The sequence below is a fragment of the Rhinichthys klamathensis genome, unplaced genomic scaffold (assembly GCF_029890125.1).
Source record: "Rhinichthys klamathensis goyatoka isolate OS25496 unplaced genomic scaffold, OSU_Roscu_1.1 h1tg000186l_1, whole genome shotgun sequence".
NCBI lineage: Eukaryota > Metazoa > Chordata > Actinopteri > Cypriniformes > Leuciscidae > Rhinichthys > Rhinichthys klamathensis.
The window spans coordinates 1639315-1745956 of NW_026606714.1; the positions used below are offsets into that span (position 1 = coordinate 1639315).

The window sequence follows — 106642 nt, forward strand, 5'->3', positions numbered from 1 at the left end:
AAATTGATGTAGAAAAAAACTGTGTTTGTTTATAAAGTAAGAAAGAAAACATAAACATAATGATTTGTGGAAATCAAAAACAAAGATATTTAATGAATACCTGGAATAACAAATGATAAAATACATATATTTTAAAGATTCAGCAAAGAAACACTCAGCCATGATTGAAATAACATAGGAAATGAATACGGGTCATTTTAGACCCGTGTATGTAAAATTGATGTAGAAATACAAAAACTGTGTTTGTTTATAAAGTAAGAAAGGAAACATAAACATAATGATTTGTGGAAATCAAAAACAAGATATTTAATCAATACCTGGAATAACAAATGATAAAATACATATATTTTAAAGATTCAGCAAAGAAACATTCAGCCATGACTGAAATAACATAAGAAAATGAATACGGGTCTTTTTAGACCCATGTTGCGCATTAGAAGGGGTATCCATAGCTTGCGCATCAAAGGGTTAAGTTAATTTGTGCATATATTTCCATTGTACACTATAGGCTGTTATTTATTTCCATTTCGGAGCCCTCAGTTATGCTTCAGTAACACAGTCCTGATAGTGCGTTAAAGGTGGACTCAATTCCTCTCATTAGAAACGCTATTAAATTTTTTAAAACAAAAAACAGTTCTTCTGAGAAATAGTTTTAAATGAGCACCCTATAAGTTTTGAGATCGCATGACAATTTACTAGAGATGGGACGTTTAGTTTGCAGTGACAAATTTGGAACGAAAACACAACCTTATAGGTCTACTGTTGCTATTGGGTATAGGCTAATGTTGCTCATTAATTACCTCAAATGTCCCTTGTGAATATTTAATTTATATTGATTGCATTTTATGTTGCAACAGAAGAGAGTAAAGGTGCTGGCACATTTGCGAAATTTCAGTGAAATTACATGGGCAAAAAGGTCAATTCTAATACGTAACGACGTAATGTATGAAGCACAGCTCACACAGAAGTCACTTTCTGTTGGTCAATACTTTGTTTCAACATAAAATGCAATCAATATAAATTAAATATTCACAAAGGACATTTGAGGTAGTAAAAAGTTCCAACAGCTTCGTTGGTCCATGCAGGCACTTAAATGATTTTCAGGTCTAGAAGAGGTTTTTATTCCTGTTCAAACTTGTATTTCAGCATACTATGCGAAGATCCCTGCAAAGTACACATTTTACTATTAGTAATGTTATTAAAGTGATAAAGGATGCGCAAAAACATTCATGAATCCATTCTTATGTAGCCTATCGTCTCATTCACATATTATGTTGTTGAGCTCCAAAAACGTCTAAGAAAAGATCCAACGTAGCATTTAAACCACAACTCATGTGTTGTTTAGGCTATAGGCCTACTAAGTCTTATTCAAGTTATGTTACCTTAAATGTGTAATGTAATGGATTGTGTTAGGCTACTAACTGCAATTTTCATCATGTAATTTGAAAGCTGTAATGGATTACAATTTGTAAGTAATCTACCCAGCACTGCTGATAAACATCCTCGTCGATAGAATTGAGCCTTCAGCACATGTGGCTGTGCCCAAATTCATGCATTATCCCTTGTGCTAAATCTACTCAAAGCCTAGCAAAGCAGCACAGCTCTGGGCAGGTCACAGGCCACAAGGGCTCTGCGCTGACCTGGAGGATCAACAACAAAGCCTTTGAGTGGGCATCTAATGCCTTATTTAGTCTCCTCATCTGTGCACCTTTTGCACAGACCAACTGCTTCCTGTCTGATGGGAGGGGAAAGGATGGGGGAAAAGAATGCTGTAAGCAAGACACTGATCCATTTTCACAGGCCAGCCGCAAACACCTTTGTTCAAACACTTTTCCTCTCTCTCTCTCTCTCTCGTCGTCTTTCTCTTTCACTCTGAGCTAGATTAACTCTCTCATCCTTTGATCCAACCATTTTAATTCCCTACAGCTGAGAGAGGGAGTGTGGCCAGATTGTTTCAGATCTTGATTCACATTTTGTCAGTTGGAAAAAGTGGGAAAACTTGGCTCGTTCCAGGGAGTACTGAAATTGTTAGGAAGGAAAATAAAATAAACAAATGCATTCCTGTGATATCAGTTATTCTATAATATAGGGTACATTTAATTTCCATTGATGATAATTATATTCTAAATTCTATATATTTTATCCATTAAGGGAAAGCATACAATCCCAGACAAAGATTTGTACTATAATTAAGTTTGCTTAACGATTATTTATTTATTTATTTTTGTAGTGTCTGTTTTTGAAATGGTGAGTGGTTCTTCAGTTCAAAATAATGGAAAAAATAAATCAACTTTATATAAAATTTATTTCTAAAAATGTAAATACTTAATTGAGTTTAAATTCAATTTTCTTTAATTTTAGGGAAAAAAACCTGCAACTAAAAATGGTTTATCACAACAGCATGTGACCAGCATAATAGCTCTACTTTGGCTCCACTTTAGTGTTATACAATGAAACTATGATTATTCACTTAACACATTGACACAAATATGACCCCAAAATGGTCGTTGGTGGTTTGAGACCATTGAAAATTTTAGATGGTAAAATGCTGAGAGGTTAAAGAAAACAAGTCCACTTATTTTGGAGTCTCTTGGCTTTTTGGAGATGTATTATCAGAGAAATTGATGTAGGTTCAATTTCATCTCTATTACAAGCTCCATTCCCCCCAGTTTGGAGTGCAACAGGGCTCCAGTGTTCATCATATCAGAGAGCAATATATAGATAAGTGGACCCTCTCTGAAAATCAATAGATATGTGGGAAAGTGACAGCAAGAAAAAGAGATTAAAAGAGAGTGTGCTAAGTGTGTGGGTTGTTCTTCCCTCCAAACAAAAGGCTAGCTAACAGATAGATGACCTTAGTCAAGAGGTCAGATGTTGCTCATTTTTCTCCACCTGTACTTCTGCTGCAGAACATTATATGGTAGTGCTACTTCTATTGTGTTCTTCCTGTAATTGATTCTGCCTATTTTCATTTGTATGTGGCATTGGATACAAGTGTCTAAATAAATAAATGGAATTGTACATTTAAAAGATGAGGGAATGCTACACTTTGCATTAAAAAAAATCTAAAAATATACAAGACATTCTTCACTGTGAAGCCCCGTGTGGGTCCCCCCACTCCATCCTCCCTGTCCCTCCTTCCCCTGCCACCACCCCAACTGCTCCACTGGTCATCACGGAGCATGAGGTTTGGAGGCTCCTTAAAGGTCAGAACATCAGGAAAGCGTGTGGACCAGACATGGTGTCACCTGCTTCCCTCAAGCACTGTGCCAGCGAGCTGTCCCCAGTGTTGACAGACATTTTTAATCAATCATTAGAACTATGTCGAGTACCATCATGCTTTAAATCTGCCGTCATCATTCCGGTGCCGAAAAAGCCCAAGATCACCTGCTTGAATGACTACAGACCGGTCGCCTCACCTCTGTAGTCATGAAAACATTTGAACGCTTGGTCCTCTCTTATCTCAAAGCATCTACCGACCACCTCATGGACCCCCTTCAGTTTGCATATAGACCCAACCGCTCAGTTGACGATGCAATCAACATTGCACTTCACTTCATTCTACAACACCTGGACAATCGGAACACCTACGCAAGACTCCTGTTTGTGGATTACAGCTCTGCCTTTAATACCACCATCCCCGTCCTCCTCCACAGCAAACTGACCCAGCTGACCATCCACCCCCTCCTTTGCTCATGGATTACAGACTTCCTCACCAACAGGACTCAGTATGTCAGGCTGGGCCCACATCTTTCACAGCCCCGCACAGTCAACACCGGTGCCCCCCAGGGGTGTGTGCTGTCCCCCTTGCTATTCTCACTGTACACCAATGACTGCACCACTGGAGACCCTTCTGTCAAAACCATCAAATATGCGGACGACACCACCATAATAGGCCTCATCTCCAACAACGACGAGTCAGCCTACCGCAGAGAGGTCAGTCTCCTGGAGTCCTGGTGTGCAGTCAGTAACCTGGAGCTTAACATCAATAAAACAGTGGAGATGATAGTGGACTTCCGCAAAAAGCCCCCGACTCATCCACCTCTGGTCATTAACAACTCATCTGTGACTGTGGTTGAGCACTTTAAGTTCCTGAGCACAACCATCACCAACACACGTAAATGGGACAATAACATTTCCCAACTAGTGTAGAAAGGCCAGCAGCGCCTGTTCTTCCTCCGCCGCCTGAAAGGCTTACTGCTCAGTCCACCCATCATGGTACAGTTCTACAGAGCGGTCATTGAGAGTGTGTTAACATCCTCCATCACGGTCTGGTTTGCCTCTGCGTCAGCCCGTGCAAAGGCCAGGCAACAAAGAGTCGTCCGGGCGGCAGAGCGGATCATCGGCTGCCCCCTGCCAGCCATCATGGACCTGCACAGTTCCAGGTCCATCAACAGAGCTGTAAAGATTGCGGCCGCCCCCTCTCATCCTGCCAATAGTTTGTTTAGTCTTCTCCCCTCTGGAAAGCGGTACAGGGCCATTCTGCCTAAAACATCACGCCACCGACACAGTTTTTTCCCCCAAGCAATAGCCCTCCTAAATGACTCTTAACCTTGAATACATTGCACTCTGTTTTTATTAACACAACACTATTTATACTCTTATTGCAACATGGCATCATGACTTTGCGTAAACATACACGCCACTTTAAAGTCAAGTGGCGTGTTATCTATACGCATTGTGAGCTATCCGCGTGTATGTCCACGCCGAAACGAACCGTCATCTTTTGCGTCTATGTCTACGCTGTTAAATGTCCGAGTGATTCCGCGTGTATGTACACGCCGTTAAATGTCCGAGCGAAACGAAGCAAAATGTAGATCTACATCTGGGGAGCGATATTTTTTTTCCCTAGGATGGTAGGGGAACACTCATAAATGATTATGCGTGTTGATAGCACGCCAAAAATGGAAATACGAATTGGCGTGTCATAGCCTACAAACCCCATTTCATGAGATCAGTCTGCTTATTAACTTATTGCTCATAATGTCTCTGTTTGTCCTTGCACTGTGGTTTTGTCCATATATTATTATTTTTTGGCCTGCATGGAGAAGACCAAATCAAATTCCTAGTATTTTTTATACATGGCGAATAAAGTTGAATTTAATTGAATTGTGAGTTTGTGGTTCCTGAAGTAATAGTCTGTACCAGTGTATTTATAATATACTTTCTATGAAAATAGAACAAGCAAAGAACTTTCAATTAAAATGCTAATGTGTTCAAACTCATCTCATGACCATTTGTTTCCTTCATAGACCTTTACCTGAAAAAAGACATGCACTGATCAATTACACCAATACAGCAGCTACAGCCTTCTGAAGTGAAGCGATGCGTTCGTGTAAGAAAAATATCCATATTTAAAACTTGAAGACTAAAATAACTAGCTTCCGGCAGACGGCCGTACACAAGTCGACCTACGCTAAGAGTAACACTTGATGATGTATGATGTGGGAGTAGCGTACTCTTGCGGTTCAAACAAGCAGGGCAGGGCAACCGCGTCTTTTGGCATAAATCGATGCGTACGGCCGTCTGCTGGAAGCTAGTTATTTTAGTCGATAAAGCTTTAAATATGGATATTTTTCTTACACGAACGCATCGCTTCACTTCAGAGGGCCTTTATTGACCCAAGCACTTTTATCATTGATGGATGCGCTTTGATGGACTTCCACAAAAATATACCCATTGACTCCCATTATAAATCTTGGAAGAACCAGGAATTTTTTTTAATATAACTCCGATTGTATTCGTCTGAAAGATGAATGTCATATACACCTAGGATGGCTTCAGCATGAGTAAATCATGGACTAATTTTCATTTTTGGTCGAACTGAATTTCAATTTCAACTGAATCTTGTGGAGCACACAATAAACAGATCAGATGCAATACCAACAAGTTATCTTAACATATAACATATTTACATATAGAGCTGAGTTTTTTTTAAATGTTCTTGTAGATTTTTTAAATTCAAATGCTTTTACTGTCATTCATTGCCTGCATGTTTCGGAATGTTTTTTCTCTCTTCAAATGCTGTATTTATTTTTTTCTTTTTTTGCAATTTAGTGCAAATGAGGCTAGGCCAGCTTCTCATTCTTTGTTTTATTATGGGATGTTTACATGTCTATATCTTACAGTTTGGTTATAAATATGTATATCCAACATAACATCAATAACAATAAAAAAATGTAGATGATAAAAATGGAGTGAGAACGAAAGGTATTAGGTACTTTCTGTTCTAATTCATTACATTGTCCTTCAATGTATTTGTTTTGACTCAAAACAGCATGTGGGTTAAAACCTTATAATCCCAGCATATACATTGTCTGATAGTTATATGGATATACATATAATTTGCTGACATAATATTGTTTTTATTTTCCCATGACTTGTGAGACTGTGGCGGAAAGGATTCTGTCCTTCTAAACTATCCCGCTCTTACATAATTTATACATGATTTATTCACTTAAATAGCATGTTTTGAAATCTGTTTATATCTTTTTGATACCAAACATTGTCTTATCTGTTTAATAATGTTTTGATACCTGAGATTTTTTATTATTATTGTGGATTCATCGTAGATGTGTTTTATATAGTAATCTCTTTGTGAAACCAATGCTGTAGGGCAGGTCCGGATATGCCACTGAAATATTATTTGATAACACCTGAAGCAAAATAGGCTAAGTACATGTTATTTTCTGCCCACAAAGCAGGATGTGTCTCTTGTTTTCCTCTTCACCAGCTCAAACCAACTGTGCTCCATTATTAAAACAATGAAACAAGATTTCATAACTATAATACAAAGTTCAATATAACATATCATAAAAAAGGCATCTTTCCTATTTAGAGCTAGTATGCAATACAACTTGTCACTTTTTGTGAAAATTAGCATACAGTTTGGATTGGTGGTATGGTTCTGTACTGGGCAAGAACTCCATGCAGCCTAGCATGGATAAGAGCATGAAGTGCAGCGATAACACTCTTAGAGTAAACAGAACATAATCAACATGTATTGCAGATATCATTAATGTTCTTAATGACAATAATTGAATGTGACAACACAATATAACTATCTGATTTGAAGAGGAATATCAGGACTGTGGAGGATGGGGGATGTAGGAATGTAATTACCTCCTGAGCAACAGGATAAAGCTGCTGATAATACTAAATTGACCTTACATGCTGTGATAGGTGTCGCATTCCAATAGGTAGACGTGGATCAGTTGAGAGTCAGCATGACTGGTGTATTTATATCTGACCAGGAGTAACGTTTCACTTATGAAATCTGAAATGTGGAAACTTGTTCAACGACCTCATTTTGAACGCACTCCCACATTTGGCTGTACTGTAACACTGAATGATAGTGACTTTGAACATTGAACATATTGACATTAGCAGTTAATGGGTCAGCCGCCAATGAAGATTTTTTGTGGTGAATCACTGGGGTGAACCCTGAGGGTCTTCTAAGGAGATGAGATAATCGGGGGTTTTCTCTGTATCCAGCCATTTGTGCACATCGCAGGTTACAGAGCAGTGGGCAATATCCAGACCACAGTCGTCCCTCTGTAGCTTCTCACTCTCTTCTGAAGCAAAACTGTCTCCTAGTTTTAAAAAAAAACAACATATAAGAACTCAGAGAAAGCAGGTGGGTCAATGACATGAAAACTTTTTTTATCTGAATCTATTAATTTATTCAAAATTACATTCAAAATGCAATTGTCCCTTTCAAAAAAAAAAAAAAAAAAAAAATCATACATAGGCCTACAATGACTTAAAGCTGCAGTCCGTAGCTTTTTTTGGGTTAAAAATGATCCAAAATACATATTTGAGAAAATACATAACCAGCCAGTGTTCAAAACTATCTGCTTGCCTTAGCTCGATTCAAAGCGGTATGCTTGTAAAAATGTTTTTAATTCCAGTGGTACTGGTGGATTTCCGTGGGAGATTCGAGCTTGTCTTTGCGTCATTACGTCACATCTGTACACATAAAGAAGGAGTCTCGGCTAGTAGGCTATATTGCGTGTGAGGATGTTGGAGGTGGAGATTTATAGCCTTTTCTCACAGCACTTGATATAATTAAACTTATCAATTTGATGGCGGATCCAGAAATGTTCAAACGACAATCACCAGTGACAACTGGAGACTCACCCGCTGTAAAATGCAAAAGACTTCGTTTGGACTTCGGAGTGGCTACAGAAGAAGAGACTGCAACCGCCCATGCGAAAACAAGGATACATATCAAAAGGACATTACATGTAGTCACGCAATGCTGACGTTGTTAACATTAACAATTTGAGAACAAAGTATAATTTGCACGGTTTTGCGTGATATGATAACTTATAATGTCTGCAATGTCAGAACCAGAACAAAAGTGGATGTTTCTTACTAGCTCAGATGACATTTTCCGGTGAAAATTATTATTTTGGTCATTCTTCAAAAAAGAATAATCTGTGATTCTGAATGCCATTATCCACACGGGCGCGGTGACTGACAGCTGCACTCTCTCCTCAAACATTGTGTTCATCCGCGCTGTGCCATGTCGAGGGTGTTGAAGTACAACACACAAAGTTGATAATTCCGCGAATGACTGCAATTGCAGATTTCGAACAGAGATGGCGACAAAGAGGGAAAATGCCGGACTGCAGCTTTAGGCTACGTTTACACATAGCCGGGTATTTAGAGAAACGAATATTTCCCCCCTCTCCGTTTTCAAAAATAACATCGTGCACACACCCGCATAAATACGCCGTCGAGCGCCATCATAATTATGCCAAACCTATGGGCGGCAGTGTAGGGAGAAGGATAAAGCCATGCAAGCCAATCAAAATCCTCAGAATCGACAAGAGAGAACCTAAAACCCCGTTTCTCCCAGTTTACACGACAACACATAACTACTCGGTTACTATCGTAACCTCAGTTCCCTGAGAGAGGGAACGAGTATTGCGTAGCTATACGCAGTGGGGAAACTCCTTTTCCTCGATTTACTGAAGCCTATATGTAAAACGCATTTGCAGCTGCACAGCTAGCACACTGAGCGTCTGACACGCTCATAGGCTGTGCTGCAGCAACTGCACATCCAATGGCGCGGGCGAATCTGACGCACGACCAATGAGCTAGCCCAACGTCAGAGCCCGTCGAGGGGGCGTGGCCCAGCCTATATAGACCCCCGAATTCGCCATTATAGCAGGTTTATACGACTGAAGCGACCACTTCACCAGTTACCATAGTGCGGCCGGCTACGCAATACTCGTTCCCTCTCTCAGGGAACTGAGGTTACGATAGTAACCGAGTAGTTCCCTTTCGAACGGTCACTTCGTATTGCGTAGCTATACGCAGAGGGGACGCCATGCAAAACGCCGCACCCTGAGTAACTGGTTGCACTGCAACTCAGGACCCCTGAGCTAACAGAACAAGCCAGAACCCAATAACATATGCATATACATGTATATATAACAGACCAGACACAGTCGGGTCTGAATAATATATATATAAAGTCAGTAACAACTAACAGAATATACTAACCAAACCAGACACCGTCGGGATTATTAGTATAACTTTATTACCGGCCGAAGCGGGTTTATATAAATATGTATGTGATTATGCACAGTAATTTTTGTAGACAAGACCAGCCACTGACAGGTCTCAATCATACCGAAAGCACCTTCGCCTGCAGGGAAGGTACCTCCATATTATAGAACTTCATAAATGTGGAAGGCGAGGACCAGCCGGCCGCATCACAAATATCTTGAATGGGAAAACCAGATGACCAACCCCACGACGAGGCCATACCTCTGGTTGAATGGGCCTTGACACCTATGGGGCAAACCTGACCCATTGCAGTGTAGGCCAAAGTGATGGCATCCACTATCCATCTAGACAGTCTTTGCTTAGTGACTGGATCACCCTTAGATCGGCCCCCAAAGCAGACAAACAGCTGTTCTGATTGTCTAAAATACGCAGAACGCTCCAGATAGATTCTCAACGCCCTGACAGGGCAGAGAAGATTAACCTCCCCATCCTCGGCAGAAGGGGGAAGGGCTAATAGCGTAATAACTTGTGCTCTAAACGGCGTTGAGAGCACCTTGGGTACAAAACCATGCCTGGGTTTGAGAATGACTCTGGAGTCATCCGATCCAAACTCCAAACATGCAGGACTCACAGAGAGGGCCTGCAGGTCTCCCACTCGCTTGATAGATGCCAATGCCAACAGGAGAGCAGTCTTTAGCGAAAGTGGTTTTAGATCAACCGACTGGAGCGGCTCAAAAGGTGGTCCCCTCAGGGCCCTAAGGACCGTGGAGAGGTCCCAAGGCGGCACCGAAGGGGGCCTGGAGGGGTTAATCTTCCTAGCACCCTTCAGAAACTTTACCACCAGGTCATTCCTTCCTAGTGATTGGCCAGCCACCAGAGCATGATGCGCTGCGATGGCTGCCACATACACTTTGAGCGTGGACGGGGTGCGGCCCGCGTCCAGTAGCTCCTGCAGGAAGGAGAGCACCACCGAAACCTCACATGACTCTGGGTCAATACGATTTCTCGAGCACCAGCTGGAAAAACCCGACCACTTTAAAGCATAAAGGCGCCGAGTAGACGGGGCCCTTGCTTCAGAGATAGTGCTTAAGACCCTGTCAGGAAGGTCCCCGGATACCCGTTTAGGGGCCACACATGGAGGGCCCATAAATCGGGTCGGGGATGCCACATCGTTCCGTTGGCCTGTGTGAGGAGATCCTTCCTCAACGGAACAGGCCAGGGGGTCGTGTCTGACAACTGAACCAGTTCCGGAAACCAAGGTCTGGATTTCCAGAGAGGAGCCACCAGAAGGACTGGGCATCCGCTCTCCCTGACCCGCTCGATAACCTGTGGGATCATCGAGACGGGGGGAAACGCGTAAAGGGGGCGGCTGGTCCAGAGATGAGCCAGCGCATCCCTGTTTTTCGAGAAAAACACCCTGCAGTGGGTGTTGGCTCTCGAGGCGAAAAGGTCGACTTCGGCCTCGCCGAACCTCTCCCATATTAGTCTGACCGTCTGAGGGTTCAGGGACCACTCGCCTAGGGGAGTGTTGCCCCTTGAGAGCATATCCGCGCCCACATTCTGGACGCCCGGGACATGTGCTGCTCTCAGAGAGCTCAGATTGGCTTGTGCCCACATGAGGAGGTCCCTCGCCATAGCGTACAGGTTGCCTGACCTGATGCCACCCTGGCGATTTATGTAGGCCACCACAGACACGTTGTCTGTACGGACCAAGACGTGGTGACCCCTGAGGTTTGACAGAAAAGCTTTCAGGGCCAAACCAACTGCTTTCATTTCCAGACAGTTGATATGTAAGCTCTGCTCCGTGCTCGACCAGAGGCCGGAGGCAGGCTTGCCCTCGTGCAGCGCTCCCCAACCCATGTTGGATGCATCTGTAAAAACCACTTTCCTCCTGGAAACTATCCCCATGGTCACCCCCTTGCGGTACCAGTCCTGAGCCCGCCAGGGAATCAGTGTTCTCAAACACCCCTGATTCACCATAATGCGCAGGCTGCCTGACTGCCATGCATGGGTTGGCACACGGCGTTTCAGCCAGTGCTGCAGCGGGCGCATGTGCAGTAATCCCATGTGGAGTACTGATGATGCAGCTGCCATTAGACCAAGCAGTCTCTGAAACCTCTTCAGAGGCGCGCGCTCGCGCGCCCTGAATGCGGCTACCAGTGTCTGCACAGAGAGCGCGCGCTCTTGAGTGAGCCGCGCTTTCATTGTCACCGAGTCTAAAACCGTGCCCAGAAAGACCACAGTCTGGCTGGGGTTCAGTTCGCTTTTGGCAACATTGATTGTGAGACCCAGGCACTTTAAATGGCTGAGAATCAAATCCTTGTGAACTATTAGTTCGTCTCTCGACTGCGCTAGCACCAGCCAGTCGTCGAGATAATTCAGCACACGCACTCCCTGGCTTTTCAGCGGGGAGAGCGCTGCATCCATACATTTCGTGAATGTACGGGGTGCCAGAGCCAGACCGAACGGCAGAACGGTGTATTGATATGCCCTCCCCTCGAAGGCGAATCTCAAAAATGGCCTGTGACGAGGGTCGATCTGAATATGAAAGTATGCATCTTTCAGATCCATTGAAACAAACCAGTCCCCCGGGCGAACCTGCGCGAGAATTTGTTTGAGTGTTAACATTTTGAAAGGCCGTCTCATGAGAGCCCTGTTCAAACGCCTCAGATCTAGTATGGGTCTGAGCCCGCCGTCTTTCTTTGGAATTAGAAAATAGCGGCTGTAAAACCCCGAATACATTAGCGCGGGAGGGACTGACTCTATCGCTCCTTTTGCTAATAATTCCTGAACTTCGGTGCGAAGCACGTGATTCACGCCGCTTCTCACCGATGTCTCGATAACCGCCTGGAATTTCGGGGGTCTGCGAGCGAATTGGAGCGAGTAGCCTCGCTTTATAGTGTTTATGACCCAACTCGACACACCAGGGATGGCTTGCCAGGCCATCACTCGTGTGGCTAGGGCGTGACACACTGAATGGGGGGGACCGCCTAACATAGGGGGACCTGATACCCTTATAATGTGATTTGTGCACATACTGAGTGTTTGACTGACTGTATAGGCTTTTGCCCGGGGGGAAGTCAGTGTTACAACAGGGCGGGGGCCGCCTAGTGAAGGGGGACCGTGAACCCGTGTGTTGTGATTGTGAAACATGCTCTTTTTGTGCTTTTTTTGGGTCGCCGTGAAAACGGCGTTTGTTTGCAGAGACACGCTCACTGCTGCGGGCCTGTTTACAATATAAAATCCCCAGCCGCCTGAACTGAACAGGGAGCTGTGGGAAGTTTTGCTGGTTTCTTCGAGGGTGGTCCGGCAAGCGCGAGACACGAGCCCTCTCTCTTTCCCCTCCGTGCTAGGACGACTTCGGAGGCGCCTGGTCGGCCACGGCGCTGGGTCGAGGGCCTTGACGCCTGGGGAGCGGGTAGCGCTTCGCGGGCCTTGACTGGTGTTGGCTATCAGCCGCAGGGCGGGGCTGAGAGGCCTGTTTCGCCGGCTTGGCTGGATGAGGCGAAGGCGGCGGCTTGGGCTTGCTGGACGCGGAGCTCGAACGTTTCGGCAGGAAGTGTCGCATGGCCTGGGACGCTTTCTGTGCCTCTGTGTACCTCTCCGAGAATCCCTTCACCGCCGGGCCGAAGAGACCGGAGCTGGACACCGGGGCGTCGAGAAACCTCGTTTTGTCGGCCTCCTTGATTTCGGTGAGGTTAAGCCACAGATGGCGCTCGAGCACGACCAAACTAGCCATATTTCTGCCGATGGCCTGTGCTGTAGACTTAGTAGCACGCAGCGCTAAGTCCGTAGCACTCCTCAGGCCCCGAAAGGTCTCCGGGTCCGGGCCAGCCTCGTCCATGGACCGGAGGAGTTTGGCCTGGTAGACCTGCAACACGGCCATCGTGTGCAGGGCCGATGCAGCCTGACCGGAGGCGGCGTACGCGCGTCCAGCGAGGGCTGAAGTGTTACGGCAGGGTTTGTTGGGATGAGCGGCTCTAGCTCGCCAGCTAGCTGCAGTGTTCGGGCAAAGATGAGCTGCCACGGCCTCTTCGAGGGGCGGCAAAGACTCATAACCCTTTTCCGCTGCGCCATCCACGGAGGAGAGCGTCGCGGAAACTGCGGATCCCACACGTGCTGAGTATGGAGCGCGCCAGGCCTTGGTTAGCTCCTCGTGGACCTCGGGGAAAAATGGCGCCGGTTTGTGACGCGGGGCCTGCTGGCGCCCCTCCAGAAACCATCCATCCAGCCGACTAGGCGGCTCCTCGGGCGAGGCCCACTCGAGCTCGAGGTCCGCGACGGCCTTCGTCAGGATCCGAAGCATTTCGGCGTCGGAGTTCGTCCTGGTCGCTAATCCACTGGCCACCGATTGAGAAGCGGTGACGGGGTCGAGAGAGCCCGGCCACTCGTCCTCAGAAGCGGCGATGGAAAGGCTGTCGTCGCGCTCGAGAGATCCGCCGAAGGAGACGAGGCCCGCCACGTGTGGGGGGGGGGGGGGGGGGGGGGGTGCTGGTCTCCTGCGAACAGGACCGGTGATGGCGTTTGAGTCGGAGAAAGTGAAGCACGCGGGGACGCGGCCGGCGTGCGTTCACAAATCTCCATACCCTCCGGTTGCCGTTGGCTGCGACGCTTCTTCTTCCTCGGAATGGAAAGCGTGGTTGAAGCGGCCTCGCCGTCCCGGGAGAGAGCTAGCCGATTGCGCAGCACGGAGATAGGCATGCAGTCGCAGGCCTCACATCCGCCGGCAGAGAGAGCATTCTCTGCGTGGTCGACACCCAGGCAGGAAATGCAGCTCGTGTGCTGGTCTGCCTCGTGCAGACGGCCTCCGCACGTGGCGCAGGATGAACGAGGCATACTGAAAAGAATACAAAATAATAATACAAAGGATATAGGATGTCGCCGGATAGCCACAGGTGAGACGGCGTCAGGAGACAATCGACGTGCAGGCGAAGTCTGCTGAAGAGAAGCTCGCTCAGGCTGAAAGGCTTGTTCGACGGCGAATACACAGTAAAAAGCTCAGGGACATGTGTACTGTCGCTGAAGGAGTAAAATCTGCTATAATGGCGAATTCGGGGGTCTATATAGGCTGGGCCACGCCCCCTCGACGGGCTCTGACGTTGGGCTAGCTCATTGGTCGTGCGTCAGATTCGCCCGCGCCATTGGATGTGCAGTAAAAAAGTGCAAATGCGTTTTACATATAGGCTTCAGTAAATCGAGGAAAAGGAGTTTCCCCACTGCGTATAGCTACGCAATACGAAGTGACCATTCGAAAGGGAACCGGCGTTTTCAGAAATCTCCACTTTGCCCGGAGTTTTTAGAAATAATCGTTTTCTGTGATAAAAACGGCGTTTTCGTGTAAATGAGAGGGCAAAACGCAGAGAAATATCTGCGTTTTCCCATCGTGTAAACGGGGCCTTAAATAGACCTCTATAATTTCTGAATTAAAACAACATTTTTGTTTGATCATTTTGGGGGCATAAAGTAAATGATGATATCAGGACATTTTTTTCACACTAAATTAGTCATGTGTATATATATATATACACTCACCGGCCACTTTATTAGGTACCCCATGCTAGTAACGGGTTGGACCCCCTTTTGCCTTCAGAACTGCCTCAATTCTTCGTGGCATAGATTCAACAAGGTGCTGGAAGCATTCCTCAGGGAGTTTGGTCCATATTGACATGATGGCATCACACAGTTGCCGCAGATTTGTCGGCTGCACATCCATGATGCGAATCTCCCGTTCCACCACATCCCAAAGATGCTCTATTGGGTTGAGATCTGGTGACTGTGGAGGCCATTTTAGTACAGTGAACTCATTGTCATGTTCAAGAAACCAATTTGAAATGATTAGAGCTTTGTGACATGGTGGAAGTAGCCATCAGAGGATGGGTACATGGTGGCCATAAAGGGATGGACATGGTCAGAAACAATGCTCAGGTAGGCCGTGGCATTTAAACGATGCCCAATTGGCACTAAGGGGCCTAAAGTGTGCCAGGAAAACATCCCCCACACCATTACACCACCACCACCAGCCTGCACAGTGGTAACAAGGCATGATGGTTCCATGTTCTCATTCTGTTTACGCCAAATTCTGACTCTAACATCTGAATGTCTCAACAGAAATCGAGACTCATCAGACCAGGCAACATTTTTCCAGTCTTCAACTGTTCAATTTTGGTGAGCTCTTGCAAATTGTAGCCTCTTTTTCCTATTTGTAGTGGAGATGAGTGGTACCCGGTGGAGTCTTCTGCTGTTGTAGCCCATCCGCCTCAAGGTTGTGCGTGTTGTGGCTTCACAAATGCTTTGCTGCATACCTCGGTTGTAACGAGTGGTTATTTCAGTCACTGTTGCCCTTCTATCAGCTCGAACCAGTCTGGCCATTCTCCTCTGACCTCTGGCATCAACAAGGCATTTCCGCCCACAGAACTGCCGCTCACTGGATGTTTTTTCTTTTTCGGACCATTCTCTGTAAACCCTAGAGATGGTTGTGCGTGAAAATCCCAGTAGATTAGCAGTTTCTGAAATACTCAGAACAGCCCCTCTGGCACCAACAATCATGCCACGTTCAAAGTCACTCAAATCAACTTTCTTCCCCATACTGATGCTCGGTTTGAACTGCAGGAGATTGTCTTGACCATGTCTACATGCCTAAATGCACTGAGTTGCCGCCATGTGATTGGCTGCTTAGAAATTAAGTGTTAACGAGCAGTTGGACAGGTGTACCTAATAAAGTGGCCGGTGAGTGTATATATATATATATATATATATATATATAATTTTTTTACTTGGCTGTAAGAAGATAGGAAAGGGGATTATTCTTACCGGCATCTGAAGAGCAAGCGGGGCATATTGTTGTTCTGGAACACCCTACAACATGAAGTGCCTTTTCATCACCGCAGGTAGAGGTGCCCAAAACCACATAGACCTACATACACACAATGTGTAAATCTACAATACTGTCCAATACAAGCAAAGTGGCTCACTGAAAAATCAAAAACTGACATTAGGTACAAGCATCTTACCTGTGGAGTGGCTGTTGTCGTCTCAGTGAAACTGTCCTCACTTATGCTTATGTCACCCACATCATCCTCTGAGGGACATGTTCCAAAATGTCTTTTAGACCTGATAAGCAGCAAAACATTGACATTGTCTGCTTTAGTTATGAAGTCTGTAGATTCAATTACCTCTGAATACATTTCTTTTGTTTGCTTGTTTTTGAAAGGCTAAATGTCAAATTCATTGAACTGGCTCCAATGAAATGTATTATAGCAACATATCCCTCATATCTATGTAAATAGTAATCTGAGGTGTTTTGATTTTTTCCGTTCATGGATTGGCACCCTGCTATCTGACACCGAGGGCAAAACCAATCTCTGGATTCTGTTGAGTGAGAATGAAATATGGAGACCTGCAGTGAGACGTGAAGGTATAATAAGTAGCATTATTACAAGCATGTGTATTTGATATGTGTGTCTCACCCCTGCACCTGGGGCAATAATGGACTTTGGGATAAACCAAACCAGTGTCGTGTTTGTGTGTATGTGTGTGAGAGAGTAAAAGTGTGTGCAAAGTTGATATAGATAGAAAAATGGAAGAAAAATAAAATGGAAACACGAGTAACCAAGTGAAAAACGCAATTTTAGACAGAAAAATTGCCACCCATGTAGCTTTTAAATAAGGTTATAGATCACTGGGTCCATTTTGGGGCATAGGAATGACCTATTTTGATGTGTAATTGCTGTAGTACAAGCTAAACCAAGCATGTAATTGAAAGCGTGCAACTGCTCCATTGAAGTGCAGGGGCCAGAGGAACCCGACATAAGTATGCTGCTTTAGAAAACACCACACCATGGCTCAATGTCACTAAACCCCCTAAACACAGGCATTGAGAATTAGATACTTAGCCAGGGCGAGGAAAATATCATCCAGCTGTTTTGATGTGCGTGTGTGTGTGTTTTAAGTCTTCCGACACATGCTCAAGGAGATGAAAACATCTTTAAATGTTTCATTGGCTTTAGCTCCAGCCTCCTCTCCTAATAAACAATTTAATGCCACGTTTACACGCTGTTCACCCGATAAAGCAGGGAAATGAACCCAGACCAGCAGCAATCGAACCATTAAAAGGTTTTTGATGAAATGGAAAAAGGCTGTTTTCAAGCCATTTTTATCACAGTCTCTATTTTCAAAAAAAATATATGATCAATAAGTTATGACAACATATGTGAGTACATGGCAATATTCAACTTTATGTTATACAAGATTGAACTAATTTTTAAAGTCAGTTTAATGTAATTTAAGTTTAAATTACTAACATCCAAGTTGATTGCACTTAAAAATTTAAGGTAGCAACCTTAAATCCGACAATGATATTATTTCTTGAGTCTTGACCAACTTTGTTTTTCTAGTAAAAAAAATAATTCTACTTCAAAAGTTGTATTAATTACATTAATTTATTATAATTAAATGTTATTATTATAATGCAATTCTGTAACCTTTAATCAAGTTCCATTGAAATTCAGGAATTGAGCTGGAAAGTTGGAATTTAAAAGTTGGTGTCCACATACCTGTGTTGTGGTCATGTAGTGAAGATATTATTAGATATTAAGATAGTATATAAGATATTATTATTTCCCCAAAAAATATTAATAATTTAGATTATTTATTCTTTGAAAATCCATTGCCTCCATTACTTAAGAATAAGAGAAATGAATAAGTGTGTTATTAACGTGCATCTCTGACCCCCTGCTAGCCTTGCCTCTCACCCGTAGCAGTAAGAGATGCAGGCAGTGATGGACAGAAGGGTGATGAAGAGCACAATACACATTGCTATAGTCATATTCCTCCTCTTCTCTTCTTCAGCCTGCTGCAACTCCCACCATTCAAGATCACTGAACTGACAGCGCTCCCCCATGTAACCTAACACACAGCTGCAGCACACACATGCATACAGATCATCATTAAATGCAATATTCATTATTTCAGTCAGTGGACATACAGAACAGAACATAGGAATAAAATGGTCTATGGGATATGCTTAACATGTGTCCTTTTTGTCAAGGGCAAATGTTCAATAAAAAGCCAAATTATTTGTAGTACAAGACTGCCATCTACTGCTTGTTAACCACACTTTAAAAATCAGCTTAGATTTTAATCTTAAAACGGATAATGAGAATATAAAAAAAATCTGGTTAAAGTTTCTGTATGACAAAAGCTACAGTATATAAGCAAACACTTGCTTGCAGGCATAAGACTCCATCTCAGGGAAATAGAAGCACACTCCGTCATACAGACAGTACGAGTCGTGAGTGGAGGGACAGCTCTGCACAACATTATTGTGTTGCCATGGCGATGTGACATCAAGTGGACTGCCCGTACTCGGCCAAGAGGAGGCGCCCTTAAACTCCTCTGCAACGAAACAGAGCATGAAAATGAGGTCACTATTATGTTGCATCATACATTTCTACTAAATGTCAGTACATTACTCTTTTGCACAAACTCAGCTTAGCAGGTCCTATCAAATAACTGCTCATGGTATCAAGCCATAATGGCACATAATACATTAAGCTGAGAAGGTACTGTTTCAGTTTAAACATTCAGAAGATGAATCTTACCCTGACAGCTGAATCCAGTGCCTGTGAACCCAGATCGGCATCTACACTGATATTTTCCTACTGCATTCAAGCACTCTGCGTTTACATCGCAGTCGTGCATATCTAATCTGCACTCATCTATATCTGTAAAATACACATAAAGATCTGTATTTAGGAAAAATAATATGTAATGTATTTGTATGTATGTATGTATGTATGTATGTATGTATGTATATATATATATATATATATATATATACACACACACACACACACACTACTGTTCAAAAGTTTCAGGTCAGTACGTATTTTTTAAAAAGTCTCTTATGCTCACCAAAGCTGCATTTATTTAATTAAAAATACAGTAAAATATTATTACAGTTTAAAAAACATTTTTCTATTTTAATAATTGCTAAATTATTTTAATAATTTAATAATATTGCTAATATGAATTTTCAGCATCATTACTCCAGTCATCAGTGTCACATGATCCTTCAGAAATCATTCTAATATGCTGATTTGGTGCTAAAGAAACATTTCGTATTATTATTAATTTTTCATGATTCTTTGATGAAAAAAAAAAAAATGAAAAAAAAACATTTATTTGAAATAGAAATCTTTGACTCTAAACTTTTGAACGGTAGTATCACAAAAATGTATAGTCATATAACTGATACTCAGACCAATGCGAATGTTGCCTTTATACAGCAGTTCAGTAAACAAGTTGAAATTGAATAACTTACATTTTAGTCACAATATTGCCACTACTTTGCTTTGCATGCAGTTTATCACCATCAATGAATATCGTTGCAAACAAATCCAATGCTGAATTAACTATTAGAATAGAACTATTTCAAGCAACTCAGAATGAGTCTTCGACTCTCCGTAGTGATGTTACTGTATGAATCAATGTTTCTGAAATTAATCAGTTGAGTGAATGATTCAAAAGACAGTAACAAGCCACAAATACACAAAACTGACAGCCTGTTTGGAATGTGCCAACACAGACAAGCGAAGTGATAAAAATAGTAAAAAGTCCCAGTGCTGTTAGACTGTTATATCAGTACATTTGGAACGCTGCAAGACCAATTTGAAGACCGAAACTAACTGTAATTGGTTAGTTCAAATACACATAAATATATTCATATATATGTGTGTGTGTGTTGTCGTACCCATACAGTGCTGACCATCTCCACTGAATCCAGTCTTGCATTGGCAGAAATATCCACCTGCTGTGTTCATACACTCAGCCTCAGAAATACTACAATCTCCCAGGCCTGCTTTGCATTCATCAATGTCTATACAAACACACACAAACACATATTGTCAATACTGTATGTGCTCATCTAAACAAACCTATATTTACATAAAGACTGATCAATACATCCAATAACAGGTGCATACGGCACCCACATAAACATCAATATCCCTACACTCAAATTCAGTTTCACACATACATCACAAACCTGCTGCTTCAGTCTATACGAAATCAAAATCATCTGACATGTAGTGCAAACACACACAGACTTACACACACTTACCCACACACAGTTCCCCATCTCCGGTGAAACCTCTCACACACTGACACACGGCTCGGCCCTCCTGCAGCACACACTGAGCGTTCACATCACATCTGAGAGAGTAGCAGTCATCCTGGTCTAAATGAAATGAACACCATTCTCAAGTTCATTTATTAGAAATGAGTCAATCACAGTATTCAGCAACCACAAAAATGTGAATAATGAAAATGAGTAATAAATATCTCGTCTATGATGAATGAAATTGTTTTGAATATTGTTCTACCCAAAATCATCTTCTCTGTGTAAAGCATGGCCAGTGGTGTGCTCTCATCATTCAGTGTTTTATTTCTCAGACGATCTCTTGATTCACCATCATCTGAATCTATGTGGAAAAATACAGCTCTTTTTTATTCAAACAGTTACTTTTCAAATTGCTTTGATGGTTTAATGTGTTTTTTTAGGAATCTATTTTTTTATTTGTATTTTAACTCAATTCTCATCACACTGACCAGGGAATGATGTATTAATCGCCAGACAGTCTTTTCCATCAGCTGAGAGAACGTGATTTGAGTGACATGAGCAATGAGCCAATCCCAGTCTGCTCTCACACACTTGGGCACATCCTCCGTTTTCATGAAGACAAACATCTGCTCCTAGGAGAAAGAAACATGCAGTGCACAATATGTTGAGTCAAAGATGGAAGTAAAGATGTATAAGATGGAAATTATAGTAGTTCACTTCATCACAATTATATTTGATATATTATAGTTTATCACAAATATTCACAAAAATAAGTGTAAATTCAGTGGAATTTTAAATAATATCACTACATTGGTTTGAGCGGATGTTGCCATTTTTGTCTGTCAAACTGTCAATTTATCATGTTAAGAGAAATATTTTATTAATGTGTAAATAATCACGTTATTATTAATGAAGTTTACGTGCCTGAGCTTAACCAGAGCAAATTTCATATTTTCACATATTTGGTGTGTACCCTTTTCCAAAAACACACTACCGTTCAAAAGTTTGGGGTCAGTAATAAGAAATGAAATACAGCAAAGATGCATTAAAGGGATACTCCACCGTTTTTTCATATTAAACTATGTTATTCTCTTATCTAAGACGAGTTGATACATACCTCTCTCGTCTCAGTGCGTGCACTGAATCGCTCTGTCGGGCGGAGAACTTTGAGAGCAGTTAGCTTAGCCCCATTCATTGTATATGGGCCAAACAGAGATGAAGTTAGAAGGGACCAAACCCATCCACGTTTTCTCTATTTAAATATAGTTACACGAGTAGTTACACGACCAAGTATGGTGACACTAAATAAAATGTGGCGCTTTTTATAAGCGGGTAAAATGGATAACTATAATGTATGGCGGAATAGCACTTATTGGGAGCACTTCGACTCGGCGCTGTAATATCTTCACTCGTGAAAAGTCCTTCCCTCTCCCTCTCCCTGATACTTCGTCAACTCTGCACAAAAAACTACTACTACTGCAGGCGTGCAGGTCACGTTGGTTCTATTGACGGAAATGACAGGGAGAGGGAGAGGGAGAGGACTTTTCACGAGTGAAGATATTACAGCGCCGAGTCGAAGTGCTCCCAATAAGTGCTATTCCGCCATACATTATAGTTATCCATTTTACCCGCTTATAAAAAGCGCCACATTTTATTTAGTGTCACCATACTTGGTCGTGTAACTACTCGTGTAACTATATTTAAATAGAGAAAACGTGGACGTGTTTGGTCGCTTCTAACTTCATCTCTGTTTGGCCCATATACAATGAATGGGGCTAAGCTAACTGCTCTCAAAGTTCTCCGCCCGACAGAGCGATTCAGTGCACGCACTGAGACGAGAGAGGTATGTATCAACTCGTCTTAGATAAGAGAATAACATAGTTTAATATGAAAAAACGGTGGAGTATCCCTTTAAATTGATCAAAAGTGACAGTAAAAACATTTACATTTGTATTTCAAAGAAATGCTTTCTATTCATGCTGAAAACCACAGGAATAAGTTATTTTTTTAAATATTTCAAACCAATAATATTTCACAATATTACGGTTTTACTGTATCAAATAAGTGCAGTCTTGGTGAGTACAAGAGACTTCTTTCAAAAACTTTTTAACATCTTAATGATCCCAATTTTTTGAAAGAGTGTGTACTTTCATTGACTAAAACAAAGGCATATTTATTTTTTTAACATTATGGAGTTAATGTATAAAAGGAATGATCCAGTCCAATCTGTTTCCCTCTTTAGTTACACACTAAAGAGTAACAACCTCCATTTCCTTATGCACGTTATTAAAAACAATGGTTCAAAATATGCTAATAATAGGACACAGCATCTGTACCCGGTTTGGCAAGAGGGTGGACAATAACCAGAGAAGCTGGTTGGATAGAGTCATCATGGACATGTTCAAGGTTTCGTCCAGTTCTTCTCATGTCCAGCCGGTAAAGTAGGTGACCCTCCCAGTCACTGACCCAGAGCACATTCTCAAATACTGCAACGTCAAATGGGCGACCTGAGCCAAAGCAAAAATGATCAACAGAAAACAGAAAAAAAAGGGTTTTTTTTGTCACAAACCAGCATAAAATCAGATTTGCAACATAAGTTTGTGCTCACTTCCATCATGTTTACATTCAGTATTTGCTTGTATATTGAAAGTGTGTGCATGCTTTTGGCAGAGAAGCCTCACCTACTTGGTTTTCACTTAGTATATGGCGATTAGACCCGTCCAGCTTGGCCGACTCAATCACACCTCTGCTCAGGTCACACCAGTACAGACGCTGGGAGCCGTGATCCACAGCTAGTCCACTAGGAGACACCAGACCGGTGTTGACCACAACTTCACGCATGTCTCTGTTCAAACCTGACCGCTCCACTGCAGGACGACTACCCATGTCTGTCCAATATACCTTCCTCCAGACACAAAGACAAGAAGTTCATGTATGATTACGAGTCAAGATCCATTTTAATGTTTAAGAAAAGTGCTGCTTGGAATAACATGAGGGTGATTAAATAAGGTTTTTTTTTTGCTGAACTCTTCCAAGAAAAAAGATAATCAGAATAAAATGACGGTGGCCACTGTACAATTTTAAGTTTATATGATTTAGGCAAATCGCATTGAAGAAACATGCGGGTTCAAAAGTCTTACTGCGCCTGAGGATGTAGGACAATGCCTCTGGGTTTTTGGATGTCTTTCTCTATAAAAATCTCCCTGTCAAGGCCATTTAAACTGCTGCGGGAAATAGAGGATAATCTGAAATGCAGAATGTTAAAGTCAGTTGAGCAAATAAGTAAGTTGTTAAGGAAGTGTGTCTGTATTCATCTGTAGCCCACCCTCTATCAGTCCAGTATAGCTTGCGATGGACCCAGTCCACAGCCAGACCCTCGGGTGAGTCGAGTCCAGTGGAGAAAAGCATCTCTCTGAAGCCTCCATCCAGTGAAGCCCTCTCAATACGCTTCAGGCCTTTATCTGCAAAATACACCTAAACAAACAAACAAACCCAAATGACTACTTCCATATGAGACATTATCATTATTTGGTTACAATTTCAAGGACATTGTCACGATTGGGTCTCGTCTTGGTCACATTTCATGTCATTGTCATGTTTCTGTGTCTAGTCATGTGATTCTGTTTGTCATGTGATCCTGCCATGTGTCTTGTCATTGGTTAATCGTCTGTTCATTGTTCACAGGTGTCCCTTGTCTTGTCATTAGTCTGTGTATTTAAGCCCTCATGTTTGCCATGTGTCTTTGTCAAGTTTTATTTCACTGTAACCTCTGTTGTGTAAGTTCATGGTTTCATTTTGAGTTTTTCATGCCACACCATGTTTTTGTTTCATGTTTAATCTGGTTTGTAATAAACTGCACTTGGGATCCACTGGAGGCAAGTGTAGATGAAAACTCATTACAGAAAACTTGACCTACAATGAACCCAGCGGTTGCCCTCCTAAATTTACGCCAGGAGAATTGTCCTCTGGAAAAATATGTGAAGGAATTTTGTGGGCTGTGCTGCCAGTTGGATTTTAATGACGTTGCTTTGAAATACATTTTTTGGGTGAGTTGAATGAGCCCATTCACTCCCAGCTTCATGGAAAAATCCACTGGTCCCTGGCCCAATACATTGACTACGCCTTGTTGTTAAGTGGCTCATCGTTCATGGTGGGTTTTGCAGATGAGGAAACCCACAACCCCACAGTACCGTCTAAGCCTGAATCTCTTCACATCATGCCTGCCAAGCCAGAGACTGTTCACGCCATGTCTGCGGTGCCTGTGTCTTCGGTCGATTAGCCGTTGCCACGCCGTCTGAGCCCTCAGCAGAAATGGCCGCCGCTATGCCTGAGCCCTCAGTGACTCCAACGCCATGTGGTGTGTGTGGGCGGCGCACACATTTGAGCCGGTGTCTGTTCCTGAGCCGTATGTTCATGTCTTCATTTTGAGTTTTTCATGCCATGTTTAATCTTGTTTGTAATAAACTGCACTTGGGTTCCCATCTACACTTGTCTCCAGTGGATCCCATTACAGACATATTGAAAGACAAATTATCGTAAATAAGTTCTGATTTAGTTGAAAATAAGATTAATCCCAATAACTTTATTCTATTGACAACCACTATTTTCAACAGTACATTTAGCACACAAAGTAAAAAAAGTTTGTTTTTTGTTTTTCAGGATTCTCTCTCCATTGAATATGTGGGTTTTTTTTGTTGTTGTTGTTTTATTTAATTATTTGTGGATTCGTTTTTTATTTATTTATTAAAAATTGACATTTTGAATGGGCCAGAAGAAGGCCCTGAATCTATGTACTGTGTAAAATGTGTACATGAATGAAAAGAAAAAAAGTGTATCCTCTTGCACTTATACTCTGTGGCCACTAGATGACAGTAAAATACAGTATCAACAGGAGCCCCTGAACTTTATTCCTGTTTCCTTACATCTTATGTCCACTAGAAGGCAGTTGTAAACACAATCACTGCAGTGGCCATCGATAAACTGTCACAGCACACTTTCTTCAGCCATGTGTTTGTGTGATATTTTATTTTACCCTTTTCTGCACTGGATCATAATCCAGAGCAATGATAGACCCTCTTGGTTCCTCCAGTAGTTTTCTGCTCCTTTTGCCATTTGTGGTAATCTTTCTTATATCTACTACATTGGCAAACAACAGGTACGTTGGAGGTCCTGCTAAAAAAAAAAAAAAAAGGAAATAGATTCCAGAAGATCTAGGTCACTGGAAGCAAATGCACTTAAATACTGATTAACTACATGCTTAACCCAATAATTCTAGGAAACAAAATGTGGGAGACAGACAGGCACCCTGGCAGAATGTAGAATATAAAAGCTTGTTGGACTTGCCTGTGGCAGCACAGTGTTTACCATCAGACTGTAGCTGATATCCAGGCTGGCACTCACACACCAACCTGCCTGGAAATAAAGTCACACACAACTGACTGCAGCCCCCCCGATCTGCAGACAAACAGCCTGAAACACACAGACAATGGTGAAGAAAACAGTCATATTTGCATTCATTAAATAAGGCTTTTAACATACTTTGACACACACACCTGTGCATGAATGGCCATCAGAATTTAGCACAGATCCATCTGGACACACACACACATCTCCTTCTGCTGTGTGTACACATGCATGATCACAAGCTGTAACATTCTCCACACATGGTTTAGTCTCTGTAGATGCACAGGGAGAAAGGTAAGCAGGCCATCTTTTCTGTATTTACAACAATATATATACAAAAATGACCAAATTAACCAAATCTGTATGTGTGTATTTTTTCCCACATATATTTTAGGCCATTTTACATATGTTATAAATACAATCATATTTCATAAATATATATTTTAAAATACAAAAAAATACATATTTTAAAACCGGTGATGTATTTTCTTGCCCCTTAAAGTACATTTTGTAATAATTTGGAATTTGAAGGTTTAATATCATATTATATTTTACATTTGAATAAAATACAGTGAAATTGCAAACAAACAAAAACAATATTACTTGAAATGATATTGTTTATCTTTCAACTTGGTTTTGATTAGTTAAGATCAATTTAATAACATAGATTTAAGAAAATAAAAAGTTAATTTCAAAATAACAAAATTACAAACATAACAATAAGGTCAATATCAACTGTTATAACCCTGCCATTTCAATTTAATTGTCACTTCACATATTCTTGTGCAGCCAAGCAGTAATAGGATGGCATGGTCATTTCAGGAAATGGAATGACCTGTTGGATGACAAGATAATGCAAATGGCCTCAATCTTTCATTTCAAAAATCCCTGTCCTCAGATGATCAATTCTCACCTCAATGTTTCCATGAACACCTCTCTGAACCAACAGACCTTGTGGCACTGTGCCTATCAGGCAGTCCTTATTCTGACACCTAATAATCCCAAATCCAATCATCCTATATTTACAAAACACCGGTCCTGATATCAATTAAGAGTGTCTAGAACATTTTGTTTTATTCAGGTTAACAATGGATACATATAAAAACTGTGCCTCCTGTTCAGTTACATTACGTAATGACAGCAGTTCAAACAGACATAAATACAGATTTAACTCCAGAGAGCTACAGAATAAGGAGCTATTTTTATCTGGAATGGTACTGTCACCAGTGCTGATGATAGACTCTGAAGAAGCCATATGGTAGGAAACAAGCTTCTTATCTGGACACTCTCCAATCCTGTTATAATGTCAGGACCATAATCCCACCCACAAAGGTCATAGTGCGAAAGGGGTCCATTGCTCAGAGTGAGTGAAAGCATTTGATGCTCTGAGACAGTTAACAAGAAGATTATGTGACAATTTCACTCTTAAACTAAGCTTAAAATCATTCAATCAAAACTGATTTTTTAAATTAAAATTATTTTAATATTGCATCTATGCACATAAATTCATGTGCCCTCATAATCTTTCATCAAAATAACTCCCCCTGCCTCCTGCAACGACATCTCATCTCTTCTCTGATGATGTGTTTACTTGCGAGAGGGCGGGACATCCTGTCACTCACATGACATCACAGCAATAGCAAACCACAACCATTCAATGAACCAATAAATTCCTGATTGGACAAAATCATGTCCCAACCTACATTTTTTTTCTTGTTCAAGCAGCTGTTTCACTCGATATGTGTCAAAATAGGGAAGAAAAGACTATCGCAAGTTTCATGCCGACTTTAAAATAATCTCCTTTTTTGTATAAATTTACATCTGCATTCAAAACTTAAATGTATTTATAATCCTAAAATAATTATTCACAAAAAGTACAAATCTATTCCATTATTTATTTTATAATTCTATAACATCTATATTCATTTATTGTCATTTCCTCATCACTAATCATTCTGAATATTCTGACAGCCAGAACACATTACAACAAACTTGATTGCATGTGTGTATGAGTGTCCGCAGGTGCGAGAACTGTATGGAGCGTTAATCTCGCTGTTGCTTTGCTCCTGACCTGCTTAGCCAGGCAAAGCTGCTGACTAAATATGTTCCTTATTACTGATGTCACCTCATTATCTTATGGCACTGCGCTGTCCTGCTCTGCTTCAATGCACAATTAGAGTGCTCTTTTTAGCACTTTTCCTTTTATAAATCTCTCTCTCCCTGACCCACAACTTCTAGCTAGGGTTGTGAAGATCAAGAGAGGAACAGGCCTGATTTTATGTGATGGTTTCTGTTTTGTGTGGCCAGCAGTCGTCCGCGAGGGGCTGCTGGCTTATACTTTCATTTTTGTATTTGTTTTATTTTGTTATTAAAATTGTGAAATGTTAGCCGGTTCCCACCTCCTTCTTCCCATAACAACGAACTGCATTACAATGTTGGTTTTCCTATTTTGTAAGTGACCGAGCATTAGTCAAAGTAATGTCCCTATTTTAAAAACAAAGCCTTATAAAGGTAACAAATTATAAAATTAAAAAGAATGGCAGACATTTAGGCCAAAGTGGCGAAGATAAAAATCTTTTTCATTATTTTCTTTGTTATAAAAAGATAAGAACAAAGAAATACATTACATGTACACAACATATAATATAAAGTTAAATAAACAGTGCTTTATTTTTTAGTTACAGTAGGTGTATTTAAAGGGGTCATATAATGGTACATGCACTTTTACAAGTTGATTGTACTGAAATGTGTGTTGGCAGTGCCTGTACACAACCATCATATAATGATAAAAATCCATCCAGTGTTTTTGTTTTAATCTCCTTATATGTTTTCCCCTGCCTCAAATTGAGCCGTTCGATTTTGTAACGTCACACGCTCGGACGCCCCTCCCACAATTATTGATTGACAGCATCGTTTCAACACAGACCCGCCCTCGCTCGTGAGCGAGCTGTCAATCATAGTCTGCGCGGACCGGCGCAGTCATGGTTGATATGCTGGAGCACTGTCTATGAGCAGAATGGCGTCTAAAGCCTGGCTCACACTACAGGAGTTTTAGGCCGATTTATGCCCGATTTTCCCCTCCCGAGAATCGGAGAAAAAATCTTGTCGAGGACCTCGATCGGTTCCGATGTTCGGCACAGATTATCTGGTAATGTGAGGCATTCACAGATCGAATCTTGCACCTCCCGATCTGCTCTTACACAAATCGGGCTCGCCCCGATCATATCAAACATGTTTGATATTTATCGGGATGAGCAAGATTGTGATTACGTCAGTACTGTCACAATAGCCAATAAGTAGGGCTGTCATGGTGAAGGAATTTCCATTGAGGTAATTTTGAGTGACTCAACAGCGCGATGCGCGCATTATCTCCATTTATATTTATTGCTAAATAAATAAGCACAATACAGTATAATAAATAATAATAAAATACTAAATGCATAATAAAGGCATCTGAAATAATAAACTAAGTAGCCTACAATCTAGTGTTGTCAAAAATATAGATTTTTCGATATCGATCCTGAACCATCTGCAACTCTTCCGTCTTCCGCAGGATGCACGCGATCTTCAGTAGTGAACGCGCCAGAGAGAAATGCACATTTCATATAGATTACATAAGCAGAGAGCAGTCTGTTGTCTGTTTTCTTTCGTTTTGAATTGTTCTGTTTAAAAGTAGACATGTCTGTGAGGCAAGTAGGCTATCTTATACGCTGAGTTTCGGTTCATTTATGAAGTATCGCCGACGCCTCCGTTTCGTGATTATCTATCGTCTGCTATATTTACTTCTTATTTATAAAAATCCAGGCAATTGGTTGATGAAACATTGTTTAAAATTAAGATACAATTAATACAAAACGAAATTCGATTTAAAGAAAGGTTTTGTGCTTTCTGTTTGATGTCTTTGTGAAAGATTTAAAGCATATTTTAAAGTCGCTTAGAGCGGTCATGTCCGTAACATTGTTTTTTCCTCAAATGCCAACACGAAAAATAAAATAATATGAATATTTTATGTTCTGTGGAGACTGAGAGCCCTTTCTTCATCCGGTGGGTAGTAGCTACTGTAGGCTATTACTTTGGTTTGCACAGTGTAATTCACAGAATTAGGCCTAGGCCTACACAAAAATATTTTCATTATAAAATATTTATATTCATTATAAAGTTATATTCATTCAAAGATAGGTTAAATGAAACAAGCTGTTAATTATTTTAATTTTAACTTTGAGCTCCACTTTACAATGCTCAGCTGAGCAGCAATGGGCATTGAGCAACGCTGCTGATGCTTTACCTTATAGAGATCTATGGCATTGATTCATTGTATTGAACAGAGCTGACGCCATTCATTAGAAATATCCTTATTAAAAGGATGATTTTTTTTTAAAAGATTTCGCTTTCCTTGGTCACACGGCAACCTTTTCACGAATATGACTTGATATGAAGGACAGATATTTTGTTTACATCCACCTTTCCGCTTCCGATCTGTTGCGTGAGATCACGTGAGGCGCTTTCTCTGGCACGAATCTTAATAACATTGTGTAGTGTGTGATGCGCCACGATTTTCAAATCTTGTAGTGTGAGCATGTTTAAGATTTGAGGTAAGAAAATCTGCAAAGATTCTCCTTAAGTGTGAGCTGCAACCAGATTTCAAAATCGGTTAGGATTTTAAAACTCCTGTAGTGTGAGCGAGGCTTAAGCGATTGTGGTGTTCTGTTCTTGGGTGTAATAACGAACACAGCAGTCATTTTAATGTTCCTAAATCCGAACCGCTGAAGACGCAGTGGCTGAGTTTGTTTTCGAAGGGAATATTCCCCACGAGCAACGTCAATGCGTTCATGTTTGCGCGAATCATTTCTCAGCAGACTGCTTTATAAACAAGGGTCAGTATAAAGCTGGTTTTGCTAAGAAGCTGCTCATGAAAAATGGATCGGTACCAGCTATTCGTGTTCCTGCTGAACCTCCAGAAAACTGAAGTGAGTGTAACGTTTTATTAAACTTTATATTAATATTTATATTAATCTTTGCAAATCGCTAGCTGCACGCTTCACAATGAATGCGTCTAAGGTTTACACTCAGGGTAAGTTACTTTACGGCATGTTTTCTATCTATGATGTTCTCAATATAATTCATAATCCCACGTTTATACTGAACAACGCGTTATGGTTATTGTGTTACAAACGGTGTACACACAGAACAGAGAGGCGGGGTGAGCAAAGCTCATTATCATTTAAAGTCATATGCACTGAAACGGCGTGCTGAAAACAGAGCTGTTTTTGACCAAGTAAAATAAGTGTTTTCTTACAATACTAATGAGAATTTTTAATTGAAGTATATTACAAACTTTTAATTTAGACCCTAAAGAATCATACTAGCTTGTACAAAAATGGCATTATATGACCCCTTTAACAGAAGCATTCAAGAATTCACCAACACGGACACTCCGGCACGGACACTCCGGCACGGACACTACCGCACGGGCACAGGCACCGGCACCGACACTCACTCCGGCACCAACACAATGTCACAAGAAACGTGAATTTGACTTGGTTATATCAGACTTACCAACAGCGGTTACACAAACAAAACTAGACAAGATGCACGGACACTCCGGCACGGACACGAAAACTACGGCACGGACACTACGGCACGGACACTACGTGGTTCACAGGTTTGCAACAATATTAGAGTGAGTAAATAAGGACAGAATTTTCATTTTTGGGTGAACATATTTTAAGAACAAGTGGCAGCATGTTTACTATTAGGCTACTGTCACTTTAAAACCGTATACACGCATATGACACGCACCCGATTTTCTCTCAAGTGTTTGCTTTCACTTTAGACATAACCAACTGTGTTTATGTAAACCTTGTGTGTAATTGCCAGTATTAACGAAAGATAACTTAGTCCAGTATCCAGGCACTGCTTGACAGACTTTTAGTGCCTGTAAACTTCGAGTGTATGCGCTCATAAAAGCACAGGTTAGAACAGCGCATCAGCACGCAAATGAAATGTTTAACCGGAAAGGCTATAAAGTATATCCAAATAATGAACTTTTATCCCGTAAGTGTAACTCGACCTCTGCGTTAACATGTGATTTGAATATACATTGCATTGTACAGTATGTTGGGACAGAGGTGATAGAATACACTATAGCACGATACTACGATATTTCTTCAAAAGCAGATCGTGGAGACATTTTAATCATCCACGATCAAAAATCGTGATATTGTACACCTCTACTTCCAGCTCATTGATATGTATGCTACTAGTGCTAGTGTTTCATAATCCATCCCCCATTCTCCAGTCCTACCTTGGCAGGTCTTCAAATCGGGCAGTAACAGGTAACCCTTAGGGCAGGTGCAGAAGTAAGAACCCGGAACGTTCTCACATCCCAGTGAGCAGCCGTGATTCCACAGGGCGCATTCATTGATATCTAAACGAGAAGGAGAGATTTTTTTCAGACGGATACATTTTGAACAAAAGAATAAGAAAGCTGTGAATTTCTACACTAATGCTATCATGTCTCTTAGATGTTACTGTGTTTCACAAAGGAAACAGAGGCTGTACCTTCACAGTAGTTGCCTTGTTTACTGAGGGAAAAACCATCCCTGCAGCGGCACAGACCAGTGTCACTGTGACTGGAACACACTTTCACACACTCTCCTGTGTGTCGATTGCAGCCTGCACAAGAACAAACAGCATATCCTTCCATACACAGACCACCAATATGTTATAAAGTTGCTCTTCTTTATGTGATGTTTAAGATAATTATAAGACATTTTAACTCTTTCCCCGCCAGCGTTTAAAAAAATTGGAATAATAAAATAATTGTTACAAATAATTACAATAATTCTTCCAATGTGTTTTGTTTAGCTATTTTGAATGCACATACTCCAGCATACTTTATTATCAGATTTTATTAAAGCAATTAATCATTTCATCTTTTCATTACCAACCTGGAGTGAATGGAGGTGGAATTTCCACCACCGGCTGATTGATGGGATGTACCACTTTGAGATCAGCAAGGGGGTGCGGCATCCTTTTGGAATTGACATTCTCCCCTCGGCCCCCTGTGTACTTGTTTACTCGTGTTATTCTTTTTGACTTAAAGTCTATTAGGTACACATAATCCAGGAAAATCGTCATCCTCAGAGCCTGTGGTCTAGCGGTAGAACAGGGAGGACATTTATACTATTATACTATATCTTTACTATAATAGAGTAATGTGTGAACATTTTTAGTTTTTATTTTCTTTTACATAAAGGATTGATCTCAATTTTACCTGAAGGGCTGATTAAATACGTTGATAATGTTGCCATCATAGTTGCAGGAGCCCATTGCAGTGTACCCTTCTTGACCTTGCTGAACCCAGAACAGTCTCCTGTCCCGGTGGTCTATAGCCAGAACCTTCAGTGACATTCTGTCTGCAACTTTCAGCACTGTCGCCTTCTTCCCACCTGTCATGTCTGAACGCTGGATACTCGGAGGCACCCCATCTGACAACCAGAAAATATATCTGGAAAAAAAGTTGTACATATAAGTGTAGCACCGTTAAACATCATTCGCATAGATCATCTCACATCTCTGTAACCTTCAACTTATTCAGCAAAATTGTAAATGATACATTTAGATTAATTCAGATTATATGTCATTATGAAAAAATGGCATCAAAATAAATGTAAAGTGAAAAATTTCATTTCAGTTTTTAATATACAAGTATAAAGTAGGAAGGCACAATATAATGCTATGCTACCATATCACTTATCGGCTGAATACATGTTTTATATTGTATCAGTGGATATTATTATTACACTTCTATTCACACCTCTATTATTACACTTAGATTTAGATTGTCGTCGCACTCACATAAAGTTAATCTTTAAGAAAACAAATTACTTAATACTATTAAATATAATCTTTAACAAATATCAAAATTAATATCCTTTTTCATACTGTACATTATAATGTTGCGATGCACACTTAAAATCACTGAAAAGGTATTTTGGTTTTTAGTGTTTTATGTATTTAGCCAAAACAGTATAGAATTGAATACAAGCCATTTTCAGTTACTGGCCATGACATGAAAATAATTATCGGCATATCAACCAGACATTTATATCGGTGCATCCTCAATATAAATATTACATATTATATATCAAATAAATATTAGTCAAACAGTGTTTTTAAGTTAAAATATATAAATTAAATGACCCAATCTCCATCAATACAAATACTGAATTGCGACTGGAAAAAAAAACCTTTCCAGTTTCCAAAATGAATATGTAATAGTGTTGATTTATTTGTATTGAAAACAAAATGATTGCTTATTTAACACTTGTTTATCTCTTCAGACTGCTCCTTCGACTTAAAAGTGAGGCCAGTGTGCTGTAGAATGCTGTTGGAGAGACCCTGTTAAAACTGCACCTATGTGCCAGTCATGTTCGAAAGAATGTGAACGTCTGAAAGCTCCAGCATTTATAGCAAGGAGGCAAACTAGGATTTGAGCAACACAGTCCTGAGAAGAGCTATGTCTCAATATGCTAACAACTTTATTGCCATTGAAGTTTATGCTCTTTTATGTAGTTTTTTTTTAATACAACATAAAATATTTTTAATATTTGTTTAAAAATAAAAAATGCATTTAATACTTATATCACTATAATTGTGCATTTCAATTTTCAGGAGAGATCAACCTAAAATGAGTACATTATTCCAATTCTTGCACTTTTCCTTTCCATGAACGACAGTATACACTCACCTAAAGGATTATTAGGAACACCATACTAATACTGTGTTTGACCCCCTTTCGCCTTCAGAACTGCCTTAATTCTATGTGGCATTGATTCAACAAGGTGCTGAAAGCATTCTTTAGAAATGTTGGCCCATATTGATAGGATAGCATCTTGCAGTTGATGGAGATTTGTGGGATGCACATCCAGGGCACGAAGCTCCCGTTCCACCACATCCCAAAGATGCACTATTGGGTTGAGATCTGGTGACTGTGGGGGCCATTTTAGTACAGTGAACTCATTGTCATGTTCAAAAAACCAATTTGAAATGATTCGAGCTTTGTGACATGGTGCATTATCCTGCTGGAAGTAGCCATCAGAGGATGGGTACATGGTGGCCATAAAGGGATGGACATAGTCAGAAACAATGCTCAGGTAGGCCGTGGCATTTAAACGATGCCCAATTGGCACTAAGGGGCCTAAAGTGTGCCAAGAAAACATCCCCCACACCATTACACCACCACCACCACCCTGCACAGTGGTAACAAGGCATGATGGATCCATGTTCTCATTCTGTTTACGCCAAATTCTGACTCTACCATCTGAATGTCTCAACAGAAATCGAGACTCATCAGACCAGGCAACATTTTTCCAGTCTTCAACTGTCCAATTTTGGTGAGCTCTTGCAAATTGTAGCCTCTTTTTCCTATTTGTAGTGGAGATGAGTGGTACCCGGTGGGGTCTTCTGCTGTTGTAGCCCATCGCCCAGATTGTGAAATACTCAGACCGTCTGGCACCAACAACCATGCCACGCTCAAAATGGCTTAAATCACCTTTCTTTCCCATTCTGACATTCAGTTTGGAGTTCAGGAGATTGTCTTGACCAGGACCACACCCCTAAATGCATTGAAGCAACTGCCATGTGATTGGTTGATTAGATAATTGCATTAATGAGAAATTGAAATGGTGTTCCTAATAATCTTTTAGGTGAGTGTAGTTTTGTATTATAATTATGTTTACCTCTCATTTGGATCAACAACAACACTTTTGGGCTGAGATAGGTCTCTCAAGACAGTGTTTTCATTCCTCCCATCTGTGTCCATTCTGTGTATCGTTCCTTTATCTGCATTGCTCCAGACGACTGAGTTTTCAATCCAGTTCACAGCGAGACCAGTGATTTTTTTCACTGATGAGAGAAGTTTCTGAAAGAATAAACCAAAGGCTTGGAACAGGCTCCAAACAAGCACTGATGACATTAAATATTAAAATACTGTATTTACAATATTTATTCTGTATATGTAAAAAAAAAAATCTAATAAATAAATAAAACTAACATTAATAGGTCTTCAGTAGTACCTGTCTGCCTGTTCCATCCAGTCCTGCCCTGTTTATTTGTCCTGCATGTGTGTCAGCCCAAAACATTGTCCCCTCACTTAAATGGAAGTCCAACAAGATAGACCTTCCCACCCTAGAAACGATCCTGCTCCGGTCCCCACCATCAAGGTTCATCCTCTGGATGCCATTTCCCAGGCCAAGTAACAGATAAGGCTCAGGATCTTTGAAGACACAAATACAAGCTCTGACAAATCTAATCAAAATGATACAAACATCATTTCTATGACATACATAAAACATACATCATTTGATCCTTATTTGAAGTTAACAACCATTTTAACAAGTTTCTGTACACATCTCATTTTCCTGTTCAAATCGAACTGATTTTAAACCCAATCTTAAATTAAACTGCATAGCCACAAATAATATATTTACAATATCAAATAAAACATGGTTTACAAAAGCGGAACATGCTTAGATCTTTGTTTTTCCTGGAACACCCTTTCCATCACCCAGCCAATCACAGCCCTCTGATTTTTGGGGAACATTTATTATTTTAAATCAATGTAAAGAGTTGTGAGAAAATAGGATGTGTCAGGTGAGGTCCACATACTATACATACGAGTTTCCTAGTTAAACCCAGATTCCCGAGAACTTGTCACTAAAGTAGTGCATATTTACATATATGAATATTTTGAAGCGTATTGTATGTATTATACATATTGCAAATAGCCTGTATTTGACCGAAATGCCAGAATCGTCAGCAAGCTGACTATAGATAGCATGGTGAATGTTTATGGTGTCAATGAATTGGACGCTAAATCATTTTGGCTTTAAAAGGATCATTTGTTTTATCAATATTCATCATATGAAGCGAGCGAGTCTCTTCAAAAAATTTGGACTAAACAACTCAATTCATATGGATTAGTTTTAAGATCTCTTTTATGAACATTTTGAATATGGAGGGACAGAAAGCTTAGATTTCATCAAAGAGATCTTGATTTGTGTTGTATAGATGAACAAAAGACTTACAGATTTGGAACGACATGAGGGTGAGTAATTAATGAAATATTTTTTAATTTTTGGATGAACTATACCTTTAATAAGATTTTCCCAATAGGCAAGAATTAACCTGGTCTTCTAATGATGGTTCCTGTTCTTTCAGACAACAATGCACTTGAATGCGACAAGCTCGTTCAGAAGTGGGAAGTAGGACATTTCCAATAACATTTGAAGGCAGCATTGATGATTTCCATTACACGAGAGTAGATGTTAAAACTTCATGCTGATTTGTACTCGGCTTTCGCCAAGATAAGCAAAACTAAGACGAAGCTTTACAGTAAACTATGCTTCTCCATCCATTTACGCTTCTTTCCTTAAGGTGGTGTGACTCCCCTTCTGTCCGGCGTTAACGGCTGCAGTGTACTTGGCACGTCAGCACACGCGACGGCTGCAACTACAGGACAACAGGACCAGACAACCGTCTGGATTGAGCCGAGTATGGGACATCTCTAGGGTCTTCAAGTGGGCACCTTCCGTCCTCAGTGTTTCGTCGACTAGCCCACGACACCTCAAGAGGGCTCGACAGTGACTCTGGCGTCCCAGAGTCACCCCCCCCCCCTCCGTCCCCCACTCAACTCAGCCCAGCTTACTGACCTCTACATCCCTCCTGCTGCTGAGACCTAACCACAATCTCACAATCTCTCCGCAACCCAACCATACGCGCCAACCTGTTTGACTAAGGCTGTCGAGCCCCACTGGTGCGTTAATATGCAGTTTCAGTGGCAACGGTTTCGTATGGCATACCACCTACCGCAAAACACAATATCTGCCCAACCACCCATCATTCACGCAATATCCACAGGAACGTATACAAATAAACCAACAGACTCTTCAAGTTTTCAAGAATTCTACGAAACCGTAGCGTGGCGGCCTGTACCCAGCCAGCCAGAATCTTTCCGTCTCAACCACCGCCAGTTGCTGCTCCTTTCTGCTGCTTCAGATAAGTTTTTTACTGTGCGACGCAACTCTTGGCCGCTGAATCCGACGTCTCTGAGGAACCGGGTTGTAGAGTGTGCCACAAAACCTCGACAACCCACTTCCACTGGATAAACCTGGACTCTCCATCCTCGCTGTTCTGCTTCAGTGGCCAGCTGAGCATACCGCAGTTTTTTCCTCTCATATGCCTCATCTACCGCATCCTCCCATGGCACTGTTAACTCTATCAGTTGAACATTAAAGTCATTAAGAGTAGGCAATTTCTGACAGCCTAGCAATAGCAAGCCAGCTTTGAAAGCATAAGATCCCATCCTCCCTTTAGAGCGTCTCCAAAGCCATGTCTCCTTCAAAACACATGAACGCAAACAGCAGCGCCTGCAAAGCGCCATGAGATAGTAGAGACGGTGTTAAATTACCTCGTCTCAAAGCACATAACTTTACAATAATAATGGACGTAAACAACTTACAGAGCTCTGGATGTACCACATGACTACTGCAGATTAATTTCGGAGTTGATAGTGTTGACATAGAAACGCATAAATCCGACAACTCCAGGTAGAACGTCACGGGTTGCCATCTCGTAATTACGGTTATATATATATATATATATATATATATATAATTGTTTTAAATGTTGCTTACATTTTTGTTTCTCTGCTGTAGTGATATTAGTAATTGTAACAGTCTGTAAGGACTTATATTTTAATGTTAGCCTACAATGTTCTGCAATAAAAAGGTAGAGTCATGAACATAGTTTAATTCTTTAAATAATATAAGCTAGTGTGTCTATGTAATATAGACACATTTCAGCAGAAATTTTATTCTTATCAAAGTACCACTCTGAAGGATTAAATATCTAATACTGTCTCACAAGTTCATAATCTGATTTAAAACTGTGGTCCATAAAAAAAATTATATTAAAAGATATTGAATAAGTAGGTGCAAGATATAAGCTCAGAGTTGTGATGAAGAAGACTATGTCGATTTTATTGTATGTTAGTGGCTGCATTCACTAAATGAAATTAAATAGCTTTAACATGAAACCTCCCTGAAACCTTATGGTGTTGTGACCCTAAAATGAAGCTTGATAAATGAGGCCTGTCGGCTAACAAATACATTATTTCTTGGTCATAAAATTGCTAATTATTTTCTCTTTATTCCCTACCCATATCAGCACCTATAATGTCATTCAGAATGTGAATTATTGTTGCTGTGTGACAGGTCTTTTCATGCTTTAATGGGGAGAGGTTCACACATCTATCTCACAGATGCCTGCAGAAATCAAGCAACTGTATCCTAGCAACACACACCATAGTGGAGGCCTTCGAAGTTGTTTGAGTGGATTACACAAACGCACAGCCATGTTGCTAGGATATGTAGAGACAAATAATAGAAAAAAGTTCAACATGGTTTTGGTTACAGTCAATAGCCACTAATTTACAACAACATTTAGATGAGTATATTAATTAAAGCAATTCAATTCTGATGTTCTAGCTAAGCACATTCAAGAAATAACTTACGATATCAAAACTTTAAAGGGAGTTTCCCTTTCGAGAGGTTCCTCCTATTGCGTAATAGCTTACGCTATGGGAAAACTCCTTTTCTCGAGAAATATTGAAGTCTTTATGTAAAACGCATTGCAGCTGCACAGCATACAGCAATGAGCGAGGCAGCTCAGTCATTGGCTGTGCTGCGGCAACTGCACGAACCTATGACGGGGCGACTCTGAACCCGCTTCCAATGAGCGTGCTTCGCGCCCACGCGCGTCAGAGCCCGCAAAGATGGGCGTGGCCAAGGGCTATATATTGGGCGCCCCGTCGTCTGAGTTCTTCAGATTTAATCTCCTTCAGCAAAGAACCTTCTCTTCGCTGGATCCTCCGGATTTGTTGGAGTCTTTTCGCCGCCGCCGTCGACAAGCCTACAGCAGGACTGCTTCGAGGACGCAGGCGCCTTCAGCTGCCTTCGATCACCTTTTCTGCTAAGCCATCCGGCGCGCATCATCCTATATCCTTTTCAAAGCTATCAGTGTTCGCCCCCGCGACACTTTTTCTAAAAGAGCAAATTATCAAGGCGTTGTTTCAAATGCCTTCCTACGCCTCGTGTCAAGGCCCTCTTCAGGACGGGGATCGTCACATCATTTGTGCCCGCTGCCTGGGACCGGACCACGCAGAGGCTGCCCTTACTCGAGGCGGATGTCCCGAGTGTGACGCCCTGGGCCTCACCGAGCTGCGCGCTCGCTTCGCCGTTTTCACCGCGAAAGAGCCCACCTCTTCCGTGCTGCCATCTCCTCTGGTCGAGCCGCGAAAGAAAAAGCGCCGCTCACAGAGGCCGCCGGAGCACGCGGTTTGCAGTGATGTCACGCCGGGCCAATCCCCGCGTGCTTCACCACCACCCGAAGACTCCCCGCCGCCAGTCCAGTTCACACAGGCGGACCAGCACCCCTCCAGCGGAGCGATGGGGCTCGTCTCGTTTGGCGCGTCAGGGGATGACGATGACAAGGATGACAGTTTTTCCTGTGATGCTGCATCCGACGACTGGCCGGGTTCGTCGTTCGACCCCGCGCCATCGACATTAGCGGGCACGAGCGCGGGCTCCAGCATGGACTCGGAAATCGTCCGCATCCTATCTAAGGCCGTGGAAGACCTCGGGCTCGATTGGTCTTCCCCGGAAGAACCCGCCCGCAGCCGACTGGACGAGTGGTTCCTGCAGGGGCGCCGACAGGCCCCTCGACAAAGACCCTCCCCCTTCTTCCCGGAAGTTCACGACGAACTCACGAAGTCGTGGAAAGCCCCGCACTCCGCTCGCCTGAAGCCTTCTTTTTCTTTGTCGCTCTCCTCTGTGGACGGCGCGAAAGAAAGAGGCTATGAGGGGACTCCGCCCCTCGAGGAGGCTGTGGCCAATCATCTGTGTCCACCCTCCAACGCTGGATGAAAAGCTAAAGCTTCTCATCCCTCGAAGCCTTGCCGGTCTACTTCAGCTCTCGCCGGTCGCGCATACGCCGCCGCCGGCCAAGCTGCATCAGCGCTTCACTCTATGGCTGTCCTCCAGGTGTTTCAAGCTAAACTTCTCCGCAGTATGGACGAGTCTGGACCCGATCCTGAGGCATTTAAGGATCTGCACAGCGCCACTGACATAGCGCTGCGAGCTACAAAAGCCACCGCCCAATCCATCGGCCGTGCTATGGCTAACCTGACTGTCCTTGAGCGCCATCTGTGGCTGACGCTGACAGAGATGAAGGATGCAGATAAGGCGTCATTTCTCGACGCGCCTATCTCCCAAAGCGGCCTGTTTGGACCAGCGGTGAAGGAGTTCGTCGAGCACTTCACCGAAGCCCGTAAGGACTCACAGGCTATGCGTCACTTCCTGCCCAAGCGATCTAGCTCATCGCAGAGCCGCCAACGGCCGCCTCAGCAGCAGCGAGCTAAGACGGCGCCCCCCGTCTCTCAGCCCAGACCTGAAACGGATTTTCGACGCCGCTCGCGCTCTGCCAACAGGAAACAACCGCCCGAGCGACGGGGACCTCGGCCCAAGATTGTGCTGAACCCAGAGCCTCGTAAGTCCTCCTAGCTACAGGGAGAAAAAGGGAGAGCGCGTGTCTCGCAAGAGCCGGACCGTTCTCTCCAAAACGTTTAAAGCATTACCCAGTCCCCTTACAGGCGGCTGGAAATGTCTATACAGCAGCCAATGTGCCAGCCACACAGCTCGCCCACCTGCAAACAAACGCCGTTTTTACGGCGACACACAGAAATCACATAAAGAGCCATTTTCTGCCTGTGTCATTAAAGGGTCACGTGTCCACACCAAAGTGCGCATTCCCACATATCAAAACTGTCAACGCAGTGCCAAATGTTTTCCCAGCTCAAGCTGGACGCCCTATAAATGTAGATTGTGTGCCAACTGTCACGTATGCACCACTACACACAAGCACTGTTCCCACAGTTATAAACACTTCCCCAGTAAAAGCGGGAAGTTGTATAAGAGTAGCGCGTGTGCCCGCTGTTATGCACGCACCCCAACTCACAAACACTGTTTATATGACCAAAAACCTCCCGCCATGAGCGGGAAGTTTTATGAAAGTGGCGCGCGTGCCTGCCACAGTCTATGCACCCCCACCCATAAGCACTGCCCATACAGTGTTAAACATTTCCCCATCTCACTCTGTGAGCATTACGGCGAGCGTGCCTGTAATCTCACACGCACCCCTGCACTCGGCATTCAACAAAGCTGCTCAGCGCCCGCCCGCGCCGCTGAGAGCTGTAAGCTCGGTATTAGCACAGAGCGATTCGCTGGCGGGAGCCATACGTCACTGCGACACGCCCCCAGCCAGCATTCAGCCCATATCTGTGCGAGCGAAAGCTTGGGAAAATATCCCCGACATGCCGAAATGGGTTTTGAACATAATAAAACACGGTTACTCGCTTCAATTCGCTCGCAGACCGCCCCGCTTCACAGCAGTGGTCGAGACGAAAGTGAGAAAAGATGTTTCACATGTTCTACGCACCGAGATGCTCAAACTGTTAAAGAAAGGCGATATAGAGACAGTCCCTCCCTCTATGAGCGAGGCAGGTTTTTACAGCCGCTATTTTCTCGTCCCGAAAAAGGATGACGGTCTCCGCCCCATTCTAGATCTCAGACATCTGAACAAAGCTTTAATGATTCGCTCGTTCAGAATGTTAACAACCAAACATATCCTCGCGCAAGTTCGCCCAGGGGATTGGTTTCTATCAGTGGATCTGAAAGACGCTTACTTTCACATTCCGATAGCGCCTCATCACAGGCCTTTTCTGAGATTCGCTTTCGAGGGACAGTCATACCAGTACACAGTACTACCATTCGGCCTGTCACTGGCACCCCGTACATTTACGAAATGTATGGATGCAGCACTTTCCCCCCTGAGGCAGCGGGGAGTGCGAATACTGAATTATCTCGACGATTGGCTAATCCTAGCACAATCAGAGAGCCAGTTAGTGACACACAGATCTTGGATTATCAGTCATCTAGATTGCCTGGGTCTAAGAATCAATTTTGCAAAGAGCATGCTATCCCCCAGCCAGAATATTTCTTTTCTGGGAATAGTGCTAGACTCAGTGCAGATGACGGCGCGCCTCTCGTCAGAGCGCGCGCTCACTATCCGGCGCCTTGCAACATCGTTCAGAGCGGGTGCGCGCGCCCCCGTCAAGCGATTTCAAAAGATGCTCGGTCTCATGGCCTCAGCATCAGCTGTACTCCAGCTAGGATTGTTGCACATGCGTCCTCTCCAACGCTGGCTCAAAAGCCGTGTCCCCACTCACGCGTGGCGCTCGGGCCACTTTTTAATCAGAGCAAATCACGGCTGCATAAAAGCCCTGACGCCCTGGAAAGCTGTCGACTGGTATCAGTCCGGCGTGAGTTTGGGTGTGAACACAAGGAGAAAAATGATCACGACAGATGCCTCCAAAATAGGCTGGGGGGCCCTTTACGAGGGTAGGCCTGTCTCCGGCTTGTGGTCAAACCCGGAGAAGCGCCTACATATAAACTGTCTGGAATTGAAAGCGGTCGCTTTGGCTCTCAGAGCCCTGCTCCCGTACCTGAAGGACGAGAACGTCCTAGTCCGAACGGACAACATGACGGTAGTTTTGCATATAAATCGTCAGGGTGGACTCAGATCGAGCTCCCTGCACTCGATGGCCAGGGAGCTCCTCCTATGGTCCCAGCGCAACCTGCGCTCGCTGAGAGCAGCGCATGTGCCAGGTGTTCTGAACCAGGGAGCGGACATGCTGGTAGGGAAATACTACCTAGTTGTTCGTTTCCTGAGGGGCGCCAGGAGGATAAATCCCCCACGCCCCCCCTCGGTGCCGATTTGGGACCTGGCCACGATCCTGGACGCACTTAAGCGTGCCCCGTTCGAACCCCTCCGAACTGTGCACCTTAAACAGCTCTCGCTCAAAACTGCTCTCTTGCTGGCTCTCGCCTCGGTCAAGAGAGTGGGCGACCTGCACGCGCTGTCATCAAGCGCTACCTGCCTGGAGTTTGGACCTAACGACAGCAGGGTTGTCCTCAGGCCAAAACAAGGGTATATTCCTAAGGTGCTCTCTACTCCTTTCAGAGCACAGGTGATATCTTTGGCCGCGCTATCGTCTCCAGCAGACGAAAGCGACGCTAATTTACTCTGCCCGGTCAGGGCACTCAGAGTATATTTGGAACGTTCTGCCCTGTTCAGACAGACAGAGCAATTGTTCGTATGCTTTGGCGGCCGCACTAAAGGTCTGGCTGTTTCAAAGCAAAGAATATCGCGCTGGATAGTTGATGCTATAGCGCTGGCTTATGAAGCCAAGGGCCTTCAGTGCCCCTTGGGCATCAGAGCTCACTCTACGAGAGGCATGGCCTCCTCGTGGGCGTGGTCGAGTGGGATACCCATTCAGGATATTTGTGCGGCAGCAGGCTGGGCCTCACCGTCCACATTTATCAGGTTTTATAACCTACAGGTCCCCTCATTGCACTCTAACACAGGGATTCCCAAAGTGTGGTGCGCGCACCCCCAGGGGTACGCGAGCTGTCACCAGGGGGTGTGCGAGAGGAAAAATGCAATGGCGGTCTGTTTTTTTAAATGGGATTTTTTTCCATACAATAAAAAAAAAACATGAACTGTAAACATTTCCTTTGTAATCGCTTATATTTTAAATAAAAAAACTATTATTAATTAGTTTTTAATAGAAACGTATAAGACAGCTGCTGTCTTTTAAACACTGTTCTGCAGACGTTATCAACTTCTAAATTCAAATGTGCTTTCGCGCGTTAGCCAGTGCTGTCATAGCCTATATCACAACTATTGAGTGTTTTCAACCACATAATGTTTATTTTAAGTTTCACACATTTAAATACACATAAGTACTAGCAAAACAATGATTTTGATTTTGCTGATATCTATGGATAAGGCAATAATAATCCTTTTCATTATAAGATGACACGTTTTATTCATTGTGAGAACGTAGCTTCAGATTTTACCCTATTCTTCTCCCAGTTCACCAGCCTCTTACTGTACGTTCATGTTTTTCGTGAGAAGGGAAGAAACTGACGTGTTGTAAATCCAACAGATCCGATTCTTCTCTGAACTGTGGCACAAACTAACATGATGCCGCCCATCGCGCATACAGCTCAACTAACGCAATCGTTATGAAGGCGTTTAAACAACACAACGCGTCCACTTCCACATATTTGACAATCGGAATATCAGTGTTTCATGTATAGCTAATACATTTGTGAATATTTTTGATAAAAAAGGAAAAATGACACAAAAGCAGATCCTCATTCATTCAGCGCTGTGTTGTGTTTGCGCTGTGTCCCGTGACAAGCAATGACGCGTCACCATGGAAACATTAAAGTGACAAATTCTAAATAACGGTCGCATTGGTGTGAAAGGAATAAAAGTGGAAGCTTGTGCGTAGCTTTGTTGCATTATATTGAAACTTTGTTAATGTTGTTATTGTCATGTGTGTTCTGGTTATTTGAGCATGATAAAACATGAGTCTTTATATGGCAATAAAACAAAGCTTTGTTGCGTTTAAAAAAAAAATATATATATTTAAGTGGGGATTGGGGGTGCGCCAACCCGGTTGGGACATAGAAGGGGGTGCGCAAGGAGAAAAGTTTGGGAACCGCTGCTCTAACATACTGTCGGTCTAACTATGCATAGGCTGGGGTGTGTACATGCTGAGCATTGTCTCCTCCCTCATAGAATCCGTCTTTGACTGATGTAGAGGATTTTTCATACATGACAGTATGACAGTACTCTGGACGCCCATCGGGCAGACAGTACTCTGGACGCCCACGTTGTCCTTTTATAAAGCCCGCCTTCGGCTGGCTCGTTGGATAATTACTTTGCTCGAAGACTCAGGCATCTGCCTCCGGCTTAATAGAGCGAAGTCAGCACGCACGGCGTTTTACATGGCGTTCCCATAGCGTAAGCTATTACGCAATAGGAGGAACCTCTCGAAAGGGAACGACTCGGTTAAAACGTAACCTCGGTTCCCTGAGAGGAGGGATCGAGTATTGCGTAATCTGCCGTGCTTGTGCTTGGTCAGTTTGCTTCAGTCGATTGAACCTAAAAGAACTCAGACGACGGGGCGCCCAATATATAGCCTTTGGCCACGCCCATCTAGGCGGGCTCTGACGCGCGAGGGCGCGAAGCACGCTCATTGGAAGCGGGTTCAGAGTCGACCCGTCATAGGTTCGTGCAGTTGCCGCAGCACAGCCAATGACCGAGCTGCCTCGCTCATTGCTGTATGCTGTGCAGCTGCAATGCGTTTTACATAAAGACTTCAATATTTCTCGAGAAAAGGAGTTTTCCCATTGCGTAAGCTATTACGCAATACTCGTTCCCTCCTCTCAGGGAACCGAGGTTACGTTAGTAACCGAGTCGTTATCTTTATATTGAGGATGCACTCTGATTTAATAGATATTTAACAGACTTAGAGTAAACACAGTAAATATTATGATTCATGAAGGGAGGGTAAAGTTATTTTCTCACAGCAGCAAAAATCTGGGCCAAAAGTCCAAAAGCACTCATGATTTAGTGTTTCCTAAAATTATTTGTTTAACAAAAAGTTCTCTCTTTATAGACCATGTAATGGCCACCCTTTTAACTATTAAAGTAATAGTTCAATAGTCATTACTCATTCCTATGCCATTCAATCCTGTACGACTTTCTTTCTTTTGTGGAACAGTCAGTGAGTGTAAATGGAGCTTTTTTTCATACAATGAAAATGGGTGGTGACCACAATTTAAAGTGCCATAAAAAGTCATTAGCTTCAAGTCCAACTAATATAAATAAATATATAATACATTTTAATTTTATGATAAATAACGCGCATTTAAGTGTCTGAAAACATTACATTCAGTTCGCACTGAAGTATATTCCTTTTAAAGTAATTATTTTCATAATACATACTCATTTTAAAAGTATGCAAGTGTCTTTTTAAGAAGGGTCCCTATAATGCACAGTCTGTCATAATACCTTGTATTAAACATCCCACGTTCAAAACTTCAACGAACACATGATGCACTTACCCACACAGCTGAAGTTTCCAGCAGCCCAGGCTCGTCTACCCCAGCATAGTGTTTCCTCAGCAGGGCCTGAAGCTCTGGCAGGGCCCATACTCACCATCCAGAACCACAAGAGAAAGGCGGCCGCTGTCGTCCTCCAGAACATAATCCTATCTGTTTCCACAGGGCTCTCCTCTTAGGTATTTCGATCACTGAGCAACACCATGGAGCCGTAACCCCCACACATCTTACACACACAGCCAACCAGCTTCAACTAAATGACAACTTGGGTGAAACGACTCCAGAAAGTGCATCTATATCCCAGAGGTGTCTTTTTTACACAGAGCTGGTTGAAAGTGAGAGTCCTGTAGGAGGGCCAGGTTTGTGTCAGGCACACACACAGAGCCTCAATCTCTCCAGTCCTCCGGTTCTCTAGCTGTTTTGGAAGCAAAGTATGAAATTCCTGACAGTCGCATGGTGAATTTGACACATGGTGAGACCAGCAAGGGCTCAGAAGAGGGTTTCCCCTGATGTAAGACTCTGGGCCTGAACTCAAGCAACACAAAAACTGCACTTCTACAACTTAAAAGTATAAATAAATATATAATACATTTATATATTATATTATATTATATGAGTTCACCTCCTGGCCTCTCAGTCCAAGCATGTGATTAGAAAGTGGACACACCTTTTATGCTGCTCATGAGTAATGGGATGCTCCCTCACACACACACACACACACACACACACACACACACACAAGCCACTGTGTCGTTGTGTCTGCATAGTCTGTCAGGACCCCAGAGTGAAGAATCATGGGGCGGGGCTTGTAAATGCCGCTACACGCAATCTTATTATACGAATAACTGTCATATTGTCATAGGAATTAGATGCACTGCTCTGGGAAAAATGCGTCAGGTAGGCAGGGACAACAGCTGCTCTGTTGTTCTCCTGAAGCAGGACAGGAAATGCAGCACAATGTCGCTCTGATACACACTCACAGGACGACAAGCCGGGGAGAATTCACGAACTAATTGAACTGACATTTAAACTTGATAGATAGACTAGTACTGAAAAAAGATAATCACTGTTTTCTATTTGAATACATATTAAAATGTAATATATTCCTGTGATGGCAAAGTTGAATTTTCATCATCATTAGTCTTCAGTGTCACATGATTCTTCAGAAATCATTAAAATAATGCTGATTTGCTGCTCAAGGACATCTTATTATCATCATTGTTGAAAACTGCTTAACAGTGATACCTTTTCAGGATTTTTTGATTAATAGAATTTGAAATACCTTTTTTGTAACAATGTAAATGCATTTAATGTCATTTTTGATCAATTTAATGCATCCTTGCCGAAAAAGGAATTATTATTAATATTATTTTTACTGGTATTACATTTCTTTAATGGTAGTGCACATGACAAGTAGCATATAACCTACTAAATTGTGCATATAATCAAGAAATTACAAACAAATGGATAAATAAATTATTTACACAGAAATTCGTCAATATGGGAGTTAGACCTCCAATTCAAAATAAAATCACACATAAAACACTATGAGGGGGCAATGAATAATTGATGTTATACTGTATGTAAACATGCACTAAATGATCTTTGATAATTTTTCTGTTTGCATCATTGTATCGTCTTGCTGGTTTTTCAGCTTCTTGCCTCACAAACTTACAGTATTCAACGTGACCATCTTGAAAACGAAACTCAGCGTCACATTGAAAACAGTTACACTTTCCATATCAGGTCTCAGGACTATGCAGTATTCAGGTCTCATGCTGTGCTGTATGCTTTGTGAATGGCCCCTGACACTAAATTTCATGCTAATGGAACAAAGCGTATATTTTAATGACAAGCATGGCATACAACACACAAAAACATATGCTGTGCACACAAACAGTGCACATAAATATCCTACTAAAAAAGTAAAGATAGAGAGGAAGAAACATAGAAAGAAACAAAAAATTAAGAGGACAGAAACATTAAACGCACCTGTTGCATTTAGAGGAATGCATACTATAGCCTAATCATTTAAACACACACATCGGCTCGACATAATATATGATCCTAGTAACAAAGATACTTGCCATTTTAAATGTAAAACTGACAGAAAGAGAGGCTGGTAACCCTCATTTGTTTCCAGTGAGCAAAAATCAATAACAAAAAAAACATAGGCAGTAAAAATGTTTAATAACATTTATCATGAATCTATTTAACACTATTTCATCATTCGTTGGCATATACAATATACACAACATTTACATGTATGTACACTGCATTTCATAAAAAGAAATACATAATTGTGTGTGATTGGGTGAAGAATATGGCTTTTAAAAATGGGAAATGAGACAGAAAACACAACGTGGAGTCAAAATAACTCTAGTAAGGCATTGAGTTTGACAGCATATCAAGAGCTTATCTTTTAAAACCGATGATCCCACAGCTTGTGTGTGGAAAGGATAACACACAAAGCCGATATGCCATTTATTAGCACAGGTACTCGGATCTAGAGCTGTCACTCTTGTACGTCATCTGAGAGTCAATGCTTGAACGTGAGCACAGGAGCATCCTCTCTGAATCCTGAGTCTGCCTTCGTGCCCACAAATCATTCGCCTGCCCGTTCAGAGTCCTTTGTTTCATGGTGAGCGTCTCGAACTTAACGTACGTCTCTTTTGAAAGGTCTTCATCTGGTCCACTGTTCCTGCTACTGTTTCCTTTACAGTACAGACACAAGATCTTGTAGAGCAACACCAAAATGAGAGGCACCGCAACTGCGCATGCGATCCCGCTGGCGATCATCAGGACTTTGTTCTGCCCATCGTCATCACCGTTATCCAGAGTACTGAAATCCACACATTGCTCTTTCCCAGACACCGAACCCTTAGTAACCAAACACACCGTGTAGAGCAGGTTAGGCATCAGATACTCCAAGAGCAGCTTCCCTTGACCAACTTCCGTATCGACCGACTCCTTATCCTCTTTCGCATCATATGGAAAGTAGACCACTGTTAGGGGCGCATTGCTTGGAAAACCTTCAGCGGTCCATAATAAGACCGCCGTGTCACTTGTCTCCTCCACTACCTCAATGTCTTTGATGTCAGCTTTCTTTTTGAACTTGTCACTCATCATTAAACCTTTGTCGCCTTTGCTTTGCTGGACCATAGCTGGTTTGTCTCCAGCAGGCGGGGACCTCTGAACTCCTTCGCCTGGTCTCAGACTCTTCCTGGTTGGCAGCGGTGGCATTGTGGTCATGGCAGCTCTGGTTGTAAGTGTGGGACTTAAGGAAGTATACAATGGCGTCCTAGTCCCTACAAAATAAGTCACGGGTTGACCATCGGGCAGCTTGGTTATGCTTATCGGTGGGGACTGCGTTGTGGCCTGCATCCCATCCACAGACAGGGTGATGGATGCCTCGGCCTTCCCTGCGACATTCTTGGCCTTGCAGAGGTAATCGCCTGCATCCTTAAACACGATACTGTGCAAACTGAGGATGGACCAATGAACCCCCTCACCTGGAGATTGCTGCACAACTACAAAGACATGAAACGGTGAGTAACAACCTGAACAATAGGTTCATAAGAAAAAGGTGAAAGGATGCTTTATATATTTAGCTATAACTAAGTAGGTTTACATTTGGGATGAACCGATATTAATATTCTGCCTAAGTTATGTCAAATACAGAGATGTAGATCTGAAGAAATACATACTCTACCATTGCGTCGGTAAGCTTTTTTAATGCTTTTGAAAGAAATATCCAATGCTCATCAAGGCTGCATTTATTTGCATTATTAGGGATGAACCGATATTATAATTCTGCCAGAAATAGTTCTTATGTTATGGCCTACAACTGATAAATATTGATACAGAATGAATTCATGTATACAGTGCTGGTCAGAATTATTTGCCCCCTTGGTAAATATGATCCAAGATGGCTGTAAAAAATAAATCTGCATTGATAATCCTTTTATATATAAATAGCAAAAATCTGACCTTTCATTGAAGTAAAAGAATTGAAAGTGGGGGGAAAATCACATTATGAAATAAATATTTTTCTCCAAAACACATTAGGAACAATTATTTGCCCCCTTTTATTAAATACTTTTTGCATCCTCCTTTTTCCAAGATTATGGCCAGCAGCCATATCACCCTGCAGCCCAAGACTGGTTGCCCACTGAAGCTAAGCAGGGTTGAGCCTGGATAGTACCTGGATGGGAGACCTTCTGAGAAAACCAGGTTGCTGCTGGAAGAGGTGTTAGTGAGACCAGCAGGGGGCGCTCACCCTGTGGTCTGTGTGGGTCCTAACGCCCCAGTAGTAATGGGGACACTATACTGTCAAAGAGCACCGTCCTTCGGATGAGACATTAAACCGAGGTCCTGACTCTCTGTGGTCACAAAAAATCCCAGGATGTCTTTCGAAAGAGTAGGGGTGTAACCCCGGCATCCTGGCCCAATTTGCCCACTGGCCTCTGTCCATCATGGCCTCCTAATCATCCCCATATATATATATATACCAATTGGCTTCATCACTCTGTCCCCTCTCCACCAGTAAGCTGGTGTGTGGTGGGCGTTCTGGCGCAATATGGCTGCCGTCGCATCATCCAGGTGGATGCTGCACATTGGTGGTGGTTGAGGAGATTCCCCCTTCCATGTAAAGCGCTTTGAGTGCCGAGAAAAGCGCTATATATATGTAATGAATTATTATTATTATTATTATTATAACAGCTCTGAGTTTTCTCCTATAACACCTGACAAGAGATCAGAGACCATTCCTCCATACAGAATCTCTCCAGATCCTTCAGATTCCCACATCCATGCTGGCGCTTCTTCTCTTCAGTTCAGCAAACTCATTTTCTATAGGGTTCAGGTCAGGGACTGGGATGGCCATTGCAGATGCTTGGACAGATGAAACAAAACAAAAAAGAGCTTTTTGGCAGCAAACACTTCAGATGGGTTTGGTGCACACAGGGATAAAAAAGTACCCCATGTGTAAAATGAAATACTCTGCTGTATCTTTAATGCTGTGGGCCTAATTTTCTGCCAGAGGTCCTGGACATCTTGTTCAGATTCATGGCATCATGGATTCGATCAAATACCAACAGATAAAAAATCACAACCTGACAACCTCTGCTAGAAATCTTATAATGGGCCGTGTTTGGATCTTCCAATATAGGCCGTGAGACAGAGGGTTGATTGGTACCATTTTGAGGGATTAAACCGCATGGTGATTTTTGTGTAGGTATATGACCCTGTATTTGAAAAATGTGTGATAGCATTAGATTCAAGGTAGTTTTTGGTTACAGAGGACGATTTTCAAACATATGTCAAGAAAAAGGATAAATGAATTTATCTTTAAATAAATTTTACATTTTATAAACATTTTATAATTTTTTATAAAATTTTATAATTTTTTATAATAAAAAAATTATAATTTTTTTAAAATAATTTTTTTAAATTATAAAAGGATACATTTTTCTCTCTTGTAGTCACTGAACACCTTACCTTGAGGTAGGATGATATAAGTGTTGATTTCTAATGAAAGCTACCATGGATCGGATGCTATCACACATTTTTCAACACTAGAGATGTGTACCTTCATGAAAATCAAAAAGAATGGTCACAATGGTACCGGTAGCCCACAAAATGGTACCGGTAGCCCAAATTTGGGGTCCCGTCTCATGGCCTAATAGGACAGTGATCCAAAAACAAACATCAAAACAAAAATGGGTCACTGAGCACAAAACCAAGCATCTGCAATGGCCATCCCAGTCCCTGACCTGAACCCAATAGAAAATGAGTTTGCTGAACTGAAGAGAAGAAGCGCCAACATGGATCTGGGAATCTGAAGGATCTGGAGAGATTCTGTATGGAGGAATGGTCTCTGATCTCTTGTCAGGTGTTCTCCAAACTCATCAGGCATTATAGGAGAAAACTCAGAGCTGTTATCTTGGAAAAAAGGAGGTTGCAAAAAGTATTTAATAAAAGGGGGCAAATAATTGTTCCCAATGTGTTTTGGAGAAACACATTTATTTCATAATGTGATTCCCTCCCCCCCCACCCCACCTTCAATTCTTTCACTCCAATAAAAGGTTAGATATTTGCATTTTTTTAATGTTTATATAATTTATATAATATTTATATTATATCCAGTATTTATAATAGGGATGCACCAATATATAAAATTTTGGCCGATATGCCGGTAATTATTTTGATCTTGGCCAGTCATTAAAATTGGCTAATATTAAAATTCTATAATATTTAGTCTAAATCTGTAATAATAATAAAAACACTAATCTCAAATCAATCATTTTAAATGATACTATATAGGCATCACAAAAGTATAATCTACAGTATTAAAACTGTACGTTCGTTTTGAGATTTGCTAAAGATTATATTTAACAGTGTTATTCAATTATTAGGTTTTTTAAAGATAAACTTTAAGTGGGCGTTAGATGACGGCAAAAAATTTATGTAAACACATTAACACACTAGTCCGACTTTGTCCAGCATGTATACAATTGGTCTACAATTGGCACACACACAAAGACAGACGTGAAAGTGTATTTAATAATCCCTCAAATATTTCAGTTACGTTTGATGTCATTTTTACTTGGACAGTGAGACCTCATACCTGTGTTGTTGAATGCAGATCCATCAGCTCTAGTCCAGAGAAGGGTGGGGGTAGGGAAACCATTGGCGTCACACCGCAGAATCACATTGCTGCCTAGTGATGCCGTGATCTTAGTGGCTGAAATCATAACTGATGGCTTGAGGCACTGATCCAGTTCAGCCCGCTGGAACAGGACACCAGCTAAGTTCTCTGGTCCACTGCATGTTAGAAACTGATCCATCAACGCCACAGGTATGCTGCTCATCTTAGACAACTCAATGAGCTTGGAAATTCGACAGTCACAGTACCAGGGATTGTCCTGCAGACCTGCAAATATTGAAATATCTGCTTAGAATATGCAATATGTTAAATACAGGAATGTAAATCTCCTTTCAGTTTAGGGGACAGGAAAAGCAATGTATTAAATATGATCTGTCCGTCCGTCCGTCCATCCATCCAACTATCTATCTATCGTCATGTTTGATTCCCATGTGAATGCATGAGCTGATAAAATGTATACCTTCAATGTAATGTCAGTCACTTTAGATAAAATCATAATGCATAAATGTAAATGCACTTATTGAAGATCTCAACATACTGAAATAAAGACCACAGGTTTACTTATTCAACTACCAAACAAACACAGCAGTTTAATGCCATCAAATAAGAAAGGTGTAAATCTTGCTGTAAATTCTAAAGCCAGGATGTCTTGTCTGGCTCGCACGCATACATCAGGTGTTGGACATTAAAACCACAGTCCACCCATAATTCTGTCTATGGCAGGATGAAGAACAGTTGACTGTAAACAAGGAATTAGACGGTCCACTGATGCAACTCAACAGCTGGATGGTGGCAACTGCTAATATCCTGATGATACAGGGTAATGCCCGGTCACATTATGCATTTGTGCTTATCTCTACACTTGAATGGCACCTGGTGAAAGTAAAGAATATGCAGTTGCAGTTTCACACGAGCAAAAATGCTGTGTATTAAAAAACACAGTCACTCTGATATGCAGACACACTGACATGATTGCGACTATGATTTTGCTTTTAAACAATTCAATAAATAAAAAAAATGATAAGTAACTTCAAATTTAAAACACAATGCTGCCAATTATATCACCAAAGAAAATGATATCTCCAAGCAAAACACTATAACGGCATTCTTGAACAAACAAGTTGATTGGATGATTCAATGACTCACTCATTAATGAGGGATTCTGAATTCGGAACAGCATACTGGCATATTACAGTTTCTATTACAGTTTCAGTCATATAAAGATATTGCAGAAATACTAAGAGTTGTAGGCTATACTGGTGTGCTGTTCCGAATTCACTTGTTTCAATATTGCAAGAATTGATTTATTAACTCACTTATAAGGATAGTCACTCCCTGAATGTTGCAGCGTTTTTGAACGAATTGGTTGAATAAATAATTGATGGCTCGGTTGAATAAACACTCTCTGGTCGTCACATTTTGGCGTAACCTGTTTCCTAATGTAATGTTAAGTATTTTTCTAATTTAATGTAAACTACGGGGGGCTGGGGGGGGGGGGGGGGGGGGGGGGCGGGGTGAACACTGAAATATCCTCTCCTTCAAGATGGCTGAAATTTTTTGATTGATCTGTGTAGATCGGCCAACCTTGATTAGTTTGTTGGAGCCTCAATAGCTAAATGAAAACTTTGAAAAAACTTCCATCATCATATCATATCATCAACAACCAACTACAGCAACTGGTAAAGTATTCTATACTTTAACCAAGTGCCATATAAGAGTACTCTCACTTCTTTTTTTTTATCCAGTAGGTCAAGGACACATGAATCTATCAAATTATTAACTTTCTCTTCGGCAATCTAAATGTCACTAAGCAAACACATGAATCATCCTCTTCTCAGATGAGCTCTTCAAAGAAACTTAAATCGCAGATCCTCAGACGCAGTTGGAAGCGCCATTAAAAGATTAGCTTGTACTTAACTTGGGAGAGCCCAATGAGACAGGCTAGATTTAGATATTTAAAGATCACACTTGGGCTTACAAAGACATGGTAAAGAGAGGGATATTGTTAAATCTTGCTTTCAATCTTATATACTGTATACAGTATCCACCCATATTTTTTGCATTTTAGCATTTTAGGAAGAGCCAACCCTTGTTTTAAAAAGAAAAAAAGAAGTACACATCAGCATACTTTTAAAAATGTAATTATTAAAGAAATAATATACTTAAAAAATATGATTAAAGGTGCTCTAAGCGATGTCACGTTTTTTAGGCTGATTTTTTTTTTGTCACAAACAGCAACGTCTCACTATCCGCTAGATGCCTGTCCCCTGTCCCCTGAACACACTGTAAAAAACGTGGTCTCTGTAGACAGCCTAGGCTCCACAAACAGCAACAAAAAAAACTGGTCCAACCTGGAATACGAAACATAACAAACAGTGTTCCAGCCAATAACCGACAATAAATATTTGGGGTTGGGGGTTAATGCGTGTGCAACGGAAGGGGGGGGGGGGGGGATGAGGAGGAGGGAGGGTCGAGCTAGCCTCCGTTTTGTTTGACAATACTTCGAACATCAACAAGAAGTGACATCACCCAACATCGCTTAGAGCACCTTTAAATGAAAACTTAATTTTCGGACACTTCATTGCATGTATTTTACAATTAAATTCAAATTTATTATTGCCTGATTGTATATTAAATCCAGTTGACTACAGTAAAGTTTAAATGTAGTACATATTTCAAATATATTAACTTAATTATAAATCATACCCCATTTTTAAACATAGAAACAAGAAACATAGTAAAGAAAGTCATGAAAAGTTTACACTTAAGTGGCCTTTTATTTAATTAATAATATTATATTATCTGCAAGTTTTGACTGCAAGTCACTGCAAGTGTACATTCAATACAATTAAGCACACTTCTATTTCACAAGGGAAAGCTCATACTGTACCAGTAATTTGACTCCTTAAAGGGATACCGCTTTGCTGCTTTGGGGCACCACTGACTTCAATAGTAGGAAAAACAATACTATGCAATTCATTGGTGCCCCAGAATTGTTCAGTTTCCCACATTCTTCAAAATATCTTCTTTTGAGTCCAACAGAACAAATAAATGTATAAAGGTTTGGAACAACCTGAGGGTGACTGAATTTGAACTATCCCTTTAACTACGGAGTTTCTTTTGCTGGCTTAGTTTATGTCAACAAAGTAAGCTAAGGTAATTTAGAATGAAAAAAAAATATTTTAAAAACTTTTCAATGCAATTTAAATAGTGCCTGTTCAACATCATTCCGCATATTTAAGGTGTGTCATTATCATTTTTACCCACCTAGAACAATCTTTTGTGAGGCATTGGCACTAGGCAGGATGCCTGAAAATGGAGGCCAGATGTCCACCAAGTCAGAGGGGAGGGTAGTTAGCTTGTTACTTGAAATATCTAGGTAGGTGATGTTAACCAGGTAAGGTGCTGCCTCCACAGGAACATTAGTCAAGCGGTTGTTGTGCAGGTCCAAGGTCCTCAGACTTGGCATCTCTTTCAGAGACTCCCAGGGAAAGATAGCAATCATGTTCCCATCCAGTCGTAGCTCATGAAGAACTTTCAGATTGTAGAAACAGCCAGCATCCACAGAGGTGATTGAATTGTACGTTATCCACAAGTAACGCAACTCTGACAGGTAGTAGAAGGCCTCAGTGGGCACTCGACGCACAGCTGTCTTCTCCACCCGCAGCTTCACCGTGTCCAAGGGGACGTTGACTGGAATATCTGACATGTCAGGGTCATTGCATAAAACAGACCTGTGGCAGATTTTCAGAGCACAGATTGATCACTTCAACCAATATGAGCCTATGTGTGGTGATGTTCATTCATTTTGAGTTTTATTAGTATATATGAGGAATATAGCCTCACAAAGTAAAATGCAAAGAATTATTTTACATGTATAATTTATGTTCACACTGGTCTGAATCTGTTATACCTTTAACAAAACATTTTGATGATTCAAAATGGTCTCCTGTATCGTGAGTGTTTACACTCTCAGGCTAAGCTCTTAAGATAAACAAGATAATACCCCACGTGATAGTTAAAAATGTTTTATTTTTATTTATTTTATTTATGACTCGTTAGGATGTTTGAAATCCAATATATTTATTTAAATATACATGTGAATAATTATAATAATATAAATCTATACATTTACATATTAGACTGTAATGTAATGACAAATTAAAATCCTTTAAAAGACTAAAAATCCAAAACTTAAAACTTAAAAATATTATTATAACAATGTACGAATAAAACGTTTAATTTAACAAACGTTTCAGATAGCCTACATTAGGAAATAAACAGATTTCCCTTCAGTGTCAAAACAAGATTTATAGGCTTAAATTTATATAGCCTATCTTGAGTATAAAGGAACATGCATAATTTAAGAAATTATATAATCCTTGTCGTAAGAGCATCTCGTTTGTTTTGATTCAAAAAGGCTATTGTGCACATTTCTTCTACTTTGGTCAAATTACATTTATAAATATGAAATATTTGTCTGTGGTTTAAGGAGGTTTTAAAAGTATAGGCCTAGTAACATAAAATGTTACTATTAAAACGTGTGGGCCTATTGCTGTTTCTCAAATGCAATTAATTTTCAGTTTATTCCAGCTCAACCTATTTCTTATAGGCCTATAGTATGTCTGTCTACTTATTCAATAATTTATGCAATGGACCTAAATTATGCCTTTTGCAAGGTTATGCTAAATAGGCTATCTTACTTAGATGAAATTTTATTAAACTTTATTATAGCCTATATTTATTATACTTTTTTTTAACTTGTATTATTATTATAGTGAAATAGTGTCCTTACCTGCTGCCAGTGCCATCGCTGCGTCCGTGGTACACGCAGGTGCACTGCGACGGACAGAAGGGTTGTGCAACACTCCAGCAGCACAGGAGAACCTGGGCCACCAGCAGACGATACATCCTTCAGTCACGGACACACATCAGATCCCAATCGATCATCAGTGAACAAAAATCCCTTTAGCAGTCCTCGGGGAGAATGAATAAAAGCAAGAAAAGTGCATTGCCGCATGCATCCTGTTTAGCATGCTAACACAGGTGAGCAGGAAGCTGAGAAGAACTGGAGGATTGGGAGGTGCGCGCGCCGAGATTAGAAAGAGGATTTCTCAAGGCTGAGTAGGTCACTAAAGTTGAACAGTGTGGGATGGGAAGTGTGTGTGTGTGTGTGTGTGTGTGTGTGTGTGTGTGTGTGTGTGTGTGTGTGTGAGAGAGAGAGAGAGAGAGAGAGAGAGAGAGAGAGAGAGAGAGAGAGAGAGAGAGAGAGAGAGAGAGAGAGAGAGAGAGAGAGAGAGAGAGAGAGAGAGACTGTGTTCGGATAAGCCCACACGCTATAATCGGCTAACTGCAAGGTTCTCTCATCGTCGTCACGTGACCGCTCGCTCCCAGACACTTTTCCATCTTGCACCTCCTGTCCTGTATGAGGCTGATTTTGGCTTCCGTCACCTCCCTTGCCTCACACTGTTAAGTGTTGCGTGCATTGTGTAGATGACACCTGTGTGTAAGCTGACGTTCAGGTCATGATTTACTAAGAGTAGGCCAGGTGGCAGACAGGCCAAACTGTTCTGTCTGGGTTGAGAGATGACTCATGACTGCCAACTTTTGAGTTCATCTTGAAGTGAGATTTGGGGATAGCCTATAGCAGGGTTCCAGACTGCGACCAAATTGGTCGCATATGCGACCGTTTTTTGAGAATGTGCGAGTTAAAATTGTATGTGGTCACATTTGTGCGAGTGGACGCTCGCGCAACAGAACGCCGCTGTATCAGCAGCTGCTGCAGTCCGTAACTTAACTTATGTTCAAAATGAACGAGTACATCATGAATCCATTTTACAAACTGTGTTTTTGACTTATCCTGAATCACTACGGTACGCCTATAATAAGTGTTTATATTCTGACTATTTTATCCCGGGCTCGGCTGCGGAGTTGCCCAGTGCCTGCGTGACTCACCATAGACATTAACGGAGAGAAGTAGCTCCGGCTACAGTGTTCTTCCGCAAGACACATGCAGTTTATTTATTGACGAACGTAGACGTCACGCGCAATGCACACTGATGGTGAAACGCGCCAATTATGAATTCAGGAATTAAGGCATAAAAATTAAAAGGTCTCACGAAACACCGAGCCCCTTCCTACGTCTTTTCAGCGGTTAGATGAGAGTAATCGCTCCACAGAGGAAAAGGAAATGATTATAAAATGCAGAAGGCAAGGAGTGTGAGATTTCGGATTTTTGTTACAACTATAAACTTTGATAACGGAAAATCTGTATCAGCATATTATATTACTCTAATCTTTTAAAATGTAATGCATACATTTGAATGTTTAATGATTTTTAAAAGATAGAAAGATGATGCTGATAGAAAGATGATAATAGAGAGTCAGACAGATAGATATAATATAATTCAAATGTAAATAGATAGATTGTATACACTCTAAACAATGCTGGGTTGTTTAAACTCAATTTTGGGTCAAATATGGACAAACCCAAATGTTGGGTTAAAATTTGAATTTTAACCCAACTTTCACTTTCAACTGTAAAAATGTTTTATTACATTTTTAACCCAACATTTGGGGTTGTCCATATTAGAGCCAAATTTGGGTTGAAACAACCCAGCATTTTTTAGTGATAATTCAAATGTTAAATGCTTAAAATTACAGATTAAAATTACTGTCCAAAATCCATTAAAATGATAATTATCATATATTACATGTGTTTTTATATAATATATTACAGGTATTTATGCTACAACTCAGAAAGCCTTTGCTAGCCTTGGTCCATTAAAACCACTATTCATCAACATGCATTGATTAATCCCATGGCATATAGCAAAAAAAAGGTGCGACCAAATCATATGCTGGTGCGACCAACTGAGAAAGTTGGTAGCACCAGTGCAACCAGTGGAAAAGTTAGTCTGGAGCCCTGTATAGTCCATGTTAATTTATCTCAAGGAAAAACTATTGACCTACAATCATAGGATAGGCGGATTAACCATATGCAAGTGCCAATCAACCCTGTCAGCGTGATACCTTATTATTAATTAACAATTGAATTTACAAATATTATTTCAAGTTTGCGACAGTGATCCAAGACAAGAGAGATGTGTCCTTTTGTATAGCCTGCCTCCATGTGGTTTAAATGAAAATAGCAGACCTGTAGAAACATCACCATTCAAAAGTTTGGGATACAGTTTTAAGTTTTGGAAAAAAATTATAATAATAATACTTTTATTCTGCAAGGATGCATTAAATTGATCAAAATTGACAGTGAAGACCTTTACATTATTACAAAAGATTTCTATTTTAAATCAATGCCTTTTTTTTTTAACACAACTGTTTTCAACATTGAATATTCCACAATATTTCTGTTTTACTGTATTTTTGGCCAAATAAATGTATCCTTGGTGAGCATAAGATACATTTTTCAAAAACATGTAAAAACTGACCCCAAACTTTTGAACCTGTGAGTTCTAAATATTTCATGTTAAAGGGATAGTTCACTCAAAAAGTCTGTCATAATTTACTCCCCCTCAAGTTGTTCCAAACCTGTATGAATTTATTTCTTCTGCTGAACACAAAGGAAGATTTTTTGAAGAATATGGGTAACCAAACAGTTGATGGACCCCTTTCAAAGGGGCCCATCAACTAACTTTCTTCAAAATATCTTTTGTGTTCCATAACCTGAGGGTGAGTAAATGATGACATTTTTGGGTGAATCCCTTTAATGGCAGCGCACTGATTTTTTTCTTGTTATTGTTGTAAGTTTATGAAAACGCATCTAAAACTTTGAAGACATTGTCACATAGAGTAAGTTGTCATATCACATGCAGTAGGTATGGTAATGTGAAACATAGGCTATACCACATGCAAATACTTTAAAAAAGTGCAATTGTTCTCTCAAAGTGCTTTATTTATTTTTCATTTGACCTTTACAAATTACCTTCATTTGTGTAACCCATTTTAGTTAGATTATTTTACTAAGTAAAACCAATTCATTTCAATTTGACCACAAGGTAAACTGATGAAATATTTAGTGTGTATGTGAATTCCAACATGATACACAGATTGTCAAGAACAACAACAACCGTAGAGTATTTATTAACAAGTACACCAGTGTAGTTTATTTATGCAAGCAGTTTGTCCCTACAGATCAGAAAAGCCACTGTCAAGCGGTTGGCACATTTATGTACAAAACAAATGAATGGTACAGCTTTCTACTAAGCATTCTTTAGTGAGAGTACAAAAAGACTAGTATACGAGGACAGAGGGAGTGAGCCAGAGAGAGAGAGAGAGAGGGGGGGGTGAGGGTTAGAGAAAGCATTAAGTTAGGGGCTCAACAAGCAATAGTAATAGAAAGGTGAGAGGAAGACTCGGAGGGAGTTAGAGAGATCACCACAAAGTAAACAGGCACAAATCAAACACTAAACCATCGAAGAGTAGGAGTTTCAGCGCAATGTATTCAGCTTAGGATTCAAATTACTTCACATTATGAGAAAGGGGATGACCCAGCAAGACAGTCGCATATAACAAACTCATAAAAAGATGGAATGAAAACTGTTTTTCTTGTTTTTTTTCTTTGATTTTTTCATTATTATTATTATCATCATTATTTATTTTTTTGATCCAGTAAAAACGATTACCATTGAATGCATGACCATGCCACAAATAACACTTAGGTTCACAGTCTTTACCTAACATTACAGGGGTCTGACTTGGAAGCCGGCACCCCAATGCACTTACACCAAGAAAGAGCTCACAAAATGGCCAAATAAGTGCACGAAACTAGCTCTTAAAAAACACTGACGGAACATGACTTGCCAGGCATTAAAAGCATGAGAAGACATCTCCATCATCCAATATAATAATGACTTGTTAGCAAGACAACGAGTAACTGTCATAATAGTAAGCTCTTTAAATATTTGTTTTCATAGTCGTATTCCCCTTCGTAAAGAAAAAAAAACCCACCGAAAGAAAGTGATCTGTCACAAAACGTTCCTGTGTCTCGCCTGGATTTTGCTTCACCTGTCTTTTTTCTTAGGCTTTCAGAAGAACACCCTCCCTCTGCCCACCCTATCCTGTCATGGAATGTGTTTTCAGTCTAATACGAATTCACCTGAAGTTTAAGTGCTAACTTACAGTACATACATTTACACATTGACTTTGTACAAAAGCTGAAAACAAAAAGCGTCAAATAAAAACCCTGAAGGCTTTACTGTGTCTATATCTATTCGTGTAGGAAAATAAAAAAGAGGGGGTCATAACACTGTAGGCTTGTGCATGTGTCACTTGCTTCCAGTAAAGAGAGAGTTGCATTGCTGCCGAAGAGGGGGTCGCTGACACTACAGTAAGATTTAAATGCGTCAGAAAGATCCTCTCCCTCTCAGAGAAGTTACAACGCCACCTACTGGCACGATGCGGTCTGAAAACTTGACTAGCACGGCAAGCAAATAATAACCATTTTGTTCTTTTGTAATCATCTTGATAAGCTATGCAATGACATCTGTAGAAAAATAATAAATAAACACTTTATGGTACATCTGTTATATCTTAATTTTGTTTTTTGTCTTTTCTGTCTCAGTTTTTGAGTTTTCTTTTACCAAAATAATGCAGAATGAGCAAGCCATCTGCTGGTATCGGGCTTCATACCTTCTGATGATTAAAAAAGGAGAGAAAGAGAGAGAGAATTGTTTTTGTTTTTTTACCTAATTTCTTTCATGATTTAAGTCTTTGATAATGAGACCTTAAGAGACAGACACACATGAAAAATGTGCTTTTCCTCCAAAAACCGAACCTCTACATAAGAATGATTCATGTATTGATGCTAAAATGTTTTAAAAAAGAAATATATTTAAAAATTGTAATATGTGGTGGAAAAAAGAACCAGCACAATCTCATAAAATTAAATACATTAATGTGAAAAAACTACAACACTACAGCTAGCACTAATAATAATAATAATAATAATAATGTTTGTGCGAGAGGTAATGGGTTGGCCATGGGGTTGGTCATACGACACACCACCTGGACTGCACCAGTGCCAAAACTCCCTTCAACAGGAAGTGAAAGCACTGAGGGTCCTCTCGCCCCGCTGCTGCTTCCTGTCTTATGTGTAGGCATTGAGCCGTTCCTTGGAGCGCGTAGAGTGGATGTCATGCAGCTCCTGCTCCTCCTTGGACTTGCAGTCCTCATATTTCTGCATTTTACATGCATCCTTCACATAGGCCCAGTTGGCGGACAGCACCATCAGGTAGTGGATCTGAAACAACATCATGTAATATTAAATACCGTCAACACAGTCAACTAAACCTTTGCATTTATATTAATCTAATAAATTGTTCTTATGAAACATACTTGCATTTATAAATCTCATAAAAGGATTATTATTATTTTAAAATCGATTTATTATTGAAATAACATCAACAAAGTCAACTAAACATTTACAATTGTATCATTCTGACACTTATTTACTTATTAATCGTATTATTATTTGCACATGATATATATTGTACAAAATGTATATATATCCAAAATTCAGCTGCTTGAGTTCTTATAGGTCAAGAAAATATGATCAAATTACCCCAATTTGATCATCTCTGCACTGGTTACCAATTAAGTTCCGTATCGATTATTAAGTATTGCTACTGACCTATAAGGTCCTAAATGGTTCAGCTCGTGTGAATTCTATTTGCCCTACAATCCATCACACTCTTTATGGTCACAAAACTAAACGAGGCAGAGCTTTTTCACATTTGCCTCCTAAACTCTTGAATAGCCTGATAATGTTCGCGGCTCAGACACACTCTCAGTTTCTCCGAGCATTCACATAATGCATCTCATAATCTTGCACTCCAGTTATATTAGATCAAAAGCATATGACTATGTACTACTTGAGATGTTATCATATGTTATGAACAGTTAGCTATGCTAATTATTTTCCATTTGCTTTTCTGTGTCAACTAGAGAGTACACCAGCTTCGGTTTGATCTTATGAAGACTTCAGATGACCCAACACCTTTAAAGACAGACTGCTGTGATATTTGCTTCCGCTGAAGCTCCATTATTTCAGCTTTTTTTTTTTTTATAATCACGTTTAAAGGAGAACTCCGGTCAATTTTAACATTGAGCTCATTTTTTTGTACATTTGGAGTGCTGTCAGTACAGACAAAAACGACAAAAATCGGTGTTTATTTACTTCCTGGTTTCGTTCGAAGTCCACAGTAGTCGATTGTCGAGTTCGCGTGCACGATCATTAGTTATATTAGTTACCAATGATCGCGCGCGCGAACTCGACAATCAACTACTGTGGACTTCAAACGAAAACAGGTAGTAAATACAGGTATGTGAGCTGGCTGAATTAACATGATTTTTATTAATATCTTTCACATCTACTGCAGTCAGATTGACCGTGGTCACTCTTAATAACACCACTCACATGGCTGTGCACTTGTAATGACACATTAAGCAGGTGTCATTACAAGTGCACAGCTAAAAGCAGGTTTAGAACTTGCCCCATTGAAGTCAACAGGGTGGGAATTTTAAAAAGAGGATAACACGGTGTAGGCAACACCGAATTTTGTCGTTTTTGTCAGTACTGACAGCACTCCAAATGTACAAAAAAAATGAGCTCAATGTTAAAATTGACCGGAGTTCTCCTTTAACAGTGGAATTCCTGTTGAAAAACATTACCCATGATGCTGTACAGAAAATTACACCAATCAGAGAGTTGAAAAAGGCAACACGTGCATGAATAGCTCTTTAGCTCCTCCCACTCCCATAAAGCATACATATCCCTTTCATGCATAGTGGTCACTACAGTGGACAGCTATTAAAAAAAGCATTTTCTTGAATTTGCAAGGGTTTTGATGGCAAAGTTGCACATCAATCTCTTCAGTGGACCCTGGTGCATCATCCTATACATTGCAACCAAGTTGCAAGCCGTTGTGTTTCGAGTTTTTCCCCCTCCAAACCATGATGGCCAATGGTCAGTCAGACATGCCAAGTTGCTCCGGAATATCCACCCATTCCTTCTATCCTAGGAGACTCTTGTAGGTAAAATAATATTGCAGCATCAAGCAATATCTAATGAGTCATATCACAGTAAAATTGTCCAAGTTTTGATTTTAGATTGGGAGAAAAATCTGATTAATCACCTGTCCACTATAGTGGACCTCATGCATCAATGGCTATATTTCTGCTACAATTCATACTTATACTGTGAATATTGTTTTTGAAAATACTTAATCTGCAGTGACGTTTTTTTTACTGTAAATAAATGTATTTGTATTATTAGAATGATAATTTCATTGACATCGAAAAAAGTTATGTGTGTACATAATTTATGTGACTTGACTTACGCAATGAATGTTGCTTGTAATGCATTTATTTACTCGTAACATCAAAAAGTAATCTGATTACGTAATGCACATTACTTGTAATTAATTACTTTACTTGTTAGATCAAAAAGTAGTCTGATTAGGTAATACATGTTACTTGTAATACATTACTTTACTCGTAACATTAAAACAAATCTGATTATGTAATGCACGTTACTTGTGACACATTACTTTACTTGTAACATCAAAAAAGTAATCTGAATGCGTTATGCCTGCCCCAACACTGCTAATTTCAGATGAGATTGAAAAATACGTATCGCTAGGTTTTCTCAGAAGAGGGCTATGCTAGAAATGTGTCTATCTTGAACATAATCAGAATTATCAGCTAATAAAGGTAAATTGACATACTCTGGTACACTGGAGGGAGCATCTGAGTGGTTTCCACTGTTGTACCTTGACAGGCTGTAGAAATTTCAGATGGAATCACGTCCTCATGTTCTGATATCAAAGATACACGAAGTGCAACTTGTATGAAGTTCAATTGCATTTGCAATATTTCGAATTTATATTTTTTGTATATATTTTATAGTTTTCACATGATTTGATATAAATGTATTGATTAGTTTGTTAAATACACATACTTTATCTGTTTGATTATTGTATTATGTTTAATATAGTATCTCTTCAGTTTAAACCATAAATGCATGCTGTCCACTCAAGTGGACACCTGAAAATTTCATTGGAAAATTAGTAAAAAAAACAATTTAAAAATCAAATCTTGTTTTTCATGCCCTAAGAGCAATAAAAACACATAGGAAAAAAATCCTGACTAAGGTTATCATAATTCATGCATGAAAGGGATATTGTAGCCTAGTTCTTTCCCTCACCAAAGCCGTTAAGTACACAGTCTACCTTTGTATTTTCTAATTCTTGTACCTCAGATTTTCAAAAACTGTTTTGCTTCAAATCAAAGTTTGTAGTGTTGTGATTCAACTCGTAGCTGATTGGCTTGGCTCATGCCTTGAAATCTCTATGGGAGAAATGAATGGAAAAAGTACTTCCGTAACCAGCGGCACTGAAAAAGGGGGCGGGCACTGTTGCACTATTGTTTCTGCAAATGAATACATGATATTATCTGCATGATTTGTATTATCTGTATTATTTTTGACAAATGGACATTATTTTGACACAGTCACCTCTGATAACAGATCACTCTAAATTGTAAATAAACCTGCATTTTCTGTAAAGCTGCTTTGAAACGATATGTATTGTGAAAAGCACTATGCAAATAAATGTGAATTGATTAGGGTTTTTTTATACACTACTAGTCAAAAGTTTGGAATCATTACGATTTTTTTTTTTGGCATGTTTTTTAAAGAAGTCTCTTATGGTTACCAAGGGTGCATTTATTTGATTGAAAAAATGCTAATATGCTAATTTGTATATTTGGAATAAGATCTTAGCAGACTGTGATGACGCATGTTTGCCACTCTAAAATTAGCAGTGACACCAGCAGGAGGCAGCATTGTAAAGCAGCCAGACTCCTCTCATATGTGTGCTGGAAAACCTATGCACAAAAATACCTTGATGAAGGCCCTGGCTAGTGGCTATATGGCTCTACTATATTATGAAATATAGTAAAGGTTTTACAAGTGTGTAAATTGAAGGGGGGTCTAACACTATATGAAATCAAAGGAAGTGTGTGGGGTTATAGCAGTCTTGATTTTAAACATTTTATATATATATATATAGAGCCTATAAATAGGTTAAGAGGGAACTGCTGTCCTGCATGAGAGCATACACTATATTTTGTTTACTTCAGTGCACCATTATGCAAATCAGATTTACATTATGCATGCTCATTAGAATAGGACCACACCCTGAATTCCTCTTCTTGACAAAGGAAAAGCTTGGTTATTATTACCATTCCCAGAGAGTGTAAGGAGGACGCATTGTTTAACAATCAGTTAAATTAGCTCTTTCCACAACAGGAGACGGAAAAGCTCTTTCTATAATTTGCTACATCATCCCAGACTAACAACCACATTCTCTTTTTCAGAAAATGGTTCCTCGCAAATTACTGTGCGCTGCTTGCTACAAGCTCTAGGGCCTTTCTTCCCCTAGTTTCCATGACAACAGAACGTGGCCAGCGTCTCTCCGTGTGTGTGTGTGTGTGTGTGAGAGAGAGAGAGAGAGAGAGAGAGAGAGAGAGAGAGAGAGAGAGAGAGAGAGAGAGAGAGAGAGACAGAGGGGCAGGCACAAAGATGTTAAATAACAACAAAGAAAAAGCAATATGAGAGAGCTGACAATACCCCAATGCTCAATTTTTTCATGACTTTAGTTTTATCCCATTTCAGTTTAGAAGAAGGTGAAGTCATTAATTCAGCTCGCATCATCACACAAATAAACACGCTGTTGCCAGTTTAAAAGGACGAAATTAAACTCTCCCTCTTAACATTTTTTTTTTGTGTCAGCTTTAGGACTTTCAGTCACCATGATATCAAATATTATGTTAAAAGGGAAAAATTATTTGCATTAAAAAATGCCTAAAAAAAAAACTTGCTATGAATAAGCAAGCAATTGAATAGACATTGTAACGTATTTAAATATTAATTCATTCCCAAAAAAGATGGAGCAAGTTACATATTATATAAAACTTGTTGGTTGTTGTTTTTTAAAAACATATTTTTGTTATGATCCATACTTTAAAAATCCATTAAAATGATTGATGTACAGAGTGATATACTTTAAATGTTACATTTTAGTAGTTCATTTTAATGCGCAAGGAACACTAAAACATTCAGCTGAACTTTAATGGTTAACTTCATTTTGTTTTTTTGTAAATGCATTTTTTCCCCTCATAAAAATTAGTTAAAGACATTAGTTTCAGTACTGAATCCATTTGTGAAACCTCTTCTCTAAAGGCTAGAATACATGACCTTTACTTAGATTTTCGCCCTGATTCGCACATTACAATACGTGCCGAAAGTCTGCAGATTTTGGCCAGTCGGAGTTGACAAATTTCACAGAAAATGGCATAGTGCATGATGGACACAGAATCAGATTTTTTAGCTTCAGACTATAATTGCATCCAGTCAGAGGTATTCAAAGCATATTTGATATTTTGAACACATATCGTAATGTGTGAGCTTTCAGCTTTCAATCTGATTTCAAGAGTGGTGTAGTGTATTCCAGATGCTATGTATAATTGGTCAAAACTCACCATGGCAATGACTGCAGCTCCAGCCCCAGCCAGCGCACACACAAACAGATGGAAAGTCATATCCAGCTTTCAGAAAGAAATATTGAGAGAGAGAAACGAGTCTTGGGTTGCTTTTCATTGTGGAAATGATTTATACAACTAATTGAAAACATTAGAATTGTGAATCTAGTGAACTTGTCTGTACTTCATACTGACCTCATTCGATTCACACATTTTGAAGAACTTCTCTGATCCTGCACATACAGTCTTCTCCTCTCCAAAGGGCACAACACCTTAAATAAATAGTTGTTGTCATTTCTCAAGAGCAATCTGTGTTTTTAGGGTATATGAGGTTATATTGAGGCGATGGATATTACACATTTTTTATTTGGATAACCAACCAGTAAGAATAAAATTACAGCAACAAAACAAATGATCCCTGAAACTTCTTTGTAACCACACCTAAATATCTGGCAGTGAAACCCACAGATTATGAAACATACCAAACTGGCGCGGGTCAAGACATAAACTTGCTCCCTCCAGAACGGTCATGTTTTGGCAAATGGTCCAGATGTTGAAATACATGAAGACAGGCAAGGAGGTGAACGCTGTTACACCCAGCCAAGCCAACATGAAGATGTACGTCAGCATGATGAACTGAAGGAAAGGAAGGATTAAGATTAATGCCTAAATACCCGATCAAACTCTAAATTAGAAAATAATTTACAATACAAGAGAATTAAATAAAAGGCACAATTATAAGCATCAATAATTTCATATAAACTCAGAAAACTCAACATGTAAGGTAAGATACATAAATAGGAATGTCTCTATTAAAGGAAAATTAAACAAAATCTGGAACAGTGTGCAGAGTTTAGCTATAAGTGTTATAAATTAATTACAATATAACAGCAACCACACCATAACTTTCTTGTTTCACACTGCATAAATGAGAGGAGAATAACTCGCAGAGTTCACTGCTTTTATAGCCTATAAACGGATGCTATGTTTATGTGCGGCAGTTACTCTTAGTGGCTTTATCGTTGCCCTATTGTACATTCCAATGCATGAAGTTCTCCCAGCGATTTCTCACCCATGCACTGACACAGCGTCCACAGGTGGTGATTTTGAAGTCTCCATACAGGTCCTTGATGGCCCCACTGGTGAAGAAGCCTTCGACCATCAGAAGAATGCCATACACAAAGAACGCTGAGGCAATGCCATAGATCACATACTTGATAATGTCAATGCTGTGGGAAACGAAGGAAATAAAGTCAATGATTATATATGCGTTGGTAAAAAAAAGACTCATACATTTCTAATCTAAAAACCATTAACAAAAGTAATCATGTGACCACAAATTAAGGCAGTATAGTTCACATTACTCAATCTATATTGGACTCAATCACACGGAGAGAGTTGTAAACAAACCAGAACACAAACAAATATTTTTGTCTTGCCAAGTGAATTCAGCATGTTACTTAAGAAATCAATCTTGAATCTTAAATAAAATAGATGATTTGGATATTATTACATTAATTTATAGGTGCAGTAAGCAATTTCTGAGAAACGCTGTTGAAAGTGGATTGGAATGAGCGCGACAACACATATGTAGCCAATCAGAAGTAGGGGGCGTGTCCACTCATTATGGGAGAGGAGAGAGAGTGAGCAAGAGGGAGATTTGAAGAAAGACTGTAAAAAGAGGGAGATGGCTGAGAGACATTCCAAAGAGAAAAGATTAGAGGAATATCACTGGAAAAGGAAGGGATCAGGCAAGAGTTTAGGGCCCACATGAATATTAGAAAATCTTTCCAGCACTGGAGAAACCTAGCTGGAATACCTGGAAACGAATGCAGAGATTGTGTTGTTTCTGCTCCATACAGGAGTAACAGTGGTTTACAAAGCATTATTTTGTTTCACTTCAGCTATGATAAAGAGACATACACTCTTGCATTGCGTGCAGCAATGAAGGGAGGGGTGTGTTTGTTTGGGTTGATTTCAAATATCAAAAGTGTTCAACAATGATTCTCAGAAATCTCTTACTGTACCTTTAAATCAGTGTAAACTACAATACATGGTCATAAACTTAGCATAACTGTGGATCTAAGCCAATGTGTGAAATATTTTTGTCAAAATGGAGGTTTGTGAGTTAGTCATGTTGAGTCAAAAGCTTAATTTGCCCCCCCCCCCCCCCCCCCCCCCCCCCCCAAATGTAAACAGGCTGTGTATATGTGTGTAACTGTGTTTTTAAATTATATTTTTTGATATTCTACAGATAAGATCAATATGACAAGGAAGTACAAAAAAAGACAAATTGGGAGATTGTCCACTACAGATATACACTTACACGCATATGCACTCGTCCCAAAACACACACACACACACACTCTCTCTTTTGTGTGACACCATAACGTACAAGTTCATGTTAATGTTTGCTGTTATTAATGTTACAATATTGAAGTAACAAATACCTAATTATTGACAAATGTTAAGTTTAAGCTGTACATATACACAAAGGCTCATTTACTCACATCCTTTCTGTAGTTAACACACAAAGATCAATTTAATCTTTACTGGATAAACACTTAAAAGTATGACTTTTTGCCTTTGTTAAATGGATGGCATTAATCAAGTTCAAAATTATCTCAAAATTGATTTTGTGTCATTTTAATATCAGTATTTAACAGTGGCATTATTTACCCAAATTCCCATGCTCATTTTACCTGTGCATTTGAGAAAGTTGTGCCATAGGACTAACTTTTTTGATGTTCTAAAACCATTATAATTACATGACTTGTTTTTGCGTACACAACAACCCGAACTGAAACAACTTTACTTACTTTAAGTAAATCATCAAATGTAAAAAGTGGCTTATGTTACCCTGTTCTCCCCTATGCTTAAATTAAGAAAAAGAAATTGATAATGGGGTGAGAAAAATACACACAATTCCACAAATAGTACCAGTCAAAAGTTTGGAAACATTAATATATATTTTTAATGTTTTTGAAAGAAATCTCTTATGCTCACCAAGGCTGCAATTATTTAATCAAAAATACAGAAAAAACAGTAATATTGCAAAATATGTTTTCTATTTGAATATAATTTATTGCTGTGATCACAAAGCTGAATTTTCAGCATTATTACTCCAGTCTTCAGTGTGACATGATCCTTCAGAGATCATTCTAATATGATGATTAGATGCTCAAGAAATATTTATTATTATTATTACCAATGTTGAAAACAGTTGAGCTGCTTAACATTTTTTTGTGTGGAAATGGTGATATTTTAAAACTGTAGACGTGGCACTCAAATTTATCAGGTACTTTAACAACAACAGAAAAACAACTTGTTCCAGCAGTTATTTGAAACTTGCTTAAGTCTTCAGAACAAAAGGCTAACTAAAATCCAAGATATAGATCTGCCATATATATATTTGAAAAAGCAAAAAAAATATTAATAAATTATCAAATAAATGTGGACATCTGTTAATGCACAGCTCTCTTAAGGTCAGCAACAATTGCTTCTCTAATATCATTGCTGATGTCTTTTCTTCTTTTGGCATTATGTAAACACACACCTGAATGCTCTTGACCAGCAAACTGCCAAAACTTCTTCTTTTATAGAGGTGATCTGATAATCAATTAATCAAAGACATTTGATAAGTAGCGCCTAACTGCTACGTACTGTCTTAAAGGACCACTTCACCCATTTCAACATTAATCTTTATTGAAAGTGGGTCATATATGTAGTCGAAATGTAAAATAATTTTTGAATTTGGTGCCCTCTTGACCGAGAAAAGACAGAAAATAACTTTAGGGCGCATTTGTATGTAAGACAACAACTCCCACAATGCACCACATTGCACAGCTCCGCAAGCCACTCCCACTAATCCAGAACAGCGCAAACAGAGAAATCACTCTTTCGTCTACAAGGCTAACGTTAGCTGCCACCAGAGTTAGAAATTCATTTCACACAAAATTTCTAGTTAGTTGGCTGTGGCCATAGATATATACACTAGATGTCGCCTTGGCTACGGCAGTTCATTAGAACGAATGCGTCAATAGAGCCGCCATCTTGGAACAGGGGAGCCCCTCCACTTTAATGCATCAGCGAGCGTCAATGTAGACAAAGGTCTAACGGAAATAAAATCACCATAAATCATCATGAATGCGATTTTCTCGTTTTTTTGGTTCGTTCCCACGGTCAGACATGTATTTATCATTGATTCCAGAAAAAGAAAAAGAAAAAATATATATATTTTTTAAAAACATTCTTCCTAGTTCAGATTTCATTCGTGTGAACATCATACACAGCACAAAAGTCCGCCACCATCAATTAATTAGAAGTAAAGGCAGAGATAACAGCGTTACCTAGTTACTTCCTATGACAAGACCCCTGTTCCAAGATGGCGGCAGTTTTGACGCATGCTTAGAACCCCAAGGTGACGTCTAGTGTATATGTCTATGGGCTGTGCCGAGCAGGACGAGGGCGAGGGACGCGAGGGGACGGCGCGAGGCCGGTGGTGTGAGTGATAATGAACGACACCTGTGAGACGCACCAGTCTCGCGTCTCTCACGGAGGAGTGGAAGCATAAAAGGAGGAGCGATGACAGAGCAGATCGAGAGAGAAACAGGCCTGATTTTATGTTGTGTTTTGTTTCTGTTTGCTTATACTTTTGTTTTGTATTTGTTTATTTTACTATTAAAATGTTTAAATGTTCGCCGGTTCCCGCCTCCTTCTTCCCACAACAACGAACCCCGTTACATTGGCAAACTCATTAGTGATTTACTCCTCGTTTGTATTTCTTTCTATATGGTGAATTATTGCGTGATACCGGGATGTTCAGTCAGGCGAAACTAGGATGGTTCACATCACAACACAAACGTCCGTGTGCTCGTCTGATTCAGAGATTTCGTCCAGGAGAAATTGCCATCGTTGAAATTCTCTGCAGCAGACGGACTCTATCTGTGTCCGTAGCGCACAGCGAGAGCACACGCACCAGCAGTCCGCCCAGCTCGAGCCAGCCCGGGCTCCTCGTCCGCCTCCTGTTCCTCCATCAGCCTCAGCTGCTCTTCACTATACTGCGGCTCGTAAAGATAGCCACGAACATCGGATTCGAGCAGCAGAATTTCAAAATCCTCTTCTTCCATATCATGTTTAGTTTCTTCCGTCATTGTCGTAACTTCCTATCTCCACAGAGCGCTTGTTAGCTTAGCTTCCAAACAAGATGGCTGATATTGATTTCAGAATCTGCAAGTGAAGTCCCACCCACTGATCTGTAATAGGTCTGTAGCTTGAGTGGGTCCCACACCCTGGATAAATGATGAGCTAGTGTTTGTAGTCTCAACCCTTATACAAAGAAATGAGACTTCCTGCTTTTTATGACGCAAAATGACGATTTTTACGTCATAAAAAGCAGGAAGTGGAACACTTAAATCCTTATTTCTCCCATCTCAGGGGATAATAAACCATGACCATTCAAAAATATGACTGGGTTTCTAAAGATACAAAGCTTAATGCAAATGGGTGAAGTGTACCTTTAAGTCCTATGGAAGCAGTAATGGTGTACTTAGTTTGTCACCCATGGCTTTTCCATTTTGGCTTTATTTTTGTTGAATAAATAATGACAAAATGTAATATGTCGTTGTTGTGTTGTTGTTGTTGTTCATCCGAGGTTGTATTTACCCAATTTTAAGATCTGCCAAGAACCAGATGATTTTTTATTATGTCCTGATATATAAAACCATAGAATTTAATAGGGTGTCCTTTCTTTTTCACATGACTGTATATGAGTAACCAACAGGAGGAAAAATCAGGATCATTTGACGCTAAAGACTAGAGTAATGATGCTGAAAATACAGCTTTGCCATCACAGAAATAACTTACATTTTTTAATATATTCAAATAGAAAACATTTATTTTAAATGTTAATATTTCACAATATTACTATTTTTTTATAATAGTAATATATTTTAGCATTAACTGACTAACTAACATTATTTTAATTATAAGTTTGATATATTTATTTATTTTTTGGCAGAGTGGCACTTGCGTATGTAAAATGTATATATGTGGAAATCTACAGCGAGAAATGGCCGGTTCAGTGTGCTGCTCTCACTTACATTGTAAACACATCCAGACCATCTCCAGGTCCCCTGATCACCTCAAAGTAGTTCTGGAGGATGGTGACCGTTCCAGAAAGAGCTTCATGTCCACATCCACAGAAGAGCGCCACTCCAGCATACAGCAGGATGGTGGCAATCAGGGATGGATAAGGGATGCCTCCTAGACATTTCAGACAACACTCCATACATCCTGAGAGAACAAAGACAAAAAGAGGTCATGTTTTTCATCAGAAAGGTACAGTTGGTGAGAACAAGCTGCTTTTTAATCATCAAGATCTTCGAAGATGTTTTGAGTGTCTGTGTTTGATTCCATTTTTTCATTAACAGTTTAATTTCAGCTGTTTCTACAGTATGTCATGTCATGTAAGAAAGCAGTATTCTTGCACAGAAAGCAAAGCTAGTGTAAGTCGTCTTCTGTGCTCTTCTTAGTGTCTAGCCTCTGCCTGACAAGACTAACAAGTACCCAGACGGTTGGAAATAAATCCTCAGTCCATTCACTCTGACAGTCCAGTGAGGTCCAGTTCATTCTGTGTGTGTGTGCGTATTTGTTACTCTCCAATGATGTGCAAAATTGTCCCTGCAGCAGACTATTTAAAATTCTCCCCTTGGCATCATATATCAGAGTGAATCATAACAGTATGATTCATGAATAACAAAATGGATGGTAGAATTAGAGGATGGACTTTGACACTAGGTTATTTAATTGAGTTTTTCCAAACGTTTCATTTCAAAATTTCATTTGAGTTTAGCTTTGACACAGACAAGTGTGTTATGTTTCGAACAAAACTTGCAGTTCATTTTTAGTTTATGAAATTTCATTATGTCTTTTTTTTTTATTTGTATACTTAATACACTTATTTGTTAAAATAATGCACTGTATGAAAATGTTTAATTTCACTGTGTAAAAAAAAAACAAAGAAAACAAAAAAAAAAGGCAGCTGTAGATTCCAGAAATGTACTGTAGAAATGTACAGTAACAATCTTTTGGGCATTATGAGATAACATGGTATTTTAATTGAAAAGCTTTTTTTTTTTTTTTTTTTACACATAATTGTAACATTATTTTACCAAAAAGTTGGATGTATTTCCAACATAAATTATAAGATAATTTGTATGTTATACTACACTGAAAAAAGTGGTAACCTAAAAATGGTAACATCTACATAAACTGGTTTTATTCAAAGAAATATTATTTATCTTCACTTAACCAACACAAACATTTATACCAGCAAAACACATTTTTATGGGTTAAATCAGGTAGAAATCACTCTTTAAGGTAACAAATTCAGGACACCACTAATTACAGTGTAAACATATTATTTTACTGTTACTATATGTTATTGAATTATGTTATTATATATTTATACTATTACTATATTTTACAGTAAATTGACATGCATTGTCTTTTTATATAATAGCTTAAAAAAATGTTTACAGTAGCATTTCTACATTGTCTTCAGTGTAGTGTTTGGCATTTTTACTTTGTGAAGAAGAATAAACTTTGATTCAGCTCGCATTTATTCCCAACTCAGTGTCTGTATGCCAGTCCTTATAAAATGAGTGCAGGAACCATGTTACAACCATGGTTTGGTTGAAGCTATTGCTCCCATTTCAGGGCTTTGGATGTGAATTATTGAATACTGTCAAATATGGTAATAATGATGCTGTAATGAACCTCAGACCTGGCTTTACAGTGGATTTGGCAAGGGATCAACCTGTTGCCATAGCAACTGCTGTGGATCAAGAAATGTGAGAATATAGACAGTATCTGATTCTTTGTAGTGTTTAACAGATCTACAGATTTGCTATGTTCTTTTTTTCTAAATCATTAAAAATGTTTTTGTTGTCTTAAACATGTTGCAAGCGTTTAAGTATTTTAAAAAGTTTTTATATTTGACCATTAACAGACCAACACACTCCCTGCATAGTAATACATTATTTGAAATGTTACACACAGTATGTTCTTATTATTTTAAATAATACATCTTCATATGCCTATAGTTTTACTCAACTACATTACCGTATTAGCATTTACACAATACTACTTGCAATTTTGATCCTGTTATGAGATTCTTTGAAGTGTTTAAAAACCACTGCATGTCTCCTGAGCCTACACGAATTGCATTACATTACAATGCAACCTTATATTCATCATTCAAGGGTATTAGATGAAACAGCATTAAAAATGCATGCAGATTGCACACTTTGTTAATACAGGATCTGATTTACAATACAAATTCTCACAGGATAGCCTCACTGGCAAGATTCACAACAGATCACAGGCAGCCAAACCGTTGCAATCTCATGTTCTTATAGTGCAGCCAAAGACAGAAATGGTTTACCAGACCAATGCAACTCTCCATTATGAAAGCAACCAAAATGCAGGCCAAGATACTAAACTGAACCATAAAATCAGTGCAAACATGCGTGAACATTAATGAATAAAGTTCACCTGCCAACTACTTGTACAAACGATACAGTGAGTTTCTAGACAATACTCCTTTTTATTAATAAACCTAAGCTAAAACCATGCATGTATTTCCCATGCATTCAGATCATGAATGGTATATCACGTCTTTTTTTTAATCATTGCATAAAAACTTCTTTATAGCTTCTTTTATCATTGGAAATTAGACTTAAGATTCACTGATGCTTAATGTAATTATCACATATACACAGTTTAATATTTGCAGTTTGAGGAGCCAGTCTGAAATTTAATTTATTAATAAAATATACATAGATATACTTAATCTACTACACAATAAAACGAAACAAACTTCACTTTAATGCGTTCATCAGCGCTGTTAACTAAAACTATACAAAAAAAAATCGTTAATTTAAATAATTGTAATAAGTTACACCTCGTCCGCATTATTTTGCAATAATTCAATGGATCGGAGTCAATTATTCCGCTTATACCACGGCTACCACAGCTCAAAACATTGTTCAGATGATGTATTTCAAGACATTTGTCAGGTTTTAGTCCTTAAAACGCTCTTATGTGTAGAACTAATTTCTTACACATCTCATCCCAAGCCTCCGTTGCTAATGTCATTTTGGCGCTAGTAACTGTGATGATCTGTAATGTGGTGCGGTAGAAGCACGGGAAGGAGGCTGGATCCAAACGCAGTGTACACGCTTTATTTTAACAAACTATAAACTCAAACAGAGACTCAGAATGTGGAACAAGAATCTTTACACTGGGAACGACCAACACTCACGTTAATCCTGAAACATATAACAACTCACAAAGACAGAGCAGAAACACAGGGCTTAAATAATCAAGTACAAACGAGCTAACAGGATAACAAGGGGGCGTGGGAAAATCAGAAACACCTGGGATAACTAATAAACAAGACAGGGAACACCAGAACATGACAAAACACGACAAGACACAAAACCCACATTACGACATAACCCCCCCTTAAGGGCGGCTCCTGACGCCCAACAAAAAAAAAAAAAAAAAAAAAAGTTCAGGAGGGCGGTGAAGCACAGGCGGTCTTGGGGGAGGGATGGAGGGCCAGGCCCATGCAGGGGAACGGACCCTGGACATAGACAAGGCGGGCCTGGGCCATGGAGCGTGGGCGGGCCTGACTGAACAGGTGGCCAGGGCGGAGCAAGACGAGGCGGAGGCCAGGGCGGAGCAGGATGAGGCGAAGGCCAGGGCGGAGCAGGCCAGGGCGGAGCAGGACGAGGTGAAGGCCAGGGCGGAGCAGGACGAGACGAAGGCCGGGGCGGAGCATGACGAGACGAAGGCCAGGGTGGTGAAGCCCCTGCAGACGACCATGGCGGCGCAGCCTTCATGGTCTCCTCACCGGACCCTTGGCCCCCCCCCCAAAAAAATACTTGGGGAAATCCACGGGTTCAGGAAAGGCCTCCCGGAGCTTGAAGGGTGCAGGCAGGGCGAGGCGCAGAGGCGGGGCCGGCAGGGCGAGGAGTCTGGGAACGCCCTTCGGAGCCTGGCAAGGCAAACGAGTCCTCCTTCTCCTCCTTCTGCGACGACGCGTCACTGGGCTTGACTCACTTGACTCTGTAGACTCACTTGACTCGGGATTCGGTCACTTGACTCGGGATTCGGTTCACTTGACTCGGGATTCGGTTCACTTGACTCGGGATTCGGTTCACTTGACTCGGGATTCGGTTCACTTGACTCGGGATTCGGTTCACTTGACTCGGGATTCAACTCACTGGTTTCGGCAGGGCTCACATGAGGCGCAGGCTCGGTGGGGCAGACGAGAAGTGCGGACTCGGCGGGGCTCACGTGAAGCTCGGGCTCGACGGGGCTGGACCGGACCAGCGGCGAAGACGACGAGGGCTTCGCGGGTAATGTGAACTCGGGAGGTGTCGAGTAGAACAAGCCTGTAATGGAGAAGAGGTCTTCCAAGGAACAAGCCTGAGCGATATACCGGTCAAGAGTCCAGTTGGTAAGGTCCCGCGGCATCCATCGAGCGATGTAATAATCCAGCCCGTTCCAAAACAGGCCCATGAGCTGGATATCATCTAGCGCTCCCAGATGGCAAATGGACAGAAAATCCTTCGCGTACCTTTGGACGGACTGGCCCTCTTGCAATAACGTCGACATGTATTCTCCCAGAGCCCGGTTGCTGACAACTGCTGGATCCATTTCGTGGTGAGTTGTTCTGTGATGATCTGTAATGTGGTGCGGTAGAAGCACGGGAAGGAGGCTGGATCCAAACGCAGTGTACACGCTTTATTTAAACAAACTATAAACTCAAACAGAGACTCAGAACGTGGAACAAGAATCTTTACACTGGGAACGACCAACACTCACGTTAATCCTGAAACATATAACAACTCACAAAGACAGAGCAGAAACACAGGGCTTAAATAATCAAGTACAAACGAGCTAACAGGATAACAAGGGGGCGTGGGAAAATCAGAAACACCTGGGATAACTAATAAACAAGACAGGGAACACCAGAACATGACAAAACACGACAAGACACAAAACCCACATTACGACAGTAACGGAGGCTTGAGTCATTAATAGCAGATTAATGCAGTTATTAGAGAGAGAGAAAGTTACCCAAGTCTGTGCTTTTCTCAACAGTGTTCGGCAGCAGCGTCTATACTAATATAGAAAATGTAAGTTTATCTGCTTCAAGAACAGGGCCGTTATTACCTCGCTATTGAGAAATGTCATGTAGCTTTTAAGTTGCTAAACTAAACTATTTGACTACTTTAAAAAAATCATCAGAGCAGCACTGACAACACGTTTCTGTGCGAGTATGTTACAGTTTAGTTTTAACGGGAGTGAGAGTTATAGAGTGTGATTGTCGTACATAATAAAACATAATTTTGGGGCAAAAAACATGAAAATAATTTGTCATTTTTATCCTATTGTTTACTATATATTTATTTGCTTCGTAGTCAATGTCGTTGTGCGTTTTGGTTCTTTTGCTGTAGGCTGTATTTTAAATAACTGATCTGAATCTTTGAAATATCTGACTGAAATCATTTGGCGAAGTGATATATGGACATGTATTACATATCATATCACTTCGCAAAAATGATTCCTGCCTGGAACTACTTTAGCCGTGCATTTCCCTGAAATTAATTACACACCTTTTTGAACCTTCATCAACCAATCAGATTCAAACATTCAACAGCCCCGTAGTATAAATCAGAAATGAAATGCAAAAAATATTAGATGAAAACTAAAACTGCCGAATTACTGTCAAATTACTAAATCTCAAACTGAAATAAAAAAAATATAAAGCTAAATAGCATTGATAGCCATTAATTTGAGAAAAAACATTTGATTTGAGAATTTTTTTTACAAAAAGCACATACAAATTCAAAAAATGTAGCTAAAATTTAAATGAAATATTTAAATAAATAAATATTATTATAATAAATATTATAATAATAAATACTATAATATATAAATAATACTAAAATAACACTGGCATTTGAATATTGTTTTCAGATGTTAAACCAAAAATTATGCACACAAAAGACAGGCCTAACCCAAACAACATAAACAAAAGGACTATCCCAGAGGGTCCTCTAATAATAAAGCAATGGCTGCTCCCACCTCACATACCCCAAACCTGCCCCATGTCCCTCGATCACCCCGCCCCACCCAACCCACCCAATCCCAACGCCCATCTGTCAGTCTGACAGCCTCAGTGCCACTCCCACCTTGCCCCACCCCCAACCTCCAATTAATCCCTGGAACTGTGGGCTCCAGTGCTCACCCTGATATCCACACATGTTCAGAGGGGAAACATTCTCACAGGACACTCAAAGACCTTACAACAAAAGGCTGCTAATGCTAACGTTAATCCACAGCACAGAGGGGAGAGAGAAAGGGAGAGTGAACGGATAAGAGATTGCGACAGATGAAAGAAAAAGACAGTGGAAGAGACACAGGAAGATGGAGAGGAAAACAGACGCAAGTGTTGGTTATCATGCAGCAAAAAAAGCTTTGTTTTGCTGTTTAATGTGACCTTTTAACACCCACAGTCAAATACTCTCCATTCATAACCAGCTCAATTGGACCCTCTTCGGCCTTTATTTTAACAGTATTCAAAAGGATTTGACTAATTCGGCAATTTAAAGTGATTAGCATTTCATTACCCATAATGCCGTTTTTCTGTTCAGATAAAAATAATTCAAATTCAATTGAATTTAATCACATCAAGTGGCTACATGAGGGGCGCTGTGTGTCTCTATCACTGGCCCCTATCTGAAAGCGAGCGGGTTTTCATCACCGCACGTCTGCGCGACTTCTCTGCGCATGTTTAATCAACCAGCAGGGTTGCCATGGCGATGGAGGTGCGGGCCCTGAGAATGGGCCGGGCCTTTGCAAGCACCATGACCCACTTACAGCGCCGTGTGTCAACACATTCAGCGGCAAACGGGCTGAATGGGAGACACATTCACAAGGATTACAGGGGGGGGAAACAGTCCAGCGCCGAACGCAGCAGGAACGGCAAAGACTACACGACTTTATCCCTGACGGGGCAGCGAGACGGTTCTCCCAAGATACCTTCCCTCAGCAGAAAAGAACCCATTTAGAACCCATTTGTATGTAGCTTATTTGTATCTGGATTTGAAATGCAGCAAATGTGTAGAAAACAGAATTCTCGTAAAATATTCAACCTGTTTCATGTTCCTCTCTCTGTTCTCATGGTCATTTGACCTGTTGGAAACATTAGGGAGAACAATAGTGCATTGAATTCACTTTCTATTATTAGCTATATGATTCAATTTTGAGGACAATTAGTGAAACTTCAGTGTCCCTGGGAGGTTTGACCAGAGTGTGGGAACAATAGGAGTGCCCAGATTAGAGGGTTGCCTCTGGATCACACAAGGTCGTGTATTTGGAGATAAAAAAACAGGAAGGAAACGAGATCGCCAGATAACGTGCATCCCGCAGAGGTATAGAATTCAATCACCATTTCATTTCCATTTCAACATCTCAGTTTAAAACAATGTGGTGCTTTGCAGATCCATCACACCTTAGAGAGAAAGAGAAGTATGTTTACACCACAGGATTAATACTGATGGGATAATTCAAAGATTCGATGCATGCATGAAATATAAATGCACTCAAAGATGCGCAATGCATCTGACAATCATAACTCGATTTGGACATTAATAATGAATCAGGAGTTTGTTACATGCTGAGCTACTAAAGACAGCACAAGAGGCATAACAACATGCAATGATGTGCTCAAAAGTATCTTATATATGTGGGTGTAAGTTAACAAAATACAGGTAACTATTAAAAATCAGCTCATTACATCTGACTAATACTATGCAAGCAAACGTTACCATGAGATTTTGAAATTGCCCAGTTTTTGTCAGTTTCTAATGTCAGAATGTAAACACATGCGCAGAAGACATGGGGGTATTGACTTGGCAGACAAAACACCTGTGAGGTAATGAGCAAAAATGTGTGTGTTAAACCATTTATCTTTATTTGATAGAATAAGAAGCATTTACATGGCTACACGTGTGTGTAAATGACCTCACACTGTATCATTTTGTGAGATTCTATAACACTCGCTTTTATGAACACCTCCTATCAGAACTTTATCAGAGGATTGATGATGTCACACTGTCAGTAGGGACTGCTAAGAGCCCATCTAACAAACTGCCCTCTGTCAACAGCGATGACAGAAATTTGGAGGTAAAAGCTATAAATAAAAGACGAGGAGTGGGATGGTATCTGTGTGTGTTAACGGCCTAATGTCCTCTAATCCAATAATCATGAGAGGTAATGAAATGTCTATTCTCCCATGAGGCCGCTTAGTTCCCCACTTCATCTATTGTGCAGCGATAGGGTCAGCGCACCGGTCAATGCACGTCTGTGAATAAATTCACTGATTATCAGACTTCAGCTTTTCTTTTATGGAGTTAAGAAACAAGTATTTTGCAGTTACTGTAGCATTAGTAAACATTATGTATTAGGTCAAATATCACTGAATTAGGGAAATGTGCATTACATATGCATACATTTCCTTTTATTACTAAATTGTAAGGCATTACTGTAGCTCAAATGGGTCTGTTTCCAATGGAATACATGAATTGATTTTAAAAAAGAAAAGGAAAAAAAGTATAACTTACATGGAAAGTTAGTCACTTTAGCATCTGCCAAATCTATAAACGTAACTGACACAATGTTGAACACCTCAAATGTTTTAATAATAATAATACAAGAAAGAATATTTATGGAACTAAATTGTGCATCAGTCAAAGCTCTTGTGAAGTTCTCATGTAGTCTCGCTTTTTGGAATTTCCCAGATTCCAACAGATCAATTCGGAATTCTCACTCATATGAAAAGATATGAAAAGAAAACCAGGTCAAATGAGACATACAACATATCCCAGACTTATCATGAAGTTCATCTGGTGCACTTTATGGACAATAAGCATTTTCTATATATAAAAACAAAAAAACAAAAAAACATCTAACTATTAAATGCAAAACATATTAAAAAAAGAGAAACAAAATAGATCAGAGTGAACAGGCTTTATGCATTTGTGATTCTCAGATTAAATGACTAGATCTAGCCAATCATGGCATCTATTGGTTCAAGAAATCAAACAAACAATAAATACGAAAATAAAACACCAAATCCCCCCGGCAGGTTGAGCATAAATCAGTGATCCTCCCATATTTCATGTGCTAAATATCACACAAGCTCACTGACAGTCTAAGCACAGCAGACCTGACATGGCTGCTATCATCACACTGCTTTAGAAGGGAGGAGGGGAAAGAAAAAAACCCTGAAATATAAAGAGCCGTCATAGATGGAGCGAGAGGAGGTAGAAATAGTTCAGAAGGCTGGTATTTTGATTATTTTTATTCCCTTTCCTTTAGCTTCTCGCCAAATATTTTCTCTATAGACCACAAAAGAAGAAAAAAAGACAATGATTTCCTCCCGAGCTCGAAATTCAGCCCCTGCAAATGGTGGTATTATAAATAGCAAGCTCCCTCTCACACAAAGCAAACAAATGCTCCTGCACACAAAAGAAGGAGCAAGAAAAGGAATATGAAATGAAAGAGGGGGGAACAATAGCAGAATTTAGACAATTATATAAATGTCCTCTGCATCCAGAAGACGGATCTGTCTCCTGCCTCCTTCAGACAGACTGACAGAAATGCGCGGCAAACAAAGACAGACCCATCAGATGGTCTCCACACACACACACACACACACACACAGGATCCAGCCCCTGCACACACCCCTCTACACAATCACTGTCGTATTCTAAAATCTATCAATACATTTTTTTAAAGGATCATATTTGCTCTGCCACGTTATTTTCATAATTTCAAAGAATAAAAATTCATGCAATGCATCACAGTGCATGAAATACATCATCGGTGAATTAATTATAAAAATATGGCAGAAAACACTTCTCCCAGTACACACAAATTAACCTATTCAGATAATTTTCATAACCTCATTTTATAATCCACAAGATCAAAGACAATGAAAAGCAGTGAGGGATTAGGCACAAAGGTAAACAACACAATCGGAAAGATGGATGGGGAAACAAAGGAGATAAAAGGCATTCCTTTACCCTTCTGGGTCTGTCCCTCATCCAGGTCCTCCTCCATGTTGCCTTGTCCTTTGATTTCGGGGGTTTCTACAGCAGTGACCAGTGTTGCGCCTGTGGGTTTAAAGTCCGCTCCTTAAACGCCTTCCCTTGCCTGCTTACCACAATAGAGGCTGAGGCTGGCTCTGTGCACAAGTCTCTCTCTCTCTCTCTCTCTCTCTCTCTCTCTCTCTCTCTCTCTCTCTCTCTCTCTCTCTCTCTCTCTCTCTCTCTCTCTCTCTCTCTCTCTCTCTCTCTCTCTCTCTCTCTCTCTCCTCCTCCCTCTCACGCTCCTGCTACTACCCTGTTCCTCACAGAGGAGAGCTGCTGTCAACACCGATTTTTTTCAGTTGACTTCTCTTGTGTGTGGAGGTTCAGTGTGGCATCTCAGCGGAGTCTTGTGCAAACCAGTGAGTGTTAAGACATTCAGAGCTCTATATATTCTATTTATGTGTTTATATACGAGGTAACACAAGCTCAAGTGTGGGATACAAAAACAACAAATCAACAAGCACCCAAAACATGGATCAGCACACTATAGGCGGACAGAGAAAGGTGGGTTTTTGGGGAGTCAAGCTGCAAGTAAAAGCCTCCACTTTACACCCCTCCTCTAAAAGAATGGTTAATGCTGGTTACATCACTTCTGTATTAAACTCAAGATAAAAACAAGAAATATTCAATTCATATTCTGTCTGACTATATAAATGTATAATAGATACATACATACATGCGCGCACACACACATATATAGTTCGCTGCTTCTTTGCGCAACATGGATGAAATATAACTGCTTAATGAATATAACATCATATGACATGCACGCTCACGTGATTCTTTATATGTTTGTGTGTGTGCGTGTGTGATGAAACATATTCACAGTGTCATTCAGGTGACAAAAACATATAGGCCAAAGGCATAAAAAGGCAAGAATTTGTGTTTTGTCAAATTTTATGCACATATTTGTTAGAACATGCAATTTAGCATAGACATGTCATTAAAATTGAATTGAAATTTGTATTTCCTTCTCTATACAACCAGAAATTTGTGGATTAATTTGCCATTTAATCAACTGTTGGTGGTTATGTGACAAAAACTGAATTTATAAAATATTAATCACTTTCTAATACAGAAATGCCAGGCAATCGTTATGGATGTTTATCTGCAATCTAGAAATGACTCTATTTGGGTTGCAATAAGTACTTGAGTTTTTACTGGCCCCATTACTTTAAATACTGCCTTATGATCTGCTGACACTTTGAAAGATACATCAACATGTCCTGGCCAAAATGCTGACAGAACAGGCAGTTTTAAGTTCTAAAATTGTGAAGGCCGACTTTCTTATTTAGAATCCAAGAATAGCATTTAGTATTCCACTGGGGTGAAGTTGCTACTGAAAGTGTCTTAGGGGCCGCACACACAGGACACATTCTGTGTGAATAGCCCCCAACTCTACCCCCCATGCATGTCTTCTGACAATAACAATTTTGTCTGATGTGTTGATGCTGCTACGCCATGTTTAACATTCTTGCCCTGAGTGCCTATATATATAGTGATCTATTTCAAGAATAGCATCACTGCACAGGCACAAAACACCAAATGTAGACTTTAATATTTGACACTAAATATAATAGGATACAAGGCTTTCTGTGCTCTATTATCACACAAGGCATTTAAGACGTTTTTTCAACCCTGTTCCTGGAGGCACATTAACAGTACACGTTTTAGAACTCTTTCTAATCAAACACATCTGATTCAACTCATCAGCTCAATGGCGGAGACTCCAAGACATCACATGGATGGATCAGATAAGGGAGACATCCAAAATGTTGCCTTTAGGCATTAATTGTTAAAAAAGCTGTTAAAAATCTTCTTTTGTCAATTCCAAAATCTACTTGTACTTCTAATTTAATGATAGCAAATAAAATATCTAATATACAGTGACGCTATATATTACATTTTATAATTATTATACATACATTACGGTTCAAAAGTTTAAGATTTTTTTGATACAGCAAAAATAGCAATATTGTGAACTATTTCTACAATTGAAAATATCTGTTTTATATTTGTAAATGTAATTTATTCCTGTGATGTCAAAGCTGAATTTTCATCATCATTACTTCTGTCACGAACGCCGGTGAAGATTCCCTTGTCGGCCACCGGAGGTCTCACTCTCCTGAATACTAACGGTAGCTTTGAACTACACTTCCCAAGAACCCACATACAGGGACTGATTACTGCACACCTGATCTTCATAACCAGACTATTTAAACCCTGCTTGTTCATACACACATTGCGAAGTCTTGTTTGCCCCGGCTGCATTTCTGAGCGTTATCCTATCATTGTATCTTCTGTCTGTGTTTTGACCCTACCTTGGATTACCGACTACGACTCTTCTCTGCCTGCCATTGATCTCTGTTTCACTCGGACCTTCACTCCTGTTGTTAGCTGCCAGCCCTGAACCACTGCCTGTTTTGACCACGTTTGATGTCCTGTCTCTTATATTGTTGTTAGCCTTGGTATTTCGACCCACGCCTGTTTGTACACTGAGCCTGCTATATTTAAATAAACTGCACATGGATCCTACTCAGCCTGCGTCTGTGTTACAGAAGACTTCGCCACCTACAGATCCAGCAGTTCTCATGCATCTGACCAGCGAGCTTTCTGCCCAAGCGACTCAACTGGCTGCTCACCATCAACAACTAAGTTGACTCACCACTATGACTGAGGAGTTGGTGAAAGCTGTACAGAGTCTCCATCAACCCGCTCCTACACCCACTGCTCCAGCGCCTCAACCAAGTCAGGTACCGATTGAAATACCTCACAGCACACTATCTGCTAATCCACGTTTAGCCTTTCCAGAGAAGTTTGATGGCGTCCCAACCAAATGTAAAGGCTTCCTTATGCAGTGTTCCATCTTCCTGGCTCAGCAACCTTCATTATACTCAACGGATAACAGTAAGATTTCATTGGTGTGCTCTTTGCTCACGGGAAAGGCACTGGAGTGGGCAACAGCGGTCTGGGACAACCATGGACTTGAGCGCACCACTTACGCTAACTTTATTCAACGTTTACGAGAAGTGTTTGAACATGCTGAAGAAGGAAGGAATCCTGGGGAACAACTACTTGCACTTCGTCAGGGAAGAGATACCGCAGCTGAATTTGCTCTGATGTTTCGCACTCTCGCTGCGCAAACTGTGTGGGTAGACGATACATTAAAACTGTTGTTCCGCCAGGGATTAAACTCTGACTTGCAGTCAGAACTTGCATGTCGTGATGAAGACAGAACCCTGGATCAATTCATTGACCTGGCTATTCGCATTGACAACCTTATTCGCTCTCGGAGATCTAACCGACCTACATGTTCTTTCAGCCAAATGAGTCAACCTAGTGACCACACTGAACCCATGCAAATCGGGCGAACTCATCTTTCCACAGAGGAACGTGAACGCCGCATCAGAAACCACCTTTGCCTATACTGTGGCCAAGCAGGACATCTGAGAGCTGATTGCCCGACTCGACCCCCCCAGACACACAACCGCAGGGTGAGTTTGCTGATTTCTGCCATAAAAACCAATACTTGTATGGAATTACCAGTTAAATTAACCTGTCAGTCTGAAACGATCACCACTCAGGCTTTACTAGACTCTGGGGCAGCAGGCAATTTTATTGATGAAGGTCTAGCCCGACAGTATAAGATACCACTAACCCTTTGCAAATCTCCTTTGGCAGTGGCCGCACTAGATGGGCGCCCCCTGGGGACTGGCCATGTACAGTACACCACCACTGACCTGAATCTACAAGTGGGAGCGCTACACACTGAAACAACACGCCTCTTCGTCATTCACTCTCCACACAACCCAACCATCCTTGGTTTACTCTGGCTGCAGGACCACAATCCACAAATTTCCTGGCGTGAGAAACCGATCATACGTTGGGATCCCAACTGCTACTCCAAATGTCTGAAGCCAACCACCTTGATACCGGTAAAGACTACTTTCACGACTCAAGAGCTCAACACAGCACCACAGGTACCCCCTGAGTATGTTGACTTGATGGAGGTGTTCAGCAAAACTAAAGCCTCACAACTTCCCCCACATCGACCTAGTGACTGTGCCATCGAACTATTATCTGATACCACACCCCCTAGAGGTAAAATCTTTCCACTATCCGAACCTGAAGCTAACACGATGAAATCATACATTGAAGAAGAACTGGCTAAGGGTTTCATTCGACCATCCACTTCACCAGCAGCAGCGGGATTCTTTTTTGTGGGAAAGAAGGATGGGGGTCCCGGTCCCTGCATTGATTATCGTGGTCTTAATGATATAACAGTCAAATTCAGATATCCATTGCCTCTGGTTCCGGCAGCCTTAGAACAACTAAGAACTGCCAAAGTTTACACTAAGCTCGATCTACGCTCCGCCTACAACCTCATACGCATTCGAGAAGGGGACGAATGGAAAACTGCGTTCTCCACCAGCAGCGGGCACTACGAATATCTTGTTATGCCGTTCGGGCTGTCCAATAGTCCATCCGTGTTCCAATCTTTCATCAATGACATATTCAGAGACATGCTAAACCAGTGCCTAATCGTATATATTGATGATATTTTGATCTACTCAGACACCATGGAGGAACACATCAAGCAGGTCCGGGCAGTCTTGCAGCGTCTCATCAACCACCAACTGTATGCCAAGGCAGAAAAGTGTGAGTTCCATCAATCCTCAATTTCCTTCCTTGGTTACATCATCAGTCCTGAAGGTGTCTATGGATGAGGGAAAGGTACGAGCGGTTCTAAATTGGCCTCAACCAACTACAGTAAAGGAACTACAAAGATTCTTGGGATTTGCCAACTTTTACAGAAGATTTATCAGAAATTTCAGCTCAGTCGCCGCTCCGCTCAATGCTATGGTAAAAGGGGGGGAATCACCAAGCTTCGCTGGGCTACTGATGCCATTCAAGTCTTCAATGAACTAAAGAATCGGTTTACCTCTGCTCCCATTCTGCATCATCCTGACCCCAACGTACCTTTCGTGGTGGAGGTTGACGCATCCAACACTGGCATTGGAGCCGTCCTCTCTCAACGCCAAGGTAATCCACCCAAACTCTTTCCATGTGCCTATTACTCCAGAAAACTCTCCTCAGCTGAACAGAATTATGATGTGGGCAATCGTGAATTATTAGCGATGAAAGCAGCACTTGAAGAATGGAGACACTGGCTGGAGGGGGCTAGACATTCCTTTCTGGTATTAACAGATCATCGCAACCTGGAATACCTACGCTCCGCCAAAAGACTAAACCCCAGACAGGCCAGATGGGCCCTGTTCTTCACTCGATTCAACTTTTCAATCACCTATCATCCAGGATCAAAGAACATCAAAGCCGACTCACTATCCCGCCAAATATGACGCCACCCCTCAAGATCCCTCTCCAGACCCCATCATCTCACCTTCTCTAATCCTAGCTCCAGTCCAGTGGGACATCATGTCCGAAATCACTCAGGCTCACGCACAGAACCCACCACCTCCTGAATGCCCGCTCAACCGAACCTTTGTTCCCCTAGGACTACGAGAAAAGGTAATCCACTGGGTGCACTCCTCCACAACCTCTGGCCACCCAGGCATCACTACCACAGTTAGACTATTAAGAAACCGATTCTGGTGGGAGACTTTACAGACAGACACCAGCACGTTCGTGAATTCTTGTCACACCTGCGCTGCAGCAAAGACCTCCAGACAACTACCAGCAGGACTACTACAACCCCTACCCATCCCACAACGACCATGGTCCCACATCGCTATTGACTTCGTCACCGATCTACCAGTCTCTCAGGGTAACACCACCATACTAACGGTCATTGATCGTTTCTCCAAGGCTTGTCGACTAATACCACTGTCTAAGCTCCCATCAGCCTTCGAAAACCGCAGAACACCTCTTCCACTTTGTATTCCGCTATTATGGTCTTCTTGAAGACATTGTCTCCGACAGAGGTCCCCAGTTCACATCAAGGTTTTGGACGGCCTTCTTTCAATTACTTAATGTCAATGTAAGTCTCACTTCAGGTTACCACCCTCAATCTAATGGACAAACGGAACGACTAAACCAAGAGCTCACCAAATTCCTCCGAATGTATTGTCAGCAGAACCAATCCGACTGGAGCCGCTTTCTTCCCTGGGCAGAATATGCACAGAACTCAATTCTCAAACCCTCCACAAAATTAACACCTTTTCAGTGCGTTCTGGGGTTCCAACCCCCACTGTTTCCATGGTCCGGTGAGCCGTCCGAAGTACCTGCTGTCAACGACTGGTTTCAACGAAGTGAGGCTGTTTGGAACCAAGCGCATGTCCACCTACAACGTGCCATAAACAGGGGTAAGGAGCAAGCTGACCGCCATCGTCGCCCCAGTCCCAACTACACTCCTGGACAGTGGGTGTGGCTTTCAACCCGAGACCTCTGTCTGCGATTCCCTGCAAGAAACTCAGTCCCAGGTATGTGGGTCCTTTCAAAATTGAGACAAATCAATTCTGTGTCATACCGCCTTGAATTACCAGCCACTTATCTTATTTCTCCTACTTTCCATGGTTCTCTACTGAAACCTGCCGGTGGTCCGAGGGTGGAGGAGGAAGGCGGTGACTCAGGCCCCCCACCCATGATCGTGGATGGCGAGGAGGCATTTCAAGTGCGAGATTTGCTAGATTCCAGACGTCGGGGACGCCAGATCCAATATCTGGTAGACTGGGAGGGGTACGGTCCGGAGGAGAGGTCCTGGGTCAATGCGGATGATATCCTCGACCCCAATCTCATAGTTGAATTTCATAGGACCCACCCGGAGAGGCCGGCCCCACGACCTCGAGGAAGACCCCGACGTCGGATGTGCTCTCGCTTCAGGAGCCGCTCGCAGGGGGGGGGCTCTGTCACGAACGCCGGTGAAGATTCCCCTGTCGGCCACCGGAGGTCTCACTCTCCTGAATACTAACGGTAGCTTTGAACTACACTTCCCAAGAACCCACATACAGGGACTGATTACTGCACACCTGATCTTCATAACCAGACTATTTAAACCCTGCTTGTTCATACACACATTGCGAAGTCTTGTTTGCCCCGGCTGCATTTCTGAGCGTTATCCTATCATTGTATCTTCTGTCTGTGTTTTGACCCTGCCTTGGATTACCGACTACGACTCTTCTCTGCCTGCCATTGATCTCTGTTTCACTCGGACCTTCACTCCTGTTGTTAGCTGCCAGCCCTGAACCACTGCCTGTTTTGACCACGTTTGATGTCCTGTCTCTTATATTGTTGTTAGCCTTGGTATTTCGACCCACGCCTGTTTGTACACTGAGCCTGCTATATTTAAATAAACTGCACATGGATCCTACTCAGCCTGCGTCTGTGTTACAACTTCAGTCTTCAGTGTCACATGATCCTTCTAATACTGATTTGATGCTCAAAAAACATTTATTATTATCATCAATGTAAAAAAAAACTGCTTTTCTTAAAATATAGAATATTATTAAATTACACATAAATGATATACATAATTTATACTATTTAATACATTCTAGAATTTAATTATAGCACATGAAATGTACTGATATGACTTTATCAGGAATTAACAGAAGAAAAAAATTATCTCCAATGTGATTGCCACGTCATCGAGTCTATGCCGGCACAAACACAGCCACACCCTGGTCCCTGATGATGCTGCTTTTCTGGGAAGGTGGTGGGAGAGAGACGTTGGCTCTCGCCGCCAAGTGTGTGTTGTTCGTATGTGCATGTGTTCATGTGTGATGCTCAGGCAATGAGTATGGGGTGGGTTTTACAGGGGAAAACCAAAAGTTAATGAGCGATACTTTAACACCCAATCCCCTTCTGGCTAATCATGTTCATGTCTGGATTAAACACATGAATCCGAACCCCCCTCTTCTAACTCTCAAATACATGCATCCTCCCTATTTTGCACTGCAGGCCCAGATGAAAAAACACACAACAGATGGCTAAGATGGCCTCTACAAGGGCATCTAGCCGTCTACATGCAGTTAGTTGGCACTGGACAGCATCACACAAAATGTGTTCCAGTGTGCGTTTATTCTGAAATGCTTGCAGTGAGCGCCACCATCTCCCGCAAGATTGTATAGCTCTAGCTGACTTGTTACCATAGAAACCTACTTTAGATATCGCCTGTTTAAGAGGCAGCGCATACACACATACATGTACGCACAGAGCACACTATGTGCAGAGAGCACAGAACATCATGTTTTATATGTAAGTTAATGCAAAATAAACCTTGACAGGGCTCTCCTTTGCTTCCCATCAGGGTCTAGTATCACCCTGAAGGGGTTTAGTGTATGATAACACCTGGATTAATATACACAGCTAAATAAATAAAGACATATAGTGCAAACTATTACATTATCTTACTTGCAGATTATCATAAGGATTTAGCTACAAATCCATTAAAACAGAAAAAAAAAAAAAAAAACAGTGCAACAATATTAATAATCCAATCCAAGATATAGTACCATTCAAAGGTTTGGGGTCATTCAGATTTTATTTTTAATTAAATACGATTTAAAGAAAGAACACTTTTATTTGGCAAGGATGCATTAAATTGATCAAAAGTGACAGTAAAGACTTACATTGTTACAAAAAAAAATCAAAATTCAAAATGAATGCTGTTCTTTTGAACTCTTTGTTCATCGAAGAATCCTGAAAAAAATGACTCAAGATTTCCACAAAAATATTAAGCAATACAACTATTAGTAATTAATAATAAGAATATTAAGAATAATTAATAATAAGAAATGTTTCTTGAGCAGCAAATCAGCATAATAGAATGATTTCTGAAGGATCATGTGACGCTGAAGACTGGAGTAATGGTGCTGAAAATTCCGCTTTGACATCAGGAATAAATTGAATTTTTAAATATTTCTATGCTTCGGTGAGCATAAGAGACTTCTTTCTAAAACATCTATTTTAAGTTTAACTGGAGACTCCTAAGCTTCTAGCCATCCTTTAAAGGGTTTAGCTAACTATAAAATGAATACAGATGTTCTCAGAGGTCATTTTTAAAACAATACGTGGCCATATAGAGTGGTGCCGGGACAATGTATTTGTTGGCCAAAACCCAGAAATGAATTCGTATTTTAGCACTTCCGGTTTCATTGACCTGAAGTCAATGGGTTTTTGAATGGGTTTTTAGTTAAATGCTTGAAGAAAAAAAAGGTGTGTGGTGAACAAGCTCAAGATTTTCCATGTTTTTTTCAATGTCTTGTTTTATCAGTGTCTAAATGGGACTAGAGGTTGTCGGGAACATTAAACGTCTTCAGCCGAACAGGTAAACTCATCTACACACAAGTCCGCTTTCACAGCCTCGTTGTGCTTATAATTGCGCTCTTGCAAACTATTATAACTCGAACTTTAAGGAAAATTGTTTTTTAACAAAGACTGAAAGAGTTGTCAGAAGCTTAGTGTTGGTGACGTAAGTAGTTCTCCACTCTATTGAGTCACATGATGGCACAGATGACAAGAGACAGCAGCGTGATATGTGAGATATGAAAGTAGCACCGGCACAATGAAAGTTGCCTGGGAAAACAGTCAGTTTATTAAACAAAAAGACTGAATTCTGCAATGTACTAGAATGAAGCATTTGAAAGAGCTGTTTAACATATAATATAGATGTAATGCATATATGCAAATGGCGCTGGGTTATTGTCCTAAAGGAATATTTCAACCAGATTTAAACATTTTGTCGTCATTTATTCACCCTCATGTTGTTCCAGCCCTGACTTTATTTCTTCTGTGGAACATAAAAGATATTTTAACATTGGACTCCATTAAAATACACTGAAACATGTTTCATAGAAGAAAGAAAGTGATACATGTTTAGAATGACATCAGAGTGCGAAAATGACAACAGAAATGTTAGGTCACTAAAACAAATCATAATTTAATAGATACATATTCTTTTCCTACTTTCATTTCCTGTTATTGTTGACCATCAATGAGAGCGGAGACTGATTTCAATAACATTAAATGACTGCATATTCAGGGTCATACCATTCACACAAAGCCTATTATTTGGTTTTTAAATGCCCATACCAGACATAAAACAACATGGGGAGGAGGGTGAGAAAAACAGAGCGAGCGTGAGAGAGACGAGGTGGTCTAAAAAGTTCATTTCTGGGCACATTCATGAAAAGCAGTATGCTCGCTTCAGATATCCATGGCAACCTTATGCTATGAATTGAGTCTAAAAGATGCATGGTAACACGACAGATACACTCTTTATGTTTGACAGCGGTAGCGACCGTGTGAGAATGAAAGAGACTGTGTGACACTATGTGTTTGTGTGTGTACAAGGGGGAGAGAAACAGAGGGGGTAAACAGGCACCCGGGCAACTTGCCTAAAACCTGCCTGTCTCACGGTGGGTTTGCTAAATGAAGGTCTAATTTGCAGTGGGCCTTGGGTGAAGCGGGGAAGAGAACATGCTGCGACTTTCAAAGAAAACAGAACCCTCTCAATACAGAGATAACAGAGATGCAACAACGGGCCTGAGAGCTGCTGGGGTTAAACAATAAATGCTGAATTTATGCTTTTCCAAAGAGACAATCAAACCTCATGCTTGCTTAATTGCCATTTTATGATACTAGCTCCAGACAGCGTGCTCAAATGATGTTATAAACCTATACGATTTAGTTTTCTTCTATGGAACACCAAAGAAGATTTCAAGGAAAATGGCCAGACTGCTCTTTTTCATAGAGCAAGAGAATACCCAACCCTTCAAAGCACCAAAGACAAAAACCATAAATGGACAATAAGGAAGAAAAAAAGTTCATACCACTTATGTGCTATATTATTGTTTCCTGTTGCTCACTGTTATTACTCATGGAGAATAAACATAGAAACATCACATAAGGAGGAAGAGGAAAAGAATTGTTCATAAACTTTGTTGGTTCAAATATCATGATATATTGGGTCTGAATTAGCAAGAGCATGAATAAGATATATGGATGAAAGCAGACTGAGTGAATAATTTCAATTCCACTCTGTTCCTTTTAATTTGGCTTTACAAGACCATATGAAAAATGTATGCAGACTTGTATGGTCCTTTCTGGAGCAGCTGCGGTTACCGATTTCAGTACATACAATATATATATATATATTTACATATTATACTACTTTTGCCTTCTACAGAAGAAAAAAATATATTTATGAATCAATGAAATAAAAAAAGTTTTGTTTGAACTATTCCTTTAACAAATTAATGAACATCAGTTCTTCTGAAAAGTTTGAAGCACTGAATATTTATGAGTAAATCACAATGGATTTGTTGACCCGTATGGTGAAGCTATTCCAATGTAGAAAATTCAAATCCAATAGCAAACTGAACAAGCCTTTAGAACCGGATAAACTTTTTTTTTTGATGTGTTCTGTTCAAGCATTGACAACAAAAGCAGCATGCATAGTGATGTGTATGCTTCTTAGACTTTCTTTTATTGTGGGAATGAATCTTGTGCTCAGATATATAGGGCCTCATTTTGAATGTACTTTGAAGACCTTCATTGGACATCTACCTTAAACAGTCTCATTATTTGCCTCCAATATCGGCAAAGCATTTGCTTCTGAATCCAGACGCCACTGAACCTGCACAAAAACACAAACATTCCCTTAATACAATACAGATAAATGCAACAACAACAACAAAAAAAACTCTGCTGCCCAACACTGATCTCAAATGTACAGTATTATTTATGCACTGTTATAGTATTTATTAATCAGCTGTTATTTTTTCGTTGTGTGCTTTTATCATGTATATTATTTACTTTAATTTTTTTATATATGTGACCGATCACAAAACCAGTCACAAGTAGCACGGGTATATTTGTGGCAATTAGCCAACAATACATTGTATGGGTCAAAAAGATGAATTTTTCTTTTATGCCAAAAATCATTAGGATATTAAGTAAAAATCATATTCCATGAAGATATTTAGTAAATTTCCTACCGTAAATATATAAAACATTTATTTTTGTGAGTGAATGAAGCACAATCGCAAACATAAATGTAGAACTTTAAAGGCGATTTTCTCAATGTTTCGATTTTTTGGCATCCTCAGATTCCAGATTTTCAAATAGTTTTATCTCGGCCAAATATTGTCCTATCCTAACCAAGCTTATTTATTCAGCTTTCAGATGATGTATAAATCTTAATTTCAAAAAATTTACCCATGTGTCTCCATAGAAATGTTTTAAACCATTAGAGACTAACTGTTCAACAGAGAAGCTATTTTATTTAAGTAGTGCGATAACATCGACACTCTTGTAAGAAATTGTAGTCTGCCTCGCCCTCGACCCAGGTTCCACTCCAAAAGAGATGAAGGAAGTGAAGTCATATTGTTTCTTCACCATTTGGGTTGATCACATCCTGAGCAAATGGTAGTCAATTGTAGAATGGGAATGGGTGTGGGACACAGAGAACCTTCTCAGACAATGTCTCAACTTCATTAACATACAGAACACATTAACAGCTGTTACAACAAGAGCAACTTCATTTACATTAAGAGTGGTAAACTGTAACAGGATAAAAGGTTTAAGATTTGGATGTTCTGGGTTCATTCTGACGCCGGTAAACCCAAGGTGCTTTGTTCGTGTACCTTGCCACTGCTATGCTGTAATAAACTTCATTTTTGACATCTTCGACATCCACATTATTATTTCTTACACTCTCTACAGCATCAAATGTTCTCACACAATATTTCAGTAATCATTCCTGTATTTTGAAACTGCCTGTTTTAAATCATAACTAGTGCAAATGAATGACTCTTTTGAGTCCTTTCATTTCAATTAATCAAACGGGTAAGCAAAATGGTCTGAGATATTTTGCCATGTACAGTAGTTTGTAGCATAACTAGATACTTTCTCTAAAGGGTAGAACTCAGATCATCTTAGTTCATTTGTAGTAGTTAGTAGCTTTGCTAGCTAAAAAATTTTAATAGCTTACCCAACACTGCTTGTGACTCTGCTCTGTAAAAAAACAAAACACGAAAAACAACATGGTTTGTTTAAATTAAGTATTTAGAGCAGGGCTGCATCCGAAACAGCATACTTCCCTACTATACAGTAGGCTAAAAACAGTATGTGACAAAAGCAGTATGTCCAAATTCACAGTACTCATAAAAGAGTAGCAACCCTCTACAGTAAGACTGTTAAGTTAGCACTTTTAAACATCCGCTCACTTAAAAATAAATCACTTCTAGTCAATGACTTAATAACCACATACAACCTGGATTTTATGCTTCTAAATGAAACCTGGCTAGAAGACAGCTGCAGTGCAACCGTCCTCAATGAAACAGCCCCTCCTAACTTTACTTTTATGAGTGTCTGCAGAGCTGTAAGGAGAGGTGGAGGAGTAGCTGCTCTTTTTAAGGATGTCTATCAATGTAAGCAAACATCATTTGGTAACTACCCGTCTTTTGAATATCTCGGTATTGTTTTAAAAGGTGCCCCACGCATTTTACTTATCATTATTTACAGGCCTCCAAAATACTCTCCAGCCTTTGCTGAGGACTTTACAGAACTGTTATCAACAATTTCCTCAGAGTTCGACTGTTTTGCTATTGCTGGAGATTTTAACATTCACATAGATAATGATACAAATATGGCAAAAGAAATCAAAACTGTTTTAAAAACTTTTGACCTGATTCAGCATGTACACGGACCGACACACACTCGTGGACACACTCTAGATTTACTTATCAGTAAGGGTCTAAACATTTCATCGATTGTTATTAAGGATGTAGCACTGTCTGATCATTTCTGTATTTTCTTTGATATATTGATCTCTCCTGCCATTGAAGCTAGATCTGTGTCTGTCAAGAAGAGATGCATAAATGAGAACACTAGTGTACTATTTATGAAGGCTATATCTTCAACACCAAGCATATCTGCTGACTCTGTTGATTTTCTCCTTGATTGTTTTAACTCAAAAGTTAAAAGTGTAATTGATGATATTGCTCCTGTGAAAGTCAGGAAGAGTGGTAGACAAAAAGCACCTTGGAGAAACTCAACAGCTGTGCAAAATATGAAAAGACAATGCAGAAAAACAGAGCGCATGTGGCGGAAGACAAAACTTGTAGTCCATTATAACATCTACAAAGACACCATCCATGCTTTTAATATGGAACTAGGCAAAGCTAGACAGACTTTCTTCTCAAATATTATAAACAGCAACTTAAACAACACACGCACTCTTTTTGCTACTGTAGAGAGACTGACAAACCCCCCAAGCCAGATTCCCAGTGAAATGCTTTCAGACAGCAAGTGCAGGGAGTTTGCTTTTTTCTTCTCTGAGAAAATCAATAATATCAGAAAGGTGATCAGCACATCATTGAGCCGCACTGGGGTCAGACAGATCAGACCACAACCGCAGAAAGTAGCTACTATGTCTGATTTTGAAGAAATTGATGGCAAAATTTTAGAAGAAACCGTACAGCACCTTAAAACATCAACCTGCGCCCTTGACGCACTTCCCACATCTTTCTTCAAAAGTGTGTTAAACTGTTTAGAAGCAGATCTCCTAGAAATGGTAAATGCCTCACTTCTCTCTGGGAATTTTCCAAACTCCCTGAAAACTGCAGTTGTCAAGCCCCTCCTGAAAAAGATCAATCTGGATAAGACCATATTAAGCAACTATAGACCGATCTCAAATCTTCCTTTCATAGGGAAGATCATTGAAAAAGTTGTCTTCAATCAGGTGAACAAATTCTTAAGCTTGAATGGATACTTTGACAATTTTCAATCTGGTTTCAGATCGCATCACAGCACAGAGACAGCGCTCATAAAGATAATAAATGATATTCGCTTAAATACTGATACAGGGAAATTATCAGTGCTGGTACTACTCGACCTCAGTGCTGCATTTGACACTGTCGATCACGACATACTTCTTGACAGGCTGGAAAACTGGGTGGGGCTTTCTGGGATAGTCCTAAAATGGTTCAGGTCATACTTAGAAGGGAGAGGTTATTATGTGAGTATAGGAGACCATAAGTCTGAGTGGACGTCCATGACATGCGGAGTCCCTCAAGGCTCAATTCTTGCACCACTCCTGTTCAACCTGTACATGCTCCCAATGAGCCAAATAATGAGAAAGAACAAAATCTCTTACCACAGCTATGCAGACGACACACAGCTCTACTTATCCCTATCGCCTAACGATTACAGCCCCATTGACTCCCTGTGCCAATGCATTGATGAAGTAAACAGTTGGATGTGCCAAAACTTTCTTCAGTTAAACAAAGACAAAACTGAAGTCATTGCGTTTGGAAACAAAGATGAAGTTCTCAAGGTGAATGCATACCTTGACGCTAGGGGTCTAACAACTAAAAATCAAGTCAGGAATCTTGGTGTGTCTCTAGAGTCAGACCTTAGTTTCAGTAGTCATGTCAAATCAATAACTAAATCAGCATACTATCATCTGAAAAATATTGCAAGAATTAGATGCTTTGTTTCCAGTCAAGACTTAGAGAAACTTGTGCATGCTTTCATCACCAGCAGGGTGGATTACTGTAATGGACTCCTCACTGGCCTTCCTAAAAAGACCATAAGACAGTTGCAGCTCATACAGAACGCTGCTGCCAGGCTTCTGAGCAGAACCAGAAAATATGAACACATCACACCAGTCCTCAGGTCTTTACACTGGCTCCCAGTTACATTTAGGATTGATTTTAAAGTATTATTACTGGTATATAAATCATTTAATGGCCTAGGACCTAAATACATTGCAGATATGCTCACTGAATATAAACCCAACAGATCACTCAGATCATTAGGATCACATCAGCTAGAAATACCAAGGGTTCACTCTAAGCAAGGAGAGTCTGCTTTTAGCTACTATGCCAGCCGCAGCTGGAACCAGCTTCCAGAGGAGATCAGATGTGCTCCTACAGTAGTCACATTCAAATCCAGACTCAAAACACATCTGTTTAGCTATGCATTTACTGAATGAGCACTTTGCCACTGTGTCCGACTGTTTGTACTGTATTTTATTTAATTTTTTATTCTAAACTGTTTTAATTATTCTTATTTCTTTTGATTATTTTAATCTCTTTATTCTTAACTGTTTTAATTATTCCTATTTCTTTTGATTTTTCTATGTAAAGCACCTTGAATTACCATTGTGTATGAAATGTGCTATATAAATAAACTTGCCTTGCCTTGCCTACAATGAAAGTAATTCACTAGCATATGCGACTACATTTTAGGCGACTAAATAAGGTCTATCTATCACTAGCCCTTAGCTAATGAATTGTTAGACTTCACTCGCCAGTGTTTGTGTTTGAGTTAGAAGTATCACAGTTTAGCACAGATATATTTTCACTCACCTTCACCCTGACTGAGCGCTTGAGACTTTCACTATTGCAATTCAACTCAATGGATGTGCACTTTATGCAGTGTACAGTATTTGATGCACCTTAAACTGAAGTGTGAAGGCGCCAGACTTGCCGTCGCTAAGAGCACCGTTTCTCTCACACGCAAAGAGAGAAAGAGTCTTACATTCCATGTAGAATTGACACGCTACATGTAAATTATATTCTTTGCTGTATATTCCTGTCAAAACAGAGTTTATTTGGAATTATTCAGCCTTTAATAAGAGGCAAATGTTCAGCAAATCAGTTCTAGTGAAAGCAGACAACATGATTAATATTCATTCACCCAGCAGCTCATCAGACCTTAGCTTGTTTTATATTGTTATTAGTAGTAGAATTTTATCAGTTGATTGTTTTGGTTTTTTACAGAAACACTGAATGACCAACATCAAGCATCACCAGCCCTAAGTTCTATTAAAATGACAAATATGCATTTTCATTCATACGTGGTTACTTCTTCCGGTGAGGTTCTGAAGTGTGAACCGATGGACACTTTACTATCAGAGGATTTGTGAATGACAGTGAAGCGACACAACTGACGCTGGGAGATCACATGATAATGACAACATGGCGCATGTAGTATGTCTGGATTACATTCATACTACACTCATTCATACTATTTAGGACATACATTTTTAGGGGTTGTGGAGTAATTTACCTCAAAATCAGTACCTACTCAAGATAGTATGCAATTTCGGACACAGCAAATGGTTCCTCAAATCTTGCCCTGGAGGGCCAACCCTGATCAAACACACCTGAGCAAACTAATCAAGGTCTTCAGGATCACTAGAAAAATCACAGGCTGTGTCCGAAATCACCCCCCTACCCTTAAATAGGGAAGAAGTCTGCTGTGGAGTTCGCTTCAGTGCGGGCTCTGACAAAGTGCGAATCGAGGGCGCATATCGACCGCAAAGGGGATCTGAAGGCAACCCTTCTGAAACCTTAAATGACAAATGGGACACCCTACGGTCTCAAGGACTTAACAGACACGCTGCGCGGCAGCCATTGTCCACAAGAACGTAAGTGCATAAGTGTACCATTTGGGACAGGGCCATACACTCAACGGCTAGAGAAAACCCATAATGCACTGTAAGGGTCGTGCTGAATGAATTCCCGTGTCTGACCTGAAGATGGCGCCCACCGCTGAATCATCCATTTTCCAAACCGCTGGTCCAATGTGACTACAGTGTGATATCATACAGGTATAATTTTCTTTTTAGTTGATTATTAAATTCTTTGATTAAGGTTTATAAATGCTAGTTTTTATGAAAGAGTTCAAGATAAATCTTTTCATCTTATTACTGGAGCTGCCAGTTTGCTTAGTTTCAAATGATTATTTGTTTTTCATTCGCTCCTTCAAGTGGACTATATTAGTGGAGTAATGTAGGGAATAGTGAATGAGGGTATAGGGGGCGATTGCGAACACAGCCACAGGTAGGTGAGCTTTCAGAGTTTGAGCTAAACTCTGTAGGGCAGTGGCCCATCAGGACCGGATTTAAGGAACCCTGATTAAGACTTTTGGCTTACGTATATCTCATCCTTCTGTTGGGAATCCAGGGCCAGGCACTTAACAAGCTGCTTGACTGGTGTTCATCAGCAGGTTTGGCTCGCTCTTGTGGGCTAACAGTGGAGACAATCTGACAGCCTGTTCTCCAAGAGTGGGCTTAACATCGAATCGTTCTATCAAGAAGTACAAAGAAAATTCCATGTACTGTTTACTGAAAATATGACATGAACTATACAATAACACATCCTTTCACATGACACACATCTTGAGGCAAACAGAAATGAGTCAACGAGTGTTACTCACTTGGGTCTTGGGTTCTCTCCTCTTTTCTCTGTTCTATGTGCCTGTGTATGATTGCAAGGACCTTGCACTGGTTGATGATGATGTTTGGTTCAGCTATAACCTCACTGAGTCTCAAGTTGCTCTTTATGGCCACTGAGGCTGTGGAACGAGCCACCATGGGCAACTGGTCTTGGTAAGCCTTGTCTGTGAAGCCTTGCTCCACCTTCTGTATGGTTTGGATCCTACAGGAAGCATAAGACAAGCCAAATGAAGACAAGGTGTGACATTAATTAGTCATTCATTAGCCTTTGAAGCATATGTGACTCATTACGAAATCATGGCTGCAAGCCAATTCGCATATTTATATTACACACTTAAAACATGTATTTTTATCCATCACAAATGGATTATATCATGAGAAGTTGGCTTTATATACCAGAATTGAGAAAAACAAAATGTGAGTTTTCAACAACAATGGCAAAAATGGCTATCATTTGATATTCTGATGAGAAAGTAAATAGGAAATCTCACCTTCTGTTGGTCAGAATGCTGTAAATCTCCTGCACAAGAAGCTCTGCAGCTCCAGGTTTACAGTGGATTGTGCCATCTATGATCTCCTTCATCAGACTGATGTTTTGCTTCACAAGAAACTTTAAACAACCAAAGAGGCTAGATCTTTATTAAACTGGAATATTTTAAGGGGAAAAAATGCCAATGCATAATAGACATATAAAAAAACATGAATACAATTTAAATTAACATTTATTTTCATGTCATTTGGTGATCATTTCTGCAGGGTTTAAAACTCACTTTCTCAATCTGGGACCAGTTTGATTGTTTGGTAGCCAAGGAAGTTCCATTGTCATAGGAGTGCATATGAAAATCCTCTGGGAAATACCAGGAACATATTTCTGCCACTAGGTATCCGTTGGAAAAGTCTCTTTGGTCAAAAAAGAGAGCAAGGCACGTGTATACCACATTTCATCCTTAATGGGAATTCATATTTGTTTATTTTTTATTCAAATTTGTCCTTTCATAAACCAAGTGTTTAATACCATTAGTTCAAAAAGTAGCCGGAAGTTGACTAAACAGCGAAATAGAACTGACATGATGAGTTACACTTGATTAGAAATCTAAACTAACAAGCGATATGCCATATTTAAGATTTTATTTGCAGATACATTGAGATCCACTAAATTGTTCAAGCTTGTGCGACTGCAGAGACGCTAACTTATCATCTTCTCAAACGTACTCACCTGCGCACGTTTTTTGGAAAAAACGTTAAATCAAGACTTTGCAGCCATTTCAAAACCTCTCGTGGTATACCGGCCTTCTTAGGCGACTGTGAATAGGCCATTTCTAAGTAAGGTTAACGACGACAGAAATGATTAGTTTGTTTGACGAAGAGAACAACCCCCTACGGTTTCATTGTTTACAGTTGCATGGAAACAAGCCCAAGGAGGACACGCACTGAAGTTGATGTGCTGCCCCCTGCTGGCAGATCATATGATTGATCTATGACCTTATTCACAGCAGCGCCATCTTTGATTTTTAACGGGCTGTGAGGGATAGACTGCTGCGTCTCAATTCGCCTACTTATACTACGCCTTAAAAGTATGTACTCTTTTTGAGAAGGAAAAGTACTTACTTTTAAGTGTGTAGCAGAAGAGTAGACAAGCTTTGGGACATTACTATCACGTCATACAATTTCGTCTTTAACGGTTGCTCTCTGTCGCTTAGTTACACCAGAGAGGTTACACGCATCCTGTCACGTAAACTGACCTGTCAATCATCTTGTCAAAAGATAAAATCCTCTACATTTCATTTCATTTAATTTCCTACTGTATCGGAGAGAAATGCCGCACGTTGATCTGCAGTCACGGGTCTTTCATGCGGAGACTCTCCTCATTTTCATGCATAACGATGCATTTAAAAGTTAATGGCCAAACGGATCTTTATAAAAGTTCACGTTGTTGTTGCAGATGAAATATAACACGGATAACATTACATAAATATTTTTTCTCAGCTTAAATGTTGATTATAAGTCACTCAAACCCCTTTATCTAAACTTCTCTACTTAACCGTCGGTCGCACACCCACCATGCTTTGTAGTTTTTCTAACACTTTTTTACTCGTGATTGTAGTTCTGAACTGGATCCTCCTCCAAAGCGCAATGGGTTAATTGTGGTACGATATTAGCTCATGCCATTGAATTATTATTCTAAATGGTTACATTTGGCATACAATATAAATGAATAGCTTTGAATAAAGTTTATCTATAAATGGGAGTCACTGGTCTAACCGGCCTTACCCATAAGAAAGGTGACACAAGTGACAGTAACACCAGTGACAATAATTTTCATATATATGTATTCTTTCTTCATATATATTCAGGAAATTGGAAGTAGGAAGTCAAGTGATGTCATCAGTGTTATTTTTAGTTTAAAAAAGATATTTTGTTTAACTGAAGACCAGTGAGACAACTCCAGGGGACCACTACTTTCATTATAAATTTTATGATATTTATTCAGCATTTTTTTTTATGTAATTTACATAATATATTTGATATGTATCAATACCTATATTAGACGATCAGACTCCGCTCAGTATGCTTTTTTTTTTTTAAAAAGACGGCATGCAGACGCCCCCCCCCCCCCCCCCCCCCCCCTCCTATTGTGACGTATACCTAAAACGGCTTCTGAAAAAGAATAAAAGATGTAGGATGGGACTACTGTTTTGCTATTGCTACAGTCTTTTTTAATGCCTAATTATAAACAAATAGCATGTACACGGGTAACTTCCATATTACATCAGAAGAACACATCACATGTTTCACAATACTGTTACAGTTTCATGTAAGTGACAAGTGGTGGTGCCT

The 106642-nt window shown here is 40.4% G+C and overlaps 4 protein-coding genes across 5 annotated transcripts; all 4 read right to left on the minus strand.

The window, feature by feature from the left end:
• Positions 1–7307: 7307 nt before the first annotated feature.
• egf (epidermal growth factor) lies at positions 7308–47703 on the minus strand. Its single transcript, XM_056261847.1, has 24 exons — positions 47143–47703; positions 36121–36320; positions 35785–35966; positions 33318–33551; positions 32992–33197; positions 32603–32716; positions 32346–32468; positions 26191–26313; positions 25982–26107; positions 25671–25807; positions 23964–24112; positions 23779–23883; positions 23320–23543; positions 22975–23145; positions 21127–21270; positions 20901–20999; positions 20639–20755; positions 20270–20395; positions 19119–19241; positions 18744–18912; positions 18270–18434; positions 16530–16629; positions 16330–16432; positions 7308–7592 (listed from the first exon to the last, which is right to left on the minus strand). Exons 1-24 carry the CDS (start codon positions 47282–47284, stop codon positions 7429–7431), a joined length of 3546 nt encoding a protein of 1181 aa, XP_056117822.1. The 5' UTR covers positions 47285–47703; the 3' UTR covers positions 7308–7428.
• A 1666-nt stretch (positions 47704–49369) lies between these two features.
• Positions 49370–58977, minus strand: lrit3a (info leucine-rich repeat, immunoglobulin-like and transmembrane domains 3a). Its single transcript, XM_056261848.1, has 4 exons — positions 58602–58977; positions 57074–57540; positions 53768–54073; positions 49370–50669 (listed from the first exon to the last, which is right to left on the minus strand). Exons 1-4 carry the CDS (start codon positions 58715–58717, stop codon positions 49627–49629), a joined length of 1932 nt encoding a protein of 643 aa, XP_056117823.1. The 5' UTR covers positions 58718–58977; the 3' UTR covers positions 49370–49626.
• Positions 58978–61890: 2913 nt separating this feature from the next.
• gpm6aa (glycoprotein M6Aa) lies at positions 61891–85702 on the minus strand. Its single transcript, XM_056261849.1, has 7 exons — positions 85531–85702; positions 75466–75658; positions 70437–70593; positions 69847–70000; positions 69560–69636; positions 69365–69430; positions 61891–64064 (listed from the first exon to the last, which is right to left on the minus strand). The coding sequence occupies exons 1-7, from the start codon at positions 85565–85567 to the stop codon at positions 63912–63914; spliced, it is 837 nt and encodes a 278-aa protein (XP_056117824.1). The 5' UTR covers positions 85568–85702; the 3' UTR covers positions 61891–63911.
• Positions 85703–97019: 11317 nt separating this feature from the next.
• On the minus strand, positions 97020–105214 carry spata4 (spermatogenesis associated 4). 2 transcript variants are annotated; one of them, XM_056261851.1, is made up of 6 exons: positions 105021–105214; positions 104575–104704; positions 104296–104381; positions 103786–104006; positions 103503–103655; positions 97020–97192 (listed from the first exon to the last, which is right to left on the minus strand). In XM_056261851.1, exons 1-5 carry the CDS (start codon positions 105119–105121, stop codon positions 103543–103545), a joined length of 651 nt encoding a protein of 216 aa, XP_056117826.1. In that variant the 5' UTR covers positions 105122–105214; the 3' UTR covers positions 97020–97192; positions 103503–103542. The 2 variants fall into 2 exon arrangements, with proteins under 2 accessions (XP_056117826.1, XP_056117825.1); XM_056261850.1 differs by having other exon boundaries at positions 104296–104414.
• Between the last annotated feature and the right edge of the window lie 1428 nt (positions 105215–106642).

Coding starts and splice junctions, on each gene's coding strand:
- gpm6aa (XM_056261849.1), bottom strand. CDS start 85,567: ATGGAGGAGGACCTGGATGAGGGACAGACCCAGAAGG. Junction 70,001..70,436: donor GACGCTGTGTCAGTGCATGG/GTGAGAAATCGC, acceptor CCTTTCCTTCAG/TTCATCATGCTGACGTACAT. Junction 69,431..69,559: donor AAATGTGTGAATCGAATGAG/GTCAGTATGAAG, acceptor TCTTTCTGAAAG/CTGGATATGACTTTCCATCT.
- spata4 (XM_056261850.1), bottom strand. CDS start 105,121: ATGGCCTATTCACAGTCGCCTAAGAAGGCCGGTATACCACGAGAGGTT. Junction 104,705..105,020: donor TTTCCAAAAAACGTGCGCAG/GTGAGTACGTTT, acceptor TTTTGACCAAAG/AGACTTTTCCAACGGATACC. Junction 104,007..104,295: donor AGCATTCTGACCAACAGAAG/GTGAGATTTCCT, acceptor TGCTTCCTGTAG/GATCCAAACCATACAGAAGG.
- lrit3a (XM_056261848.1), bottom strand. CDS start 58,717: ATGTATCGTCTGCTGGTGGCCCAGGTTCTCCTGTGCTGCTGGAGTGTT. Junction 57,541..58,601: donor AGCGATGGCACTGGCAGCAG/GTAAGGACACTA, acceptor AATCTGCCACAG/GTCTGTTTTATGCAATGACC. Junction 54,074..57,073: donor CTCACAAAAGATTGTTCTAG/GTGGGTAAAAAT, acceptor CAATATTTGCAG/GTCTGCAGGACAATCCCTGG.
- egf (XM_056261847.1), bottom strand. CDS start 47,284: ATGTTCTGGAGGACGACAGCGGCCGCCTTTCTCTTGTGGTTCTGGATG. Junction 26,108..26,190: donor TGATGGCCATTCATGCACAG/GTGTGTGTGTCA, acceptor TGTGTGTTTCAG/GCTGTTTGTCTGCAGATCGG. Junction 21,000..21,126: donor GATTAATACATCATTCCCTG/GTCAGTGTGATG, acceptor TTTTCCACATAG/ATTCAGATGATGGTGAATCA.